Here is a 144,179-nt window from a genome sequence, read left to right on the forward strand (position 1 = left end):
TTAAGATCCCCAAAATGATTCCCAAGATTTCTCACTACAACATCCGGAATGGCCCAACTCGACGTTCCACGGCGAGAGAGTTGTGTCGTGAAGCACTTTTCTTTTGTAAAACTTTCATCTGCTTCAACTTAGTTTTCATCTTTTGCCGGTGTTCACGCTCAATAAGTTTTGCCCTCGCTCTAATTGCATCCTTCCTCGATTGACACACATCAAACTCCATACATAAAGCCTTACATCTAGCAGTCATTTTTTGCTTTGCCATTAATCTTATAATGTTTGTCATCCTGAATTGAATACCATCTTCTCTACCGCCAGGTTTGAGTTGCTACTGGGTCTTTTGAACATCCACCTATAAATCGCTTTTCCTCATCCTACATCTCTCATAGAAAATTGACTAGAGCCACTTATAAACCAAATCCTTAGCAACCTTTTTATTAGCAGTAGTCTCTTCATCAGACCTCAATAAACTCACAACAACCTTTCCAAGACCAACTTTCTTCACCTGCTCTGAACTATGTTCCACTAAATCGATTTCAAAATCAGTCAATATTTCCAGTATCTCAGTTTGAATACGCACGTCGGGTAGGCTTCCATCAGGTAAAAGTTGAATCCAATTCTTTAAAATATTCAGCACTCCATGATCTATCATCTTCAGTTGAAGCTATCTCTCCGAAAAAACCAGTGCAAGGGCAACTTTATAAACATTATATACGAAGAATGAACTCCGAAGTAAACAAAATACACCGAGGGCCAATGTAAACAGTCAATTTCGCCGTCTGTTGGTTTTTGAACGTCTTTTAGCGTTAACTGTTGAAGATTGCTGCAATGGGACTAGTAACACTGTTCCTCCTCTAATGTCATCAGAATCATTCATCTTATCAAGTGTTCTTTGAGCTTCAACATAGACCGTAAGATCTCTAATCTGCACTATTAACATGAGACTCTAAAATAAAACACAGTTCTAACTAAATAAGTACGTGAAGAAGTCTAGAGGTGGTTACAAATATACTATACCTGTTCTTCCAAATCCACTATGTGCTCATCCTTCAATCTGAGTGTCGATCTTTCCCTGAAAGAAGAAACATAAGTTGAATTTTGGCGCAGTTGAAAAACAGCCATGGCCATACTCAAACTTCTATGATGGAGTCTCAACTGTCAAACATTGACACGCTCAAACAGCAAAGGTAAACCAAGTTCAATGCACAAGGTAGTTATGACCATTCATTGAGTGGCTACGATTATTAGTGAGAAATTACATTTTAGTAGAAATTGGTGGATACATATCGAAAATATCATTATCAGCTACCTGAAATTCCATATATAGCACCAATATTCTCCAAATATTGGATAGTTCGGGCCATATTTCCAATACAGAAAAGTGTAGAACACATTTACATCACTAGAAATTATTTAAGTTACCAAAAATTTGTACTAAAGAATACTCCACACTTTCCGATATAGCTAGACATTCAGCTATGAAGTTAGTCCCATGACCTACATGTCTGCACACAATAGCTCGGAACTCACAGTTCTTATTTCGGAAACAAGCACCATAACCCGGGGGCTAGGGTTACCCAATAATGAATTTCAGACTATACCAAGAAGCTCCTCCTGCAAACAAAACTCCACCCATCGAACCGAAGGATTTTTTACAGTTTCGTTTGGAACTCCAGGAGCAACAAGATGCTAAAACACCTTTAACCACACTGCAACTTAAGGCCTTAATCATGGTACGTTCTGCCAATTCTAATTGCTATCAATTTTGTAAACTTCTATTGCTATGATTTTGAGCTTTCTACCTTAATGATGTAATACAGGACATTGTTGTGGGTGGTACGGACACGACATCAACAACCTTAGAGTGGGCGATAACGGAGGTGATGCAACATCCGGAAGTAATGAAAAAAGCTCAAGCAAAACTGGAAGAGGTAGTAGGAATGAACAACATGGTAGAAGACTCACCCGACACATGCCAAGGATAGTGAGTCGGCTCATGAGGTTCCTGATTTCAAATGCCCAAATCCATTGAGGCAAAGACCAAGAGTTCCAGCCTGCAGAGGGACATTGAGGTTCTCAAAGTTGAACTACTCACATTTATTTCCAAGTATGGGCAGGAATGCTTAATTATGCCTATGAGAAAGCAACTCCACTTACATGGAAGAATAGATATCGAAAAGGCAATTACACGCATAGGCGGATTCAGAAAGATAGCATCGGAATTACACACATGAGAACTTTCCTATTTTTTAGGAATTATAAGAGTCCAACTTAGATTAGATACATACTAATAATAAAATTACTCCTAGACATAAATCCAAGCAAATTTAGAAATAGATTACAAATCAAATTAGAAAACCTTATCTAGAGAAAAAAACACAATCGCCCCATATATAAAAGGGATTAAGGAGAAGTAGTATCTTATAACTTTTGTGACCTCCGACTTATTTCATCTCCAATATCTAGCAGCCATATTCTTATCTATTATTGATTGTCTGATAAAAGGTATGTTTTCTCTCTACTATTCTCTAACCTATTACGATACTGATTAAAAAAATCATAAGAAAAGTCAAGGGGATACAAGTATATAGATAGTAGATTGCATCCACAATCATCTTTTATATCATTGTTAGTTCCTTATGTGTAATAAAATATCAGATCTTATTTAATGTTCCTGTTTTGAATACTTGGAATTCTCTACACATGCACCAAGTGCAATTGCATGCACAGTTCTTTGGTTATTGTTCTCATACTTATTATCTATCAGATTGAACAACTACTTTCATATTATTAGGTCTGAAATTGCAAATATTAATTTTTATTAATATGTTATTGAAGTATGAACTCACAGTTATTATAAGAGAACACTGAAAATCTCAACTTCAGTACTTTACCAAGATATATGTAGATCTCGTGTACTATCAAACAACAAATCAGCAGAAGGGTGCTTGTGAGTTCTCTAACCTTTCAGCTATAACAACAAGGGATCCCTCTCAAGACACCTGCGGATTTGAGATCGTGGTCGATCTTGGCAAGGATGAGAAGCCTCCAAGTCCAGGAAGATTGTCGACATCTGCAGCTGGGCGACTATCCTTGGTTAATTCTTTAGTACAAATCTTGCAAAATATAATGGGCTTGAAGCCCAAGTTAAGATCACTAACTAGATTTGGGACCTTAGGCCCGATAGTACAAATAGAAATTTCTAAACACAATCCGTGATCTAACTTACTTTCCAATTTTAGATAGTAGATGAAGTTAGAATCATACAAACACTGAATTTCTAATCACGCAGAAAAGCCTAATTAATTTACATAAATAAACCTATATATGTAGAAATTTATAATCATTCTGCCTTTCTCATTGCATAAACTAAAGTGTATTGATCAAGAGCATACGCATAGTAAACAAACGGTTAAGGTAAACAATTCTTCTTATCTTCTTCAAAATTGTTTACCTATATAGCAAATAATTCAATTTAATCCAAATATCTATTCTTATGAGTTTCATATATTTAATTATGTTTTCCTATATACAAAATTATATTGCAGGGTCATGGAAACAAAAATTACAACTTATGAAAAAATAAGTTGCTAAAGGAAATTCTAGAAGCAGAACTTGATGTTCAACAAGATCCGGTGTACAACACAAAAATAGAGAACGGACGATTCATCAACAGTGTAACAGTACATGTACCAAAACACATATTCTTTAACAATGAAGACGTCATAGTTAAAGAATTCTTTGGAAGCCCTGCATATTCTATAGAAAAGGCACACGATTCGGCTGCTTTTAATGCTATCAAATTTATAAAAGATGAACGTGAAATAGAAATTGAAGACTTCAATTTCAAAGAACTCTTGAAGAAAAGAAAACAAGTTGAAGAAAAACAAATTCAGCTAGACACCATCAAAATCGTTATGCTAGATTGTATGATTGAAGAAAAAGGAAACAAAGACAAGATCTTTGAGCTCAAGGAAATAATTAAAGAGATGAAGGAAAATGAGAAAATTAGTTGCAAAGATATTAGCAACAAAGACAAGAAAAAGGATTTGAAAATAAAGAAAAGGAAAGCATCACAATAAATACTGCTTCTCATTTATGAAAATTTGTCACTATTGAATCCGTCTTTAATTTGTGGTTTAAATTTCATATATGATTAACAATTATGTTTAGTGATAATCTTTTCAACTATATATGCTTTAATTTTATTTCTAGCTTGATTTCCAAGACCATTTTGTCATGTATGCCTGGAAAATGGGGTTGCATTAGGCCTTGCTGGGGGGTTCATTTATTTTGTTTATTTGAGTGCTAGGTAGGTATTCCACCTTCAGAGGCAGGTGCCCAAGGTAAACACCGAGAACAGCCATCAAGTCTTTACAACTGTTTTAATGATGACAAAATTACAAAAATAGCTAACTACTCATGAGTCATGATCATAAGTAGAATTGTAAATTAACAAAAAGGGGACAAAACATATGTACGAACCACACCATATCTACCAAAACATGTCAATCTGTCAGAAGCACTAGGCAGCAAGTGTGACTCTGAAGAGTACTAGTTGTCCTAGCCAATCCGTATATATAGTGGAACAGAGACACACTCTTTATTATTTGTGTTATACATTACTTTGAAATTTGACCCGAGTATCTGCAGCTAACATTCACATTTGTCAAACACGTTCGCATTGATGTGTAGTAAGTTTACTGAGTATTGGTCACAATCACAATATTGCTCGATCAAAACAAATACTACAATCAGGAGTTATTGGTTCAATCTCTTGCAATTCTACCAACATTATCATAAAACTTACAATTCACATTCGAAAGAGGGAACTTCACGTATCTTATTATTAAGTGATAAGGAACTCTGAATAACTCAATTCAAGAATAATTAATTTTAGTATGTTATAAATATTATGTAATAAATAAATAAATAATAAAATAATGATGAAATTTTAGGAGAATAATAATAATAATAATGAGCAAAAATAATTTTTAAATTCTATTTCAAAAAGTATAATATTGTATCGAGGTCGGGCGTATGCCCGGGTCCAAAAACTAGTAAAAGCTCTAATAACAAAACTCTATAAGAGGGAAACTTTGAAAATAAAATAAAATAACATATTTTAGAAAAGAAAAAAGAAATAAATTGGTATTCTTCATGCACTCTACGCCAGCATATCATAAGGTATGACAACATATAAAATAAATTATCCAAACATTATGACACAGCAAGACACCAGCAGTATATTAGGTCACTTTTTTTTTCTTGCAGAATTCATGCAAAACAATTGTTGAGAATCGAGAGTAATATGAGTAAGAAATAATTAAAACTTAAAGACAAGGAAGACAAGTATGAACCTTTTCCTCTCGAGGTTGTTAGAGCTCCCTAAAAACGCTCGCTGATAAAATTAATTAATTAATTAATTAAATAATAACTAAATCCTAATTGAAACAATTTCCATGTCTAACTTATTCTCCATCTCCAAAATCCATGGAAACAAGTACTTGTCCGTAACAAACATTCTGACAAAAGATTTCAACCAACAGTAATGTTAATAGTACTCAAAACTCACAAGCGTACAAAACCATTTACTGTCCTAATTTTCCTTTCCAGTTGCCTCCAAAGTCATCTCCTGAAGATTTAGCAGCAAGTCATCCGAATTCAAGAACACACGGCTCTTAGAATTTGCAATTATCTGTGCTATTTCCCTCGCGGCTTCTATCGTCCTTATAGCAATAAATGCTGGATTGTTTGAGATAGCTTGGCCTATCAACTGAGCACTCTTGGCCTCACCCTGGAAATTAAAGACAAATAATGAGCAGTTCATTACAAGTAAAAAAAAAAAACTCACTCAAGACCATAACCTAATTCTCAGATTAGGATTTTGCTCACCTGTGCTCTGATAACAGCAGCCCTTTTGTCTTGCTCTGCTTTCTCTACAACAAACTTGGCCATTTCTGCTTCTTGTGCAGCAATCTGCTTGCCTTCAATTGCAGCGGTAAATTCTTTCCCGAAAGTTAGATTTGTAATGGACACATCATCAAGTGCAATATTAAAATGTGCCGCTCTGTCTGTCAATATTCTTCTTATTTCCCTACTGACAGCCTACACACATCAACAATAGAGTCAACTTGATAAAAGCTCTATCAATAACTTTGAATTTTAAATACTAAAAAGCCAGAAACCTACTTCTCTCTGAGTAATAAGCTGGCTGGCATTGTATTGTGCTACCACAGCTTTCAAAGTTTCGTGGACTATCGAAGGCAAGACTCTTTCATTGTAGTTTTCTCCTAGAGTCCTATAAATTGTAGGCAACTGATCTGGCTCGGGTCGTGTAAGAACTCGAAGCCCGATTTTCACCTACTCACGAAAAGTACACAAAAAAACTATTAGGCTATCTGGCTAAGCAAGAACAAGATTCCAAAACAGACAATAGACAATTTTGTAAGACTATAGAATCGACAAGAAGCCACAAGAGATTATTTATAAGACTAGCATATTATCAAGACTCTGTTTTGTCACGGCATTCTGGATGACAGAGCACAAGTGCATAGAAATACAGGAAGTCTGCTATAGATGCAATACGCTTCTTCATCACATATATACCACTTGTATCATATCATGGACTTCATATCTTCATCACAAAATACAAAAAACAGTCTGATTTATATACCTTAAGTTAGACTTAGACTGTAGAATGGAAGACTTCAAAAAGAACATGAATGGAGGAAAAAAGATCGTTATTTAAGAGAAGAATTGGAACATCAATAAAAAAGGTGTTCGCATAGAAAAACTGAAACCAGATTAACTATAGATTGTTGGACTCAAATCTGACTAGTCACTTGTCTTACATGGCTGAGCACAAAAAAAAAGAAACAAAACTATAAAATCATACATCCAAGTTAGTGCACTAAACAAATCAGCATAATTGTCAATTCGTCAATGAAAAATGCAATATATTATATTTGCTGGATGTTTACAGAAACTCAAGCTGGTGTGATCAAAGAAGCTGAACACATAAGCACTAGATGGGGGGATATTGCGACAGAACCGGATGAGGTTCCCTTTGTTCAAGTCTGCAGCAAGAAGAACATGAAGTCATCAGGAAGGGGAAGAGATGGCCATTTCACTCCTACTACTACTAGGGCTCAAAATCAGGTGCAAGTACCGCCTCCATCCCGTTATCAATGAAAGTCTTTTATTGGAACATTAGGGGTGTAAAAAACAATAAAAGCTTGGCTAGACTCAAAGATTTACTTAGTAAACTTGATGCTGATATTTTGTGCTTGGCCGAACCTTTGGTCAAAGTAACAGATAACATGGTTAACTTGCTAGGTCTACAACATTTTGATTCTCGTATTATTCATAATGATAGGCCTAATAAACTGGCAAATCTCTGGATCCTATGGAGAAGAGGTATTACAGTTACAATAGAAGAAATTTCTTCTCAGCAAATTTCTATTTGGATAAATGACTGCTTGATTACTTTTGTGCATGCGAGATGCCTTGCAAGACACAGAAAGGATCTCTGAGATGAACTTATTGATCTTTACACGGACAAACCTTGGCTGGTACTGGGAGATTTCAACATCATTCTTAGAACAAATGAGAAAAAAGGAAGAAGGCCGCCTAATAGGGTAGCAATGAATTAGTTTTACTCTGCAGTCAATTCTGGTCAGCTTATGGAGTGTCAAAGTTCGGGAATAAAATACACTTGGTGTAATAATCAACACGGAAGCAAAAGAGTACTATGCAAACTGGATAGAGTTTTCATGAATGAAGCATGGAATGATGCTTTTGCAGGTTGGAAGTACAAGGTGCCCTACAGGCTGGGGTCAGACCACTCCCCTCTTCTTTGTCAAAATTTTGTTATTCCTAAGCCTCATAATGCTCCGTTTAGATTCTGCAAGGTGTGGACTACTCATGAAGGTTTTCTGGACTTTGTTAAAGATAACTGGCAGCAAGAGATCATTGGTACACCTATTTTGAGATTAACACATAAGTTGAGAAAACTCAAAGGTGCTTTGAAAATATGGAACAGGGACATTTTTGGGTTGAATGATGCCAATATACTTAAAGTTCAGGAGGAGTTGACTTCTGCGCAGCTCATTTTTTATGACAGCCCCGAGGATCCTCAGATGGATGACAAGGTTAAAGCAAAAGAAAACCAGTTGCAACAAGCACTTCTTAATAAGGACTCATTGCTCAGGGGAAAAAGTAAAATCTCTTGGTGGACAGAAGGTGAGAGATGTACTGCATTCTTTCATAGAACTTGCAAACTGAAGATGGAGAAAGCTCACATTTCAGAAATCCAAAATGAAAATGGAGATTTGATTGTTAGACAAGAAGAAATCCAGAAGCATTTGGTAGAACATTATGAAGCAAAATTTCAAAGCCAGAATGTCAACATTAATGAGAAGCTCTTTAACTTAGTCCCTACGACGGTGACACATGACGACAACACTATGATATGCACTATGCCTACTGCACTCGAGACACAAGAAGTGGTCTTCTCCATGAAAACTAAAAGCTCACCGGGACCAGATGGCTTTCAAGGTCACTTCTTCCATACGTGTTGGCCGATTATTAAATATATTGTCTGCAAGGCAGTGAGATCCTTTTTCAGAGAAGCTCATATGCCGCATGGAGTTAATACAAACTTCATTGCCCTGATTCCGAAGGAGAAGAATGCTAGGAAAGCATCTCATTACAGGCCTATCCGTATGGGAAACTTTTTTGTCAAGATCTTATCCAAGATTATGCAGAAAAGGTTGAACACAATAGTTCACAAACTAGTTTCGAAGGAGCAAGCGGGTTTCATTAAAGGTAGATCTGTCCAGGCAAATATTGGGATGGCGTCTGAAATGATAAATGACATGAAAAAAGTAAAGTATGGTGGTTCTCTGAGCGTGAAGGTGGACATTTCCCAGGCTTATGACACCTTAAGCTGGGAGTTCCTAGAAACGGTTATGACGAAAAAAGGTTTCTGTGACACTTGGTGTACAAGTCAGGGCTCATGGCCATTATCAAAAGTGCAAGGCTTTCTATTCTTATTAATGGAGGTCCGTGTGGTTACATATCTGTTGGAAGAGGAGTGAGACAGGGAGACCCCCTGTCTCCACTTTTGTTTGCACTAGCTGAGTACACATTAAGTAGAGGCATCAACTATCTCAGAGATATGGGTTTTACAAAGCCATTGGCGGTCGCCAAAGGCTTCCCAGGTCCCTCTCACTTACTCTTTGCAGATGACATATTCATATTTCTAAAAGGAGACATCAATGGTGTGAAAGCATTGTCCCAATTCTTGGACTCTTATCAAGAATCAGCGGGCCAAGCAATGAACAAAAGCAAGAGTAGAGTCTTCATCGGCGGGTTTCCAAATGACAGACAGATAAGAATCAAAGAGATATTGGAAGTGCAAGTCAGACAATTCCCGGACAAGTATCTTGGTGTCCCTCTATTCCAAGGTAGAGTAACTAAAGTCCACACAAATACTTTGCTTGATAAGATCAAATCCATAATAACTGCATGGAGAGGTAGACTTCTATACTTTCAAGGTAGATGTGCTCTAGTGAAATCTGTGTTGTGTAGTATACCAGTTTACAACATGAGTATATACAAGTGGCCTTGCAGTATGATTAAGCAATGTGAAACCATCTTGAGAAACTTTCTCTGGACTGGCAACCCAGCAACTAGAAAAGGGATCACAGTAGCATAGAACAAAGTATGTAAGCCATTTGGTGAGGGGGGGTTGGGCATAAGAAGAATGAGAGAGATTAACCTTGTGCTTCTCATGAAACTCGCCTGGCACATTCTAACGGGAAGTGATGACTTTGCAAACTATATGAGATGCAAGTACTTTACAAGAGATGGAGATCCCGTTCAATACTATGTTCCTTCTTCCATTTGGAGTGGCATAAGATGGGCTTATGATGAAGTTATTGCAAGATCGCAATGGAATATAGGGGATGGCAGCGAGATCGATTTGTGGAGAGATAAATGGGCAGGACCTCACTCGGTGAAGCAAGCATGAACTTAACTGCAAGACAACTCAAGGGATGTAGAGCCAGACTAAGTGCATTGATTGTAAATGGCGAATGGAGAATTCCCGCAAGTGTGCAACAAATTCTTCAAAGTGCAAACATCAATGTCAACCAGCTACTGGAAATCGATGCTGAAAGTGGAGATGAAAGAGTATTGTAACCTGATATAAAAGGTCGATTCACTGTGAATTCAGCTCAAGAGCAGATCCGGATCAAGTGAGCAAAAGTTGAATGGAGCAAGCTGGTATGGAAACCTTACATTCACCCTAGAGTTTCTGCCATTGCATGGAAGCTATGCCATAATAATGCAGCCACTGACTCAGGAGTTCAAAAAAGAGGTATTCATCTTACCTCTAGGTGCTACTGCTGCAACAAGAACTCTGAGGACTTGAAACATCTACTTTGACGTTGTGACGTTGCGAGGAGTTGTTGGACTTAGGCAGCGGATAAGTTCAATTTTCATGCGAACTTCTTTTCCCTGAACCAGGCAAAAAGAAAGAGCTCTAATAGTAGTCCCATTGTTAAACACCTATGGCATGCTGCCATTCTTGGATGCATATATGACGGTACTTTAGAAGCACAGAAATAGATTGGTGTTCGATAACAAGAGCAACAGTGCTGAATTCTGTCACAAGGAAATATCAAACATCATCCAACAAACTGGGGTCTTGTCGAAGGCCCAAATATGGTCAGAATATGATAATGAGATTCTAAGTAAATGGAGAATACCTGCAAGACATATTAGACATCAGGTGGTAAGACGATGCACTTGGGAATTGCCTGAACGCAACACCATCAAAATTAATTGTGATGGAGCAGCAAAAGGTAACCCGGGGAATGCTGGCCTTGGAGTTGTCTATAGAAATAGTAGTGGTGACTTTATGTTGGTAATGTGGAGGAAGTTGGGAATCAACACCAACTACTTAGCTGAATGTCTGACCATACTTGAGGGTATAGAATGTGCAGTACAAAGGGGGTGGTGCAAATTATGGGTTGAATCTGACTCGGAAGCCGCCATAGCTGCATTTGGAACTGGGAACCTACCATGGTACTTGCGGAACAGATGGAACGTTTGCAAGAGAAAACTTTTGAACCTGAAAATCACATCTACGTGGAGGGGAGCGAACTTATCGGCTGATCAGGTGGCAAACCATGCAATAACCATGACTGACAATAGGACCTTTGTACATTAAGGCAAGCCCATGTGGTTGTCCAAGTGGGAGGTCCCTAGTCTGAATTACCTTAGATTTGCACACTAGAGTGGGAAATGTCTCAGGCCTCCCTAGTTTCCATTGTACTTTTTCTTTTTCCCTTGTACATTTCCATGTAACTTCTTTCTCATTTTAATACAAAATCTTGCTCACTTAGTAAAAAAAAATGATGTTTACAGATGAATTGAAATAGTTCACAATCTTTTGCATTTTCATCGAAATGGACCAAAACTTGTGGACAAAACTTCTTGCCTGATGCATATTTGCTACATACTACAAATAATGAATGCAACTTATGAACTTTTACAAGGAGTTAAAAATCATGAAAAAACTGTCCATAAGCACGCATTAAAACTTCATGAAACACAGACACATGAATATGAGTTTCATATTGATGTGTTTATTGAATCACAAACTATTCAACCTCGTAATTTTTTCCTTCCACTTTACTCGAAAAATGCATAAATCCATTCTGGCTGCATTGAAGGGCGGCCAGATGCAATTTGAAAGGCAACAACTTAAGATAATCAACCACAAACTGCAGTTTCAGTGATGTAATATTTTCCCAGACAAGCCCTTTGAATGATTCTTAAGCAAAAAATAAATAATAGAAGTAAATGACAGAATACATCAAAAATCAAACACATGCAATAATTGGTCCACTTACAGTTACAAGAACGATAGATCGCCTTATATATCAAAATAAAATAGAAAAACACGGAGATAGAAGAGAGGGCACATTAACAAATATTAGCATAAATACATGCAAAACTACACCAATTTATTAAAGACAGTAACAATTAAAACTCCAAAAAACAATGTGGAAAAGTAAGCATACAATTTTCTACATTTACTTGAAATATTAAGTAACCATACAATTTTCTACATTTTCTTCTGCAGATTCAAAGATTAACCAGGAAATCCAATATAAATATTTACCATTTGGAGATCCCGACTTCCTGAGGTACTTTCCACAAGATGGGGCTTTGCACGAACATCATAAATTATAGGCCTATCAAACCATGGAACCATCAGATGTGTTCCCTCGGGATAAACCTATCAAAGGGCGTTGATGAGTACACAACTTGAAAAGAACAAACTACAACCGTGTCACATATATATCAAAGATTCCAGCGTAAATATATACACTATATAACTACACCTTTCTTTCTTCTTATCCAGTTATGAGTTATCCTAATCACTTGGGTCTCATGTCTACCTACATAATTAACTAATTAAGTCTTTGATTGCCACTACTCATTTCAGATAATCCAAACGATAAAGCATAAAAGCACTCTTAGAATTTATCAAAGTCTAACTTCATTATCTACGTAATATCCCATCCTTTTTACTCGTACCACACCACCCCCATTTCACAGATACACTACTATCATCATGTTATATATCTCCCTAGGCGTCGATGAAATATCCCCATTTTGCCAAATACTCCAAAATAATGTAAAGAGATACTTTCAAACTATTAAACTAACAAACCCCTTCATGGAAAACCATAAAAATCTCTATTCCATTATTCCATTTCACCAATTACTCTAAAATCATGCAAATATATTTACACAAGCAAAAAACCATTAAAAAAAAATACACCCAAGATTGAAAAAGTGAAATTAAGTAAGAAAAGAACCTTGTCTTTAATACCAGTAAGACGATTAAACACAATACCACGACAACCACCTTCAACATTGTATAAACTATTTGAAGCAGCATAAAGACCAATACCACCTATGACTCCAAGCTTAAGTAAAGCTGACATGGAATTTCCACCACCTGGTACTTTTGGTACTTTTACATTGTTCAAGTTCATTTTTTAAATTTTTTTTGGTTTCAGAGTGAAAATAGCGGTAGGGTTTTTTTTTGAAGGTTTTAGGCTTTGTTTATTTTTGGTTATTGCTTGCCGTTCAAGTATGAACTGAAACGTGGCAGGTTCGCACGTGTCGGTTCCATAACCCAAGTTTTATTTTTTACACTTATCACAAACCCGGCCCGTTTATAAAATCAACTATTGTTCTTGCCCTCAGTGCACCCAGTTCTCTATGAATCACAACAACCATTGAAGTCTTAGCCATTGGGTTGTTCAGATGTCATTTTTATTTTTCCGCGCATAGCAAACAGCCAAACGTTTAACATATTGCATTATACGACTGGTGAAGTGTCCATTCTACACTGAAAAGGCATGTACATGTACATACGTTCTATATCGTTGGAATTTTCCTATTCTTAACAACAACTTACGCCATGGAATTAATTGCGCCATTTCACTTGATCAGGTAGTTAAGGAGATGGAGATGATCCATGCAAATGCAAGGGCAATCACATTTAGCAAATTAACCCTCTTGTATTGGATCTCGTGACAGTTTAGGCGCCTTCTCTAGGTGGTAGCATCAAATGTATATTTGCTACCACCATTCGGAATTTCGGACAAAACCATCTCTAGGTGGCTCTAGGTGGCAGCAAATCCGGTCTGTTTGGTCGTCCGTATTTGCATATTTGCGGATGCAACGTGGTACTCTCACTGTTGCTCGACATTATTGGGAGTGTCGTGTGGATTACTTTTTGATTTTTTTCAATGGTATGTGCAACAGTGGGAGTGTCGCACGGATTTTTTTTTGACTTTTTTCAACTGTATGTGCGGTAGTGGTAATGTCGCAAGTTGTAGGTTCTACCCCAAATTTGCGACTGTGTTTTGCATACACTTAAAGTTGGTCATTGTTTGCGGATGCTTGTCTCAAATCTAGTCTTAAACATGATACTTGATACCTCCCCTACCTAGAGATGCTCTTAGCCCTAAAAAAAATAAAAAAAATGGAATGGTAACAAAACCTTATCTACTTGATGCACTGCTAGTGGAAAATCTTTATTAACTTCATTATTGATTTGACCCTCAACAATTCGTCAATTCCACTTGAAACGTTGAGTTCATCAAGTTTGTTTATAGAACTAGTTCAGTATATATATATATAGTAAAGAAAAAAAGATCCACCAGTTAGACCTGTGGACAGGGATTGCTCACAGTTTCAAACATAAACTGTAAAACGTAGGAAAGACATATACACCTAACGCCACTTTTTGTTGCATTGAGAGACCATAAATTGTATGCGCTCTCAAGCTGTTGAATGCACTGTCTGTAGGCCTTGATCTGGGGAGTAATTGAGTTTGTTGATTTTCAATTTGGTTTGCGGCGAACTAAATGTGTACAAGGTCAATAGTCTTATGAAAGTAGTATCAAGAAGTCCAATAAGGTTGACTGGGCCTGAAGCTGATTGGGCTTCAACATGAGTAGCAATAAAGAGGAGAAATGGTGTTAGAGCTAAGAAAATGAGAGCTGATGGTGAAGAAGAGACCATTGCTGTGGTGATTGTCTGGAGAGGGACTGGTGGAGATTCATCACTTAAGATGTACGGGTAAGCTCAAGCGATTGGCCGGAAGGAGCTGCCTATATGGAGTTGAATTAGCAAATTAATTAATAATATCAAGGTCCCTATTATATATATAATTTCGATAATCAAAAAGGTCCCTATTATAAATATACTACATAATTGCTAAACTTGATGCTAATAATATAATAGTACATTTTGTTCATTAGTGAAAGTGGCATGTGGCCATAGCCCATAGGTATTTCTATTTTATTTATTTAGGTGCAAGATGCAGAAATGATGGATCTAACATTTCAGATATGTAACTAATGAAAAAGCTATTTTGTTGGATCTGATTGATATATATAGCATAAACTAAGAGCTGTACTAAAAATGCGAACGTCACTGCAGGTTTCTAAGCTGCCTTGCAATTCCTTGCCAGGAGCTTTAATTTGGAGGTAAAACAAAATGCACCAATATTTCCAGGTAGCCAACAGTAACATTGGAGGAAGAATATAGTAAATTTGTGAAAATTTAAGAATGCATCTCTAGATCCTAGTCTTAAAGTTATATGAAGATTTTGTTGGAAATTTATTTAGGGAAAACCTGCAATGACTGTACATCAGAACTGCCAATTAACCAAGCTGATGAGCATGGCAACTTATAGGCTTTACATGTTTTGAAACTCAAATACCAAGTCACAATCTGCAAAGAATCAATGAAGCCCAAAAACAATACAAAACAATGAATGTAGGTATATATGTCAAACTCCTATTAGGCCTAGGCCTAGGGAGAAGAACAACAATGCCAACCATTTTACGCAGATCAGAGAAGACCCATGCAAATAGAACCAATCACAACCAGCAAACCACTTAACCCAACATTCCTCCCTATCGAACTACTGGAATCCGTGTCCTTGGCTGTTGATGGCCCTGCATTTGCTACCGGAGACTTGTTGGATTTGTCGGCTGGGGCTGCAGCAGGTGGTGAAGCCTTAGGCGCCTTAGGCCCAAAAAGATCCGCAGGTAACAAAACCTTATCTACCTGATACACTGCCAATGGAAAATCTTTATTAAGCGCATTATTGATCTGAGTCTCAACCATGCCACTTGAAACATTAACTTGGTTTGCAGAACTGGTGAAGTTAAGACCAAATTGTCCACCATCTTCACCAGTTGCTTGAGTCCTAACAGGATTGCTTACAGTCTCAAACATAGCCAGGGTATAGAACTTCGGCAAAACATGGTACAAAACTAGCTCCACTTGTTCTTGCACTGAGAGACCATTAAGTGCACCAGCTTTCAAATTGTTGAATGCATTATCTGTAGGTGCTAATACTGTTAAACCTTGATCTGATGAATTGATTTGATTTTGAATTTGGTTTGAAACTTGTGTTGAGGCCAATAGTCTTATGAATGTGGTGTACTGGCCATCTTTATCTAGTATTCCTGTAAGGTTCGCTGGGCCTGGTGGTGCTGGGGCTGGAGCTTTTTGGGCTTGAACTTGAGAAGTGGTTAAGAAAATAAATGGTGTAAGAGCTAAGAGAATGAGAGCCAATGGTGAAGAAGAAGATGCCATTGTTCTGAACTTGTGATGAGTGTTTGGAGTGGAAGTGGGGGGATTTATCATTTATGGGATAAGATGTGGGGATGCAACAAGTTGGAATGAGCTGTCTATGGTGTTGAATCTTGACAAAGATTATGAGCAACTAACAATAATATAAATACAAAGTTCCTGAACTTTGTGCAAATATAATACCATGTAATTTGGAAATTAAATCATATTATGAATCTGAGCATGTGGCCATAGGTGTTTCTATTTGATTTTCTACTATCTGAAGTTCAAATTATTTAACCTGAACTACCTTACAGTCTGACACTTCCATGCTAACCACCATAATCAGTGGTTGATCATCATTTAATGGACTCAACTTAACTGGTCTCCAATAAAGACAAATTTGGATCCTGCGAAGAACTTGAATCTAGCGGTTGGACGTCGGTAATCATAATTATATATGCTTGGTGAAGTGCAAAGGTAAATCACTAATCAGTATTCAAGAGTATGAAGATATATACAAATAATTAAAGAACTCCAGAGAGCATCAGAAACTCATTTTCAGCATTATGTATCAACATACCAAATCACAGATTATATATATAGTTAATTACCTATTTAATATCAACATCAGTTGATGCCCAGGCCACAGCATTAGTTGTTGTAATAATATAATAAGTTGAACAAAAACTCGACAATGGGTCACTGTGCTTAGTTGGTTTCCTCGTGGTTGGCAGCCTGGCAACATGTAATGCCTGTGATATGTTTTCTTACCAAAAAGAATAAAATACATTTGAGCAGTGTGGAGTAGAAGAAAAATGATGGGGTTTCTAGATCACACCTCCACACACGCATATCTTAAAGTCTTGAACCACGGCGTGCTTCATAATCATATATATCATTGCACCAAATAATTTGCAATTAGTTCGTTTTCAAATAATTGTTACAACGCCTGATTGATTAGTTTTAACTAATCATAAAGTTTTTACCAAAAAAAACAAATCATAAAAGTTGAAAAGGACTTTCATATGGGCTTTGGCCCATCAAACACTTTCCCTCCAAAATAAAAACTAGACAAACCCTAAAAATTTGATCATGGCAACAACATCAGCTACAAGAATCAGAAATGCAGCAACCACTCTTTACGATGACAATCAATCACTCATTACAGTAAACCCCTAACTCTAATTTCATTTTCTCTCTCTTGTAATATTTTTAGTATTTAAAAATGTAATCTTTATTTGTTTTTTTCAGGAAATCAGAAAATTTATGTCTACAATGAAAGGGATTGCAGTAGATTTAGAAAAAGAAAACCAGCATGAAATGGTAATTATAAATTTGAGACATTTTTTTTAAATTTCGAAATTTCGAAAAGCTCGATTTTTAATGTTTTGTTTATATGTAGGTGAAGGGGTTGGAAAATGGGGTGGTTGAATTATTAGGAGTTTCTGATGAGTGTACTTATTTATCATCAGCTATTGATTCTGTTAAAAATAATTACCAGCCTACTGATGAGGTACATTTTTTTTTACTGTGTGAATAGTAATTGTTTTAATTTATGACTTTATGTTGAGGTTTGGTGATTTGGGGTTGATTGAATAGGCGACGGATTTCGAGAAGTTATTTGAGGAGGAGATTGCGAAGATAAAGGCTGGTTCAAATTCTGTTACGCCACAGAAACGTCCGTTTTTACGGCAGTTCAAGGAAGCTATATGGGTAATATATCTAATATTAACATTTTTTGTTGGCATGATGGCTTATTAGTATGTTCGATTTTATAGTTTCTCTATATTGTGTTGGTTAGAACTTAGAAGTGTTACTTACTCGCAATTTGCAAAGAACACTCACGTCTTGTAAGTTACTACACAGTACACACCTTGCCATATTTATCAATGCAGACTTATTGCAAAAAACAGTGTTGTGCTTTTGACCAAAGTCTACATGCTTACAGCATAATATGGCATGTTTTTAAAATTATGCTTATTTTCATCAGAATTGATGTAAATAAGGCCATCTAAACAAAACTAAAAGAACAAAAGTATGGCTTAAGGTTTGGTAGCAGTCTAGATTGAGTTCAATTGTGTCAACAGATTTTAGTAGAAGTCAGAGAGTTTATGCCTTGAGAATAGAAGAGTTCTGATGGTGAAAGTAAAACAGACATGAATGCTTAGCTGCACAAAGTTGGTGCAGGTGTGAGGAAGTGGGTCTTTTAAGAACCAGCTACATTAGGAATCGTCAAGGAAGTTATATATGGCATGTTTTGTAAAGAGATGGGTAGATAGGAAAAGATACAAGAACTATATAGCTACACTAATATTTGATGTACATAAACAAGTGGTCAAGTTGTATATTCCCCTTCTTTCTATCTTAATAATAATGCACTTTTTTAGCATCCAAAAATTCAAGTACTAAAGTAAAAGCTTCTTGTAGTCCATTCTATAAGAGGATAGAAGTGCATCTAGATTCTTGCATGATGAAAGATGTTTACGTTCTTGTCACGTGCAACCTCCAAAGTTGTTATGTTGTCCTGTTTATGCATTTTGAGAAATCGGTGTTGGAGGAAGTGATGAGGGTAAGGAATATGGGGATTTGGGGAATTCGTGGAGCTGCTGATGTTGCTTATGGACCACCATGAGGCAGTGTATTGTTTAATTTCTGAGCAGCTAATGTGTCATCTATACGATTGTGATCTTGAGGATGAGCATCCCAATCTTTGTAAATTGTTTTATGCTCTTTGGCTGTTTGTATAGAGTGACAATCTTAGATTGTAATGAACATATATTAACTTCTCTGACTATCAGAGCATATTTCCCAGTCTGCTTTGTGGGCCAACAAACTATAGTTTAACAATTTGGAAGAAATATGTTTACAACCATCAATAACACTTATGTTTTGTTCCACCGTACAAATCTAACCAAGAGACTGGCACTCATTGTTGTTTTACTACTCCCAACTTGAGGTACTGAAACTGCACTCATTATTTTTTTTTCCCGAATATGCATTGCAAGATCTTCGAGAGCACTTTTGAAAAACAAACGACCTTATCAAGATGACTCTAGCTAAAATATGTTATGCTTTTTTTAGTGGTGAAAGAAATAGAGAACTTCCCAGGTTCGAAATAGGGACCTTTAGTTACATGAAATTCACTAGATGGGACTCTCTCTCTCTCTCTCTCGTATTCTTGTCAACGTTGGAACAAAAGCTTTCTTGTGGTATTGGATGCTTACTTCATCTCAAAGGAAGGACTACTCCTTTAAAGATCTTCTCCTTGACTGGCCTAGGATTATCATGGGACTGAGATAACTGCTCTTTGCTCTTGTTTTTCGCTAGTTGGGAGGGTGCTCTTTAATATGTTTATGTAGGGATTTCCGACTTGTATTCATTTAGCCTTTGTGCTTGTTATGGTTCTCCCTCAAGTATTTGTACCTCCTTGAATGTTTATGCACACTTACTCTATAAATTTTAATTTTTAAAAGAAAAATTCCTGAGGATAAACTCCATGATACGCTATTGTCTTTACTTGATAGAGTTGACTTTATTTTACGTTTTTATTGGTACAAATGTTAACCACTGAAGTACTAAACTGGGAATTGATCCTTTAATATATTATCATGTTGAGGCTCATTGAGGTGTCATAATAACTTAGATATTTATAGTTGACTAGTCACTTACTCAGCCTAGCCTACCCCACCCCGATATCCTCAATTTCTCTTTCAGTGGCGTATGCATCAGCAAAAAAGAGGCTGTCCTGTACTGTTGATTTCTATGTTCTTTTATCTTGTTGGTTGTATATACTCGTTGTACATGGTGATCTCATCATATTTGGGTTTACAAATGCTACAATCAAGTAATGGGATTATATGGACACTCGCCAAATATGTTGGGTAATGTTTGATGTCTTGTTGATACTAATCTTTTTGTTACTTTCTACAGAATGTTCATCATGCAGGACAACTAATGCCAGGTGACGAGCAAGAAGACATCGTAATGACTAGTACTGAGAGCACCCTTTTGAACGTCACGTGCCCATTAAGTGGAAAACCTGTTATTAATTTACAAGATCCAGTGAGAAGGTACACACGTCTCATTCTATTTCTGTTTTATATAAGAAATGAATATGTAGCTCGGTAATAAGTTGCATCCTCTGTTTGTATTTGTGATTCTTCTGTACATACTATCATTGCAACACGATAATGCACACACACAAATAGAGAAGTGCATTACTAGACAGAGAAAGAGAAAATAATAGAGTTGATACAGTATAGATAGATATGTCACTGCTGTTTCTCAGCAAGAGAAAAGATAGAGAGATGAATACTTACCGAAATTAAAACAAAATTAAAGAACTTACAATTAGGGAATGCAAGATAAAGATGGTCGAGTCTACTGATTAACACTGTCCTTAGGCAAAATATTGTCCCGTACGGTTCTTGCGACAATTTGTCTCCCAGGACACAACAATGTACCGTGTAGAAGAAGTGCTTTTCAATCTACATGTCTGTCGAACCAAAATTATGCTTGTACTCCCACAGTCGTGAGTGTCAATTGCTGTCTGCTATAGATGCAATTTGTGAGTGCCTCAAATGCATAGGCGATGTTGGGTTTATAGTTGTTAGTCAAGACTCAAGACTCAGACTCAAGACACTCCAACATGTGTGAAGCCTATTGGAAATTATTTTGGTGCTCTTTTGAAAAGGCTTGAAAACCTTTTGATATGGCATCATGTCTGTTAAGACATTAACTTCAATGGACATCACAACCTTTCAAAGCATTGTGTCTCTTAGAGACACTCTCAAACAGACACCAATCTTCTTTAAAGCGTCACACATTTGTATGATTCACGGCTGCACAAACAGTTACATAACTACCTAGTAACTACCTAGTAAATGGCTTATACAAGAGCGACGCATACAGTTTCAGTTTTTCCATTCAAATATGCAACAGTAAATAAGTTTTTGCTTTACTGTGCATGTAAAAGCAAGCCTTTTGTGTGCAAGTTTCTAACACATCAGACCAACATGGGGAATCATAAGAACTGACGCTTCCAAGATTTTCAGATTACGTATTGTGAGTGATAGGGCAAACTCAATCATACTCTGCTGCCACTTTTAACTACAAATATATGGATGCCAAGATGCCATCAACTGCTAATTGGATGTATGCCAATTGAAGTTGGCCTCCACAAAATGACTTTAGATGGACATCTATGCCAAGATGTGACTCAATTCTAACTCTCTCGGAGCCTAAAGTTTAACACAACCAATTCAGTTTTTTCTCTCTTATGATTAATACCGCAAAGACTGAAACAAAGCACTGTAACGCAAATTCGAAATTTCATATAGATTGCTGTGAGGTGCCTAGTTGTCCTTGGGTAGAAGGCGCCACTACTAAAATGTAATACAGATTATGCAATTTTGTATCAAAGTTTTGCAGCTGGATATTTCCTGCATGGTTTTGTTGAAATTATATCATGATCTACCCCCATGTCATCATCTACTGGTGGTGCCTTTTGCAAATGCATAATCTAGGCACAACATTGTTTTCAACATAGTCAACCTAGAGTTAGTACAATCTTTGCTATTTATCAGATCCGCCATCATGTCATTGTTGTTACAGTTGAAAAGACAGGTTCTTATTTTCTGTTTGAAGCATGACAAGTATATATATGTATACACTTGTGCTTATATTTCCATGTGGAATGTAGGGCCATAGGAGCAAGCAAGTTAGTTTACTTGTAATCACTACTGGAATAATATCCTTAAATGTACTGTATTACTGTATTAATCTTAAGCGGAAAGCTTTTTATTTTTGGTGATGCAGCTTGGATTGCAAGCACATTTATGCGAAGAAGGAAGTGATGCACTTCATAAAAACCAAAAAACCAATCCCTCTATGTCCTGTAGCAGGTATTTGAGGTTCCTTCTGGTGGTAACTATGATTCCCTTCCTAGTCTCAGCCTGACGTATGGTTTCTTTCCTAGGTTGCCCCAAGATACTGCAGGCAGGGAAAGTTGTATGTGACCCTCTCTTGCTCATTGAGATTGATGAAGCTCGCACAACGAGTAATCAAAATACACAACCTGCTGTGATAGAAGATATCACTGAGCAAGATTGAAGCAGACAACCACTTATCATTCGTAGAGATTTTGTAGATTCAACTCCAGAGCTTTGTGTAACACTTATCTTAATCTTGAGCTTTCTAACTCATCATGGATGAAAAGATTTTCCTTTATATATCAAATGCATGGAAAACTTGCATTTCCACAGGAACTTATAATGAAAATGTAACCAAACACACCTTATCTCGGTTGTGATCATTCATTTGGTTAATCTCCCAGCATCACTGGAGCTTTTGGTGTACCATGCATGTCCTTACTCTTTCTTGAACACATTTTAGTCATTAATTATTTAAATTGCCTGTGCTTATTTTTAGGCTTGTGAGGTAAAATGTTTGTTTCACTTTCGTAAACCACGGTAAATGGAGTAGAATGTAGTCTGATCTTGTGATCTATATTCTGGACTGAGTCGCTTTGAAATGACCTGTTTTGTGTTACTGTTCATTAGACGCTTAAACATGAACTTCTACCTGATGCTCAGCATCTCCTTGCCCTGCTAACTACTATTCCCCAAAATCAGAATCAAAATTCTTATACCACCTTAGCAGCATGGTGTTTAGCTAACACACGAAACCAGAGAATACGATGGGTTTTTGCCTTTCTTTTTGGCTAAAGATATATAGGTTTTTGCCTATTCAACAACATAGCAGTATGAGTGACTTTCCTTTTCCATAAGTCTAAACTCAATATCAAAAAGTGTTGATCATTGATTATGATGTTCACCGCGGCAACGTAACTCAAGAAGAGTAAAAAGTGTTTTACAGTAACTCGAAGGGTGAAATTGAAGATTGTTTGTCTCAGTTCGATGTCTGAATCAACATTCACTTCGTGTTTGTAAAGAGTGGGGAAGTTTAAGATGGTCTAAGGATGAAAGGTACCCTTTTGTAAAGAGTGGGGAAGTTTAAGATGGTCTAAGGATGAAAGGTACCCTTTTTTAAATGTCAGTTTCAATTATTTTTTCTTTTTATTTAGCTCAGTTGTCTCAAAATGACAAATCCATTGCCTGTCCAAACAAGAGTTTAATACCCTATTCACATATATATATTTATGTGTTTATCCTCTATCCATCGACTTGTATTCTTTTTTCTCCTATCTAGCACTTATATGTATTCATTCATAACAAAGAGAATGGTTATATGAACCCATCTTATAGTGACTCCAAAGTTACTCCACTCCTAAAAATTGAATTACAATATGAATTAAGGACTACAAAAAATCATCTCAATTGAATATGTTTAATTTTGTCAAAAGTTGTTATGAAATTTTTTTCAAAAAATATAGGTAGCTGGATAATTTCATAATATTTTAAACGATTTTTTATGAAGTTGTACACTTTCAAATGAATTGATTTTTTGTGAGGATAATCTCTATTGTATGGAGAACATCTCCACCAAAAATTAACTTCTAATTCATTGTATTTTATGGTGGAGTAACTTTAGAGTCAATTTTGGAGTTCATATAACAAATGGTTTCTTTTGTGCTTCTATGCCACGTGGAACATGTTTACATTTTTTATCTTGTGCTCTCCTAGGAGATAGATAGGTGGCATCTAGTTTTTTTTTTATGAAAGATAAAATTCGATTTTCTTGGACGTGTAATAAAAGTTCCTTGCAACAAAAAACATAAAAAGGCATATTTAATTTGGAAAGTTTTTATTTAAGTTTACAAATAATTATATCTTTTAAAATAGAGATTTTCTTCAACACGCAAATCCAGGTCTTTCTCATATTTGATATTTACATTACAAGATATCAATAGTGGAGATATTGTCATATTTTTAATCTCGTAATGTAAAATTATTGTCAAGTCTTACTCATGCTATGACATATAGTAGGAAATTTAAATGTGAGTCTTCTGGGGAATATTTGAAAGCCTGCACAAAAACTGAACATCAAAAAGAGCTTCTTCAACTGTATTGAGAAGTTTTTGAGGAAGTAAAGTGTAAAAGTGCAAAATATAAACTTGATTGTAATCTTTGAGTTTATCATCTTGTAGTGAAGGTTAAATTACTGACGCATTTTAAAAGGGCAAACATGAAGTATCAAGTAATTGAACCATAACAAACCAACTTATTCAGATTTTCCGAAATTCATAGGGGCCTAATGTTAGTTTAAGAAGAAGATATGGCAAAAGAACTTGATTATTTAATGATGTCTCTAGTTCTTATAACCAAATACAAACTAACTGCTTAATATGGGAAATAATTGAACGTAGTGGACCACTATACAAACAACTACTAGGACTCAGTTACATAACACAAAACAACTCGCAACTTAACTAAGACACGTAGCATAACAATACTTATTCAAATTCCTAACATTCCCTCCCTTAAGTTGAATTGTGTTACTAACAATCAGCTTAGAAAGATACAGCACTATAACACCCCGTCTTTTATTTTTTATTTTCCTATAATAATAATAATAATAATAATAATAATAATAATAATGATAATGGGTTAAACTAATTATATGATAACTATTAGTTAAGGATAAAAGTCCCGTAAGTAAATAGATAAGTTTTATCCTTGTTTTTCGGTGAGATTTTTAAAACTAAAAGGGAGATTCTCACGTGGAGTTTTTTGGGGGAGAAACACAGAAAAACTTTTATACAAAAAAAAAAAAAAAAAGGTTTTTAGAAGAAAAGGTTTTTATACTGAAAGAAGAAAAGGAAGATTTTTCTGGTAGCTGGTTGATAGTCGGAGCGCGCTAAAGGTGAGTAGATATTTTAAGGTTTTTAGATTTCTCATTTATTGTAGATTTTATGATACGAGGAAAAAGAAAATATATGATTTTTTTTATTGTTCAGACTGTTCTATTCAGTGATGTATTCTATTTAGTGATAACTGTGTTTATATGCGCGTTTATGGTTTGAAGAAAACTCTGTCTCCGGTTGTCTCCGGAAACCTTGTCCCGACTCTTGATAACAAGCGAGTGCTCAAACGATTTCAGGCCTAATGTAAATAGAGTAGTAGGTCAATGAATATATTATTGGTAGTTGCAAGTTGGTGGAAGCTTATGCGGTTCATGGCAGCTAAAGCCCCACCAATAGAATCGTCTGTAAACTTTTGAACTGGGATATATTTTTGGTTTATTCATGATGCTGGGTGGTTGTTGTGAAGTGTTGGGCATGCAATTGATGTTTGGTTTGGGTGATTGAGTGTTGGAGAGGAGTGGGGTTGTTCAAGCTCTGTTGAAGCTCTGTAAATGCAGTAATGGAGGCGCGAACTCGAATTTGTACTGTGTAATTGTGTTGTTTGTTTGGTGGATTAGGCCATGGTTCTAATATGGAATTGTGTTAGTGATTGGAAGGTTGATTTCGTAGTGAGTTGGGGCTGTTGAAGCTCCGGAGTCGGATCGATTTTCATCATAGGATTGGAAATCGTGTTTTGTGGTATCATTGGGTAGGGGTTTTTACAGGAAACCAAACCGCTGGGGTGGTGGTGGTGAATTAGTGGAGGCTGGTGGTGGTTGACTGGTGGGAGAGGCACTGTGAGGAGGAAGATGAACAGTGCAATTTTAGTTGGCCGAACTAAAAACGTGGGCTTGAATGTTTTAATTTTTGAAATTTCAATTTGGATTTTAGTTTTAGACTTTGGGCTTTTGGGTTAGAAGAGTTTGGGACTGGTTGACTGCTGTTGACTTGGCTGGTTGACTGATGTTGACCCTTGGAAGGTTGACTTTTGACTTTGACCATGGTTGACTTTGACCAGTTGACCCAATTTGACCTTTGACTTGACTAAGATTTGGTCTATTAGGATATGTCTAGGGCTATTAGCATGGTTGGCTTTAGGCTAAGACCTTTCTATATATACGTGTGTATGAATGTATTAACTACTATGTGAAATTTCAGTCTTTAATGATATACAACGCTATGACACTTAGACATCAATCTAATTAATAACGCATAAACAATAATACGTGAAACAAATTACTCATCCGTTCTCTGAAATAATATATGCAATAAAATTCAATAATGCGTACATAAATTTACCGCACCCTTTTTGAACTCTCCACGCCTCAAGTTTTGGAAATGAGTTTTATGACTGATGATGTCATATGTTAGATGGGCATTCATTGAATGTGCCATAAATGGCCCGTTAAGCGTTATAACTGGGTATTCATTGACTGTGTCATGAAGGACCCGGGTATTCATTGAATGTGGCGGGAATGACCTAAGGTACGTAGGTACTAAAGGGTGGGTGTATAAGAAAAGAAATTGATTAATGGATAAGAGAATTGTTGATGTGATTATGCAACTGTGTTTGGGCTTACATTTGAATATCTATAGGATATCTACATGTGTTATATAAAATTTCTAACTTTCTTTTGCATGAGGGTAAGACTTAATAATATTTTGTGCAGGGACGCGGTCCTACCCTTATCCAGAAGTGGATATCGGTAAGTTTTAATTCAGTTACTTAGTTATTAAAACAAATTATGATAATGAGTTAATAGAATAGAAGTCTTGCTTGGAAAGAAACTATGCCGGTTAAAATGACGGAACTACCTGTCTTCCAAGCTGAAAATGATTAAGTTATGGGAAAATATAAAGTGATTGTTTGGATAATTAAAGTATGATATTGTTTTATGTGGTTAGTCTACTCATACCAACAAATTCCATTTTTCTGACCCATGTTTGTTTTGTTTTGGCAACGTGGGTGTGTTCTTGGGAACATAGGTGAATACAGTGGAACCACGGCGTTTGATTTGGATTTGTTTCCTGGAGCACTCCGTTAGTTCTTTTATTAGGTCTGATCTTTTTGGAAGTATGTAATAACGTAGTTTCATATTCATATGATATGAGAATATGATATTGAAGACTTTTATTCTTAGAGTTTGTTTGATGTTTTATTGGGAAGGAAGATAGCCTTTTTATAAAGTGAAAAAGATAAATTTTGGAAGATTATTGTTGTTAAGTTGATTCTTTATGATGTGGGTTTTCAATTTTGGCATGTGTTGTATCCACCCCGTCATAGCCTGGATTTTTAGACAATTGAACATAGCGATGTTTGAGATATTTATATTTCAAATATTCACTTTGTAATTGTTTAGAAATTCGGGCTGTGACAAACACCGTCATCACAATTCCCTCCTTCAAACTTGATTAGCCATGGAGCATACACCAAGCAAGCTACGCAACTTTACAAAAGGTTCATGTTTGAGGGGCTTTGTTAGAATATCTGCAACTTGATATTCACTGCGGCAATGATTGAGATCGATTGTCTGGGACTCGACGAGATTTCGTAAGAAATGAAATCTTACATCAATGTGTTTACTGCGTTCATGGAGAACAGGATTTTTCGAGAGCTTAATTGTAAAATTGTTGTCGCAATAAACTGGAGTGGCGCAATCGTGACGAAAATGCATTTCAGAAAGAACATTCCTAAACCACTTTACTTGACAAGCACAAGAGTCAGCAGCAACATATTCTGCTTCAGTGGTGGATAAAGTGACAATGTCTTGCTTTTTGGAGGACCATGAGATGGCTCTTGACCCAAGCATGACCGGATGTGCTTTTTATGTCATCAATGTCACCAACGTAATCGCTATCGGTAAAACCGATTAGACCAGACCTTGTTCCCTTCTTATAGAGGATACCATAATATCTAGTACCTTTCAAGTACCTGAAGATTCTCTTGGCCGCAAGGAGGTGTAACTTTGTAGAAAAAGAGTGAAGTGGAGAGTCTACTACTTGTTTGAGAGATGGCTACAAAGAGTTTCCTTCAACCTTCCATTCCTTGTTTTGATGGTCATTATGACCATTGGAGCATGTTATTGGAGAATTTCCTTCGATCAAAGGAATATTGGCATCTATTTGAAACTGGATTAGCCAAACCAGCGAGTGAAGCTGCATTTCGGGCATTAACGGACGCTCAAAAGAAGACGTTGGAAGAACAACGTCTTAAGGATTGGTGAAGAATTACCTTTTCCAAGCCATTGATCGTTCGATTTTGGAGACAATTCTTAGCAAAGATACCTCCAAGAAAATTTGGGATGCAATGAAGAAGAAGTATCAAGGTACTACAAAGGTAAAACGTGCACATTTGCAAGCACTTTGTGGAGAATTTGAGACTCTTCGTATGCAATCAATGTAGGAAACTTATTCCAAAAATATACTTATTGTTAAGTAAACAAGAAAATCAAATTGATATAACAAATATATCATGAACAAACCTTTTAGTTCAACTAATGAACTTAATTTACCAATTATTAAATCCGAGCCTAGTGAAGATTCACTATGTCCTTAAGACAAATTTTTCCCCTCACGGTGCTTGAAGGTTGATGGAAAACTGTCTCCCAAGATAGAACATATTTCCTTCTATAAAAAGCTAGCACTTCAATTCTATAGACTCAGCGAACACAACATAGTATTTGACTAAGAACAGAGGGAGAAGAGAGAAATATCAGAACTTTGTGTGATATGGTGTTTCTTTCTCTCCAAATTCATCCACTATTTATAGGTGAGTGGTGCCTCTTCGAAACAACATAATGACTCTTAGGAAAAAGTAAGCAACTCTTTGAAAAGTCACATGTTTCGAAAAGACACACAATTTCGGCATAAAGCACTGTTTTGAACCAGTGCCTATTTTGAAAGGTCACACATTTTCGGCATGATGCATTGTTTCGAACCAGTGCACATTTTGAAAGGTCGCACCTTTTCGGCATGAAGCACTGTTTCGAACCAGTGCACCCTTTCTAAAAGGTTTTTCTCACTTTACATATTGTTTCAAGATAAACCCATTTAATCTCAATGTGGGGTAACTTGGGAGACAAATTACTCATTCATATCTCAATAGATTTGTGCAAATTTATTTTTCTAACAATCGACATAGTCTATTTCTGATTATTTCTCCAAAGTCATGTCCATTGCAAACAAGATGTGAATATATGGAGAGAAAATGGAAGACATCACTATAATCGAGAAGATTCTTCATTCAATGACGTCAAAGTTTGATTATGTGGTTTGTTCCATTGAGGAGTCCAAAGATCTAGATGCACTTTCCATTGATGAGTTGATGAGTTCATTGATAGTTCATGAGCAACGAATGAATCAACATGTACCAATGGAACAAGCACTGCAATCACAACTCACTGTTTCCACTCCATCTTTCAAAAATCCAGGACGCGGTCGTGGAAGAGGAAGAAGTAACCGAAGTAATCACTCTCCTCATCAAAATTCAAGAGATAATACTACTACTGAAACTAGAGGGAGAGGCTAAGGACGTGACCATTACAGAGGTTGTGGCCATTATCGTAGAAGTGAGCAGCATTCAAAGCCGATTGATAAGTCAGAGATCGAATGTTATCATTGTGGAAGGTATGGACATTATCAATCAGATTGTTGGGCTTAATTGAATGATGAAATAGGTGAATCATCCAATTTTGCTGAAAAAAAAGATGATATTTCTCTTCTTATGGTTTGCAATACCACAAAAGCATCTCATCAAAATATGTGGTACTTGGATACTGGGTCCAGCAACCATATGTGTGGTGATAAATCCATATTTTCTAACATGGACGATTCTTTTCGTGCCGCTGTCAAGTTTGGAGATAACTCTACTATTGCTGTAATGGGAAGAGGCACTACTAAAAATAAGACTTTTTGCGCGCCACGATCATGCCATAAATACCAAAACCGCCAAAAATGTTTTTGCAGCGAAAAAAACTTCTTGCCACGCTTTGCGCACTACAACAATGAAGACTTTTGTGACGGCTGGGAGGCGTCAGAATTATTTTTTGTGACGCCTCCAAGGCGTTGGAATTTAGGCATCTCTATTGGTGTCGACTATTTGTGACGCCAAGGTGCGTCACAATTGTTAATTTATCGCCTTTGACGGCACTAAATATGCATTACTAACGCCTATCGCCGTCACTAAATATGAATTACTGATGCCCCAGACGCGTCACTAAACGTGCATTACTAACGCTTCTATATCGCCCGTCACTAAATATGAATTCATCGACGCATGCGCCGTCACTACTAAACGTGCATTACTAACGCCTATACGCCACGTCACTATTGAACTTCGAATCTCTCAAAAATCGCGCTATAACTTGGCGCCAAAACAAATTAACGCCTCAAGATCACAAGAAATTATAAATTTGCATTTTTTTAAAAGGCTTAACTTTGTCGGCGTCACAAATTATTATTATATATTTGAAAAAAAAAATAATATTTGTTTTGGTTTCCATCCTAATATTTACCTTATCCCACCTTCCCCTCCAATTTAACTGTACAAGAGAGGAATCTCATCATCTAAAACACAGACCAATATGTACGCAGCAGCATTTCTTCATTTACATTAAGCCACAATTAGCTGGAGCGACCATTACAAATTTCCCATAACAGCTTTACATTAAGCCACATTGGGCATGGGCATGTATGATCTCTGAGTCCTTAAACCCACATGTCCACTCTCCATCCCCTTTTGTTCCATGAAGATCCATACGACTTTTCGGCCCTCTCGAGGATCAATGGGAAAGCCGGATCCAAAGATCCTCTTGTGGATTGTATTTCTCACTTGCTTTTGGGTTTGACTGGGGTGCCGCCTTTGAAAATGCCATAGAAGTCAAGAGAGAGGTAAAGGAAAGGTAAAATAAGGCAAAGACTTCAATCAAATTGATAAACAAATATAAAAAAGGGCCAACTCTAATAACAAAGATGAAGACATGGACATACTTGTAATGAGATTTGTAACTTCGGATTCACATTTGGATCTCAACTGCAGTCATGGAGTTTCTCGAATCCCTCCTCCCATATTCGATTCACGGCCTTTAATGTAGTCTTCTTTGCCTGCATAAATATCGTCCGGATTCGATACGTTTGGTAGAGAAAAAATAATTGCATGATAGAAAGAAAATAGTAACACTTTGTGCCTTTTGTGGAAGAGGTTGCGATCCTCGATTAGTGTTCGGATCTTCCTTTTCATTTTCATATTCAAAACAGGGGCGTAAGAGCTTCTAGCTACCATCTAAAACCATCTATAGAGGACTCTACCTTTTCATATTCCTTTTCATTTTCATTTCGAACAAAAGAATGACATAAGCTTAAATAAATTAATTATTACATACCTTCTAGCTTCCTCATCCCTGAGTTTAGTATCAAACTCCTTGCTCGGGTGGATAGTTGGGCAAAAGTTGATGGATCACAGGGGTATGGCTTTGTTGTAAAGAACCCACCAAACAAACGATCTTGAAGTTAGGAAAAGGAAATAGCGGGAAGTATATATATTAAAACATTACTTCTCAAACCAGATGCTCCACATAGGACATAACTAAGAAGTGAAATTTATTGAAAATTGACACTTCATTTATGTTTTAAAGGAGCATGAGAAGGAAATTGCCAACGATTAAAAGAATTCAAAGGTAGTAGATGATCCTTGGGCTTCGTGTTTTATAGTAAGTAGATTAAGGAATACCATTGTCCATTGGCCTCAACCCAAGCATCTCCATTTGGAGCCTTTACTATCTTGTATGGAACCATTTTCATTTCTTTTTGTGTCTGTAGGTCATCAAACCTTCTCGCCAATCGACGCTTTAGTCCCGAGACCGTGTTTGTCGGGTTTGTTACAGATCGACGCTTGGCGGGAGTGCCAACGAAGTTCCCCTTTTGGTTGAAGGCTACCACCGATGGAGTGGTTCGAAAGCACCTTCTCAATTTTCAATCACCTTTGCAGACGCATACATGACAAGAACAAATAAGAAACAACCTTAACTAAGTAAACTCATGGAGAATTGACAAGTCTCATACCTTCCCTTCCATGACGTAAACACACCTAATTGGTGGTACCCAAATTGATACCGATAATATCATTTCCAAAGCAGCTTTGAACCGCATAAAGTCGAAACTTAGTTATTTCATCAAAGAAACAATATAGAAATTAAAGAATAGTTGTAGTGGATATCATAACAACTCTCTTTGTACCGAATGGTCTTGCTAGGCTTCGCCCATTTTTGGCCGAAAGTCGAACGGGCCAATGAGTTCTTAACATTGCCAATCGAAATAATGTTATATCTTATATCTTATATTAGATGCAAATAGGAACTCTTAAACGAATGAACTGAAAGATTAAGATCTACCAGTGGAACAGAGATAATGTACCTGCTCATAGGCTTCACGTGCTTTATTCCTTATTCCAACATTTGCAAGTGGCAATATTAAGTGCTCCCTCTGGTTTGCTACATTTCCTTTTTTCATCCAGACATTTCAAGACAGCACAAAGAGAAAATGAAGTAAGTTTGAGCAAACAAAATGATATTCAAAAAGAAAGAGAAATTTTGGTGATCCGAGATAGAGGAGTGAACACTACTGTTGTCTTCGATCTGAAGCTGGCCGGAGAGAGGCAGCCGTGGCTGATGAAAGAGAGTCAACTTACCCCCTTCTGCTTCGGTTGAGCTTCTTCTTACTTTGGTTGAGTTACCTACCATTACCAAGCAATCGCCTTTCTTTTGCAGCCAAGGCAGCCACTGCAGCGAATCTCCCCCTTCTACTGTCTCTCCTACCTACCACGAGAAAAGAAAAAGTCAGTACTATACATAGATAAAGACAGCGATACTACCTAATACCCGATTACACTCTATTTATGAAATTCTTGCAATCGGAAATGCTCTAGCCTAGCTAGAGGAACAGAAACACAACGAGACATGATAACGAGGATCCACGACTTTAACGAAAGATTATGTCATCATTCAAGGATTCCAGTTTCACAATGTGAAGAGCTTCAAAACTACCTCCTTTTTTGTTTTTCAACAAGGAGTTATGTAACGCTAGGCCCTTTGGTTGGGCGCTTTCCTTCACCTTTATCGAAAAGGGCTGGTGATGCCTTGAGCAGCTATGAGTTCCGTTTGACGGCACACCTTCAAGAACTCACTATCAACAAACCCCGACATCTCCTATGCACTCAATCAAGTTTCTCGAGTTCATGCACCCTCTCACCAACGGACATCTACAGCAACGATCTTACCGTGATATGAAGGGGGTCTTGGACTTGGACTAACCATCACTTTCGGGGACCGTTAAACACCTTCTTTGCATTCTACGATGACGACTTCGGATGGCTGTCCGGATAGCGAGACGGTACACTATTGGCTTCTTCCTATTTATCGGAAAAACTACGACTTGCGTTTACAAAAATCAACCCACTCTTGATGGGTATAGGGCCCAAGCCGAAGTACAAGGTACTCCCCCTTCTACCTATTCACTCTTATGCCTTTCTTACTTCCTACCCGATCTACCGGGTCCCATTTCCATACCCATTTCTCCTACATGTGTGAGAATGCTAGCTTACACACACTTGCCGCCAATCTCGCCTTCCATGCCTACTATAACCACATAGAAGTTGACTAACACTTTGTTCACACCTCATCGGAGCTGGAAAATTGCTCATTCGACTTCTTCAGAGCAACAATCAAGTTTAGGACATTTTCAATAAAGGATTACCTGAACCCGACCTTCCATCATTTGAGTGGCAAATCGCCTCCTCTCACCGCTTCTCTTGAGCCCTTAATCGCTTATAATGAATGATCATCCGCTAATTAAATATGCTATTACCTTCTCTTTATAGGTAAAGAGGTTGTCCATCCATCTCATGCTAGAAAACATTCCTAGAATCGGATGTCTCTGTCTCTATTGCACTTTCGCAGAGAGAGCTAGTATTGGACCCATACAAATACAAAGATCCTTAGTGCAAGTGCAACAAATTGATTCTCGCTTGGGCAACACAAGTAGTAAGACAATCGGGATCGAGGTTGACTCAATATCGGGATAGACAGAGGTGGCTTGATGGCTTTACCCCTTTATTGAAGGATGAAAAACCCCTTCTATTACTAAAGCATTTATGTACTTTCGGATAGGTGGCTAAAAAGATTGGTTGAGAATAGGAAATAGCAACCTATGAACTAACAACCTATTATTATAAAATCGGTTGCTACAAAGATAGGTTGTGGAAAGGATTGGGATTCAATTGCCCGTGAAAACACGCTTCACTAGTAAACCTTGCTTTTTTTGAAACAAAATAAGTTTTCCGGGGATTCAAAATAGGAATTGGGGTTGTAGTAAGTGGGGAGTTTGACTTGCCTTTTAGGCCCCCCACTATCAACTCTTATCCTCTTACGGAAAGAATCCGTTGTGGACATAGTAAACCTGCTACTAGGAGCCGCCCTTAGCCCATTACTGACTTTTAGGTACCATCGAGGGTTGACGAATTCCTTATCAAGCTAAAAGCAAACGGAAGGTACACCTTACTCATGAACAAAAATATGCAACCTACAGGTAGAATATTTCTAGTGGACCTTATGACAAAACCTCAGAAGATTATTAGTAAATGGTTTCATGGGTGACTAGGTCTAGTCTTCTATCCAATCTAACTAACTGTCGCTTCCAGGGTAAAACCCGACAACTCATGATAACACCATCAGTTCGCCTGAATTAGCTATCTCACTTAGAAATTCAAAACATCTCAGCATTATTTATTCATCAAAACATGTATGCAAGAGAATATGGATCCATTATATAATGCAGGATTAAGGGGAATATCAAGAAATTATAATATACTTTCGAGATCAAAAGCTAGTTCTTGAAATAATACAACGGAAAATATTTCCTTCACCGGGAGATTTACTCTAGCCGAGCATCAATGAGATTCAGAGTTTCTTCAACCGGGCATGTTAAACTCACATCAAGAACTTTTGCGGTGTCCTTATTGTGTTCTATAGAAACAACTTTTAACATCCCGGCCGTTTACCTTGGCAACAAACAAATAAAAATCTCTTAATCCTTTTCAGTTGAAATAAATAAATAATGGAATCATCTGCTCAGATTTCTCACCTAAAGCCGGAGCAGCCGGGTGGTACTTCAACCTCCTCGCGCTAGGGCGATTCCAACCACTTTAACTTTCTGTCTAAGTCCATCACGCAAAAGGAGTAATAAGCATTAATAACCCAAGTAACAATGAGAAGCGTTAACAAGATGGAATGAAACCCACCAATCTCTCGCAAAACTGTGCGAGCTCAGCTTTGAACTTGGGCACATGCGCATTGTGTCTAGGGGACTTCTCGAAACTAAGAAGAAAACCAAAATGAGTCAATCCATAAAACCCAATTCGCAATAAGGACTATTGTGAATTTTACCTCTCTTTGAGCTTGGGATCATGAATTTTAGGGCAAGGTCCTGACACACCAGATTCGGATTCACGGCCTTTAACAGAAGCTGCTCTTTGCCTGCGTAAATATCGTCAGTTCAGTACGCTAACATCTGTAAATGCATCATCTCTGCATAAACTTAGCCGTTCACACCTTTTCTTCAATGTAAATTTGTAATGTGTGTCAGACAGATTGAGCATACACTGGAACATAAATACATAATAATAATAATAACCACAAAAGTGTAATACATAAATACATAAATACATCTCCATAAAAGTGTAATGCCTCCTGTTCTTCTTTTCTAACTAACCACAAAAGTCCAAATAAAACCACACATAATTCAAGTTCAAGTCTATAAATTCTCTTTGTATTATAATATTTTCCGTTGTGCCCTCTAATGGGTGGGTTGCTCTCAGTGTTGTGCTGACACAAGCATACCAACTAAAACTTGATAAGAATATGATGGGGAATGATGATAAACCATATGGACTGATCTCAAAATTTCCACTTCGATATATACTTTAAGCTATCTTTGTTATTGTTTACAATATTTTCCACAAAGCGATCATTTCATGGAACCTCATACTTGAGAATAGTAATGAGAGAAATGGAACTTTGACATTGAAAGTAAGTTCATTAACCAATTTATTCCACGTCACAAAGATGATGTATCAAATTGAGGTCCGCTTTGATCAAAAACTATAAATGGAATCACAGAGTTACATGAGATTCATGGTTAACCAAAAATAATTATTTCCACGTCGATACAAACATACTTGGCGGTTAAATTAGAAATTCATAGCTAACCGATCACAGATCGACTAGCAACCAGTGTCTACTTCTTCGAGGATTAATTGGACCAATTAAGAGTTTTCTGCGAATGATTTTCATGTCCAAAGACCGACTAACTACACCAAAGAGAAACCATCGAAGCTCTAGATTTTGAACATTGGGAGGAAAAAAAAATGTTACCTTGGTAGCTTCTTTCACTTTGAATAAATTATATAACCACCGATACTATCGAAGTCACCAACCAATAATACAAAATTTCATCTTGAATGTCACTTAAATGCTAAAAGATATCATCTACCACTACTTAAATATCGGTTTACATTAATGCTACAATCAATGACAAGCAAATAACTTCTCAATTAATTCAATCGAAAAAAAGTATTTAAGACGGAATTTGGCGAGAGAATACTTACAGATTCCAAATGAGAGTAAGGAACTTGACGAGTTAACATCTCCAAGACAAGTCACGACCAAGACTCCATATATCACCGCAAGCCCATAGCCATGACTCTTCCCGCTGACAACCTACATTTCACAAAATGTATTATGACTTAACAAAACATTACATACATTATTTATGAATTCAAAAGGCAGATCATCCATGCATTGATTGGTATTGAACAATTAAACCCGACTTCCCCAATCAGATTGAAGTAATCGACAATTCCCCACCTAATGCAGAGTGTAAAATGGCATAAAAAAAATGCTCACCTCGTGCCATCCGAATGGAGTCCCTTTGCTAGACTTCACATCATTGAATTTGGTTGCCTCGCGAAGGTGAACAAAAAGCAATATAAGGTAACAAAGAACTACAATTGCTTAACAAGTTACGAAGCTAAGAAAGAAAGAAACCTTTGCCAATCCAAAATCTGCAAGTTTCATCGATCCACCGCATCCACCAATATATTAGCACATTTAATATCCCCGAGATGACATAAAAAGAAAAGTGTGTTAGATAGAACTTAGAAGTAGAAGGGAAATGTATGTCCGAAATATTCGGGACAAAAAAAATTAGTCAAATCTAAAAGAGAACTCCGGTGCTAAATAACCAAAACACTAAGGCAAGCTTAGAAATCACTTGAGAAACCTGAAACCATCCCATCCTAACCATGTTGAATGTTTAAAATGTTTAAAATATCGAAGTGGAAATTTCCACTTCGATATATACAATATTTTCCTTCACAGAGATGGACTCTAGCCGAAAGCATCAATGAGATTCAGAGTTTCTCGATTTCTCACCTAAAGCCGGAGCACCGGTGGTGGTACTTCAACCTCTGCGCTAAGGGCGATTTCGACCCACCCTAACTTTCCTATCTAAGTACATCACCGCAAAGGAGTAATAAGCATTAATAACCCAAGTAACAATGAGAGAAGCGTTAAACAAGATGGAATGAAACCCACCAATCTCTCAAGAAAATCGTATGCGATCTCAGCCGAACTTGGGCACATCGCTGATCGTGTCTAGGGACTTCTCGAAACTAAGAAGAAAACCAAAATGAGTCAATCCATAAAACCCATTTCGCAGAATAAGAAGGAATATTGTGAATTTTACCTCTCTTTGAGCATGGGATCATGAATTTTAGGGCAAGGTCCTCGACACACCGGATGAAATTAATTAAACACAATTATAATTCAAGAAAAAGTAATAAAATGAGTGTAACTCACCTAGATCGAGTTCTCGGTGTTGACGAACAATCAATCAATCCATGGTAGTAATACACGCGTAGTCACCTTTCTCTCTCCTCCTTTATCCGGGCTTGAGACCGCAATGCAAATTTTTATGAGTTGCATTGGCGGAGTTAAAAAGGGTTAGTAAACTTCTATAAACCCGCAAAAGTAACCACAATACATATGAACAATCAATGGCAAGGAGCATACACACATATATAAACAAAAAGAGTCCATTCACTACTAAACATATCCATGAACAAAAGGTCCATATAAGACCTTAAACTAACAATAGATAAACTGCATCCCTCGTGACTTGAGTTCCAAATTAAAACGTAACAAAACAAAGCGAAATTAATCTTCATATTGCAACCGCCTCCAAATTTCAAATCAAGAAGCCTCCAAAGAGCCTATATCTCGAGATACAAAATATCATCCTGGGACCATCATACACGGAGCATCACCAACCAAGACATTGGTAATATAGACAACCTTTTCATCTCCCATAATATCTCTAAAATGACATTTTTGGCCGTCGGTCTTAACATACCCATTAGCTAATGTTCACCTTTCCTCCCCAATATCTTCACATTCGGGTAAGAAGTCCTAGAAGGAGGGTTCAAAGATCCATTTCGATTAATCAAATTTGGAACTTGCTGAGTCACGAGGGGGAGGGGATGTATAGAATCAACTTCAGCCAGGTGTAGATGGTTGGCCATTTGCCGATCCATTAAGTTTCACATGTTCAAGAATACCCTATACACAAAGGAACAACAACAATTACATAAATAAAAAGAAGTTACAATTATGGGAAAACAAGAAATAGCACACAAGTCATAACTTACACGCCATCATAGTCTCCATTCTCGCTTTGGCTAACCAAGAGGTTTCCCAATCGTAGACTTCACCTCAACTAATTCATCCTCGAAGCCGATTTACTTTGAGCTCTCCCTGCTCAACTAGCTCCTCCGCGATAGCAAACGCTTTGCAATTGTTTGTTGGACATGCAAGAGCTCAATCCACGAAGTACGACTCCCTTTATCCTTCCCAAAAACTTGAGCCAATGGATCACATGTGATGTCGTAAACCACTTCACCCCCATGTTCACTTGCTTCTTCAGCCATCTGTTCTTCAACACTTGTAACTCGATCCTGAAATTTTTGGGGCATATACTTGAGTATGGACTGCAAGACTTAATTAAGATAATTTTTTACAAACTCACATAGTATTCTTGGGCACGCTCCAAAAACAGTCCCATCTCGATGTTTATGACCATATTTCCAACTATCCGTACGTCTATGCTTCTTCTCTGGATTCGCTTCATCCTACATAAACAAGTATACATAGAAAGTTATTAAGTAGTAACATAGCAAATGAAAGGAAGAGATAGAGTAGTGATAATGATACATACAAGTTCCTCCAATATTCTTCTATAAGGTTTCCTGCCACAAGTATGGCCAATTAAGTTCATACTTCTATTCTCAGCATTCTTAGCGCACATATCCTTTACTTCTTGTCTGTTCTCATGGATTGCAAATGCTTCCCAATGAATTGGATCAAACCCCGTTGGACATGATGAAATAGCTTCTTGCTCAGATTCACAATTCTTCAATATTTTACCTCGCAAAGCATATTTCCAATATCGAAACTTAGGAGCAAACCATTTCTCTATATTTTTCCGAGCCCCCATTGTTGGGTTCACATTGAGTTGGAACTCTTCCTACAAATCACATATATACATTTATATATATGCTATGACTAATATGGTGATGGAAACAAAAATAATAATAAAATAAAATAAAATAAATAGTTACCATTAACTTTAACCAAACTTCATCTTTGAAAGAACCATCTACTTTATCCCAACTTGCATAAGAAATTGGGACAATAGCTCGTATCCAATAGCCGACTCTACTGCTCCATTTGGCACTATAAACTCCTGTGATCCTACCGTCGGCGTGCACTATGATTGGCAGCTTACCATTACTAGATCGCAAAGTATTGTCTCCCGCTGATTCAGATGGTTGGGACACATTAGGTTGATGTGAACCTGAAAGAGACGACTGAGGCATTGTACGGTGTTGTGAACCTGAAGGAGACGACTGGGGCATTGTACGGTGTTGTGGGTGTTGTGAACCTGAAGGAGACGACCGGGACGCGCCACGACGTTGTGAACTTGAAGCCATTATATTAAAAACAACCTAATAATTGAAGAAAATAAAGTAAGTTCATCAAAAACTAATATAGCACAAACTTGTTACATAATAAGAGATATTGGCACAACATATAATTAATCAACCAAAACGAAAAAATAATAATAGAAAAATAGTAGGTCGAAGTGTACATTACCAACAACAAAAATAAAGTGCATATTACAACTACTATCATTTGCTTAACTTTCTCCATCGTGGGGTAGCAAATTAGGCTGGTCATCAAAAATAGATCGGACTTCGGTTAGGCTTCTAGATCATCTACGCTACTACTCAATCGAGGAGGAGGATGTATGACCACCCACCAATCAAGATTTTTCAAATCATTTGAATAGAACACTTGACTAGCCTCGGAAGCAAGAATGACTGGCTCATCATGTTGATGATGGACACTTTTGAGCCTATTAAAGTTGACCATCACTGTTTCGACCAAATATGATCAAAACACCAAGTGTTGATGAAAAAGACGAAGAACGTAGAAAAGTAATTAGAAAAATGATGGTGATCGGGAATGATGAGATCAGTACTCTTGCGGTTGCCTACGTACCCAAATTATCAGTGGGATCAAGTCTCAAGAACGTAGTTCTGAATGAAAAATAGTTTGGTATTTATAGAGGTAGAGTAGAGAGTCCTTGTAGCTCAAGTAATCTTGTGTCTTGAGTAATTGTGATAGAATATAACTGTCAACTGATAATTATCTTTTTGATAAGAAATGAATCTGGACATAAATCAATGTATATTAGTGGCAAGCCATGTGGCTAAGGTTCAGCCTTAGACACATGAGTTAATGGGCCTGTACATTGATCCATGATATTGCGAATTGGGCTTTAGCCCTGTTGATTAAATGAATAAAATAGAGACCCCTACTAATGGACGTTTGCCACGTAGGTGGGGGTCGAAACAGGGAGCAAGAGCTTAACCTTCCTCCATCACGTCTTAAAGGAACAGATGTTGATAAATTGTTGAACCGCGTTAAATATGTACCTGGTAAGATCCAAAAAGGTTCCAAACGGTCAAGAGTTGATGGGAGTGTAAATGTTGTTGATAGAGATGATGATGATGATAGTGATGATGATGACGATGACGACGACGATGATAGTGTTGAAGTTACAAAGGCTTTTTATAGGAGATCCATTTTGTTTAAGCTATTATATTGGCCAAATCATAAAGTTCGACATTGTGTTGATGTGATGCACGATGAGAAGAATGTTTCTGAGCATATATTGTATCTGATCCTAGACCTGAAAAAAACAAAGGATACAGTGGCTGCTAGAGAGGATTTGAAGATGAAGGGCATCCGCAGTAGTTTGTGGATGCAAGAGGACTTAAATACCGGTAGGCGAAAAAACCAAAGGCCTCCTATGTCTTAGATGCAGATGAGAAAAAACATTTTTTCCAAATTTTGAAAGACTTGAAACTTCCTTCGGGCTTTTCATCTAACCTGAGCAACATTGTCGGTTCCAACCCACCTTCTTTGCTCATGATGAAGTCTCATGACCATCATGTTATAATGCAATATGTGCTGCCTGTGTTGCTTCAACATGCTTTTCCAAAAAACCGCGACTTGCGAAGAGCCTTTCAACGTGATCGGCTTATTCTTTAGAATCTTGTGTTCGAAGGTTTTATGTCGTAAGGATATGGAAGGTGCCAAAATCATGATTGTAGAAGCATTGTGTGTTCTGGAGAAGCATCTTCCACCATCTTTTTTTGATATTAGTATCCATCTTATGGTGCATCTAGCCGATGAAGCGTTGATTTGTGGACCTGTGTGGCCTAGGTGGATGTATCCTTTTGAGCAAAGAAGTCAACAATGTCATATATTTTAGTTCGATTTCTTTTATAAAGATAGGCATTAGCAACACACTTATACTTATTGCATTTCTCAATACTAACAGGGCGATGAAAGAGTGTAAAAATATACCTAGCAATAAACGATATGTTGAAGGGTCAATTGTAGAGTCCTATATAGTTTTCGAATCAACCGATATGCCATGGAGTACATGCCACGTGGAGGAAATAAAAAATTGACTCTCGTAGCTACCTTGACGAAAATGGTGAGATCATTGATGAAGGGCCTTTGCTCGACTTCAAAGTTGTGATGCTAGAAACGGCACAATGGATACAAATACAGAGATGGCTTATTTTTCGATTACAAGTTGAAAGACTTGATGAATTCTACAAGTGGGTTGTTCATTCCGGGCTTGAATTTGACTAGTTTTGGTAATTTATGAATAATCATGTATATATGGACTTCCATGAATGAATTGCAGTGAGTATCGTGAACTAGTGAGCCCGCTACCGTGGTAGAGGAAGAGGAATAGCAAAGTCGGGGAGATTCGCATGAATTCATTGTTTGGTTATACAATAAGGTATTTTTTTTACGCTACATTTCTAGTAGCTAGGGTGAGCCTTTTAGTTTTGTTTGTATTTTTGTTAATTTTCTTTTCTTTGTTGTGTAGTTGTTGAAGGCTAAAGATACGCAAGCGCTTACTTGTGGCAGTTTGTTAAAGGGCCAATGCACAAGGCTAAATCATATAAGAAGCATCGCATTAATGGATTTGTCTTTTCTACCAAGTCTCATGATGATATCATTTGTCACTCAAAACAAATGGTGTTTGTATGAAGGCTATTACGCCATTTATGGCAAGTAGGAAAGACAAAAATCCGGGTCGACTTCGAAACCATGTGGTATGGGGTTATCAAGCAAATTTTGGAGTTGGACTACACAACTTTCCATGAAGTGGTCTTTTATTGCGATTGGGTGAGGGTTGAGGACAAAACTAATGGTTGTAAACTTTGTCCCGATTCTAATTTGGTGATTGTTTCGACCCCCACCTACGTGGCAAACGTCCATTAGTAGGGGTCTCTATTTTATTCATTTAATCAACAGGGCTAAAGCCCAATTCGCAATATCATGGATCAATGTACAAAGTCTATTAACTCATGTGTCTAAGGCTGAACCTTAGCCACATGGCTTGCCACTAATATACATTGATTTATGTCCAGATTCATTTCTTATCAAAAAGATAATTATCAGTTGACAGTTATATTCTATCACAATTACTCAAGACACAAGATTACTTGAGCTACAAGGACTCTCTACTCTACCTCTATAAATACCAAACTATTTTTCATTCGTAACTACGCTCTTGAGACTTGATCCCACCGATAATTTGGGTAATGAGGCAACCGCAAGGTACAAATCTCATCATTCCCCGATCACCATCATTTTTCTAATTACTTTTCTACGCTCTTCGCCTTTTTCATCAACACTTGGTGTTTTGATCATATTTGGTCGAAACATAATTGGGCGCCGTCAAGGGTTCTTATACTACACCCTCGATCACGCTTTTGCGAAAGTTATGACGATACCAAGAGCTCAAGGTCCCGATGTGATTATCGACGATCATCACGAACATGATGGTCAAGGACAACTTGGCGTACCGACAGATAATACCTTCAAATCATCGCTCCACCAATGCCAAATTATTCAAATGAGGTTATTGCTTCCGACGATTCTCCAAAGATCTCGATCGCGGATAATGTAAGTCATATGTCTCGAGAAGCACTTCTTCAAAAGTTAAAGACTGTCCGCGAAACGTAATAATTACTACAGCGCCATCTTAAACGACGCCACCACTTTGTAGATGATGTTAGATCCGGCCACACCACAACGCCACACACGCCAACGACATAATAGTGTGTGGGATCGCTTAAGTGGTGAGGATGAGATTCGCAATATTCGCAATGTAGCCATCAACAAGTTAAGAGTAATGGGCTTAATTTAATTCCCGACCTCCACCGAAAATCTCCACCCACTTGGTCACGCTTCTCGTAGGCAAGGTAATCGCTTCATAATCGTCCGACCGCACCCCACGGTCCTACAAATTTTCGCAAGTCCCGAGGAATTCAAATGGTGAACGTAATAATGATCGCACTCATGATCGTGAACCATCGGTATGGTGAAACACTTCAAGAACGCTTTTATCATTCCAACATTATCGCATCGAAAGCCCAACGCATTCATCCACAATCATCTCAACACGAAACGATGAATCTTCGCCGCTTTTCTTCTCGCTCGTTTCGCCCCATAGGCGCCATCGCGGACTATGATCACGATCAAACAGATACGGATCTCGATGACTCCTCAACGGTCGAGAAATGATTAAAAAGCTCTTCCGACAACGATCCTTTTGAATCGACACTAGAAAATCTGGCAAATGAAGATGGTATTTTGGACAAATTTTCTCGGCGTCCAAAGGGCTACTCATAACAAAGACTTCAAACAACCGTAGTTTGATCAATATGATGATGTCGAGGGTTGCCCTATGCTTCATGTGATTAATTTCACAAACAAACTGGTTTTATCGAGGTGATGACGCTTTTAAAATGCAAACTTTTCCCTTCTACATTAAAAAGGGGAAGTCATTGGTATGGTTTAGCTTAATTACCTCCGCTTCTATTCGTCGATTCAAGGACTTAACCGAAAAGTTTTCAAGACGCTTTTCATCATAATCTCAAACGCCCAAATGGAGTCCGAAGTTCTTTTCAACATCAAGCAACAACGCGAGGAAACTCTCCGTGAAGTTTTATCGCTACGCTTCCGCCCAAGCCGCAGCTGAGATTTCCGAGCAATCCGATCTAATGGTGGTTTACGCTTTTAAAGAAGCTATCTTGTTTGATAAAGATGGGTTATACAACTCTCTTGTTCGATATTCCATCTTCCCGACGCGCGCTATACCAAATGAAGTTCAACAATTTATCAATGTTGAAGACGACACACCGCTCAAACTTCTCGCGACAAAGATAATAAAGGAAAGGATTTCAATGATCAAATGTGAAATAAACGTAAGAATCCGACTTTTGATCAACAAAGAACCCAAATCGGAAGCCTTCGTGATAAGAAAGAAGACTCCACGAAAGCAGATCGAAAGCCTTTTACCGATTTTGAATTAACTCCGCTTTAATACCAAATATGCGGTAGTTTACGACAAAATCAAGGATAAGAGTCTGCTCACTTCACTCCGCCGCTTTTCCATGCGCCATCTTTACATTAAATCAAATCAACGATAAATCATTATGGTGCAAATTTCATAATGATTATGGTCATGAGACGGAGAATTGTCGGTCTTTATGGGAAGAATTGAAAAGCTTGTGCGTAATGGGAAGCTTGATCAATATGTGCAGAAGAAAGTAACAACTCAAGCTTTAACTATCACCGATCACAATGTCATTAAGGTTGACATGTCATCATTGATTCATTGTCCAATACTCGAAAACCGCTCGTCGCTCTAAAGTCAAATATCCGCCTAATTGGTAACGGGTTAACGGATCAATTTCGTGGAAGGTTTTCGTGACGGAGACTATTGAAGATGAACCATTATGTTTCACCGACCAAGATCTAATGGGTGTGCATGTTCCTCATTATGATGTCTTTGATAATCGCGATATCGGGCTTGTATGCGTGTACAACGATAATGATCGACACCGTAGTTCAGCTAAGCCATGTTTTCCGGGTGTTATCGCAAAGATTCCTTTTATTGATAACTTGGTCACCCCCGAAAATGCTCCTATCGTTGGTTTTGATGGTACCGCTACTCATTGCATTGGAAAGGTGTCTCTCCCGGTCACTCTTATGCATAAGGAAGTCAATATTGATTTCTTATTGATGGATTGTAAATCCCCTTACAATGTCATCCTTGGTCGAGATTGATTCATTATATGGAAGCCGCCGCCTCAACATATCATCAAGCCATCAAGTTCCCATTCAATAAAAGTTTGTAAGGTGCGCAATGATCAACCGCATCTCTAATTTGCCACTTACAATGTTCTCGATGATTATAAGAAGTCCGAAGTTGTTGGACTAACTATTCTCGAAGTTCCAACGCCAAAATAGCAATTACAAAGATCCGGGACCTTCAGGTTTACTCGCCAATAGAAATGTTGAAGGACCCCCGACAGTTGATCCACTTTTAGAAGTTCAAATTGGCCAACTCCCTCAAGAAACTACTTTTATTTCAAATTAACTTCCGTAAGAGGAGAGACAAGAGCTTATTTTGTTATTACGAAGAATAAGCATGTGTTTGCTTGGCTTAATAGAGCAAATGCCTCGGTATAGATCCTTCGGTGGCTTGTCATAAACTCGACATTGATCCTAATGCAAAACCAGTTCAAAAAAGCCCCGGCGATGGCCCCCGATAGAAAGATGAAAGTGAAAGACGAAATCGACCGCCTCTTTGTCCGTTAACTTTATAAGGCCCGCGACTTATCCAACATGGATGTCAAATGTTGTCGCAGGCCTAAAAAGAACGGCAAATTACGGGTTTGTATCGATTTCACAAATCTCAATAAGGCTTGTCCGGTTCATCCATATCCATTGCCTCAGATATCCGAAATGGTCGATGCAACATCCGGGTTTCAGCCGTTTTGTCTTTTGGATGCTTATTCCGTTATCATCGATTCCGCTATTCATTGAGGACCAAGAGTTCATCGATTCATTACGCACTTGCTGGCATTTATCGTTACTGTAATGCCTTTCGGTCCAAAAAAACGGAGCCACATATCAAAAAGCTAGTCAACACTATTTTTCCTCGACCTACTTGGAAAGACAAATGGGATACATCGACGACATGGTTGTTAAATCTACGTAAGCACCCATCACCTTATCGATTTGCAAGCTGCTTTTTCGATGCATCTCCAATGTCAACATGCGCTTGAATCCGCTAAGTGTTCTTTCGGGTTTATCATCCGTAAATTCTTAGGATACATGATGACTAGACGCGAATTGAAGCAAATCCGGATCGATTCGAAAGCTATCCTTGAAATGCCTTCTCCGACGCCAAAGAAAGAAATTCAACGACTTACGGGACGCTTTGGCGCCCTAAATCGCTTTATCTCTCTAGATTCTCGATCGATGCCGCCCTTTTTCCAAACATTGAAAGACGATCAATTTGGACGGAGGATCGTGGAAGTTGCATTTCGCCATTTGAAAGCATACTTTAGTCCAACCTCCAGTTCTTGCCACCCAAAGAACGGGCGCAAATTATAGGTTCAGATTTAGCCGCCAATCGATCATGCCGTAAGTGCCGCCTTATTTGTCAACGGTGGTGATGGTCGCCCTATATTCTTTGTTAGCAAGACTCTTACAACCGCTAAAACAAGATATTCTCGAAAGTGGAGAAAATTGCATCGCTTTTGGTTCATGCTGCCCGACGCCTTAAACCTTATTTCCGTGGACGAAGTCGTCAAAGTTTATAATGAATATCCATCGCGAAGCTTTTTCGCAATGCTCGTGAATCAAGTCGCCGCTGAGAATGGGAAAGTTACCTTTAGCGCATAGCAGTGTTTGAAACTCGCACACCGAGAAAGGACAAACTTTGGCTTCGCTTAATGGCTGATTTTCCAATTGAGGATATTCTTATGTCCGACGCTAAGTTATTAGATCTAAGAGAATGTCGCCGACAACACGCCATTACCTCTCGGGATGATGATTTGCCAAACTTATCGATGTCTCACGATTGTTGGATTGTTTACACCGATGGTTCGCGATAATAAATATGGCTCCGGTATTGGGTGTGTAATCTTGCAAACCGAATGGAGAAAAATTGAGAAGTCGCCGTTTGGGTTTTGACGCTTCAAATAATGAGGCCGAAAGTAAGTCACATTTTTGGCTTATGACCGCTTCTTCACACTTGGGGGCGACTAAGCTACAATTATTCACAGATTCTAAGTTAGTCGCTAGCCAGTTTGGTGGATCGTATGCAGCTCGTGACGATAGAATGGCGGCTTATGTGGACTTAATTCATCGGATTGCTCGAAATTTTGATTCTATCAAGATTGTGGTAAAAGCCCGCCATGACGCATCGCGACATCACGGATTCTCTTGCTTATTTATCCGCGGCAGTTAAGTCAGATAAGCCTCGCCAGATAACCATTGAATTTCAAAAGGAACCGAGTATCGATCAGTCCATCGAGGATGTGCGCGATATGTACATCACTCAGAGTTGTTTTTCATCAAGACATTTTCTTCGAGGAATCACGCTATGCCAATTTGATATCTCCCCGTGGCCGACTTCGAAACGCATAAGCGTGATCTTGATAATCAAGTCCGCCATTGCGCAGAAAACGCTTTGATCCACAACTTATGCTATCGATGACCACAATGATCCTATCAATGATATTGTCTCGGTTCATACCGACGACGCATCATGAAGTCGACAATGCTCCGAGGTTCCTGATATAGAGCTAAGTTTTCCACTTACACCTTGTGACGAAGATGATTGGCGCCTTCCTTATATCACATATTTACATGATCATATCTTGCCTCCCCGATCATAAAGTGGGTGATCGTGTAAAAACGCGATGCTTGGAAATATTGTCTCATATCGACTTCGAACGGTCCATTTGCAACTTTATCGCAGAAAGGCACAAGTCTTAACCCTATGCTTTCATTGTCTCGCCAGAGAAAGAAGGTTTGCTCGCCCCGGAGGAAATTCATTCAGCCTATGTGGGAACCACTCCTGGGCTAAGTCTCGCCATAGAGCAATGACACAAGGATATTGGTGGCCGTACATGCAAAAGGATGCTAAAGCGTTTGTCCGAGAAGTGTGTTCCTTGTCGGAATATGCTAATATGGGAAATCTTCCAAAGAACGGAACTTCATCCAATTTTGAGCCCTTGGCCGCTTTGCAAAGTGGGGTCTTGACATCGTCGGTCCTCTTCCGAAAAGCTCCCGGCAAAGTTCGCTTTTTTACTCGTCGCGAATCGATTATTTTACCAAGTTGGCCGGGCTATGCCCTTAGCCCGCATCCATGCTTCGGATGTTAAAAATTCTTATGGCGAGACATTGTTTGTCGCTTCGGTATTCCAACATCATCGACTTCCCGGCAATGGCAAACAATTTGATGTCAAGAAATTCGACAATTTTGTTCTCGACTTGAAGATTAACCACAATTTCTCGCACCATACCATCCTCAAGCTAATGGACAAGCCGGCTACTAACAAATCCATTCTTGCAATGCCTTTCCGACGACTTCAACAGGCCAAAGGAAATTGGGTTAAGGAACTTCCTGCGTTATGTGGGCTTATCGAACCACACCTAAGCATTCAACCGGATTTTCTCCGCTTAATCTTGCTTACGGTATGGAAGCGGTCTTGCCCTTACAGAGTTGATGACACCAACCACACGAACTTCTAACGTGGAATTGAGTCGAATGATCAAGCACTTGCTCGCCCAAAGCCTTGATAGATGAGACAAGAGATGTTGGTCTTCAATGGCTTAATTCGTTATCAAGTCGATATGAAACGAAAAATATGATAAGAAAGTTCGACTTAAAGTATTTGAGAAAGATGATCGGGTACTCTGTCGAAAGACGAGGTTGATAGATTCCGCAAATTTGGAGAAAACCGACAGTCCATACATCATAGATCGCCTCGCCACCAAAGGATCTTATTTTCTCCGAGATTTAGATGGGAATGTTCTCGATAAGCCGGGAATCGCTTCATCCGCGCAAGTTCTATAAGTAGATGTTAGTTGTGTTTTTCCGCTATCCCGAGAACTAAAATAATACAATATTTAGTTTGTTACCGCCTCGCATGTATTTTCCGTTGTTATCTTTGCATTTTTAAGACTCGTAATCAATAAAGAAGCGTTATTTCACTTCGCCCAATGGTATGATTTTGGTTTTAGCGAACCTTATAATCGCTATTTACAAAATCCGGGCGAAATTACCACGCTTAATTTCGTCGACCTAAGTTGAACGCTTTTACGCCGCTTTTTAGTCGTTACTATCTCTACAACAAAATCGGCGAAATTAACACGCGTTTAATTTCGTCCTAATCCTAAAATCGAACGCTTTTACCAAGCTTTAGTCGTTACTATCGCTATAACAAAATCCGGCGAAATTACCACGCTTTAATTTCGTACCTAAAGTCGAACGCTTTTACGCCGCTTAGTCATTACTATCGCTATAATAAAATCGGACGAAATTACCACGCGAATTTCACGCCTAAGTTGAACGCTTTTACGCCACTTAGTCGCTACTATCGCTATTTACAAAAATCGTGACGAAATTACCACGTTTTAATTTCGCCGAATGCTGAACGCTTTTACGCCTTTTTTATCATTACTATCGCTATTTATAAAATCCGGGCGAATTACCACGCTTTAATTTAGTCACCTAAGTCGAACGCTTTTACACTCGCTTAGTCGTTACTATCACTACCACAAAAAATCCCACGAAATTACCACGCGAATTTCGTCGGGCCTAAGTTGAACGCTTTTACGCTCGCTTAGTTCATTACTATCGCTACACCAAAATCCGGCGGGTTACCGCTTAGCTTTGTCGGTCCTAAGTTTGAACGCTTTTACGCCGCTTAGTCGCTACTATCGCTATTTATAAAAAATCGGCCGAAATTACCACGTTTAATTTCGTCAGTCTAAGTTGAACGCTTTTACGCTCGCTTAGTCGTATTATCGCTACGACAAAATCTGACGAACTTACCACATTTACTTTCGTCCGTCTAAATTGAACGATTTTACGCTCGCTTAGTCGGGTACTCGCTCTATGTCCACATCTGATGAAGTGCCCCGCTTCGCTTTAAATTACCGTGATCGAGAGCATTTTTTCGCTTCAATCTAATGTTGCAAGCTTAAAGTTAGCATTGGGGCCGTTTCATTCTATTTCGTGTCATCTATATAATTCAACAACATTGTCAGTTTTCCATAGGTATGTTATCTAACATCACAATGATATTCAATAGCCAATACATACTTTTGTTTAAAAAAAAAAAAAAAAAATTTGTATTACATTCACGCAATCACATAATCATTGGGTTGGAAAAAGCCAATGGTTCCTTATCGATTTTTGTTTATACAACTCGCATAACTCTTTCCGCTTCAAAATTTAAAACTATATGACAGCTTTATTATTTTTCTAAGGCATTGTCTTTGAACTTTCACGAAAAAATTTCCGGTTTAAAATTTTCGCAAATTTTCATTATTTTTTCTAAGGCATTGTGTCGAACTTTCTATTTAAAAATTTTCTACGATTTAAAATTTTCGGGCCAAATTCATTATTTTTTCTAAGGCATTGTGTTAACTTTTCTACTTAAAAATTTTCCGAAATTAAAATTTTCAAAATTTTCATTATTTTTCTCTAAGGCATTGAGCGATCTTTCTCGACAAAACTTCACAAATTTCTTTAATTCTTCAACGGCATTAACCCGACACCTTTCTCGCGGAACTTTTCTCGCTTGACTATTTGTAAATATATTTGACTTGTAAAACCACCGCTTTTACGTGGTGGCTTAAACTTCTCAGATTACGCCAAATGTCAAATTTTCGAGCGAAAAATTTTCTCCAAATTTTTTTTTTTTTATAAGGCATTGAGATCTTTCCGCTCGAAATCTTTTCTTTGTCGACTTTTTTCCTCGATAGTTTTGCCCGTAATGCCGTCGTTTCTACCCGCAAGGCGACAAGAATAAACTTTTCGTCGGTTTTTAGACTTAACCAAAATTTTACGACAACTTATAAAAAAATACTAACATACCGTTTCGATACATCAATAATCATTGGCACCGCTTTTTAAAGTATTTTTCGAGTTCATCCACGGTGAACAACACTTTTCTTTAGCCATTGGTTTTCGAATAGTCACCCGACATTCTCTATCATTCTTTCCTTTACAATCCAGCTTCTTTTATTTTCCGCTGTCGGTTAACTATTTTCCGCTATCGAAATATGCATTCGCTTCGCTCAGCGCTTTCGGTTAACTATTTTCCGCAGTCATTCTTTTTCTATGGCATTGTGCCGATCTTTCTCCGAAAAATTTTCCGAGTGAAAATTTCCGTCAGCATCATTATTTTTTCGAAGGCATTGTGCCGATCTTTCTCCTAAAAATTTTCCTAGCGAAAATTTTCGTCATTATCATTATTTTTTCTAAAGGCATTCTGCCGATCTTTCTACGAGAAATTTACCAAGTGAAATTTTTTGACAGCTTCATTATTTTTTCTAAGGCATTAAGCCCGAACTTTCGAAATAAACTTTCCGGTGGCTCGTTTAACCGTTTGTTTCTCCGCGGCGACAAAAATTCGCGATTACGTTAACTTTCTACGCGAAAACTTTATTCAGCTTTCTATTATTATTTTTTCTACGGCATTGTGATCTTTCCGTTCGAAGTTTTTCGTCAATATCTTTTGCTCGTAATTCCGCCGTTTCAACCTGCTACGCAAATACAAATTTTTTCGTTAGTCTTTTAGACTTAACCAAAATTTGAAGCTAACTGGAAAAAAATAAAATACTGGTATACCTGTTTCATGCTATCGAATTTTTTGCCAACACTTTGTCATATTCTTCGAACTTTTCTCCGTCTTCTTCGGCAGCTCAACATAACTCAATAATTGAAAGAAATTGCATTCCTGCAATTTAATTGTGGTAAGCCATTACTACTTCATCTTCTTCGACTTTCGTTTCAAATTCATACACTTCATGTCTTCATCCATCTCAAATTTCTCGAGTCCTAGTATTTTATGTGTTTCCTTAAAAGTTTACCCGTCGACGCGTTCCGGATAATCGCCAGATTGCCACCTTCTTTCCACCTCACCAAGTCTCCGCGATCGCCATCGAAGTTTTCTTCTCGAGTGTTTTTTCGCCCGTATAGTACGGTGGTTTCTACCTGAAAAAAAGCACATAAAATCGGGTCAGATAGGTCAAAAATCGGGTCAGAAAGCTCAAAAACCGGGTTCACTGGGCCAGATTAATGTAACACAGGTACGGTGCCCCTCCTTTGTTGGTGTTGCACCGTATCTTGTTTGTATTTCTTATTTCCGCATGCACCGGACCATGTTTTTAAGTTCGGTTACGATGCCCCTCCTTACTAGCGATGCACTATATCGTATTTGGTTTCTAACTTTTTGGGTACAGGCGCTTTCTTCTTCTTCATTCTTCACCATCGCGCACAACACCAACCAGTTCCCTTTTGTCTCGTCTCCACATGTTCGATACAGAGAGTTCCTAAGAACATACTTCAAACGGCCATGCGTACCATAATAAAACAAGAAAAGAAGAGAATACACCAACAGCAGCATACCGCACGAAGTCAGGCTTCATGCTCGCGATGCTTTTTATGATTCCAAGCAATATGCTTTGACGCGCATTGGGTGTAGCGACGCAATCTTTGGAAGTGCTGTTCAAGGTGCTCTCTGTCATAAAACAATTAACAGGACACCCCAATGTTTGTTTCCTTTCACGTACACGCTGTGTGGGGGTTTAAGGGCAACCACACCCATACGGTTTTCTGGTTTTCTGGCTCGAAAAGGGACTCCACAGCGGAACAGCTTGGATCGCCATTCATCCAATCACAAAGTTCCAGTTTCGGACTCCTGGGGAGGACCTTTAGCGGCAGAAACAGAACACATAAACAGCGTACAACAATGGTCCCTGCCAACCATGGCCGATATCTAGCAATATCGGCAATAGTGTAACGGCGGACGGGGTGAGATGAGCTGATGGAGAAAACGTACCTGCTAGTAGTCAAAGCCGAAGACGAACAGTGCTGCCGTAATACGGACGGTTACGTTTTATCGCCTCTACGCCCCGCTCCGGTTGATTGAGCGAAAGATTATTTTTATGAGATGGGATGTGCGGCTTACAAAGACTTATATATAGGTTTACGAGGTTTTCCAGTGTCATGGGATTCTTCTCCAACTCCGACTTCATCTCTACACTCAATTCTTATCTTATCCTAACACTTTGAGTCCAATTACGGTTTAACTTCCTTTTATTATTATTATTACTATAACGCCTCTACGTTTAATTTTCAACGGTATAATCCAAATATCGCTAATCCGTTGGCACGCTTTCATCGACATTCGATTTCGTTATCACGTGAACGCTGCTCGTACATTTTCGCCAATCAATTTCTTTTGCACTTTTATTTATATGCATCTTTTATTTTATTTTTACATTTTTCGCCATCTTTCTTTTAACTACGCCATTAAGGTCCCTTCTACATTTATTTGACATTATTTCGCTTCCGCTTAATTCACGCATTTTTCCCCGATTGTACATTTTTCTTATCGCTTACGCTCACACGACACTTTGTTATACACTCCGCTTTACTTTTTATTATTTCACGCTTTTCGCGGATTTATCTTCTCTTCTTTGCCATGCGAACTTTGTTCACCGACAAAGAGGGCGGTGTTTCACCCCACCTACGTGGGCAAACGCCCATTAGTAGGGGGTCTCTATTTTATTCATTTAATCAACAGGGCTAAAGCCCAATTGCAATATCATGGATCAATGTACAAAGCCCATTAACTCATGTGTCTAAGGTCAACCTTAGCCACATGGCTTGCCACTAATATACATTGATTTATGTCCGATTCATTTCTTATCAAAAGATAATTATCGGTTAGACAGCTTATATTCTATCACAATTACTCAAGACACAAGATTACTTGAGCTACAAGGACTCTCTACTCTACCTCTATAAATACCAAACTATTTTTCATTCAAACTACGCTCTTGAGACTTGATCCCAATCGATAATTTGGGTGCGTAGGCAACCGCAAGGTACAAATTCATCATTCCCCCGATCACCATCATTTTTCTAATTACTTTCTAATGTTCTTCGTCTTTTCATCAACACTTGGTGTTTTGATCATATTTGGTCGAAACACTCCCCATTGAAGTGCTTACTATACCTAAAGATAGAAAGTGTTAGAACTGCTTATTATACCTAACTTGATTATCTAAAAACAATATTTGAAGTGTTTACTATACCTAAATGGGTGATCCGATCAAGAAACAAACGGTAGTTTGTGTACACAATCTTCTTACTACAAGGTAAACGCCCGAGGGAGTGTTATCACCACAAATAGGACATGCTTTATAATCATGTGTCACACAACCGGATAAGTTTCCTAGAGCCGGAAAATCGTGGTATCCCCCACATCAACATAGCTCTCGTGAGTAAAGTGTTCCCTCTTGTGCATGTCGAACGCAGGGACTCCTTCTCTCCGTAGTGATCCAACTCATCAAATAGTGGTTCAAGGAAAACATCAATGTTTGTAGTGGCTTTCCGGTCCGTGTATTAACAAAGACATCATCCGAAAGTCGGATTTCATGCACAATGAAGGTGGGAGATTGTATGGCACTAATATGATAGGCCAACAACTCAGTAGCCGGTTGATTGAATGCCACGAGGATTGAAGGTTTATCACAGAATCGCAAAACCAAACATTACGCCCTCTCAAAGAGCGAATTCTGGCCATTTCTCTTTAAATTTTGTCCATTGGACTGAATCAACAGATGTCGATATAATCCCATGAAGGTGTTGCTCGAGCATGCCATGTCATTTCCGTGCTAATGATGGTATCGATACAATCGTTGAGTCGTGGACCTAAAGGAAAATGTCTCAATACTTTTTAGGCACTTTGGATTCCTTCCCTTTTTACCCTCCACTTTATATCTAGATGATTCGCGAATGAGGACATATCGTCAAATCTTTCTTTGTCCCATAATACAAGATGCAATTATTCTCACATGCATCGACGCGCTTTGCTTTCATCCCTAGGTCCATAACATTTTCTTCATTATCGCCACTTTTCGTGTAAAGTATTTTCTTTGGCAACCAAGTTCTTAGCATAGACAAGAGTGCGCCACACTATTTCCTGACCAACCATACTGTTTCTTCAAGTCATGAAGCTCTACAACTGCCAGATAGAGTTGTCACAGACCTCACATGAAGGGGTATAATTTTTCTTCGGCTTTACTTTTGTATTCAAAGATACTTTTTACCCAAATCGGTTCGGGAAACAAAAGGTTGTTCAAAATCAGAAATTTGATCAAGAGCCTCCATACACATCACCCCTTACACCTTCATGTGCGCCATAACAAGCATCAACAAGATTCTCTAACCCAAGCCCTCTATCTTCAATGTTTTCATCTTCAACTATGTCTACCACGGGATACTTCGATTGTTTTTCACCATGTAAGGACCATATAGTATACGTTAGATCAAAACCATTTTGAATTATATGCCTTCGACTTCACAAACACCAATCTTTTCCCATTCCGACATGTTACACAAGGACAAGGACATGTTGTCAACCCTTCATATTTTTTTGTGCCAAATCAATAAAACTAGCTACCCCTTCCCCTATGCGGTGCTCACTCGGTTTGGTTCATGAATCCACTCTTTTCGAATCGGCCGTGACATTCTACCATTATGTAGATACAAAGATAAGAAAGAAAAAAGAAAGATAACTCTCGAGTTAGTTAGTTAATTTGAAGCAATCATAGATGACTTAACACTATTACTACCAAGCTCAATTACTTGTCAGTCTTGAAAGATTTTCAATAGAAAGACTTGACAAATTTTTGATCGAGCTACTATTCTACCAACATAAATCACTATTCTACTAATAGAAATCAGGGAGACAATGGCTTCAAAGTTCAAAGCACATTCATAATCAAACTATGTCAAACGTCAAAGCATTCACAAAGTAAAATAACATTATACTGTCAGTAAGAAAATTTAAGACCTGCTTTTGTAAAACATTTAGATCAGAACTTAGACCAACCTAAGTTAGGAAGCTAGAATGTTTGAATTCAAGCTACCATGACTGAAAATGGATACAAAAATGTTGGAACACTAAAGCTTGGGATTCATTATACTTGAACATTTTTAGAACAAACACATATTTTAGTGTTTCAAACATGGGTACTCAAGATTATAGGACCAAAGACCACCAAATTCACCACTATCGTCACCTAAAAAAAAAAAACAATTAACAAAAAAAGCCAAACAAAACCCCAATGTCCTAAATAGATATAAATATTAAACAATTCAGGCACAAATTATGAATTATGAATGGCTAGCTTCAAACAATCAAGAAAAAAAAACATAACTTTATAACTTCAAATCCTTAAAGCTAGGATTTGTACGCAAAAACAGAACTTTACAATTTCAAATATTTCAAGCTAGGATTTTATGCAAAAACATTGCCTAACTTGATATAGAGATGCTGTCAAACATAAAAATTTTGTAAAGAAAAAAAAAAAGAAAAAAACAAAACAAAAGAGCAAACATTAAGAACATACCCTCCAAAAGCCGAAAGTTATCTGTCTAAGAGAGAGACTTCCAGAGATAGACTTCAATAACCTTCTCCAGTAATCCTTTTGCCAATTTATCTATATCAAAACATAAACCCAACTATATTACAAATAACTCAAACCATCAAAAGCAAAAATATCGTTTTATTATTACTATTATTACTATTAAGAACTCATATTACTATTATTATTATTCCCATTACTCTTTCTTTCTTTCTTCTTCTCTTTCTCTTTGTTGTTTCCTTCTTTATATTCATTTTTCTTCTCACCGATTTTGAATATATCTCTCCAACGTTTAGAAGTTGATGATAACTCGACTTACATTCCTGGTCCCCGGGTCGGTTACGGCTCGCTCGGTTCTTGTTCTAGCTCTAATGGAACCGAGTTGGGTTTGGGGTCTTGGGAAATGAGGTGTAGAGGTAGAAGCACACCATCTGCTATCAACTCATCAGCAGAAAAGAAGATGGGGTCATTAATGAAGATAAGGATTGGGGTCGTTTTGTTTCATGTTCTTCTAAGTTTGGTTTGTCTTCTAAGATAATCTACTGAAGGCTTCATTTCCCTATAATTCAGTAGATTATACACACTTTCAAATCATAATTAAAATATAAATCAAGGATACATGAAAAATAGTACAAGTAGTCAAGTAGCTGAAAATTCACATATGAATTTCATGAAGTCCAGTCTAGTTACTAACTAATTACAGTAGGATCAGCTTAATGATGTATACATTACAATAAATGAATACTAAAAGGAACACTACATAATAAAGGAATAGCAAGTACTCAAGTTGCAAATAACTTAGGCAGCAAACAACATAATTGGACTCTACAAGAGTACAAATATATGGCATAGTTTAGCTTAATTATTTGAAAACTCACCACCAACTTCTGTTATTCTAATTAAGTACAAAAAAACTCCACGTAAAAGACCCCAATATGTCCCTTTAGCATACACAAAGAAGTCTCATTCATAGAAGAAACAAATATATTCCAAGTTTCAAGTAAATTAAAAACCAGATCCCAAAGCTAATCTAATGAACGTCATTAGTTCAGCAACCCATAACAATTCAGACTAATTTGAACTCAAACCAATATATAACTAGCTCGCTTCAAGAATTCTTCATGTTAAAATGACCATCAAGATGCTAAAACAACAAAGTTTTTCCTTCCCTTACTACCCAACCATGAGTAGCGTGGACCAATGAATTCGCAGACCTACTTGAAAGATGCGCTTGGTTTGGTTGGATTTGGAGTGGCGCCAATAGTTGGGTAACAACTACCTAGCCTATGGTTTCAACAAGTGTTTGGTTTGATTAAATAAGATGCTGCAAAAGGTTATACAAATACTAATTCAAAAATTGACAAGCTCAATTCATGCTCACAATGTAAGTTAAACAAGGCTTGCAGTACATATCAGTTCACTGTGACTGTAATGCTTAATACACTATACGAGCGCGCAACCATAAACCATGACAAAGTATTCTCCAACAAAGGATTAAATGTTTAACATACACTTACTGTTGAATCCCATTCCGAAATGATGCAATTATCTTTAAATCAGTCAAGACACTGGGCATTTGGCCAAAAGCAATTTGAAAGGCTATTTCACTTCAAGTCTTCAACACAGAGAAACAAGAGTTAAAGAATAAAACTAAATTTCAACATAATAAATCAAAAAATATTGTTACGGGGGACAAATTATTTGAAAAACTCAAGAACTCCGAGACTTGTTCTCCTACCCAGAGAAACAAAGGTGCTCCTACCATGAATCCAAGAAAAACCAAAACCAAATCGATCAAAACTAAACAAACACCACTCAGGATACCCAACCACACCAAAAAAGAAACAATTTTTATAAACAAATATGAAGAAATAAATCAACTACAAAACTGGTTCAATCTTTTCCACACAAAACATTAGTAAATTCAAACTAAGTAAAATAGAAATTTGAAAACCCTAACCTTATTTCAACATTATGGGCACACTGAAACAGTGGAAAGTTAATATCTTTCTCAGTTTCTCCGTTAAATCAGTTTCTCAGTTTCTTCGATCAGCGTCTTTTCCTTCGAGCAACTTTTATTTCTAGGCTTCGACAAATTATCTTTTTCAGAGCATTGGTGTGAAGTTGAGAGGAAGAGCGGTAGAGGAGATGAGATAGTTGGGCGAGAGAGAAAACATGGTCCCTTAATTGTAATTTTTGTATTCTGGGAATCTTTGACGCTTTTTTGCCGTCACTTTATTTAGTAAACCTCCTCAACATTTAATTGAAATAATTATCAAAATATTGGTGACGGTTTTAGTATTTTAGTGACGCCTATATGCCATCACAAGAGTCCTAACGCCCATTTGGCGTCACAAACCAGAAAAACCCAGTGTTACAAAAATGTTGTTATGGTGTAGTGGCGGCAGTATATAGTGTCACAAAATGTCTTTTGCCACGGGAAGTCACATAGCCGCAGCCAAAAATATCATCTCTTGTCGCGGCCTTACCACGGCAAAATGTTTTTTGAATCATTAAAAATAAAAAGCAAAAGAAAATTTTAAAAAATGTTGCCACGAATTGGCCGCGACAAAAACTGATAAAATTTTGAATCTGCCGCTGCTAGAAAACTTTACAAACAACTTTTAGTTGCGGGTATGGCTGCCACAAAAAGTGCTCTACAGCTATCATGGAAACTGCCAAAAATTGTCTTTATTTTATTTTTTATTTTTGTTTTTTTAGCACCTGAATTTCATTTATTGGTCCTAAAGCAGACCGATTTCCTGCACCTGTTCAAATCAATTCATTTTGAACCCATATCTTAGCAAGCTTCATACATAAATAATACAAATTATACTTAACCAAATATCGGACCAAAACAAATAAATTTAACATCCAACATCAAATTCATTACATCAGCGTTTCCAATCTACAAAATAATTCATAAGTTTCCAATCTCCAAAATGCTTTATAACTTTTCAAGCTACACAAAACTCACATGTATCACAATTCTAGTTTGATATAATACCCGCTTCATATCCACAAAAACAAAAAACTGTAACACTCCTCCAATGATGCCATTTCAACCAAATTCAAGTTTGTAAGTTTTAACAAAAAAACACATCTTGAAGTCCAATACTAGTCTTCACTTTGTCCATCTCTACAATAATAATAATAATAATGTTAAACCCTTAACAATGGAGTAAGCTTAACTAATTAATAGCAGAGACTAACTTCATGTGAATTTTGAAAAACTGTAGCAGTCATAATAAACTCATCACCTGTAACTAAAGTAGTTGAAGTTGACATATAGTTATGCAATTGAGTGTGACCAGTAACAATGTAAACACCACCAAGTGTCATTAGATATGTAAGAAACACTAATATGCACATTGTCATCAAATTGGAAAAAGGATATCTAGCATTCTAGCATACATGCCCAAAATGAAGAAAATAATACAACTTTTTTCACAATATATACACATATAAAGCAAGGAAAATAGAAAAGTCAATCTGCAATATGTAGTTTAACTACATAGGCACTCCTCCTTACAACCTATTCACTATTATGCCTTTCTTACTTCCTACTATACTCGATCTACCGGTCCCTTTCAATATCCATTTCTCCTACACTACACTTTGAGAATGCTATAAGTTAATTAGTGTACAAGAATTAAAGGCAACAAGACATAAAGAAAGGAATGAATATAAATGTTGAACACAATCAAGAACTCGCCTAAGAATACAATCAAGAACTGAATATTAATGTTGAACAGCATAATCTATAAACAGAAATGAAAAAGAACTAACCATGTCTTTTGAAACTTCTCAAGGAGTGACAATAATGACCTCATCGACGTATCAACAAGCCAAAACGCTCAAGCTTTACAACTTTCCGCGATGAAAAATGAATCTTGATCGAAGGAATACAGATAAAGACTCAAACATTCTGTACTGGAACCTCTTGCAGTCACCCTATTTGCCAAGCATACAAGGTTTTATCTATGAAAATTACCATATCAATGCTCACACCTGAAAAAATCCTACATCAGCAAAAAATCAACACATTGGGATGAGATAAATGCAAAGGACAGGCTGGCGTATTATTGTCTTCAAAAGTATGTCCATAAGGATGCATGCAATGATATTTAAGTCTGTAATGTTAACAAGTACAACATTCTTTGTCTGCTTGCTTGTCAAGTAGTATACCCTTACTGCAATAATATATGCAATTTGAGACTGAAGCAACTTTGATTAGTTCACTAGATCTATGCATAAGGTAGAATGAATACCTCTCCATATAATTCCATATCTTCTATGACATCATCGTCTTCCATCTCTGCATCGGTGTATGTGAGAGCTTTTTGTAGCTTTCTATGACAGAACACCTCAACCTCAGCCACATAAACAGCAGTCACAGGTCGATGATCAGAAAGCATTTTCTTAGTCCTCTTATAACTCACAAGCTTCAATCCTTTTCCAAATGAAAGAATGCGGTCACACCTGAATGTTTGAAGAAAGTTTAGAAGACCAGTTATACACCATCTAGGTTCTTTCTTTCTTTCTTTTTTGTGAGAATTGATTTATACCAAATTGCTATTACAACCAGCCAGCTACATGAAATATCAACTAAATAACATGAAGAAATTAATAATACGTACCATGCAGGTACTTGTCTCTCGGCCTTTGGATCCTCTCCACAATATCTAGTAGAATTAATCTCATATTTGTATGTCGGGGGAAGTTTAAACTTCCTTCTGTCCAACCATCAAATGCACGGTCCTTTTTTAACTCTCTGACCAGCTGCCACAATAAAGTGAAAGAGAGTCCATACAATTAACAATTTAACTTGACTATCAATGATTTAGCGAAAGACAGACCACATTAAAAGAATGAAATACATGATGGGGCAAAAAACTCTAGAACATTATGTCTAGACTAGACTAGGTAGAACATATTTCTTTCCTTGTTGGTCACTTGGTAGATAACGAATGGACTATTTCTGAGTTGTTTTGTTAAGGCCAGAAAGTCCATGTATTTGTGTATGGAAGTTCATGATGATCTAGTCCTATCCTTATCTTTTCAGAATTTTTCCTTGAGGAATTTATTTTTAATTTTTTGATACCAACTATGGAATTACTCTGTGAAGAATGCATGACTTACCAACCTCATTTTGTATGTGATATACCTCAATTTTTTATGTTTCACCATGTTAGACACTTTGTAACCATGTCGGATATGGACACACATATCCGTGTCAATGTAACTTAGCATATTTACAAGTAATTATGTAAATTTCAAGGAAATGAGAACTTCACATACTGCAATAAACATTTGTGGTGCATGTCCATGATAAACAATGATTCATACCTGGTCCTTCTCAGCCAACTTGGACCATTCTTTCTTGGAGATGAGTTCTCGTGCTTTCTCATAAGATAAATTGAGACAATAGTTCAAATCTCCAAGCCATATAACTCTCCTGCAAATAGAACAATGGTACTTATTTATATAGAAAGGGGGAAGACCACAGATAACCAATTTCACCAGTAGATAGCCATATGGATATAAATGTTCTTATACGCATATAGTTGAGGCATGCACATTTGCATCTCCATCAATGTGAAGAAAAGAAGTCAGCCATGCATACATAAATATTGCACAAAGTTTTCTTTTCTCAGAGCCCATCTACAGTATACATATCTTCTTTTTTGGTTTTAAAGCTTTAATTACTTAGGACTGGGGCTTTGTCGTGGTCTTGACTCTTAAGAATGTTTTGTTTATGGTCAGAATATTAAGTGGGAGTAAATTAAAGAAAAAAAAAAGAACAACAGAAATTCACTGAGCCATTTGTGTCATGATGTTATTCCTGCTAGCTATATCCGGATAATTTGCTCAAGATATTCAAGAGCAAGTTAAAATTGTCAGTTGAAAGGAATCACAATGTTGTAGAGAGGAAAGTACATATTAATCAAATTTAGAAACAAGGTACACAAAAGGAGCTTGCCTTGTGTACGTCTCATCAAACCGAACCACAACTGCAGGATCTTGGAAAACTATTTTCATTTGAAAATATATGCATCATTGGTGAAATCCAATCCCTTTGCACCATTACCAAACATCGTGATTCCTTTCTACAACAATGTGATTTGTGAGTCCTTTACCTATTGAAGTTACTTTTTACTTACTCATGGTCATGAATATTTTTGGGAAAGCCAATGTCAGAAAATGAACGAAATTGGGTCCTCCTATGTATTTCTTGCACATTTGCATTTCTCTGAAGTTCAATGCCATCTTTTTTCACCTGATGATAGGTGAGTACAGATAAAACAAAACGGTGTCTGATATATAGACATGCTGACAGATATTGATTCTTGTCACATGAACACATAGGAAAACAAAAATAATTTAGTAAGGTTTACCTAGAATTAAATGAATTTGGGGAAGGAAAAAGAAATTGAACTGAGCTTACCTTGTTCTCTTTCAATAAAAAGGGATGAATCAGAAGATATGAAAATGGGGGAAGATGTAAAAATGGGTTTTGTATCAGATGGAAATTTAGATTAGCCGCCCATGGCTTTGCTTAGACCTTTGGGAGAGAGAAATAAAACCCTAAACGGCTCTTTCTTGTTTTCCTTTCTTTTTTGATTTTTTGGCCGATAATAAGCGCGAGATAATGAAAACATGGGCGGGATATATTGAAATAAAGCGCGGGTCGATTTTTTTCATTTCTTTCTATATTAAAATTTTCGAGCTTAACTAATTAAAAAGGTCATTTGACAACGACCAAAAACACCTCGCCACAACAACTACAACTTTTAGTCGCATCCTAACTCTTTCTGAGGCTAAATGTTATTTTTATCCGCGGGAAGCCTACAGCCGTTGCGAGAACATATGATTTAGCCGTGGAATGGTGACAGGTTGAGGCTAAAACCTATGTGTTGATGCAACTAAGGATGGCCGCCGCAAAAAAGTCCTTTTAGCCTCAAAATTGATGGCCGCGGCAAAAACCTCGCCGCAAGAAGCCCTTTTTTTGGCAGTGAGGTATTGTAAATATCCGAACTTCAAATAATTCTCAGCAAATTATTTCAAATGTCTTTTATGTCCCAGGTTTGAAAAACAATTTATTGAGTGTTGGACAATTGCAAGAAAAAGGTTATCAGATTATTATCAAGGAAGGAATGTGTCGTCTTGTGCATGCGACAAAAGGGTTGATTGTTGAAGTTCCTATGACAACAAACCGAATGTTTCCTATGTATATCAAGAGTGATATTCCTTGTTTTTCTGCCATGGTGAAAGACAAAAGTTGGATATGGCATCTTCAGTATGGCCATTTAAATTTCAGTGATTTAAGGACTCTACAGCAGAAATGTATGGTGACTGGTCTTCCGCAGATTGATCATGCCTCAGAAGTTTGTGAGAGTTGTGTTGTTAGTAAACAACACCGGGGTCCATTTCTGAAAGAGAAAGCTTGGAGAGCCAAAAAGGCTTTGGAGTTGATTCATACTGATATTTGTGGGCCGATTGATCCGTGTTCTAATGGCAATAAAAGGTACTTTATTACTTTTATTGACGATTTCACTTGGAAACACATGGGTTTACTGCTTGCAAGAAAAAAATCGGAAGCTTTTTCCATATTTCCACAATATAAGGCCCTTGTTGAAAAAGAAGTCGGACTTCCCATCAAAGTTCTTCGATCTGATCGTGGTGGCGAATATACTTCTCATGCCTTTGCCAATTTCTGTGAGATAAATGGCATCAAGAGGCAACTCACTGCAGCCTATACACCACAGCAAAACGGTGTTGGAGAGAGGAAAAATTGCACAATTTTAGACATGGTGCGCAGATATGTTGAACACATCGTGTTCCCAAGACTTTCGCCCCAAAATTCTTTTTGTGGAGTATTCACATCTTGAATATGAGTCCTACAAAAGCCGTCCGTAACATGACACCTCGGCCAAAGCATGGAGTGGGCGCAAAACCAAGTGTTGATCACTTACGAATCTTTGGGTGCGTAGCATTTGCACATGTACCAGATGAAAAAAGAAAGAAACTGGATGATAAAGGTCATAAGTGTGTTTTCCTTGGGGTTAGTGAGTAGTCCAAAGGGTATAAGTTATATAACCCAATTTCTAAGAAGCTTCGTCGGTACCGTGATGTAATTTTTGATGAAGAAAGGACATGGAGGTGGTCTCTCACAAAGTCGGTAGCGGCGACATTCCGAGTTTTGATGATGGAGTCAAGCTCCTCGCTCAACCCACTGTTGGTGAAGAACACTCACCACACATTACCTTCTCAAGCTCACCAAGTCCTTCCAGACTTATAATGGGAACCAGCAGCCACTGATATCTTCTCCATCACGTCAAAGAAGTCCTTCAAACCAAGACACACAACCTGGCTCTGATACCACTGTTAGTCTAAGAAGAAGACATGACAAAAGAACTTGATTATTTAACGAAGTCTCCGGTTCTTATAACCATATACAAACTAACTGCTGAATAAGAGAAATAACTGAACGTAGTGGACGTAGTTGACCACTATACAAACAACTACTAAGACTCAGTTACATAACACAAAACAACTCAACTTAACTAAGACATGTAGCATAACAATACTTATTCAAATTCCTAACACATAATACTATCAAATACTAAAATTCAAGTAGTCAAGTTCCACAAAATCTCAGTCATAAAGATTCCATTTAACAAAAAGCCAAAAGCCGGTAGAAAATCACAATAAAACACACAAGATCCCATAACAACAACATCTTCAAATTTAGGAGCAACATGCATGCAAATGTATCTTCAGGGAAAATTAAGTATAACCCCAGTTCTTTCATCTAGAGGCTTACCCCCTAGGACCACTGCACATCCGAGTCATCTTCTTCAGCAACAAGTTTAACCGTGAATTTGTCTTTTATAATCAACTTCATCTTGAATGGCTTGTTGATCGACTTCTATGGTGGGCAATGTTTTGAATAGAGATGAGATTTGTATTTTAGAACGAGTAGTTGCGAAATACGAAATTGGTATTAAGCAGAATAATTTTCTGCCAAGAATCCTAAGTTAGTAGGTCGGTTAGTGTATAAAGTTCATGATTTTAGAAGGCAACTCCCCATCAAACGGACTCATATCATACTTTAATTAAAGCCCTTACTAAGCCACAATTGCGCAAACTTTGGGATCTATAGATAGCCCTAATTTTCTTCAAAAATATTGCTAGTGTCATTCGCACTATCAGAAAGAAGAATCTGCATCTTTTTAATGGTTGGTTTTAAACATTAGAAAAACACTAATGATTTCGGACTCCGATAAAAAGAAAAAGATTGTTAGAAAAAAGATGTTTCTCGTTATGATGATTTTAAAAAAAATATTGTTAGAGAAAATTGATTTTGGACAGTTGATTTGATGACACGTGTCAAAAAATTTGAATTCGGTCTTCTCCAAGTCAATGGTCATTATAGTAATTGCACTGGATAAGGGACATTTACATACTTTCAAATGCACTCAACAAGGTTGACTCGGATGTGTCGTGGTCCGAGGGGCTAAAGCTAGAAAATTGTTATTAAATTTATTTAATGTCATGAAATAATCCAACAATAGTGATTTATTCAACTTAAAATAATAATTAAATTAAATTTGAGATCTAATATACAAGAGTGGATTGGATGCATATAAATTTATTCACCTTACAACCAAATGCTGAACATGTATGCGAAACCCAATAAACCAGAGATTTATTTGACTTGATGGTGTTTCAGCGACGTGTTAAGCCCGACTCAAGCACGTTTGTAGTGACCTTGAGAATTTGTTGTTGTTGTCAGTGTATATATATTATAGTCTCAAGTATTAACGAGCAAGTCGTTAAAGTGTGGCGGAATAGGGCTCTTACATTTTCCCACCCTGGGTTCGAACCAGTTCTTTTATAATTTTTTTAAAAATTTAATGATAAAAAAAAAAAATTTTGTGATACTGATGGGATTCGAATCCGCAACCGTCATTGATACAACTAATTCTAACACATTGTATATTTCTTTTTGACATATTATATTATTTCTTACCAACTAAAAAAAAACCAAAAACAAATATGAATAAACTTTATGTATGAACAATAATGAGAATTTGATAGAAGTGCTCAATGATTTAATGTGATTCTTAGGATCGTAAGGAGCAACTGATGCCCTGTAGAACTAACAAGGAATACGTAATATAGTAAGATGATTATCTTACTTCAAATTTTGAAGTTTGTCGTTCGTCGAGACTATAAAAATTTCAACACTATTATAGTCTTTATAGATGGAACATTAAAAGAGTCCACCAATCAAATTTCAACACTTTTATAGATAGAACATTGAAACCAATAGATGATATTTTGAACTTCTTTATGTTGTTTTTGTTACAATAATTGTTTTAACTAATAAACATGTTGTCTAACAAATCAATTGCGAATTGTTTTTTTTTTTTACGATAATATAAAGTTATAAACAACATTTAGTTTGACTGTGTTGAGTTTTTGCTGACAAGTAACGAATGCACAACACCAGATTTTATAACCCTTTTACAATTTATATAAAACTTTATTTCTTATTTTTGACGTTTTTGTACACACAAATCTGCAACTAGAGATTTTCACATTTTTCAGGTTAACAACGTGTTTCTCCAATGGACCCACAGTTCTGGATTTCGGAATTTCCGAAATTCCGTTAGATATCACGAAATTCCACAAGTCTTGAAAACCGAGGCCAGGTCCACTTTTTCCCTTTCGTTCACACTCTTTTTTCAGCTGCTTCCTCAAAACACGCTCTCATATTTTCTAGGGTTTCCACATTCTTCACAAACTAGGTTAAAAAAAAAAAAAAAAAAATTCTCTTTAATTCACTCAATTCGTTTTATTTCAATTATGAGGATTAGAAAAAAAAGACTCGATTCCATTTGCGAAAAAGAATACACACTTAATAATAATAATAATAATAATCATAGTCATGAAGAAACACGAGAAATTGAAAATGAGAATGAATTGATGATGATTAGGAGAAGTTCACGTGTTAGGAAAGCACCGGTCTTACTTGATTTAACACCTGAACCGGTTAAAAAAAGACGTAAAGTTATTATTGGTACTGGGAATACGAGTTCACCTGATTTGAGTTCTGGGTGGAAATTGAGATTGAGGAATAGTGGTGGGAAAAGAAAGCTTTTTGATGAGGAAGAAATTGAGGGGAATGTGGGAGAAAGTGAGGGTGGGAAGTTGTGTAAAGGGAAAAAAAATGAGGGGTCAAGTGGAGATGATGATGGGAGTGATGGGAAAGAGGAGAGAGAGATTATGGATGGAGTAGAGTTATCTGAGGAGGAGAGTGGAAGCAGAGAGTTAGAGACATTGGATGAATGTGATACGGTTACAGACGGAGTACAGTTAGACGAGGAGAGGAGTGGTAGCAGAGAGTTGGAGATAGTTGATCAAGTAGAAGGTGAGAAGGAAGGAGGGGACTGCACGGTCAGTGGGGAAGAGGTTGCATCTGTAGGGAAGGATACTTGCCTTAGTGATATTTGTGGGGAACAGTTAAAAGATGTGGATGTTAAAGTGGATAAGATGAAACGTTTGTCGGGTGATATGCTGGAGCAGAGGCAGATACGACAAGGACGGAGATGTGGATTGTGTGGAAGAGGGACGGACGGGAAACCTCCGAAGAAGTTGGTGAGGGATCATACAGATAGTGATAACGAGACTTATGGAGGCTCATCATCTTGTGAGGAGGGTAATTATGACAGTTTGGATGGATTTGGTGAAGAACCTGGCTGGCTTGGACGTCTCTTGGGTCCAATACATGATCGTTTTGGTATTGCTGATGTCTGGGTCCATCAACATTGTGCTGTGTGGAGTCCAGAGGTGGGGATCATCGACTTTGCTGATTTTATTATTAAGCTTCATGTTTCTGGTTTGCTTGATGGAAGCTGTGGATGTATGGGCATATTTTATACTGTAGTAGTAAATTTGCCTGTTGCTAGAGGTACCACCTTTGCCTTTGGCTGTAGACACATTTTATTTTTGTATGATGATTATGTAAACACAATTAGGTTAGCTGTTTGTCCAACTTTAAAAAGGTTTTATACTAATGCGAGATATTACAGTATACAAAGATACATTTCTCGGTTTAGAGGTTTTCAATTGTCATTTTATTTATTTGGTGTGTTTAGCTCTTGCAACTATCTTTGTACTTGTTGCAACTTTCAAATATTGTATGACTGGAACTTATTCAATATGTGTTGGGGCACCAATAAAATGAAATCGGTATTTTCAACCTTTGTTGGTTGCCAAGTATGAAAATCTAGCAATTTGAAGAATTGGTAGTAGCATCTGTGTTATTTAGATCACCATTTTTTTTTCCAGTAAATGAATTATGCTCTGCCCTTCAGTGTTAACTCTCGTTCTAGTCAATGTGATACTGAAGTATTTGGAGTCAAGCATGCAAATGTCTTGTTTATTGAGTGTTTGCTTTACATTTTTGTACATAACTACCATCATTCATTGATCGTTATTTATCTATTGGTTTTGGATAAATGAGTCTCTTCAATCCCTCTTTCAGGACATACAGCCATGGTAACACCAAATGAAATATAGTAAGAAGAGGCCAAGGAAGTTATTTATGGAGATTACTACCATTAGGATAGGTATCCTGTAATACTTATCAAAAGTCCATGAGTGGAATTGCATCATCTGCAGTTTCGAATGCAAATACCTTCGAAGAAGCACTAGTTCAAGAAGCTTAGAAATTGTAGAGTCACGCTGTCTAGTAAATACATGCTTTAGTTTATTTGTTTCTCATTCCAGAGATTAGGACTAGCGCATAGTAGAGGACTTTTGCTCCCTGCGATCAGCTTCTTGTAGGGTACGGTTTAACAGTTGTATGTGTTTGCTTTTCATACAACTTGTTTTGTTTATAATTTAATTCTTATCCTGTCCACTTCCTCAACCGACTTTACTTAAAATCACTCCTAGGTCGTAGAAGATCTAGTCGCATTTTACAGATGATACATGGTAAACTCATAGTTCAATATCCTGAAATTTCTGCAACCCGAAGCTAAAGTTCCATCTGGAATTACTCAGTTTGTCAACATTTCATATGGACGATGCACGAAACCTCTAGTGTGACTGGGCTTTTGTGAATCCCATCTCGTTTTCAACTAATCTCTGAAGTGTTAAAGACAAGTTGGTTTTGGAGTTTCGATCAAACCCTAACCCTATATTCATGTCTAGATCACGGTACCCGAATTCATTTGGAAGAGGGAGAAGAGGGAGGAGAAAACAGGGAAGAAAAAAAAAGGTTGAAAACTTAGTTACATTGACATGGATAGGTGTGTCCATATCCGAAACGAATACAAGGTTTCGGACACGGCAAAATATAAAAAAAATAAGGTAAATCACATACAATATGCATCCGACACGGACACCTGGATACGTATCTGACACAATTCTTTTTCAAAATATGGTGTGTCCATGTAACATAGGTTGAAAATGATGGTACCTGATGTTTGCCATGCCATTAATATTGTGAAATGTGTTTTTCCATATCAGTGCGAGCATAGGATGATAGAGGAGGAGAAATCTCGGATAAATAGGAAAGACGTCCATTTAGATCTTGCCAAATTTATCTGAAATTTTTGTGTAATCCCATTGAGATAAACATGGTTGGTATAGTTTCCATACTGATTGAAAAGCTGCCCAGTTTTCATTTCGGAGCTGGGGGTTATAATTTTTGGAGAAACATCGTCAAAGTTTTGAAACATGGATTCGGCTCTTGTGTGTTTTTGAGTGCTTAGTAGTCTAATCTGTTGGTGCTGCTCACTGTTACTTGCTTCCATGGGCTATCCTGCTCATCACCAAATTTCTGCAATTATTTTACTGGAAGAAACATTAGTGAGTTATATATGCTCTGTAAACCGTCTTTTATCTTGGGTACAGATATTTTATCCCATTTCACCAAGTGAAGTTTGGAAATATCCTAGTAAAAAGATCTGTCATTTATCTGTAGGTATTGATAGCGAACCCTGTAGTAATAGGAGGAAGCGAAATATAGTATGAAAGAGTATTGTTGTGTGGGCGACCAGGACATACCTTGTTGCTTTCAACTCTAGTTGAATAACTGACCAAATTCTCCAAGAGATAGATCATAATACAATAGAACATCACATGGTCCACAAACTTCCGTCCTTTCTTCGAAGATGGCAAAAATTCACTTTGACTTTTTTCCACTATCTGAGATTGTCAATGGCGAGAGTACATTTGGAAGACGCACATCCATTTGGGGACTATAGAAAATAGGTGATTGGGATTTGGGAATTAGGGATTATTGTGGAAAGGGAGATGTTTGACACCAGTACGGGCTGAATGATTGGTGAACGTTTTCAGAAATTAAGGAGATGATTTTTTGTACATTTGCCATTTATAAGTTCCATCTGATTGATATACTTCCAACCGATCGAGTTTCTACTGTTTAGATTTGGTGATATTTTGTGAAGGATATCATTTCTTGATTGAGTTGCGAGCTGCTATAATAGATTAGGAGTTCAGTTACTTGCTGCAAGTACCCGCTTTGTCTCTTGTTTCCTTCAAACACTAGAGGCAAGGTGTTTGTTGGATTGTCATTTTCCCATGACTGAATTTTGGGAGATGTTTTGTATCCCCTATGTGCAATCAGACAACACCTATTTCATTTACTAGTTTTAAAGTGTTGATAAATTAACACCACCTTTCATTTACTAGTTATAAAGTCTTAACACCACCTGTGCAATGAAACCTTATAAATCTTTATATCCTATGTGATAGGGTAATAACTTTATAACTTTATAATCCTTATAAACCCTTATAACTTGGTGATCCTAATTATGCTGGGTTTTGTTGGTCCATGTCTTTGTTTTAGGCCTGTTTCTTCGTTGGTTTGTTTTTCACTCTCAAAGATTGTATTCTACAGAGTATGGTTCCATTTGTAGTTAGCTGGCGTTTGTGAAAGGACCGCCTAGTATACACCTTTTTTGAAGGGAAGGAGGCAGAGTTTTGGAAGTTGTTATGGAAATGGCTTTTATGTTTTTGTGCTCTAGAATTCCAAATTGTATTGAGAGGACTGATAATCTTGTCTGTAGGTGGGACCAGATTATGTCTAGGGGATAGTTAATCTTCCATTTTCGTTTTCCATTATTTGGTAGGTGTTTTTAATAATGTCTTCTATTACTTGTTTTTATTTTTCAGGTGGTGTTCTTCAACTTTACTATGTTTTATGAAAAATTTTAAATGAATTTTACCTATAAAAAAGGTGTTGTTCTTCAAGTAGCTTTTTATATATTTTGATAGTAGATGGGCCTTGGTCATCCTGCAGTTTTATTTATCCGTCATGCGTTTAAGGTCTGCATTTTCAGTTTGCAGCTTTCGTCTCGTTTTTTGGCTCACCAAATGCAGGCTTACCAAATGCACTCACCTTTTTACACAACTAGTGTACGAGTAAATTAATTTGTCACTGATGTTCAATGTTACATTGCGAAATCAAGTTTGTTTTTCATATCAGGTTTCCGATCTTTGTAGAATGCCATTGCTGTTCCATAATTCTGTAAATTGGTGATATCATAAAGGTGTATGATCTACTTGGTCATAATTGTGTTGTCATTAGCATAAACATAAATGCTACCTCTATTCTTTATCGGCAATGCATGTGCTTCAGTTACTTTTTTATATTTTTGAATTTTCTATTGATGATCTGATGTCCTCCCCTTGCCATATTTTGTTCCTAGGTTTATTTTGCCGGATTGGGACGCCTTAAAAATGTTAGAGCAGCACTTCTCCGTGGAAGAGCCTTGAAATGCAGCCGCTGTGGGAGGCCAGGAGCAACTATTGGATGCCGTGTTGATCGGTGTCCAAAAACTTACCACTTGGTAGCACCGAAGTTTCCTTTTATTATTGTTGGTCTTAATTGTTCTTGGTACGCCCTCTCTTTTCTGTTACTGTTTGGACTTAGCTGCAATGTATTTTTTTGCAGCCTTGTGGGCGAGCCGATGGTTGCATTTTCGATCATCGCAAATTTTTAATAGCCTGCAATGACCATAGGCCCCTTTTCCAACCTCATGGAAATGATAATTTGCAACGACTGAAAAGATTGAAAGCTAAGAAAGTGAAGTTGGAAACAAGGAAGCTTTTTCATGATGCTTGGCGGAAGGATTTTGAGGCGGAAGAAAAATGGCTAGAGAACTGTGGGGAAGATGAAGAGTTCTTGAAACGTGAAGGCAAGAGGCTTCATCGAGATATTTTGAGAATAGCACCTGTGTATATTGGAGGTCCCTCTAGTGAGAATGAGAAACTGTATCAGGGTTGGGAGTCTGTTGCTGGGCTTCAAGATGTCATCCAATGCATGAAAGAAGTAGTTCTATTACCTCTTCTGTATCCCGAGTTGTTTGCAACTATAGGGCTTACACCTCCTAGAGGAGTTCTTTTACATGGATATCCGGGGACAGGTAAGACTCATGTTGTTAGGGCATTGATCGGTTCATGTGCGCGGGGTGATAGGCGGATAGCTTATTTTGCTCGAAAGGGTGCTGACTGTCTGGGAAAATATGTTGGTGATGCTGAGCGGCAGCTAAGACTTTTGTTTCAGGTTGCTGAAAGATCCCAGCCATCTATTATATTTTTTGATGAGATTGATGGATTAGCACCATGCCGTACTAGGAAGCAAGATCAAACCCATAATTCAGTTGTGTCCACTTTGCTTGCTTTGATGGATGGTTTAAAATCTCGAGGTTCAGTCGTAGTAATTGGTGCAACAAATCGCCCAGATGCTGTCGATTCTGCATTGAGGCGACCTGGAAGGTTTGATAGGGAAATTTACTTTCCATTGCCATCAGTTAAGGACAGAGCTGCTATTCTATCTCTACACACTCGAAGTTGGACTAAACCAATATCTGGATCTTTGCTAAAGTGGGTTGCACATAGAACTGCTGGCTTTGCTGGCGCAGATCTTCAGGCTCTTTGTAGTCAGGCAGCGATGATTGCCTTAAAGAGGACTTGTCCCTTGCAAAAACTCATGTCTGCTGCAGAGAAGGAAGCTAATTGCAGTAGACGCCTTCCTCTTCCCTCCTGTACTGTGGAAGAAAGAGATTGGTTGGATGCTCTTGCATGTGCACCTCCTCCATGCTCTCGCAGAGAAGCAGGAATGGCTGCAAATGATGTGGTTGCCTCTCCGTTGCGCGCCCACCTTGTTCCTTGTTTGCTGCAGCCACTTTCCTACTTGCTTGTTTCTCTTTTTCTTGATGAACGCGTATGGCTACCCCCTTTCCTATATAAAGCTGCAAAACTTATAAAAAATGTTATTATCTCTGCTTTGGATCAGAGGGAGAAATCTACTGAACTCTGGTGGGCGTATCTTCCAGAATTGGTTAAGGAAGCTGATGTTGAAAGGCAAATAGAGAGATCTCTTTCGTGTACTGGATTTGTAATTGCGGGATCTTCGTTTACCAGCTATAATCTGTTGACAGATGATTATGATGGTAGCAATGAATTTGAGCCTCGAGTGAGTCATGCTGGTGGTCGTATTGGGTTGCTGCAGAATGTATCAAGTTCAGACAGAAACTTAGGATTTCGAGTTTTGGTTACTGGACGTCTCAAATCCGGCCAGCAACATCTTGCTTCTACTCTTCTCCATGGTTTTATGGGGTGTGTAGAAATTCAAAAGGTTGATTTGGCTACAATTTCACAAGAAGGTCATGGAGATTTAGTAGAAGGCATGACCAGCATATTATGTAAGTCTTCATTCTGCAAAACTAGATTAAGAGTTGTATACTGAAGTACTTCTATCATTTCTGAATTTCACAGGTGGAAAACCACCATGGTGTTTCTGTTGTGAGAAATTACCGATGTGTAAGATAGGAGTCCACACCCATTTGATATTCCCAACTAGGTTTTGTTATCACTGCATGTCTGCATTACAAGGTGTGGATGTTTAACATGATTGCAACCATCTTTAACAAGGTCGGAGATACAAATTTAATTTGTCTTTACCTCTTAATAATCAGCTCTAATTTAGATGCCATTTGATCAGTGTCTTAGATACTTGCTAGTTTAAATCATTGGTCTGTTTTCACTTTTCAGTCAGATTGTCAGCCAGAACTCTTCTCCAATATTTGTCATGAAGGGACTTTATGCAACTTAATCCATTATTTTGGAATTTCTGCATTGCATATGCAGATGGTTTTCCTGAACAGTAAATATAGTGTAAACTAGGCAATGGTTGTCTCCATTTCAAACTTATTGACATTCTAATAATCTTACGACTATATCTGCAAATTTCTCAAAAAAATCAATTCTGGTTTTTATTAATTTGTTAGTTTATTTTAGCTAATAAGAAAAGGGAAGCTCCATTGTAAGGTTTAAACCTGTCTGGTTGACTTTTTATACAATTGGACTTTTAAGTGTACTTTCAAGATTTTATTTGTGATTAAGATAACATTGTGGAGTAGATAGATTGTTAGCTATTGTATGATGTGATTTGAAGGCTTCAGTAGCATTTTGCTACTGAAATCCACAGGTTTTTAAGGGTGCTTGGTGCTACTTTGTAATTCTCTTCTGGTTTTGGAATGAAATATATGTTTTATTGATCAACCAGGAAAATAGAAATTGACAATTATGCACCATTGTATTGGGGACATGTAGTTATGGTGTGGAAGTAATTGCTAGTTGCTGATAACCATCCATTCTAATTGACAGTGAAGTGTTCGAGTATGGGCTTGTGCTTGATTTACATGCCTAGGATTGATTTGTGGGCCATGGAAACACAACATCAGGCCGATGTAAGGGAAGATGATTCCTGTGAAAATTTGAGCAAATCTGCAGATACAGCAGGATCCTTTGATGCTAACAGAACAGCCTCACAGATATGGAATTGTTTTATGGAGCAGGTGGAAGCCATGCGTCTGTCTGCACCCTTGATGATTCTGGTACAATTATTTTATCTCTTTTCAGTTTATTTTCTTACTAATAATTTTGTATGATTATTAATTTTCCACCTTTTGATCTATCCTATATACATTGAAGTTCTTATATACATAGTTGTCAAATCATGTATCATATATCGTTTTCCATTTTTTGCATATCGTATCATGTATTGCATTGTGTATTGTAAGATACGGTATTTTTAAAATTAATTATAAAAAATATGTATATATGAGCTGTGCAGTTAAATTGCTACTCGGTCGGGGATTAATCGGGCAATTTTTTAGAACACTATATTTCCTTAGAAATACCTGTTAAATATATTTAACATTGAAATACCAACATAATGGAGCCAATTAAGAACCCAATCAATCAATAAACAATCAAAACACTCAATCAACTAAAATAAATATGATTAAGGTGTAGAACTTTAAAGAATCGAGGGTTGATCGAATCGGCAAAATGTCTAGTTTGATGTTTAACAATGAAATAGTGAATACAATTACTTGGCTAATCGGTTAATAATCGGCTAATCGGGACTAATCGGCCAAGTACTCGGGGAGTTTTTGAGCTTGATTGTGATCGGGGATTAAATTGTTACTCGGGTCGGCTAAGTAGCGAGTAGGGAGTACTCACCGATTACTTGGCGAGTACTCAATGATTTAACTGCCTAGTATATGAGTTATTTGAGTATTTATATATGCAATAAATTCATACTTTACAGGAAAGGGTATTAAGGATTGAAGAGTGAAGACTCAGGGTTATAGTTTTTTATGTGTTTGTACATGTGTATGTAAGTTTTGTGCAAAAATAGTCTTATCACACACAATACTACTAGTGTATGGTACAAAATGTCATCATTTTGAACCACTAGGCCCAAATTAGTATTAGACCTAAAGGGATAGGCTAGCTGTTAGATGAGGAAGCTAGTTGTTGCTTTTACAGTTGTTGTTTATCATATTCTAAAACCTTAGATGGCTTTCTAAGGCTTAGAAAAGAGAAGAAAAAACTAAATAAATCTTAAAAACTCGTTAATTTTTTAAATATTTCATGTGTTTGAAGTGTATCGCTCAATATGGAATGTATCGTGTATCGTATCGTATCATACGATACGCTCCGTGCGATACATAAAACTTTTGATACACTAGTGTGATACGTATCAATTTGCTTTCTATCGTATCGTGTATCGTACGATATTGATAACTATGCTTATATACTTTATGCGAGTTCAAAGTTTTGATAGTCACTACTTAGAGATTGTATTCCTGATTAAGTTTATCTTGTTATTTACTCTCTTTCTTTCCATCTCTCTCCCTTCAACTGATAAAAAGGAAACTCAATGTTTTAGATCCAGAACTCTTCATGCTCGAGAATTTTCTGTTGGGTTTCTCATTTACTCAAATTAAGAAATCCTGATGTATCTTGTTGGTGGAAGTTTCAACAATGGATGAACATCAATTAAGTTTAATAAAATAAACACCTAAATCTAAGGTTTAAACCTTCAAACATGAAGAACAATGAAGGCCTAGTTGCCTTTATATATATATATAATAAACCACATTCCTAATTCTAGTTGGAGACCAAAATAGAAACCTTACTAATTAACCTAGATCTAATACAAATAGGAAACCCTACTAACTTAATAAGACTACAAATAGTATAATTAGAACTTTCTAATATTGTTCCATGCTCCTGCATCAAATCCTCTGTTGCATATTAGCTGTACTTAAACCCGCATAAAGACACCTACTCCAAAATCCAAATCCTGTTTCTTCTTATACAATATTAGTACTTTTAAGTGGATTTGTAATTTGTGGCACCAAGTTGGTCTACATGCTGAACTTCTTCGACAACATGTTGGACTCATAGCCTGGTTGATTTCCCATATGTTAAAATTGAGAATGATATATCTATTATGAATGGACAAATATCGTTTTCTCAAAGTCACAATAGCTTTTACTAATATATTTGCCTGCTTCCAATATTTTCTCCTGAAGTCCTTACTTTTTAAAACTCTATCGAGTTTCAAAAGTGGCTTTCAAAGCAGTTACTTGATTTTTTCTCAGGATTTAACGAACGTTTTAAAGTAGTTATCCTAAACCGTTTAATAAGGAATATATAAACTTTTATTTTATTTCGTTTCTGCTTCATACGCTGTATTTATTTTTCTTGTGTAGCAACTCTTTCTTCAATATTATGTTAGATAGCCTTATGTATCTTTCTTGTGTTTATTTTTTGTTTTAATGATGTCCTGCAGGCAACTTCAGGGGTGCCAAGTGAAGACCTCCCACACAGAATATACCAGTTTTTTACAAGCAATGCATTGAACTTAAACGGTTCAACTATTTCAGAACATACAATGCCGCGGTTTATTGTGCAGGTTGCTGGGAGTTTCGATCTTGACATGGTGATCAATTCATCTGCAACACAGTTGTCAAGAGATTTAGTTCAGCAATATGTTCAATTGCTTCATCATGAAATTCATACTACTGTTTCAGAGAAGAAATATAATGCTGGGGATCCCGTCAGCATTGCTGAGTTTGAAAGTGATATTACTCTGAGTGGACCAGCCAGTGTAGGAATAAATAATTTGATTTCTTCAAGAATATTCTCTAATGGTGTTGGTTCTTGCAATGGAAATAAAACTACACATGTTCACGGTGATGACCAATTTTCGACAATGTCAGAAAATACCAACAGCAAGGGTTCTGAGGTCAGGCTGTTTCATCCCCAAGACACTGTTTCCAGAGTCCACTGTACAAGTGGAACTGTAAAAGCGAAATCGAATGTGATGCTGGCTGTTTCTTCATTCGGTTATCAGATTTTGCGATATCCGCATTTTGCTGAACTTTGTTGGACCACATCAAAGCTGAAAGAAGGTCCTTGTGCTGATATAAATGGACCTTGGAAGGGTTGGCCATTCAATTCTTGTATTGTACGTCCTCATAATTCACTGGAGAAATTGTGTGTTGGACAGAGTCCCAATGGCCTTAAAAACAAAGAAATTTTTTGTGTGGTTAGAGGCCTAATAGCTGTTGGCCTATTGGCATACAGAGGGATATACACATCAACGAGAGAAGTTTCTTCTGATGTTCGAAAGGTTTTAGAGCTCTTAGTAACGCAGATCAATGCTAAAATTCTAGCTGGAAAAGAGAGATATCTGTTTATTCATCTTCTATCGCAAGTGGCTTATCTAGAGGACATGGTCAATAGCTGGGAATACACACTGCGAAGGTACTGTCCTGTGATCATTACTATTATTTAATTTTACTTGGAAGTCAATTTACATTTTCCTCACTATTTCCTTTATCCTGCAGTTTGGAGCGTGACAATTCACCATCACTGACAAACCTTGGGGCAAGGATCGTGGGTATTCCAGATGATCGATGTGGTTCTGAGTGCAATCTTGTTGCAAGTGGTGTATGCAAGCCAACTATTTTTCAGAAAAACTCAGATGAAGTTAAAGTGCTGGAACATAGTGAATTGATTGGTTGTAATGAGGGAATTACTTGTCTTGATCTGCCTTATACTAAGGCAAGAATCACAACTTCAGAAGAGCCTCTTCAAGAGATTTCCCCTTTGGTCCAACCTTCCCATGGTCAACTTCTTCAAACTCCTACATCAGCTGAGGATTTATTGCCTCCTGAACATATTTTGGACATGCGAAACAATGTTACCAATGCCGAGCATGAGAACAACAAGTCTGTTGAAGTGCTTTATGAAGGTTTTGTGGCCTCGAAGAAGTCAAATGGTTTGGCAGTGGAAGGATCTTTGCTTGGTGTTGTGTGTAGTCACGATGAGTTGAGAGTTGTGAATTCTAGCTCTGGAAAAGTTGGTAATGATTGTAAGGGCCTGTCAGGGGCAAAAGTGGTTCTCGTGTCCAGCGATAGTACACATAAACGTGATGGATGTGGGGAGAACGTGAGTATTGACTTAAACAAACATGAGGCTGTTTCATCTGTTTCCAGGTTAACTTGTTCATATGGTTGTTGCTTTAACTGCATTGATTTGATTTATGGTTTGGTACGGAAGATCCTTATTCGTGAGTCGAAGATAATTGGGAGCAGCTTGACAGTGGAGGATGTTCATGATGTTGTCTCCTCATGGTCTACAAATCTTCTCTCAGCATTTAGGAAATTTTATGTTGTTGAAAGTGTCAGAAAGTCGGAGTTGATTAGCAAGAGCTTGAGACATGAAAACAATAGAGCATATTGTGCATGTTCAAATGTTGATCATTTTCAGCAAAAGGGAACTTCCTGTGACCAAAAATCAGAAAATGGGGGGCTTATACTGGAGGAGTGTAGTTTGCACTCTAAAAGCCATGATAGTAGAGAACATACAGATGCCTGTACAAATTCGCAAGTTGCACTGGGTTTAAAATGTTTCTTCAAAGATAATGTATTAATCTCCTCAATCCTTGACAAGGATGTTTTGTTTCATTGCAAATGTGAGAATTTGTGCCTTGGGTCTCTTATAGAGTGGATATTAATGACCGAACCGCCTTTGGATTCATGTGATATTGTCAGCTTTGACTAGTCTATTTTGAAGTTTTCTGGGCATTTTTTGGGGATTGCCCAGTCCAGTGAATTACCATTGGGATATTTTGTAAGTGAAAATTTTGCATTCTTCAATCGAAGTAAATTCACTTGCTATTGTGTCCGTCTCTCTTTTTCTTTCATTATTATTCTTATTGTTGTCCTTATTAATTTTTTCTTCTTTTTCTTTGGTGGGTTCGTAGTTTTTCCTTTATTTCCTTCTTTATCTACTATTGCTAGCAGTCCACTCTTCATTTTAGTATTCTTTACGTCTCTGATTATTTTTCCTGCTGTAAATATGTAATTGTTCCATTTGTCTATATTCTTACTGATAGATTTTTCAAACAAGAGGGAAAAGTGTAACATTGGAAGTAAAGAAAATATATCTTCATACCCTAAATTAATGAGAATAGTTTTCAGATGTTTTTGTTTATACTATAATTTTTTGTTTATCCTATAATTAACTACTGCTGTATGAAAATGTGCTGGACCGTTCTTGTATTTGTCTAAAATGCACTCTAGAATGTGTTTGACCGTTATTTTTTTTACAAGTTACGTATTACTAGATCTGGTCTATACTGGTTTTAGGTTACCATTTTATATATAGGTTTTTGATACAATGCTTTCTTCCTAGTATGCATTCCTTTAAGAGTCCAAACCCTGTATTCTATCCATGTGACTCTCGTTGTTTTGTCTGTATGATAACGTCTCATAGTCCTAGTTTCCTCCAAAATTGTTAATGATTGTTATATTGATGTTTGATGTGAGGAATGTTCATCTTCAATCCTCAATTAGATTTACTAGTTCGTTCTTCAGTGATTACAGTTGATTTACTCCTCTCCATTGTTGGAAAACAACAGAGGTGAATAAATAAACTATTAGGTATCTGCAGTGCTATCAAATTGGCAATTATAAGCCATAAAAATGTAGCAGAAAGTCACCATCTTTGAAAATTTTATTCTCCGTGAGGGTAGCCAATTGTATGTGTAAACTAGAGGATTCCATTTATTAATTTGTTCTTAAATTGTTAGTGTTAGAGAATAAGAGGGTATTATTGTAATAGCCATTACTATTAGGGTTTAGTTTAGGTATTCAAGTCTAGCTAGGAGTGTTAGGTGGTCTCTGCCTATATAGGTTGTTACTCTCATATGAGAGAAACAATGCATTCTGATAATAAAATTCCGTCTTGTGTTCCTCATCAATATATTTTCTTCTCTTGAATCATTAGTTTATGCTTTTATCTAGTTTTAACTGTTAGGACATCTCCTGACCCCTTGTGGTGCAGATGCATTAAACATGTTTATCCTCAGGTAAAAGTTAGAGCAAGTTCTATTATATTAAACTTTTGCCAAAGTTTTTATTTATTAAAGACAGGACTACATACTTTTGAATTGATACATTTAAGAACTACTGATTGAGCTGATTTCATGTGGTTCATTTCAATGAAACATCAGTTCAATCTGACATATCTACCCCTTAAAAGTTGCTTCAGAAGTCCGTGTAGGCCATCTGTGTTCATGTTAATCTGAGACAATTTGTGACAGTCGGAAATTTTGGAATGTGCTGAGTTTTGTGAGAAGATCATATTCACAATTAAAATCAGCTCAATCTGAAAACTGCAAGGCATGTAATATAACCACAAGCACAATCCATGAGTGTGTGGGATCTTGAGTTGTTGTTACTCTGTCCATAGGTCTATGTATAGTTGTTGCCCTTAACATATAGTTACGATGTTTGTATTCATCAGTTGTTGCCACCTAACGCTTTTTGATTTTATCTTTTATTTGATGTTTGATATTTTATTTTTTCCCCGACAGTACCTGAGAACTATAAATAGGTGTTATAACAAATGTTGAGTTGAAGTTTCTTGACAATTTTATTTATTTGTTTATATATTGATCCGTAAATGGCAGACGTTTTCAACCCATTGTCAGCAGCAGCAGAGCCGCCGTGGTCTTCAACAGCAGGTACTTGGTCAATTCCTTACTTTTTTTTCCTCGAACAATAATAGACCAGACAGCAGCTTGATCTATCTCTATTCCTTTTACTTGATGGTTTGTTTGCTCTTTTCTCCTTCTCCAACTAGTTCAGACTGTGTCTGATGTCATACTTGTGGCAGTCCTTAGTTTTTGTATTGTTTTATGATTTATGCTTGTGCATCGATATGTATCTGGTGCATGCAAATTCCATGGTATAGTGAGGTTCCTATGTATAGATGGATCATATCTCTGGATATAGCAAGTACCTTGATGTAAAAAGTCTACTTGTATTTTGCCTTAAACTGAGCAAGCTCCAAATAGGATCCATTGATTAATTGGAGTCCTGGAGATAATTCGCCACAAAAATTTTGCTGTAACATCTGAGACTACTGAAAGCACACACTTCGCTTATTTTAGTGAATAGTAGCAAGAGGTGATCCTGTAGTTTTCTACGTAGAGTGATGGTTCGAAACTGGTAATAATTTTTAGAATGAAATGGCAATCACTTGAGGATGATAAATGCATAAGGCCGTCCATCCAAGAGAATTAGCTTAGTTGGTATCTGTTGAGCTTTTTCCTCGTAATGCCGAAGTTATTTCTTCATTCTGTTTTCTATTTTCTAGCTCTTTCCATGAGGTGGCAAAGGATATCTCACCATCGTAGGTATCCCTTGAGATGATCTTCTGATGTGCTGCCTCCTTAGTGCTTTCTAGTGCTGGAGAGCCCATATCTGACGGGGAGGAAAAATGATCAAACTCTGAATGGCTTAAGTCCACATCTGACAGTGAAGTTTGAGCATTATCTGTAGGCCCGTGTTCTGATGAGTTATTGGTCAAATCAGATTTGGTTCTTGATAAATTCCTACGTGCAAGGTTGTGCCAGTGTTTGAGACCCTTTACTACTTGTTCGGTGAATACTGTTGCTTTCATACTTGAACCCATCTGTTCAACAAAATTAGAAATGATGAATTATTAGTTATATACTGTTCTGGTGTGGAAGTTCCTGTGTTTGAATGGAACCCATTAAAGCATTTGTACTCACATCTATACTTTACCTGTGTTACTAGTGCATAGAGAGGGAGGGTCATGTAACCACACAGGAATTGCACAATCACTCCCATTGATATCCTTAGAATTATATCTTCTGTTTCTTGGTGGAAGCAGGATCTTAAGCCGAACTCGTACTGTTTTTAACTGGAGTCAGACATGGAGTTTATAGAAATTCCCTAAGTTTAAGAACTCAAGCTACATACCACTGTCCAGGTGAAGAATGCTAGCTGAAAGGAGTTCTGCAAGGAGTTCCAACGTATATGTTCAGAATCTAAACATCAACACACACAGTACATGACAGAAGTTCTTTGAGGTTAAATAGTGTGTATTAGACTATGTAGAGTTGTTTCTATGGGTTGCCGGTTGCTTCTAGGAAACTGAAATGCTAAAGGATGCATATCTGAATTTTTTAGGGAAGGACTGCTCTTGACTGTGTTCTCCATCACTACCTAAAAACATGGAAAGCAGCCAAAATAACCCAGTGGCAGGAACTTATGAGATACTTCTCAATTACCACCTTATTGTTTTGCCACACTGGGGTCATTTTAATACGAAATGTATACATGGTATAGTCTCGCAGCATGCTAGATTTATTTGTGGGAAGAAGATTTGTCTGTTTTTTTTTGGGTTCTACTCGGTCACTTAGTCTGTTTCTTCCTCAAAACCAAGGCACATGAGCTTATTAGGTTTGGCGAATGGAAAAGTGAGAAGTTTCATTGTTTACTTGGAATAGGATGAAATGGATGACATCCAGAAGCAACTGAGGTCGACTGAACCAGAAGAGATCGTCATTGGGTTCCACAAGCATTGCTCCTTGAACAATGTTCGTCTTTCTGTGACTTTCCAAACACATCTTAGTCATGATAACTTCCAATTTGGTGCCCACAATCACAAGAAGCTGCAGTTGAAAGTAAACAAAAGATCAGTGGAAGGGAAACATTCCATCTGTTCTTCATGGTATCCTTACGAAAGTAATGATGGCAATGCATCTTGATCCTACCAGCAGAGGAATGAAGGGTAGCCATAGATAGTTATAAAATCCTGAAGACCAAACAAAACATCAATATTACCCTAGAAAACAGTCAGTAAAGATGGGTAGATAAATGAAGAGACTGTACCATGGGCATGGAAGAAAATGGAAACAATTGACAAGATCCACAACCACAAACTGCAGAGACAAACCAATGTTTAGAATGCTATATTCTTCAACCTTGTCAAAAATTTAGCACCTATTTTATGGTATTGTGTGTAATGCTTCTTGTGTTTGTTATGTTTGCATGTATATGTTCCACATATTTTTACTGATAGTTCTGTTTTTTATGATTTTCTTTTTATGTTAAATTTGTATCACCTGATTCTTACCACCAACTTTAAATCTCTAATGTAAATACTGTAAAGGTGTTTTTGATGGATGTTATTATACCTGATTCCTACCACCTGCTCAAAATCCTTATCATAAGCTCTAGCTAGGAACTTTTGAAAGTCGAAATTGCTTCCCTCAGTAAGGTGTGCCTGAGTACCAATAATACAAAAGGCAAATGTTAATTATCTCAGTTAATTTTGTATGGCATCTGCCATGTATTCGCCCCTCTATGGTGACAACGAAGTGAAGTGATTAGCCATGGATTCAATTTTATCTGCAGTGATTGATACTCTTGACATACCATGATGAACCCATTGCGAAGAGTGAAATAATCGGCTTTGGTGACTGTACGACTGAGCTGTCGAACAAAGCAAACCTGAAGAAACCAAAAATGTCAGTAATAGAAAAAGGTGAGCTTGTCCTTGGATGATATTCGTTGCTTGTCGTGGTGCTATTTCCATGTATACTAGGAATTAGGTTTTGGTTTAGCTGGAGTGATCTAGTGAACAAAAAGTGGTTACAAGTTTTAATCAGGTTTTAGATACCAAGAATTTAGGAAGTTTGGTGTGCATATTCGTCTAGTGGGGGTGGTTGTGTTAGGTAATTTTCCGGACAAGGCTTGTTTAGTTGATGGAGAAATTGCAGCTGCCAACCCTTTTGCAGGCTAATTAAACTATTTCAGAATGAACAGACAAGGTAGACACTAACTAAAGAGAACTTTCTGAATTTGCAGTTAAGAATAGGGGTGCAACATTAACTTATAGTAGCAAACTAGCTATAGCTTTGCTGTTATATGCTAGATCTTTAAAATATCTTTGTTGTTGCTCATTTTACTTTCCCAGCGATATAATCTTAACATGCACATCAGAGATCCTTTCTGTGCAAATTCGGACAGTCTTAAATGATGATTATTGGTACAATGCACTGTCGTTATTCAGTCATTGGGAGTTTCTAACCTTGATTTCGTTTCCTACTATTTCAGTCTCAAATTGCATAGACTGCAACTATTTCAGGTCTTAAATTGCAGAATAGACTGCAAGTTTGGCTCCAATTCGGGTATCTCTTATCACTGGTTGTAATTCAAGTTTTTAATGTATTCTATATGATCTTTACACTTTAATTGCTCTCCATCTGGTTTCCTAAAACAATCCATACCCTCTAAGTTTTGGTTTTACAGGTAACCGTTATGCCGCCTATTTGTTAGAATCTTGGCCCTAAAGAAATAGAAAAAGAATGTATTGATACATTTTTCACAGACCTGTATATGCACCACCGTTCTTGAACCAGAACAAGAGGTCTAAGGACAAGGAAAAACAGAAATTAGCTATCATACTTACAGGCCAAAGCAACATAGTGTTCTCGCTCCAACACTTAAGGTGGCGTCGTCCATATGTCGTTTGGTGTGTGAGCCTGAACCTTCTAGGATCTGTAAACATAGTTTTTTCAATCAAGTGTGTTAGTTCCACCATTTCAACCATTTTTTCAACTGCATTCACATCTCCGGTCGTGAACATTGTCAACTGGTTAAGTGTTGTTGGGTGAAAAAACTAATCATATAAGTAGGGCTGAAAACAATATAAAGAAAAAAAAATCTTGTTTAACTTCGAAAATGCAACAGACCATGGGCAACTTGATACTCAAGTGTCCGAGTTTCTTGCTCCCATGATTTCCACCGTTTCATCTGCATTTAAAAGTTGGTCAAATATATATAAAATATGTTCTGCAGAGAAAAAATGTAAAAGAGGAATACTTCGTTGCAGCAGTAAAAGAAGAAGTGAAGAACCTATTATCTTGAGATTTTTAGGATTTTATTATCAAGTATTTTGCGAAATTTCAAGATAGAAGCTTGTTTATTACTACTTCACAACTTATTTGCATCTCTCAGAATTTTCCCTTCTCTTCTTTTGAGTGATTACATTACTGCTGTCCTTTTTGTATCAATGTCAATATGTATTTGGATCTACAATAACATTTGTGATGGAATGATGGATTGAGTAGGATTCATTATAAAAGAATTGAATGGAACTATCGCAAATCAAACAGGGCTGCTTTGGGATGTACAAGGTTATGGCACTGCCTCTGCAACTCTGATAGGGAAAACTCAAAACATCTGTTTTTTTATTGTCATTATACCAAGAATGTGTGGGCTGCGGTGAAGCAAGAGATAGGATTGAATAATGTAGTGAAAAGCTCTAACAGTGAATGGTGTGACTTAATTAACCTATGCAGAAAGAAACTCATCACAGCAGAAGTTTACAAGGTTTACATCTGTGCCACAGTGGGATACATATGGAAGGATTGATATCAAAGAAGATTCCAGAATAGTTCAAGCAATTGACAACATACTGCGACGTCCATACTCAGAGACACGAAAGTTTATCTGAGCATCAAGATGATACTCTCAAGGACTCCACCGAGTGTAGAGCTTTAATGACTAAACTTGATATTCAAGTTTAGTTCAAAACAAATCTTTTACAATGCAGAAAGGAAGTTTCCACCGGTTGGATACATAAAGCTTAACACTGATGGATCCATGACGCAACTGAGCGTGGGATATGGAGGTATAGCTATAGACCATCAGGGTAATGTGACCATCAGGGTAATGTGATTTTCACATATACTGGTGGCGGGTCCAAGAGGTCAGTTATTTTCCAAGAGCTTAAGGCCATCAAAATTGGTTTGATGCTCTGTAAGCAGAGAGGATACCTGAGAGTTCCACTCTGCAGTGATTCTCTGCGAGCAGTGCAAATTCTGAAAGACGCTGATTACCTAGCGAGCCTATCCACTTCAACAGATGAAACCTTTGTTTGTAAGGGTCCACCTTTAGATAACATATTATTAGATCATGTAAACAATGATGTAAGTGGAAAGGTTTGTGTAAGATTCTAATGCAGGTAAGGGTCTGCCAAACCCTATTAAACTGTTTAAAAAAGAAAAAGGCTATGGCACTGACCAATTAGTGCCATCTTAGAAATTTGATTTTTTTTTTACCAAAATTAAAAAAAAAAAAATGTATTTAGATGATTTATGGAACACGTTCAACTCTAGATTAAAATAAGCCTGACCAAATCTAAATCTCCACACTCGGAATGGCCCATGTATTGGATTTATTCACTTTCATTTATTTCTTTTATTGAGCTAGATAGAAACTTAGTTAAAAAAAAATAGTGCTAAACAAAAGTCACCAGATAGATTTGGCCATGGGGAATTTTTATATTTTATTACCTTGGCTAGCCCAAGACACATGGTCAGTACACAGTACAAGACATGAAACACAGCCAACATAAAGATGAAGATGTGAAGCTGCTTCACTGCGCCTTTTGACAACAGAGAAACCATCCCCTATGTGTTTATCATTAATCAAAACAAACACATGTTAACGCACATTAGTCATAGAATTCAAAATGATGAGAGCAGTACTGTAATTGTTCACAGAGCTTACAAAGAAATAAAAAAAAATGAAAATGAATATCATTCATCCAGACCCCTTACCTTTGCCTCACAAGATGTGTCGTCAGCATAAGTAGTAGAGGCGACAGGGTGTTTGCAAGGAAGTAAGGTGTTTGCCACAGAATGCGTTACACATATTTTAGATATGGGGACTTCGCCAATCGTCAGGAGTAATGAAATAAATCCCAATATCATTAGTTCTGTAATAAGCCAAAAAAATGACTGAATTAATTTTATAAGCGCATTCAGCATACATCATAAACGAATCTGATATATGGAGAACTAGATTGTGTACATATCAAACAGTGCTTGGACTAACGAGTGATGAACATCGACACAAGAACTTAAAATAGTCTCTACTAAGTGCTCAATCATCAAAGTTGAAGGACACAAACCCGTCTTGATCTTTCGCAAGGCTCTATTGAGTGACTTTCTCTTTCTTCTTAGGAGAAACTGAAAGATGCAAAACAGTCTTATTACCTGTTGAAATTACAATGGTTCTACTTGCATGAATGGATCAAAACATGTTGTACAGGTATTAATATGTACATGAGTACATTCTGTTAACAAACCTTTGTCAAGAGGTTCAGTGCACCCTCAATGAGGATAGAGAAGAGGACGAGCACCAAACAAACAAAACAAAATGCCCATATTGGCGTTTCCTCTAGCGAACGCCCCATACCCTTAAGCCTCAAATGTTTGCTAAATGTGTTTGTCATAATAAAATGGACATGTATTTATACATAAAACATACAAGCATAGTAGATTAAGTGAGCTTTGAACTGTTTGAAGCCTATGATTACTTAACGTGGGAGTATTAGTTAGTTGGATTGTCAGAATGTGACCTTCGATTCACTCTTCTTCCATTTCAAAACTATTCTTTATCGTATTATCATACCTAGAACCAGGGGCGGATCTATGATTTGGCAAACCCTAAACCCTATAGCCCCCCTAACTTTGCCAAAAAAAAAAATATAGTAGTCACTATCCACAAAAAGTCACAAACCAAATAGTAGTGGCAATTAAGGACACCCCCCACCCCCGGGTGGAGAATCTGCATCTGTCCCAGCCAAGAACAAATAGGTCCTATTTGCAGTATGTGAAGTTCCGAACTACTTGTAATAGTCACTATACAATTCTACATTATAGGCTTATAGCTACATTAACTTTTTCATTCAATACCGAACTCATTTGTACGTAAGTCTTCATTAGCTTTAAATTCTTAAAATGATCTTTTTCTTCATTTTCTTTTGCCTTTCCATTTTCTTTTAAATGGTTCTAATTGATTGACGATAACCGGTCAGGATGGCAAGGTCGCTTCACTTATCTCATTCTTAGATCAATGTGTTCTTACTACAATCAGCATTGAAACTAATATATGATAAAGAGGATCATTAATGCAAAATGGAGACACAAAAAAGTCAAATTACACAAAAAATCATGCTTTGCCACGCAATTAAGTACAAAACAAATTTCATTACGTATCCACTGATTGTTTCTTTAATTAATACTTTTAGATTGATTTCCTGCATTGAGAGCAGTCTTTTATGCGCTTTTGATGTGCCTAGCTGACTTGTTCGAAAACACTACAAGTCATGGATTAATTGTTTTACTTAAAAAGATAAATGCTAATCCGTTGATAAACTAAAGAAGCTATAACATTATTAGCAAACTCTGAAATCAGTTGTGCGAAGACTCTTCTTCTCCAGTTCCAAATGAATCCAACAATATAGTCCTTTGGAAATAAAAGGTATTCTTTTCAAATTGATCATGGAAGATTATTAATTACGGTTCACATCATATTCACTTTCCAGTTTCTAGACAGTGACGCAGCCTATATGTGTACCTAAAGTCTCAACCGTGGCTAAAGCAACTCTACACTAAACTCCTTTTAAATCTTTAATACGAAATTTTTATGTATGAACATATATTGGAAATAAATTAGGATTGGACCCTGATTTTGGGCCCTCTGAGATCCTGGCTAAAATGTGCTTGAAGTGGTCCTTAGTTGGGACTGAGCAAAAATGCTAACTTGGGCTCCAGCCACTCTGCCAGCGATGTGTTCCAGACTTCCATGCACATCCACACATATTAGGGCATCTCCCATAGGGGGGGGGTAAAATTACACCTCCACATAGGCTCTACCTAGGTGCCATTAAGATTTTACAACTCTAATTGTAAATTATTGTATAGTCCATAAATATCCACTCTCTATTGTTCCCAATGGAGAAGTGTAAAAAAGTTTAATTTTAAACTCGGATGATACTTTAAGTGATGTCATTCTTTAATTTTAAGAGGAACGTCACTTGAAGTGTTATCCGAGTTTAAAATTTTCAAATTATGACTTTAGAAATAGATAGGGACGACACTCCAAGTGACGTCCGAACATTTCTTTTGTTCAGACATGTGTTCAAGTGTCTCCCAGGCTATTTATCAACTGATAGCGAGATAGGAAATTCCCCACCTCCTCTATCAACTAATAGTCTATTACCTACAGTTTAACACCCCTATTTGATAGAGTTTTTTGACACTTGGAATGTAAACTTTCCACACTATACGGTTTACACCCCCCTAGAGATGTTCTTAGTAACTTTGACCAAAACAATGGTGCTTGAGGAGTGATCATGTGCCTTCTTATATTCAATTTTAGGTCTGTGATGACTCTTGCATATGTTAAATTCATATAGGGTAAAAGTTACGAGATCGAACTTTGCAAAATACCAATACTTTTTTTTTTCCCCCATAACTAGGGGTTAAGGGGACCCCAACCTTTTATTACTGGCAAACTCTCAAGTACAACTTTCCTTCTTTATCCCCCTTGATCAAAGCACTAAGTTTTTGATCCATGGGGGGGAGGAAGTACATGCATTGATTACTACATTCTATACTATGAGTACTACAATTACTACTAACTCTTGACAGGTAATCCGCAACTTGATTTCCTTCTCTGAACACATGTTGGAATTTAACCTCTGCAAGTCTTGCTTTTACACACCCAATCTGAGCCACCAGGTTCTTACAATACCAAGGTGGAGCTTCCCTCTTCTCCAAGATCTGTATCACTCTCAATGAGTCAGACTGCACTACCACCTCCCTTATGTTCAGTTTTTCCACCCCTTCAATGCCTTTTTGGACCCCAAGCAGCTCCTGATATAAGACTGACTGTTTTGTGGAGTTTCCGCAGAAAGCCATGAGAACCTCTCCATTTCGATCCCTTAAAACCCCTCCATAACCTGCTTTTCCCTGCTGTAGAGATCCATCCGTGTTAAGGACAAGAATGTCAGAGTCAGGTTTCATCCATTTGACCCATCGGTCCCTCCCCCGGCGTGCTTTACACCAATCCCGAAGCCTAGTCAAAAAAGCGGTTCGCCTTTGCGACATCATCATCCTCACTACTTCCAACGATTTCCCTAGATACAATTTCATATTATTCACGACCTTCATGCTCACTTGAATCAAGATCGAGAAATCGCTGCCTCTTGAGCCTCCAATTCCTCTCATTCCATATCGCTTTGCGGCACATGTTAAGCTCTCAACACTTCGGAGGCTATGGATTTCGGTCTACAAATCGCATGATGTAATACCATTATGCATGGGAATTTCGAACTCGCTTGGTAACCCCATCGCCTCCTTAAAATTGCTCCACACCGGTTTGAATAGGAGCGATCAAAGAACAAGTGCGCCGAGCTTTCCTCATATAAATCCGCAGGGCGTAGCGAAATGCCCAATCACCTTCTTCGCCATGAGCATATTCTGGGTAGGTAACGATCTAGAGAACAGTTGCCATACGGTGAATGAATGCTTCGGCACCGACAACTTTCCCCATACAATCTTGTACCATTTTACTTTACTTCTAACATTCTTCAAGACCGCATAGGCAGAGGACACAGAAAACAGCCCTGAACTCGATGGCGTCCAAACTACTTGGTCCTCCAAGGTGTATGAGTTAATCTCGGTGTTCATGATCAGCCTCTTCACCTCACATTCAGGTAGGTCGACGATACTCTCTGCCCACTCTCCATTAATAATCACCGAACTGACCAGTGCATCCATTGGAACGACTTCAGCCAGAAGGGCCCTTGCATCAGGGTCCAAGATGAGTGGGCCTGCACACCACGGGTCATGCCAAAAGCTCGTCCCATTACCATTAAGCTATCTTTGTATCTAACAAACTTCCAGGCAGTCTCTCTGTTCTTTAGGATCCCTCGCCACACCCATGAGCAGTCCTGCGGAACTTTCATGGTCCAAAAATGCTTCTTCTTTATGTGGTTCTCCCAAGCCCACTTTACCCATACACAATCAGTTTTCTGAGCCAATTTCACCACTAATCCACAATATGCAGCTTGATTCCAAACCCGTGGGTCCACCAAACCAAGTCCTCCTTGCTCCTTGTCAAGTCTGAGGGTAGCGTGGCTCGCATGGTGCATTTTTTTTGCCATACTCGGTCCTGCCGGATGAACACTGTTACCGCTTTTAGCTACTTTATCCAAAGACTTCGGAGAACAAAAGTTGTGGCCCAATAATTCTGGAAGGATGAAAGCACCGACTTCACAAAGCCGCACTCTACCCGCCTGTTCAACTCCTTGTTTTTCCAGTTTGAGATTCTTCCGGTAATCTTCTCTATGAGCGGCAAGCATTCTTTTACCCCTAATCTTGTAGCCGTGGAGTGGCAGCCCCAAGTAAGTGACTGGTGGGGTTACAAGAGAGATGTTCATGGCTTCTGCTAATGCTAGCCCTTCCGCTTCAGTCATACTTCTAGTTAAAAGAGTTGTCTTTGCATTACTAAGCTTTAGTCCTGTAGCTTCAGAGAAAAAAATGTAAGATACCCTTTACAGCCATAATAGAGTCCATATTACCTTTGCGAGCAGGGAGCACATCATCGAAAAACATAAATGAGATATCTCAAGTTTTTTGCACTTTGAATGGGCTGAAATTTTCCGAGATTGGAGCCCTTGACGGAGTAGCGAACTCAGAATCTCCATGACTAGCACGAACAGATAAGGAGACACAGGGTCCCCCTGTCTTAAGCCTCGCTTCCCTTGAAAATAACCTTCAGGAGACCCATTTACCATCACCGAGAAATACGGCGAAGTATAGCACATCTGGAGCCATTCTATGAACAGAGGTGGGAACTTGAACTTGTGTAGAATTGCTTCAATTGCTACCCAAGAGACAGAGTCATAAGCTTTCTGAATATCCAGCTTTATTGCACATCTCTTCTGCCCATTCTTCCTTGAATACCCACGCAACAGTTCATGGGCCATCAAAAGATTATCCTGAATCGATCGTCCCGGAATAAAAGCAGATTGGGGGCTTGATATCAAAGATGACATGCAATCTTTCATTCTGTTAGTTAACACTTTTGATACACATTTGTACACGATGTTGCAACATGCTATAGGTCGAAAAGAAGCAATATGCGAGGCATTTTTCAACTTCGGGATAAGACACAGAAAGGTAGCGTTTATACCACCTGGTATCTGCTTATGGCTGAAAATATGCTGAATAGCTCTAATGAAATCATCTCCAATAATATCCCAGCTGTTTTTGAAGAAACAAGCATTGAAGCCATCTGGGCCTGGTGCCTTGTTGTCTCCCATCGCAAATAGTGCATATTTAATCTCCATGTCCCTAATAGGGGAAGCTAACATCTGGCGTGTGCCGAGTTCTACCTCGGTAATATGCACACCATTCAGAAAATCGGTGTCACAACAAGCTGCTGACGACACCCCAAGTAGCTCTTTATAGTACTGCAGAAATGCTTCAGCCACTGGTTCTTTACCTTCCCTTATAGTTCCTTGCGCATCTGTAATACTCCACACCCTATTTCTGATTTGTTTCTCTTTCAAAGAATTGAAGAAAAATGCATTGCATTTATCCCCGAAGCTCAGCCAATCTATATCAGTTTTGTAGTACCACTTTCGGCCGTCCGGCTTTTGAGAAGGTGACCGCGCTTTCTTCCCTCACAAAGAAACTCTTGTGCACTAAGAGTAAGGTCAAGCGGTGACCGTTCAGTTTTTCTTGAATCGCTTCCAATTCACTTCTTGTTTCAAATGCCCTTTTAAATTATCGGTCCTAACCGATCGTGCCCACCCTTTCAACACACCTTTTAAACTTTTGAGTTTCCTTGTTAGCATGAATGGCGGACTCCCATGGTCCTCGATTTCCCAACAAGCTCTAACAGTAGGCATAAAATCCTGGCTCATTATCCACACATTGCTGAATCGAAAAGGAGCGTTACTTCGAAAAGTTTGCAAAAAACTCAGAATCAATGGGCAATGATCAGAGAGTCCTTGGGTTAGGATCTCCACCTTTGTTTCTACTGGAATAGACGTCCAAGGCGCATTGATGAGACACCGATCAATCTTCGACCACTTCCTTATTTTATCCCCACCGCTGTTCCATGTGTAAAAGCATCCAGATTCTGCGTGGTCAAACAGCCCTGCCGTATTTAGGCAATTCGCAAAAGGGAGAGTCTCTCTGGGATGGACAGCCCTATCTCCCACTCTTTCGTGCGAAAAAAGCACATTGTTAAAGTCTCCCATCACACACCACGCACCTTGGGTTCCGGCACTTATCATTTTCAGCTCATCCCACAAGATGAGCCTCTCATGACTCCTATTACTAGCATAAACAATGGTAAGGTAAAAGGAGAACCCATGCTGTAGGCTCTCAACCTTGTAGTGTAAGAACTGGGCCCCTTCCACCTCTCTATGTACATCCAAACTGCTCGTATCCCATGCAATCCATATGCGTCCATGCTCATCACTCGCATAATTATGTATACATTCCCACGATGGGCAAACCAAATCAGCAATAGAGAGGTGTTTTTCCCTCTTCACTTTTGTTTCCAACAAGCCCATGCAACTAATCTTCTTCTCCACAATAAACTTATTTAAATTTTTTGCTTTCATGTGATCGTTCAATCCTCTTATATTCCAACTACACACCCTAATCATTGATGAGGAATAGGTTTAGTGACCCCGCCGCTTCCCACGCCCTTTCGGCCGTCCTTTTCCACGCTTCCCCGAAGCTGTCTGCTGTTCTGAGTTACGTTGTTTTTGGGCTCTTGTTTGGACAACACTATTCTCTGGTGCTACGCTCACTGGGACAGGAGTGGATTGCGAGTCACTGAACAGCTCAGGTTCCGCATCCGAGAGGTCGTCCTCCTCCAAGTCCGCAAGTTCCTCAAAGATGTTCCGCTCAGCAGCAAACACTCCAGACTCAGGATGTATAATTTTGCCTTGCTGAAGGGGGGGTTGCACTATCGTCAACATAAGCTCATCAGCGCCATCCTCTTGCCCTTGAAAAGTACCTTCAACTCGACCTGGAGATACTAGGCTGAATCGCCGTTTCATGTACCACCGCCGGGCCTTCGCGCACTAGGCCTCTGATAGCTTAGCCCACACTGTTCCTGTTCACCACTGCTCAAACTCCGCGCATCCGATCCCCTCTCAACATTTCCAGCAACCACAAGGGCATGAGAAGATTCTCCTTCTACCAACTGCTCACCCTGACATACACTCTCTTGTGCCCTATCAGCATCCCTCTCTGTTGCCATCGGCTTTTTCTTCTCTGTGTTCATTCGCCCGCCTTCCCACTCTACTTGTCTTGTCCCTCCACCAACATACGGTTGCCCATCTCGTCGTGACCCCGACCTCGTTGCCCGACTTCCACATAGCTGTGTGGTGTGCCCAAAGCGACAACACTTCTCACAGGACTGAGGCTTCCATGGATACTCCAAAGGAATATCAAGTTCGCGATCCCCAACCTTTATCTTTATGTTATCCTTATACTCGTGGTTTACCGGAAATTCAATACAAAATCGAGCAAATGTCAACCGTTTCCTCTTGGCAGTAGCATCGTCCATAAACTTTGGTGTTCCACCAACCAAACTTGCCAAAAAGGACAGTCCATCCAAAGTCCACATCTCCTTTGGTACATCCATCAGCTTCACCCATAACGGTATCGTATTCTCCTTATTTCTGTAGCTGTTGACGTCAATTGTCCAAGGCTTTATCACAAACACTCTCCCCGCAATAAACACTGGTCCTTCATCTAAAATCATTTGCCAATCTTCTGAACAGGTAAAGTTCATATAGAACAACTCCTTATCAGTCGTAATATCAAACTCTCCCTTGAGCTTCCATTTCTTTCCTAGGAAATCTTTGACCATAGGGAACGACAGTCGCTTATCCAAGAAGTATCCAACCAAGTACTCATCCCATTGTTTTATCCCCTGCTCAACCAGTTCCTCTGGTACTTGAGCTACGCCATCTATAATACTAGGAGAATACGATGTGAACGCTACTGTAGATTCCTGGTTTCCATTCCGTCCAAACAGGGCACTCCACCTAGAGCCACCACCGTTATTTTGTACCGTAGCTTGTTGATTTCGTGTCTCTGTTGCCTGAGACAAGGGGTTTCTGGTTGAAGCCATATGCTCTATACCTTGTTCAGGGCCAACATGACTACTCTCAGATGTTGATCTAGTGGAACCCAGCGCTGGGGCTACTGGATTACGCTCAGGTAAGCCTTGTGCAACCATATGGGCGTTACCAACAGCCACAAAGCTGGAGCAGTTGGGGTTTTCAAACTCATACAGATTCATCCTTTTTCTGTCCTTACGAACTCTCACTCTCAAAAGTGAAGGATTTTACCAATAAGGCAGTCAAGGGAGTCAGCTATCTTGAGCAACTCACACTGTAATTCAGTGGAGGATTTTACCACACAAGACAACTACCAAGAAATCTTTCCCGAACTCACACACTCAAGTTGTGAAGGATTTCACCGGGATAAGATCAGACAAAGAAGAAGACAAGAGGAGAAGGGTAGGGTTCCTTGGCGAGCAGGAACTTTGCAAAGAAATTTCCTAAAACAGAAGGGAAACTAAAGGTTTTAAGATAAGAACCTGTCTCCCTCTTTGTATTTTAACTATAAGCGGCAAAAAAAAGGGCATAGGATCACTTAAGCTATTTAAGTTTATCACCACCGGGTTCCGAAAATTTGGTCCCCATTGTTGAGGATAAATAAATATCAATACTTCATTCAGTGAGCTGTAAGCTTTTCAATACTTTCTCAGCATATTTATTATTATTTTTTATCATTTGTTTTTCCCATTTAAATTACCCGGGGGACGTAGAAATATGTTGACAACAACAACTAATTAGTAGTTTAGCAAACCTTATCCAAATCTTAAAACAGTATATATAAACTTTAATTTGTAAGAATTTGACGGGGATGTAGCTAAAAATCATTGGAATTAGCGTTCTTGCATTAAGTCCGACGGAGTTGTCATATGTTGGACACAAGCGCATTCGAAGTTCGACTCCTTGATCGCATCAAGCTAGAAGTTCGACACAAGTTCAATTGTGAGATTTGTGAAAGATAATTTTTCCATTTAAGTTACCTTGGGACGTAGAAATATGTTGACAAGCAGCACCTAATTAGTAGTTTAGCTTTAGCAAACCATATCAAAATCTTAATACAATATACATAAATGGATATAAGATGGTGCGTGTGGTGGTGGTCGCACCCCCTGAGATTAGAAAAGCTCCACTACCATATAACTAATTGCCTCGAAAAATCTTCAAAACACCCCCACCCCAATTTTTTTAGCAAACTTCCACTATCGACCCCCAAAATTTTCACAACTATAGTGACAATATAATCAACAAAAAAAATAGTATGAAAAAAAGACTAATAAAAAATATTCCAATAAACCAACATTTTTTTATTTCTCTTTTTGTCTTTACAAAATTATCATTTATCATTTATTTTGAGTCCAAAACCATTAAAGAGGGACAAATGTATCTTTGAATGTTTGATAAGTTAATGAGACTAAAACAAATAGCCAAAGACCCAAAGCCCAACCGGTCAGTTTGTATAATTCTAATCACCCATAACAAATCCGTAAGCTCTCTTTCCTTCCTTTTACTCTCAATTCTTAACAAGCGTTAGACCTCAACCCAAAAAAAAAAAAAACCCAGAAATTAAGGACTTGTGGCGCAGCTTGTTGCACGCTTATCCTAATTATTTGTAAAACTCGTTATCATTATCAATAAAATTTCCACTTAAAAAACAAAAATAAAACAAGGTAATTTTTTACTTTCAATGTTAATATTTTATAGCTTTCTACACATGATAATAGAATTATATATATATATATATATATATATATATATATATATATATATATATATATATATATATATATATATATATATATATATATATATATATATATATATATAGTCTAGTCCACAAGTCTACAACAATTCAACAAATTGTTAACTTTCTATAATGTTATAAGTATTGTTAACTTTCTATAATGTTATAAGTTTATATAACTCTACTATTATGGGGAGAAAGCTATAAAAGATTAACATTGAAATATAAATATAAATAAATAAATAAATATATAATTAATAGCTTAAGTGCTTAAGTAATTAACTTATTAATTAGCCCATATTAAATTCTTAATAGTTAACACGCTCTAGTTTTGTGAATTGAATGCATAATTTTATCCATAACTTCTTAATGGCATAATAAATGCATAATTTTTTTGATCTTTATTGTTTAGACCTTTTGACCAAAAAAAAAAAAAAAAAAAAAAAAATTGCATACTTTTTTTTTGGGGTGGGGCGTGGGATGTGCATATAATCTCGCACCTCCTGGCTTAGAATCCTGGTTCCGTCCCTGACAATATATAAAGTTTAATTTGTAAGAATCTGACAGGGATGTAGCTAATAAAATCATTGGAGTTAGCGCTCTAGCATTAAGTCCGACGGAGTTGCGTTGACCCGCGGCCGCGAGCGCATTCGAGGTTCGACTCCTCGCATTTTTTTTTCCCATTGTTAAGCAGTGCCTAAATATTTATATTTGACACCACCTCACCACCTCGAACAATCAAACAACATTATTTTGCACAAAAATACTTGACACGTATCAAATACTAACTTACTAAGAATACTAACTTACTAAGAATACACACAACAAAAAATGTTTATTGCAATTCCCAAAAGTATAATGTTAGTTTTTGTAAGATTAATTATCCAGGTGGTCCATAGTTTCTTCCAACGTTGAGTGTAAATTCTAGCTTGGTCAAACGTACAACCACTAGACATGTAGTTGCACTTAGGTTTTGGAATAGTTAGTTAAATGCGCCAGAAAACAGATTTTGCGAATGCATCAACCTCCAATCGATGGAAAAGACTCTATTAAGGGGTGTGGCTAAATGATTCTTCGTTCGAAGTCGAAGGGCTGTGTTTGGTTGGAGAGTGGAGACTTGGAGGAATCCATGAAAGTTATGGGTAGTTATGTAAATATGCAGTGAACAGAGAGATGTGGGTAGATAATCAGCAGGAACTATATAATTCAAGCTATATTTCCAGATACAAAAAATCTATTTAGACTCCCTTCGTTAGTTCTTCATTACTCCCAATCTTACATGGCACCCAAATTATATTTCTATTTTCAAAAATAAAAAAACAAAAATAGAAACAAATAAATAAGTAATAACTTACCAAATTAAATAACTAAACCCAAAATAGTAAGAAATAAATAACAAAAACTTACATATATTGCATGTAGAAATCAAACGAAAAAAAAAGAAAATAAAGAAAGAAAAAAAAAAAAACCAACGCCAAAAAAAGTTTCACTCCCTCTCTCTTTCTTTGTCAAAACCAATGCCCCTAAAAAACCAACACCAAAATAAAAATAAAAATAGAACACACCCCTTTTGAATGGAGAACAAAAAATCATACGGTTCTATTGACTTAAACAAATGTGCAGATGAACTAGACATGGAAGATAATGAATGGTCTGAATATCAAAATGGTGTGATTGAAGATGAAGATGCAGTAGAAAAGAAAATTAATGAACCTGAAGTAGGTATGGAGTTTGAAAATATTGATGCTCTGATGAAGTACTATCTTCAATATGGTAATGAAAAAGGATTTCCAGTGAAGATTAATTAGGAGTTCGAAAAAGGGGAGTGATGGAGTAGTAAGATGTGTGGCTATTTTGTGTGCTCGAGAGGGAAACTATAGGGAAACTATAGGAGCACTGCTAAAAATTCTTTCAAGTTACGCTCAAATTGTAAAATAGGATGCAAAGCTATGATCATGGTTTCTTTGAGTCATGAAGGCAAATGGAGAGTGTCATCTTTGTTCCTTGAGCACAATCATGACACGAGTCTCGGAAAGTCGCGATATTACAAGAAGAATAAATGTCTGGTGGTCTTAGTCAAGATGACTGCAATGCTTTTGCAAGTGTTATGGGAGTGGAAGTTGTCCAACCTCTTGTCAAGTACTTGGGTCTTCCTCTTACTGCTACTCGGATTGGAATCAAAGATTGTTATTGTCACGCCCCGAAACTGATCTCTTACCCAAGATCGGTATTTCACATCAGAACGCTAGTCAAAGTTTAAAAAATAATTAAAGGCAAATAAAGAAATAACGTACTAAATTATTACAAAATAACTTAAATGCAAAGAATCCATTTAGAACTAAAAGAAATAGCTAAAAGAACAGCAGTAGCAATCAGAGTGCGCTGCACATTAAATTTTTATTAACAAGCACGTATGCCTTTTCTGTCTTATAGGGAGCCTGTTCGTCCCTATGAACACTCTCTTACACACAACGTTAGATGGTTAGCCAGTATATAATAATCAACGTGAATTGAATTTATTAACTGCTGACAAGATTTACTTAACGACTTACCTTTCAGCTACATCGCAATGCTTGGCTTACTGTTTTTCTTATAAAATCCCCCGTGTACTTAATTAATTAAGAAATATTTAAGAAAACACTTAAACGATCAACGTTAATAACTATTGTTAGATATTACGTACTACGAGATTAAGATCATGCTTAACACGTAGAATCATATGTTAAAACCGAATTAAGCAGTAACAACATATATAGAATACCTGATTTCCTTGTTACAAGGGGTTGCAGGGGCTTTCCTATAGAAGCGGCTGAGCCGGGTAGCTGCCTACTTACCCATTTAGGGATCAAGCCAATCGTAGTTCTCCTATTGATAAGGTGTTTCTATAGGAATGGATTAACCATTTCCGATGAGGAAGGCGGTATGGGTTCTTCACTTATGTTCTAATTATTATATAACATCCAATACTCAACCGATTCCCAACCTTGAATTGGTATTCTACATGGTATGTCATTTCACTTATACTCATTTGAGGTTTTTCCCGAATTCTCAAGCAAACTAACAAAAGTCTCAATACCAATAAAAGAAGATTAGTTCATTACTATTCTAACTAACATATATAGTTACGCAAGAAAAAATCAAACGATAATTAATTAAATAGATAAGAGAATGGCAGTCTGCTTGGCATGTAGCTAGTAACTGCAAGAGACGACCTGAAGCGGCTAAGCAAATGGCCTGTAACGGCCCGGAGCTACTTGTAGAGTGCCCTAGTATGGCTTGTAGCGGCCTAGCTTGTAGCCTATTGCAACTTGGCACGTGATCTGTAACGGTTTGTCAATGGCCTGTAGCGCCCCAATAGCAATTGTATGAAATACAGCGGAAACTATTGTTTTCAGTATTAGGTGGTTTCTTTCACTCAATGATTTCTCAATTCGGCTGGTTTTGTGTTTTCTACGATTTTTATTCACTGCTACTTACTTGAAACAGTTGATCATATGTGTAACGCCTGTATTTAAAATACGTATTTATTAATTAATTAATTAATTTAATTATTTATTTAAAATTCACTGGATTGGATTTGGGATATGTGGGCCTGGTTTCTGGGCCCGAGTCTGTGTTGGGCTTGGGTTTCAAACCCAAGTATATATTCGTATTGTTCTGGAGAATAGGGTTCAGAGAGAATAAAATAAAATAAAAATGGAGGCAGAGATAGAAGCTGGATTGTTAGAGCGTTGGAGCGCGACGATTCGGACGATGAGGGTTTCGTCGAGTTGAGTTATAATACAGGTGAGTAGATATTTTATGGATTTTTATTTTTTTATAAAATCCTTGTTACTGTCGATTTCTTTTCTATTGAAATCTGTCGTGTTGTTAAAACTTAAAACTCTAAAATTTGATATTTAACCGTTAATCTTGATAATCGTGGTGGTGGTGTGGCTATTTTATTTGAACTGTGGTATTGGGTTATTGGTTGGTTGATGTCGGGGGGTTAAGTGTTTGATATGGGTTGTTAATCGGTGGGATAGGGTGGCTGTTGGAAGCCTCGCGGAAGTCGATAATGGCGTCATCCCCAGAGAAATCGTCTCTATATACTGTTGGAACTTTTACTTTGGTATTATCGGGTGGTTGATGTCGGGGGTTAAGAGGTTGACGGTTGGGTTGTTTTGTATGGAGAATTGGTGCTGTCGAAGCTCGTAGAAGCTTGAAGGTCGTTAATGGCGGACGACCCAGTGGAGGAAGGGTTATCGATATCGATATTCATTCTGTGGATTGTTTTGGTGGGTGATATTGAGTTTGCATTAAGGTTTTGATTGTTAGGTTGGTGATGGGGTAGTGAGTGATCGACTGCTGGAGCGTGGGGAGGTGCTGTCGAAGCTTAAGTGTTCATTAATGGCGTCGAAACGCGATGTTGGAGGAGTGATGACATTGCAATTGGGTGGTATCGGTAGGTTGGGTTTTTCGGGAGGAGTCCAACCGCTGGGATGAGGGTGGCTGACAAGTGGTGGCTGGCGGTGGCCGGAATTCGCAGTGGAAGCTGCTGGTGAGCTGAGAGATGAAGAAGACGACCTGGTTCTATTTTGTTGGGCCTTGGGCCGAAACTTGTTGGTTTTGTTTGGGCCTTAACTTGTTTAGTTTTTGGGCCGAAAATTTGTTTAGTTGTATTGGGCCAGTTCATTTCTTTTTGGTTTGGGGCCAGTTTCTATTTTTATTCTGGGCCGACTCATTTGACTTAAAATGGGTCAAAGTGAGTCTTTAAGGGTTTAGACTTTTGGGACTTGGTTTCGGCCCCGGTTTTGGGTTTTATTTTGGTTAGTTGGATTAGGACCATGAGTTGAAGTGTTTTTTACCTACGAGTTTGCGTTAGGACCTGTTTGGGATGAATGTCGAACTGGTGATTGTTGGGTTTGACCTTTGACCATTGACCATTGACCGTTGACCATTGACTTTTTCTAGATTTTCACATATTTAAGAATATGGACAAATGTAGTAATAAAATATTGTCGAAGATTGTATAAATTTGGTTGTCAGTATCTAGGAAAGATTTGACGTTGATATTGTGTATATTTTGACACGTGACGAGATATAAACTTTAGGAGATATAATATTTCTAAAACGCTATAAAAATGTAAGCGATACATTTGAAGCAATTGTGACATTATATAATATGTTGGGATATATATATTAAATGCAATAGTTTTGGAGAAATAAATGTATAAACGCTCCATTATTTTATCTACGAGATGCTACTAAGAGGTAGTAGAGTATTTATGGATATTTCCCACGGGAGTGTGGCGTAGTGCAATAATATATTGGCATGTGAAAGAATGAAAGTGGTTATGAGATATAATTGACATATTTCTAAATATTGTGGCTTAGTGCAATAAGGTATTTGACCTGCATGTGATATAATGGAATTATTATGAGTCATAAATGTATGACACTTGAATAAACTACGTAACAAAAATCCTAGAACCTAGCTACCACAACTCATGTGATTTGGCCATAGTAATGGGCGTATGTGATATGATTGGCCTTTCGGGCGTTTCAGTGAATTTGAATGGCCCTTCTGGTGTAAGTAATGTGATTGGCCCTTCTGGCATTTTAGTGAAGCTGAATGGCTCTTCTGGCGTAGCCAAATAGTGGCTTGATTATTCCGTTCGCAAAATTTGAACGAGATGCGCGATATTTTATGCCGAATAGTGGCAGTACTTATATAATGGCTTTCGTGTGAGGGTTATCTGGTGTGCGGTATCCCGCTCAGGCTAGTTACGCACGGAGTGGTTCATTATGTAAGGGGAGACATGTGGATGTACATGTTCGGCGTTGGGAAACGATTATGGTAGCCAGGGAAACTAGGTAAGACATAGATACGACGTGATTTTAGGGACACGCAAAGAAAGCCTTAATTAGTATAATTATGGTAATATGTTGGTTAATGATATATCTTTAGATAGATAATTATATATGGTTTTGCAGAAGGGTGGGTCAAACTAATTACTTGTGCAGAGACGACCCACTCTGTAATTGAGCATGGAATGAGATAAGTATAGAATATGTTTGGCTGATTATTAGTTTAGTTAGAACCTAAGGCGCCTCGGTGGAGGAACTAAATGCCTTTTATTATGCGTATGGTTTGTTGTGTGGTTAGTGGGAAGCTAAGGCGCCTCAGTGGAGGAACTATCTGCCTTAATTATTGTACTTAAGGATATCGTATTAGTTGTTGGAAGTTAAGGCGCCTCGGTGGAGGAACTAACTGCCTTATGGATTGTGTAAATATAAGTATTAGTATATGTTGTATTTTAGGGCTACTCACACCAGCATTGTTAATAATGCTGACCCGATTTGCATGTTTGCTTATCGGGTATGTTCATTAAATGAACATAGTTGATAAGTCTTGACAGGTTTAGTGTTGAAGAAGGTTGGTGGCTGCTTGTGGTTTGCGTTAGCGTTGTATTTCAAGATAAGTTTTGTTTTCCCTTGAGTTGATATAGATTTTCAGTTGAGACAATGTTATTTGTATTTTCATTTGTAATTTTAAATAAAGAGTTATTGAAAAGAGATTTGTAACCTAATCTTATTTGTGAATTTTGTAATGAAGATGACTTTTGTTTAAGTTAAATTTTTTATTGGTTTTTAATTATCCGCATATTTAAACTGTTTATGGGTTTTTTGGAAGTGGAGAGTGCGTCACACCTCGAAGATCGAAGAGTCGGGAACAAATATTGTTTTTCCGAATTCTATCGAAATTCGGGTGTGACAATTTGCTTTACGTACTACAAATTGCCATATAATTGAGATATGTAGTAAACTAATTAAATGAACCTCGAGGCATCCCCTGATTCTAAACTTCAGTACCATCTTAATATATATTCATAAAAATCACTAGAGTGGTTAAATGAACTTAGCTCTTATAGTGGACCGTGTAGTGGGCAAATATCGTGCCCTTAAGTATTTTTATATGATATTTCAAAACTCGAGATATTGATATGAGGGTCAATATCTCGATATATTTCGTGGTTATTTAAAACATTTGTAGGTATTGAGCGGGAAAAGAAAGAGGAAGACAATATATACGTGTCATGAGTTGATTAGGTCAAAGCTAATTGAGGATACTATATAAAGACTGGATGAAGTGAAAGAAAGGATTCCTTCGATCATTCCCACAAAAATCATTAGAAACAGGAGAGAGAAAGAGAAAATCAAAGTGATTGTAAAACCTTCATGAATATTTAATAAAAAAGCTTCATTTGCTTCATATCCGATGCACAATCTCATTCAATTTCATTCAAATCATTCTTCGTGATCTTAGAACAATGAAGAAAGATTGTTCTTAGACATCACAGACCGTACAGTGGAAAATATGAGTATTGAATCCCTATGTTGAGGCTTTGAATTCGTTCCCAGCAAGAACTTGATTCCAACTCCCTTATTTCCCTCCCATCTCTTTTTTCTCTTCATCCCCCTTTCTCAAGGAAGTGTACTCCCACCAGTTCATCCTATCAGCCTAGCTATCTCATCTCTCTCCAACTGACGATTGGTGTCAAGCTTATCTTTAAGCTTGTAATTAAAGAAATCGAACATGAAGGACACCTCCACCTGTACGCATGCATAAAACTTGAATACTTGATTAGCCAAAAACCCATTAAACATCAGACCCCTCTCTCCCATCACTTGGTGTATATCCCATAGTTAAAGGCTAAAACCTTATTAATAGGCCATGCCCAACTCACCCGATATAGCTAGGCCCAACACAATAAAGCATGCCCAATATAATACAACGGCCCAACATAATAAATGCCCAATATAAAAATAACCACTAATGAAAAGCCCGTAACCATCAAAGTCCGTCAATAATAAACATTAAAACCCTGCCAATGATAAATGCTAAACCCCCATATATCTACTTAAATAGTAATTAACTGGTTCCATTTTAATGGTTACAAACAATAAATTTGCATTAATTTTGGAAATTACTGCGTCAAATACCTATACAAAAAATTGTAATTACTAGAATACTTAAATAAAACAGATACCAACACTTGTCACTAGGGCAGGGAATCGGGTCGGATAGACCGGGATAGACCAGAATCCGACCCGATCCGATTACCGAATATATCGGGTTCGGGTTGATTTTTGTATTCGTTTATGTATTCGGGTCGGATTCGGGTATGTCGGGTTCGGGTTCAGATTCGGATATAATTTTTGGGATTTTTTTGAATTTTTAGTGTTATCCGATCGGGTTAGTCGGATTCGGTCGGGTTCGGGTCGGATTTGGATATTAAATTTCGGATATAATCGGGTTTGGGTTCGATTCGGATACTGTGAAATTATTCGGATTCGGATTCGGATATAGCCATATCCGACCCGAACCCGACCCGATCCCTGCCCTACTTGTCACCCACATCAGTCAACACAAATTATTCTATAGTAGCACCGAACTCTATCTCATGAAGGCAGATTGATGCTGGCTCATTCAATCCACTCTAGCTTCTCTTCATGTCTATTGGTCTCAAACTTTCATTATTCTCGTTACAGTGACGGAAAAAATAGCTAAGTGTTAGTATGTGAAAGAGAATGGGTAGAGATGAGAATTTTAACAAAGTAGAGTTTTATTGAATACTTGAAGCTAATTGGCTTGATTACAAAAGTGAGAGTGGGCATGGCTATTTATAGGCTCACACCACCGACTTTAGCAAGAGTCTAGTAACTTCTTGCTTGAGTCTTATCTACTTGTTTCTAGAGTTGTCCACTAGATATTTCTTACTCTAGTCAAGTAGATATTTCTAGTATTTACAAGTACTAGATATTTCTCATATGTTCTTACTATATGTAGAACAATATGGAGAATTCTAGATGCTAAGTGCATTAATTTTAACACTCCTCCTTAATGCACTTTGGTGTTACTCCAAGTAGATTACGGAGTATCTCAAATTTTGGTCTTGCTAATGCCTTCGTGAAGATATCTGCAATTTGCTCATCCGCCTTGCAATACTTGAGCTCGATCTTTCCTTTTGCCGATGCTTCAATGTTGAAGTGATACTTGATAGCAATGTGTCTTGTCCCGTTATGAGATACCGGATTTTTGCTATTGCTATAGCTGACTTGTTATCACAAAGGTATTTCTATAGCTTCTCTTTTGGCTTCATGTCCTTGAAAATTCTTCTTAGCCAAATTGCTTGATCGGGCCGAGCTTCCGCAGCTATGTACTCTGCCAATGATCCCTTTTGTTTCTTAGAAGCCCATGAGAATATGCCAGACCCGAAAGAGAATGCATAGCCTGAAGTGCTTTTCATATCATCAACTGATCCAGCCCAGTCACTGTCAGTGTACCCATATAGCTTTGGGTATGAACGAGGCTTGAACCATATACCGTAATCAATCGTTCCTTGTAAGTATCTTAGTATTCTTTTTGCTGCCCCAAGGTGTATTTGACTCGGGTTCTGCATAAACCTTGATAGAAGACTTGTAGCATACATGATGTCTGGCCGTGTTGCTGTAAGATAGAGTAGACTACCAATGAGACTTCTGTAGAGCGAGGCGTCAGCCTTTTTGGACCCATCTTCTTTTCTGAATTTCTCATTGGTGACAAGCGGAGTAGCGACAGTCTTGCACCCGTACATGTTGAACCTCTTTAAGAGATCCTCGATTGAATATTCCTTCTTCTTGACTTACTTCAAGGCCAAGAAAATAGTGCATTAACCCAAGATCGGTCATCTCAAATGTCTTCATCATATCTATTTTGAAATCTTGAAGTATTTTCTCATCATTCCCAGTGTAGATAAGATCATCTACATATAGAGAAACAATGAGAGTGTGAGAGTTACCTTGAGTCTTGATGTAGAGTGTTGGCTCACTCTTACTCCTCCGAATCCGAATCCATGAAGTACTTGTCTATCGCGACTATACCATTGCCGAGGTGCTTGTTTAAGCCCGCATAAGGCTTTTCTTAATCTTAGAACTTTATCTTCATGACCTCGCTCGATGAATCCTTGTGGTTGCTCCACAAAGATTTCTTCTTGTAGTTCTCCATTTAGAAAAGCTGACTTGACGTCGAGTTGATAGATTTTCCAACTCTTTTGAGCAGCTATTGCTACAAGCGCTCTTATTGTGTCGAGCCTTGCTATAAATCGATGCCTGGCTGTTGAGAGTAGCCTTTAGCCACAAGCCTAGCTTTGTGTTTCTGAATTGAGCCGTCGGTATTAAATTTGGTCTTGTAGACCCATTTAACACCAATCACATCTCTATTTTGGGGACGCTCTACAAGTTCCCATGTCTTATTCTTCTCAATTGTGTTTATTTCTTCTTGCATAGCTACCTTCCAAGCCTTTTGTCTTGAAGCAACTTCAAAGCTTTCTGGTTCTAAAGCAGTGAAGTTACATGTCTCATATATATCTTTAATTAACTTTAACTTCTTCCTTGGCTGTTTTTCTGGAGAAGAATCATCTTCACTTGATGAAGAGTCTTCTTATGATGATGTAGGTGGCGTGTTTTCCTCAGTATCTTCTACTTGTATTTGTCCTGGAGTCTTTTGATGTACTTCAGGAACTACAATAGTCCCTTTTTCCACCTTGTCTTCATCCCAGTTCCATGCAAATTCGTCGAACTTCGACATCTCGACTAATGATGATCTTCTTAGTCTTAAGATTGTAGAATAGCCTTTAGACCGAAAGTACTATATCCCATAAAGATACCCCTTGTTGTCTTTTCTTCTAGCTTATGCCGCTTTTCTGGCTGGAATATGTACATAGCATATGCATCCAAAAACTCGAGATGTCGGGCGAAGGTTTCTTCTTACTCCGTGCTTCAACAGGGTCTTGTCTTGAAGTGCCTTTGTTGGGCACCTGCTCAGCAAAGTATACTCGGTTGTATACCGCTTCAGCCCAATGCACCCTTTTCATATAGCATTGTTCTCGCCATCTCCATGATGGTTCTCGTTCTTCCTTTCGAAACTCCATTTTGTTCTCGAGCATAGCTCACCGTCATGCTCAACTCCTTCTTCTTGACGAATTTGTCAAATTCTTTAGAGGTATATTCCTTACCTCTATCGCCTGAAAGCACCTTGATATAGTGGCCACTTTGTTTTTCTACATAGTTTTGAATTTCTTAAATACATCAAATACTTCGACTTTTGGTGTAGAAAATACACCCATGTCATTCTTGTATAGTCATCAATAAAGAGGATGAAATACCGCATTGGTCGGCGGATGGAGTCCTCATCGGGTCATGCAGACATCCTATGTAATGAGCTCCAAGAACTCCTTTTGCTCTCCATGCCTTTCCAGATTGGAAGGGTTGCCGATGTTGTTTGCCGGATAGACAGCCTTCACATACACCATTGATCTCTTTTATGCTAGGCAGATCTCTCATCATATTTTTCTGATGGAGAATCTTTAAGGCATGAAAGTTGAAGTGGCCAAACCTTTTATGCCATAGCCATGAATCTTCAGTTTCTGCTTTCATGGCTGTGTTGATGTATTGCCATCGCAAGGGAAAATTTCTATTTTCCATCTTTACTTTGGCAATTACCTGATTTTTGTCTTTCTTATCATAAATAACGCATGAATCTCTATCAAAATTTAGAGCATAACCATTTTCGATCATTTGACCGACACTTAGCAAATTATGCTCCAAGCTGGGAACTAGTAAGACGTCACTTATATATTTAGTTCCCTTTTTAGTTTGGATAGAGATCGTACCTTTTCCTTTAGCCTCTGCACGAGTGCCCCATTTCCCAATTTGACTTGAGATTTTATTGGCGATATCTATGCTGCGGAAGATGGTCTTGTTCCCATCCATATGATTGCCGCAGTAATTTGTTGACATACCATGTGTCATTCTTTTTCTTCCATAGCAGCTTGGCAAGCATAAAAGTTTGCTCGTCCTTCTCAACATCTCCGAATAATTACCGGTGAGTTTTTCTTGGAGCGACAATCTTCTTCAAAGATGGCCAAACTTTTTTACAAGTTTTGCATTGTGGTTTGCCACGATACCAACAATCTTTTTCTAGGTGGCTTCTCTTGTTGCAGATGCCACAAGGTGAGTAATTTCTCTTCTCCCTTTAAATCTCCTTTATTTGTTTTTTCTCCTGATTTTTTATGCTCTTCTTTAGATCTCCGAGACCTTAAATTGAGCTTTGATTGAAAAGCGCTTTCAACTTACTTTCAATCTTTGTTCATAGGCTTCTAGAGAACCCATAAGTTCTCATCCGCATGTCGTTATATCTTTTGACTCTTCTATGGCGGTTACTATGGGATCATATTTATCGATAAGACCCAATATTTTCTCTACGACCTTTGTGTCGGGCTTATATTTTCACCATATGCTCGCATTTTGATTTACTATCTCCTTCAGTTTGGAGTAGTAATCTTTAATGGTCTCGAAATCTTTCATCTTTATATTTTCTAAATCTCTTCTTAAAGTTTGAAGTTTGAACGTTTCTCACCTTAGCATTGCCTTGGAACTCCTCCTTCAAAGTGTTCCATGCCTCCTTCGCCGTTCAAAGCACCCATAATTCATGAAATATAGTATCCCCAAACTTGCTTTGGATGATGTAAAGAGCCTTTGCATCCTTTTGCTCATTTTCTTTTAATTGAGTTTGTTGTTCTCATTATTAGAACATCTTGTGGAATAGTAAAACCGCCCTCGACCATGTCCCACAAGTCTTGAGACAAGAATAGAGTTTTATTTTGATGTTCCAAAATCATAGTTTTCACCATTGAAAATTGGAACTTGAATAGATGATTGGTTAGGACCGAAGGTTGACATTATGGATCTTTTAAAAATAGTGTTTTGGAAGTTGAAAAATGAGTGGTTGATAGTGAATCCAACGCCCAACTATGGCTCAATACCAATGTTAGTATGTGAAAGAGAATGGGTAGAGATGAGAATTCTAACAAAGTAGAGTTTTATTGAATACTTGAAGCTAATTGGCTTGATTACAAAAGTGAGAGTGGGCATGGCTATTTATAGGCTCACACCACCGACTTTAGCAAGAGTCTAAATAACTTTTGCTTGAGTCTTATCTACTTGTTTCTAGAGTTGTCCACTAGATATTTCTTACTCTAGTCAAGTAGATATTTCTAGTATTTACAAGTACTAGATATTTCTCATATGTTCTTACTATATGTAGAACAATATGGAGAATTCTAGATGCTAAGTGCATTAATTTTAACACTAAGGTATGCACAAAGTTTCTTTGGAATGGCCCTGAATTAGGTAACAAGATGCATCATGCTGGTTGATAATCACACTTTTGTATATGTAAGGTTTTAATCTCATACACACGCTCAATTACGACTAATTAATTCAAGTACCTCGCTCACGTTCACGTTGAAATTTAGTTTGAGCAAAGTTTTCGTTCCAAACCAAAAGACCAGAACACTTGTTAACGACTAACTGGAACTTACTTTAAAAGAAACTTCACAAGTTCAGTTTCGGGAGAGATTCGTAAGCCAAAGAATGTTCAAGTTTCTCTTCATGCTAATTGGCCTGGAACTTCACTGTTATTAGATGCCGGGTAAAATTTTCATTAAGTTCGTTTTATTCAGTTTAAGATGGAGATTGAGAATGTTAACTAGAGTAGCGTAAATGTAAAATGCTTTTTTAATTTTATGTTCGACAGTGAATTACTATCTAAAGAGTGGAAGGACTTGTTCTAGGAGTTCATTGACGTATGGTTAAACAAAGAGATTGATTCTGAATCTCTTACGGCCAAGCATTGTTTTCAGAAGATTGTCAAATACGGGCACTCTCTTTTGGAAGAACCATTGGCATCGTTATTTGAGTTTTTTTTCTCTCTCTCTCTCTTCGGACATCGTCTCCTAGATTGGTGCTTTACCGTTAGTTAGCATAGGAGTCTTTGTCTTCTTTCCCACTAGAAGACGAAACGAAAAGTAGTTTTGGAAAATGTTGTTGGGTGGATACTGGTATGAAGTGTCAGACCTGCAGTTGTGGCTTAAGACTGCTTCGGAATCGTAAGTCGTATTACCTTATTCTTCTTCTTTTGTAATGATTTACGGAGTTCACAAACTGAACTACCTAGCACATGCTTGTAGATTTTGGTGACCGTACGGAGTTTACAGTCGTTTATTATTGACGGCTTTAGCCACGATCTATGACCGTGGCAAATGATCAGTATTTAAAGAATAAGTGATGGTGATTGAAGGGGATCGAGTATGAACGGAATTAAGGAAAGTTCTACTTCTCACGAAGGGGGTTCTGGTAGCTAGTTCCTTCACACTAATAGACATGCTTCTCTGCTAGCCAGTTCATTGCAGTGTGATAATTATATATTTCTGCATTGCACAATAAGCTACTTACTGCGGAACAATTAATATCATATATGTTAATGCGCCATCATCGCTCTAACAGACTATCTTTCGGAAATGTCGCCAATGTTATACATGGAAACATATTACATGCAAGCTAACAGAGATCCTATTTCAACTTCAAAATGCACAGAGTTAACACTCGATAGCTATCAGTCAGGAGTTGTTTTATTCCCTAGCCCTGAAGTAGTGAGACAGTTGTGAATGTTATGTATGCGTGTGACAGATGAAGCTTGTCTGAAATATGGTTAATAATTTTAAAAATTACAGATGAAGAAAATGGCCAGAGATTTGAATTAAAAAGCTTAAAGGCCGAGAAGAAAATTGGTTCGGTGGTGATGTTAATAACTAATGACTTCTAAACAGCTCTTAACTCCATTTTATTAGAATAAATCATTTTAATTAATTGGAACTTAAATGATCTCACAAGATTTCAACAAGGTATTGCTTCTGCGTATATGAGTTTTACTTTTTTGCCATAACTATTAATTAAGGCGATTTAGTCATGACCAAGAACGACGACATCCCCCTGATAATATTGTTGACCATCCTCCAGCATTTCACTTAATGATGGAGCCACACTCACAACCCCCTGCAACTCCTGCTCTTTATCTTCGGGGTCAACCTGCTCCGAGAGTAGTCTAGGGGAGGGTTTTCACCGTTCCTGCATCGGTCAATTTGATTGCAACCACTGTGGTAGTGGTTGGCGGGGTGATCTTTAATACATTTATTATTCCTGGGGTCGCAATACCTGCGATTCGGAGTCAAGACAGGATAAGGTATATAGCGAACAGCAGTTGTTGCTTCAAATAAGAGGGAGCAGACAAAGAATGCAGCAAGACAAAGTACCAATACCCTATTCATGGCCATTGTAGTGAAATATGAAACAAGGTTGAGTGATCTGAGCAATGGACACTAATGTGCATGGGCAGGGTTTTAAAGAGAGAATCTTCATTTCATGCAAGGGTGGGTTTGCAGTATTTAGGAGACATTAGTTAAAAAAACACCCTTGAGAGTTGAATAGTTGATACATCCTAGCTCTTATTACGTGTAGCTGTTATGAAGCTTAGGAGGGGAAATGTGTGATTAGTTTCTATTGGAACTGAAAAACTAATGAAGTTAATTAGGTAGGTTGCCGCAACTTGATAGATATATTCACAGAATTTAAACCGAAACTCATCGATCATATCCATCCTTCCGTTTAAAGAGGGATTAATTGTAACAGGGAGTAGGGAGTGACTCGTACCCCAATTTTTCGAACACTTTTTACCTCTTTAACATGAGTCGGTCATCCTTATAGTCCGGTTAACCTTTTCTGAACACTTTTTACCAACCATTCTTTGGGGTCGGAAAAAAAAAAGTTCGGTTAATCTTTTTCGACACATTTCACTGATACTTAGTAGGTCAGTCAAAACATATGACTAATTCTTAATAGGACAAATTTTCCTGTTAGCTCAAAATAGGTCCTTTTTTCAATCAAAATAATTCTTCTGACGAGGCGATTAAAGTTTTCTTATTGCCATTTAGTTTTATATAAACTACATTCAATTTTTCACTCTCCCTTTTTTATTCAATCAATAGATATTCAATCAACAGATAAGCACGTCAAATTCATAAGCCTACCTTCTTTGTACTAAGTTGATAAGCCAACCCTCTTTGATGAGCCATTCAAAGTTTTCTTACCACCGTTCAGTTTTGATAAAAACTGACCTATATAGTAACCAATCCATTTTTCAATATGAGAACTTGCCAAAATCTTTGAGTAGATATGTGATAAGAACCCAAAATTGTGTCCGTTCAGTTTTGATAAAAATCGACTTATATGGTAACCAATCCATTTTTCAATACCAGGACTTGCCAAAATCTTTGAGTATATATGTGATAAGTACCAAAAATTGTGTTTGAAACCCCGTAGAGACATTACATTAGGGTCAATTATGTGTTTAATAAATATAAATTAATTGTATTTTCATGATTTCACAGGTTTCAAATAGACAACGATAAAATACATACAAAACCTGTATTTTAGCACGAAATATAGCCGAATAAAGCTTGGACTTGAATCTTAAGTATTAGCTCAGTTAAAGCTCCAAACTGCCAACAAAGCTCATGGACTCAGAGAACCATGAAACAAGTTGAAGAATCCAAACTTAAGTCCCTAAACCAGCTAAAGGAGAGATTTTCGGGTCAAAAACTTGGTCAAACTGACCTAAATCAACCCGAAAGACAGAAGAAAACTTCAAATGGCGATATCTTCCGACTCCTAACTCTGATTGAAGCATATGACCTGTCAAAATTATCAACGTAGAAAACTCTACTCAACGATATATTGCTTCTACAAAATTGACGTATGGTTTGAAATCAGGGATAAAGCCAAGCACGTCACTATTCATCAAAGACGATGTAGATATTTTAGATTTTTTATTATTTAACTTTTATAAAGTCAAAAGATGAATATTTCCAAATAGTGTCAAATAGTGTTGAATAGTGTCAAATAGTGATTAATATTCTTTAAAGTCGAAAGTTGAATAGTGATCAAATCTCAGTCGTTGGATCATATTTATGAGATTCGATCACGACCGTCCATTCAACTATAAATAGAAGGGTTTAGTTTTAGTTTTTCGGATGGAATGGTTAGTGTCACACCCCGAATTTCGACAGAATTCGGAAAAACAATATTTGTTCCCGACTCTTCGATCCTCGAGGTGTGACACACTCTTAACTCCCAAAAACCCATAAACAGTTTAAATAGGCGGATAATTAAAAACCAATAAGAATTTAACATTTAACAAAAGTCCTCTTCATTACAAAAATTAACAAATGAAAATACAAATAACCTTATCTTAACTGAAAATCTATATCACCTCAAAGGAAAACAAAATTTATCTTGAAATGTGACACTAACGCAAACCACAAACAGCAACCAACTTTCTTCAACATGAAACCTGTCAAGACTTATCAACTATGTTCATTTAATGAACACACCCGATAAGCAAACATGCAAATCGGGTCAGCATTATAAAAATGCTGGTGTGAGTAGCTCTAAAATATAACATATGCTTATACCAAAATATACACAAACCATACGGCAGTTAGTTCCTCCACCGAGGCGCCTTAACTTTCAACGACTAATATAACATCCTTAAGTACAATAATTAAGGTAGGTAGTTCCTCCACAGAGGCGCTTTAACTTCCCATTAACCACACAATAAACTATACACCTAATAAATAAGGCAGGTAGTTCCTCCATCGAGGCGCCTTAGGTTCAACTAAACAAATAACCAACCAAACGTATTATATACGTACCGCATTCCATGCTCAATTACGGAGTGGGTCGTCTCTGCCCAAGTAATTAGTTTGACCCACCCTTCTGCAAAACCATATACAATCATCTATCTAAAGATACATCATTATCCAACATATTACCATAATTATATTATTTAAGGCTTTCGTTGCGTGTCCCTAAAATCACGTCGTATCTATGTCTTACCTAGTTTCCCTGGCTACCACAATCGCTTCCCAACGCCGAACATGTACATTCACATGCCTCCCCTTACATAATGAACCACTCCTTGCGTAACTACCCTGAGCGGGATGCCGCACACCAGGTAACCTTCACACGGAAGCCATTATGCAAGTATTGCCACTATTCGGCATAAAATATCGCGCGTCTCGTTTTAATTTTACGAACGGAATAATCAAGCCACCATTTGGCTACGATTGCCCAACACATGGGTCAATCAATATCTTATATATACACCCTACACAAGGGCCAATCATATTACATACGCCCACATAGGGCAAATCACATGAGTTGTGGTAGTCAGGTTCTAGAATTTTCGTTATGTAATTTATTCAGGTGTCATACATAAATATCTCATAATAATTCCACTATATCACGTATAGGTCAAATACCTTATTGCACTAAGCCACAATATTTAGAAATATCTCAATTATATCTCATAACCACTTTCATTCTTTCACGTGCCAATGTATTATTGCACTACGCCACACTCCCGTGGGAAATATCCACAAATACTCTACTAGCATCTCACAGATAAAATAATGGAGGGTTTATACATTTATTTCTCCACAACTATTGCATTTAATATATATATCCCAACCTATTATATAATGTCACAATATCAATGTCAAATCTTAATTAGATAATAATGACAACCAAATCTATACAAGCTTCCATAATATTTTAGCATTTGATTTGTCCATACAATTTACAACATAAAACATAGCACAATTAAACAGTCCACAGTCCACAATCAAATCCCAAAAATCTAAAGTCCATGAATCTAAGTCCGTATGTAGTTTAATACTCATAAAAACATATATATCAAATTCTTGTTGTCAGAATTCCCCTCTAGTTACGTGCCAATATTTATATGCTTTACACACTACTTACGTCAAATCTTAATTAGATAATGACCAACCAAGTTATACAATTTTCGACAATATTTTATTACTATATTTGTTCATATTCTTTAATATGAAAAAACTGGAAAAAGTCAACATTCCATAGTCAACGGTCAAAGTCAAAGTCAAAACATCATTGTCAAAGTCAAACTGTCGTTTACATGTTCAACAGGTTCAGGGTCATAGCCATGGTTCATGGCTAAGGTCAAAGGTACATGGCTCATGGGCTTATGACTAAGGAAACGGTTCGGACCCGACTAGCCGAGTCCAAACCCCAAACCTTAGAACCTGGCCCCAAAAGTCTAAACATTTAAAGACCCAAATAGATCTATTTTAAGTTATATGGACCGGTCTGAACAAAGATAGAACTGGCTCAAACAAAAGATATGAAACTGTCCCAAAAACTTAAACTGAACTGGCCCAAAACACAAAATGGAATTCGGCCCAAAACAAATTAGAAACTGGCCCATCCACTAATAGAATTTGGCCCAAAACAAAAATATAACTTGGCCCAACCAAAACTTAAACATTTCAGCCCAAGGCCCAACAGCTAACAGGTGTAGAGAAAATAGAATGCGTCCGGGAGCACCGGATCGCATTCTCTTTCTTCTCCCTCCAACAGATCCAGCACCACACCAGCCACCAAAATCGGCCACCATCAAGTTCAAATCGCCTACCCATTCCAACCAAGCGGTTGGACTCCTAAAGAAAAACCCCACACCTTTAATACATGAAAAACTCGATTTCATCTCCCCCTCACCAGCGCACCAATGCGAATTCCGGCCAAATTGTGCCGCCATTGACGCTTATACAACCTCCAGCAGCCCCCACCCAATTCGGTAATCACTCAAACCTCAACAACCAACAATTCAACATCAAAAAAGTTCAAACATCTCAAACATGAGTAGTTCGTTCTCTTGCTGGGGCGACGCCATTAACGCCTCCCTCAAAGCTTCATTGCCCCCACTCTCCAACACTCCATCATAATCCAACTAACCACACAACATAACCCCACTAACACAAACAACATAATGAAGGCAGTACGATTCCCAGGGGCTCGTGCCTCCATTAACAAATCTCCAGAGTTCCAACGGCAGTTTTAATAATTTCAGTAGTTACCAATAACAAACAATATATAAGTAACAAGTTTAACAATCTGACGAGTTTAACACTTCAGCGAAATCAGAAAAACATCGAAAGAAGAATAGTGGCAGCACATATAAACTGAGCGGAAAAACTCGGCAGTAAATATTTTTATTCGCAGCAAATGTTTTAAATTCGTAGACGTAAAACTCTAGTTCCGATGAAAAAGGAAAACATAACTACTCACCTGTATTAACAGCTCCTACGAATTCCTCCTAGTCCGAGTCGTCACGCTCCAACACTCAAGCAAACAAGCCGCCTCCATTTTTATTATTTTTTTATTCTCTAAGAACCCTATTATCTAGAACAATGTGATTATATACTTGGGTTTGAAACCCAAGCCCAATACAAACTCGGGCCTAGAAATCAGGCCCGCATATCCTAAATCCAATCCAATCAAATATTAAATAAATAATTAAATAAATAAATAAATAAATACGTATTTTAAATACGGGCGTTACAGTTAGCATTCCATCATTAGGAGTAGAGTTAGATTTACTATTTTCTAGTGTAATTTTACTGCTTTCTAGATTAATTTACTGCTTTCTGTTTTAAATTCATTTAATGCTTTCAGTTTTTAATTTTATTTTACTGCTTTCTGATTTCAAATTCTGTTTTCAATCTCTAAATCAATTAGAAAATAGAAAAATCAAATCAAACTTTCTCTCCTCCACTTTCTCACTAAATCACGTGATGGAATTAATAGTTTATGTTTATAAATAAACATTTGCAATTTTATTGAAATGTGAACGAAATGACAAACCCGACCGCTGTGTTACAGTCAGATCAATATATGAATTTGGTTTAGTTGACCAAGTTTCTCGAAGTAGTTCTATTTCTCCAGTACTTTTTATCCAAATTTGGCTGATCACTTTTAAAGCTCGATTTTTACTGTCCTCCACTTTTTTTCAACTCTAATTTGCATGTCAATCAATCCAAAACAAATTTCCGATCAATACTATCAGTACAATCCAAACCCGATCAATGCTTTGTTTGAATCGAATACAAACAGCCGATCAAAAATTCCTAATTCAATTGCATACAGACATCCAATTTGCCGATCATACCACCTATATCTAATTGCCAATCAAACTAAATTGATTAGTCAAGTTGCCGATTGATCAACTTACTGATCAAGCTCGCCTTACCCGACACCCAATTGGGAATTTATCAATCTCGACTGAAACTGATTTGAAATCAATCCTACAACCAAGATGTGTTTTGATCATAGAAACAAGATGTGTTTATTTAAATTGCCAACCAATTTAACAAAAAAAAAAAAAAAAATGCCTCCACGAAACTTCGCTTTTACCCCATCTGTTGTCGAACTGTCTCTCATTTTTCTTTTTGACTTATTGCATTTAATCGATCAATCAAATTTTTTGCTGATGTTTCAATTCAATTACTTGTCAATTGAAAAACCGACTGTTTCTATTGCTCAATCGATCTTTGATAAAATTGTTTCCTTTTTATCTACCGAAGCCTTGATAGCCTATTCCCACTGCACACCTTTAATATTGGTCTCAAAGAATATTAATTTCCCCATTCTCAATTTCAAAAGGCCATTCCACTTTGTTTATATTGATTGAATTGATAAACCAACCCACTTTATACCTCAAATAACTTTGAGCCGCTCTTATATGTTTGACAATCACTAACAACCAATCAATTTTGAACTTGCCATTCAATTTGTTCTAAATAAATAAATAAATAAATATAAAAAATCCAATTTTCCGATCAATAAAAGTACTTCAATTAAACTATCAATTCTATTTGCTGATCAAGTTGCTGCAAAGTTTCAAATTTGCCGATCAATTCGAAGAATAGTTCCTCACCCAAACCGAAAAGACTTGCCGATTCAATTAATCAAATGATGCCTTGATCAATTTTAGAAACGATTCGCTATCGCTCTCAAACCCACCAAAGTTACCAATCCTTCTCCTATAAGATCCTATACCGATCATTCTAAAATTGCTTTCCAATCAACATTTCTTCCCGATCGAAATGACAAGGTCTATCAAGTTATTGCCGACCAAATCAAAACCGATCAAAGCCCTATCAAGTTGCCAAACACAGCCACACATTTCTTTCAAACCAACTTGATTAATTCTTGAAAACCCACATTTCTTTTTAATAACCGATCAACTTGGCATGTAAACCGATCAGTTTAAACTTGCCAATCCAATTCCTAAAACCAATTAACATGCTGATCAATTTGGTTTAAATTGAAATCATTTGTTTTGAGCTTGCCGATCAGTTTCCGAAACGATTCAAACCGATCGATACCAATCCTTCCACCACTAACAACAGTGACTCCTGCATATCCACCACCTGTGGAGGCAGCAACAGCAATGACAGAACAATTGATAAGAAGGCAGAACAGCACCAGAGAGAGCGCGTTCTCTAGCTTGATCTATTTTAGGCCGATTTGTTTGCCAATCTAATTTTGCCGCTCTAATTTGGTTGCCGATCCATAAGTAGATTTTTTTTGTCGATCCTCTTGGTGAAGTCAAATCTATATATACTAAGCCCATTAGCAAAAGCCCACTTCTTTTTGTCTACCAATTCTTGAACTGCCGACCATACGTCCATACTTTAAATCTTTTTATTTCCTACAATTTTATTTACCAAACTGCCATTAGATTTTATTCAACCAAAAAGTCCAAAACCCAACTTTAGTCTTTAACATACCCAATATCTAAATTGCCGATCATTTTATCTAATATATATATCTCATTTTAACAAACTGCCTTTGTCATTTCAATCAAATTAACCGACCCTTATATCTTTTGGCCGACCCCTTTTATTTAGATACAACAAACTACGTTTCACTAACAACACATTACCGACAAATAATATCCAAACCGATCAGTTTGTTTGAACGGGCTAATCAGAGTTCGAATAATTGTTGAGTTATAGTTACTCAATAGATCAACTTGCCAATCCAATTCCCAATCAATGACTCAAACCGATCTATTCGCTAATAGCCTCAATATGTGCAATTCCCAACTCACAGTATAAATCTATCTGTCTTGTGATCGAACACCCAATAACACCGAACAATACAATAATTCAATTTGCCTATCTATTATGTTTGCTTCAAAATTAATCAATCGATCAATTTCCCAAACGAGTTGGCCATTCTCGAAAACCAACATCGGGTAATTTAACAATCTCAATCGGTCAGATCTTCCACTATTACTACTCAACCCTTTGATCAATAGTCTAACAACCTATTGCAATTTGATTTCCTTTGGGTTATTTAGGCTTTGGTCTTTTTTATTATGGGGTATTTAGGTTTTAGTCCTAAAATTATTGATTATTAGGTTTTAGTCCTACTTCAATCTATTGACCTTGAGTCATCTCAGTTGACCGTGGTCAAACCATTTTCTAATAATATATTTTTCAATTTTTTTAAAATGGCCAAACTACCCTTGAGCGTGGATAATTTTTCACATGTGATTTGAAGCTTTTCAATTACAGACGAAGGTGTCGGATTTGAAAATGTTGATTTCGACAGTAGGTCAATAACTTAGAACCGATATCGATATCAATCAATAACGATTAGAAACAACAACAACAACCCATTTTTCATTCCTCTTGGTCTTCACCTCAAACTCTCAAAACCATAATCCAATTTCGATACCGATTCACCAAAAACCAAATTGCAATATCGAACTCCCAGATACTTCATCAAGACCTCATTTTTCGGTAGTAGCCATAATTTTCAGACGTTGATATGATGTTGGATGTCAGAATTCAACTGAAGACAAAACAAGAAATAGTTGAATCCTTACAATAATACCTAGACCATTTAAGAGTGAACGCTGATATAAAGATTGTGTTGCAAGTGAAATTAAATTGATACAGATAACCGATACTAAGATGACTTTGGTTTCATGGATACATTTTCAATACCGATACTCAAAGTGAAGCAAAATTCTCATTCAATTCGTTATTCAAAATGGGTTATGTGGACACGATTTTGTTGTTGACAAAATCTTTTGGTTGCTTTGTTTGCTGGTGGGTTCAAGAATCATTGATTAATTCATGGGTCAATTAAGAAGAAGAAGAAAGAAAGGTCAATTGAGAAGAAAGAAATAGTAGTTTGGCCATTTGCCAAAAAATCGAAAAATATATTATTAGAAAACGGTTTGACCATGGTCAACTAAGACGACTGACTCAAGGTCAATAGATGAAAATAGGACTAAAACCTAATAATCGATAATTTTAGGACTAAAACCTAATAATCCATTTCCTTTTTGCCTTTGTCATACCTAATTCGAAACCAATCCTTACATCCATACACTACTAAAAAAAGGGGTTGTTATCTCGGTTCTAAAATTAGCTTTATCTCGGTTATGTTGATAAGTGAGATAATATGTCCTATAAATGAGATAATATGTCCCATAACTTAGGTACTAACTCTGAGTATAAATATGTTATCTCGCCTCTTACTTAACCGAGATAAAATATATGGATTTTACCACTGGTGGTGTGAAACTGATATAATAGGAAATATCATTTATCTCACCATTATGGAACTGATATAATAGGAAATATCATTTATCTCACAATTGTGGAACTGATATAATAGGAAATTTAATTTATCTCGCATTGAACTGATATAATTGATATTATACCAAATATCTCGGCACTCAAATGATATAATTGCTATTATATCAAATATCTCGGAATAAATTTGGCAAAGAAAACAGAAATCACAAAAAAAGTAGGGACATGCGCGATAGATAAGAAGTCCCGCTCTATAGGACTCTCTCATGACTAGCACGAACTCATGATGGCAACCGCCGTTGTGCTCCCAACTATCTCGCCTCTCCACTCTCTCTTCGTCTATATTGCCCAACTCCACAACAATTCCACTACCCATTTCAAATTGCACTAACTCAGAAATGATTTCCACTATCCATTTCAACTCCACAGCAGTTCAACAACTCTTATGGGTTTTAAGGTACGAAAATCTGATTTTTTTCTTTACTTGTATTGGGGTTTTTTTTAGAAACTGATGGTTTTCTTCTTAATTTTGGTGAATATATGTGTCAATGCAACCATCAGTTTTTCAGAAATCGATGGTTTTCATCAGCTAGCTAAACGAACAAAAATCGGTTTTCTTAGAAATAAAAATGTTCTAACACCAATCTGATGCAAGTTATATGTTTGTTGAAATGCTTCGTAGAATTCCAATTTGCTAAAATTAAATTTTGCATCAACAACAAATTTCAAAAATTAGACTGAAGTTATTTAATTTGTGTGGAATTTAACTGTAAATTGATTGACTCCATTCAAGCTTTCTCAGAATCAGATTCTCCATTGCAAGTATATGTGCTTTGCCATTGGCATTGTCCATAATGCAAACAAAGTCATTAACCTCAGGTGCCCAAATCTCCTCGTGTTGCCAAAGCTACTGCGGTTTGGCTAGATTCCGAACTAACTTGAAAGAAGTCTCTCATGAAGAATAAAAAACAGCTGAAATCAACTCATCAGCTATGACCTCAATGCCCTTATCAAGCTTGCCCTTTCCAAAGACGCCGGCGATCGAGGTACTCTCCTCTCTCTAATAATTCACTTCTGCTTCACCACCAACATTTCCATGTAGTAAGCTTCAACCTTTCTTTGCAGCCGAATGAGTATATCAATGCCTTAGTGGTTCCCAGGGATGGTCAAATTCCAGTAGATATTAAAGGTTTAGCTTCCCAAAGAATCATTCGTGTGGTATTTACTCCGACCAAATTTAAAAACAAGTTTTTGTTTCTAAGTATATACATCAGTTGTCTTTCATATAGGAATGTGGTCAACCTAATGCTCCATCTAGAGATAACATTATGGATTACGATGTTTTAGGTCCCTGGAAAATAAAGTATAGTCGCCCGCTCAATAATTTTAAGCTTACATAGGTTGTAGGCTTTGAATGAAAATAAACAGTTTACAAAAATCTCGAAATTGGGTTTTTATGTTGCTGTAGTTATGTGGGCAGACTTTGGTTTCCATGTGTTCCACAAATCTATTTTTATGTTACCTGGAGATCCTCTTATGTGAAAAGTTGTGTCAATGTGGAAACATGATGCATCCCAAATAAAGACAGGACAAGAAAATCCACTTCCTAAAATTTTGAATGGAAAGACAGCCTATTTGAGTATGTACTTCATTTTCTGTATCAATTATTGCAATGGCATCAGAACAACAAAATCCCAAAGAATTGTTAGTTCTTGAAGGTCAACTGATTTTTTTGTCTAGTACCTTCTCAAACTGAAAACCTTGGTCATACATCAGTCTTCAGCATATATTACCATTTGTTCTTATGAGGTATACATCATAATGGTATTGAAGTCACCGCGTGGATAAAAGGAGAGAGATATTTGCTTTTGACCTCGTGCTCTAAGGGGTTTTCTGTCAATCCCATGCTTGAAAAGCTTCTATTTTATAACAAGTAGCTGCACCAGTTAGGGTGTTGAAAAAGAGTTGAGACATAGTTTGCTTTTAAATATGTGATAAGAGCCCAAAACTGTAGTTTTAACCCCTTAACAATCATACTTTTAGACCAATTATGTGAGTAATAATTAAGAGTTAATACTGATTACGTGTTTTTATGCGTTTCAGGGTTCAAAGTCAATTATGTGCAGAAATGTGCCACTTTGATGAGATAAAGGAGCAATGGTTGGTTGCTAAGGAGTTCTGTGATTAAAGGCCAAGATTCAAGAAGACAAAGCCTTTGTAAAGCCTACTCAGACCTTGAAAAGTCAAAGTCCACGCGGGCAGAAATAGTGCACAAAGTCAGTAGAACTTTCGAAGATCGTATCTTTGGACTAAGACCTTGGAATTGGGCCTACCTTATGTCAAAACGACCGGCTCGGGAAGAGCTTTCCAATGGTTTAAGCTTTAGCCTAATCAAAGGAGCAGAAGTGGACTAAAAGTCTGTTGAAGCCGAATCCAAATGACGACGAGCCCTTTTGAATTTGAGAATTGGGTTTTGGGCCCGATTTTCCGGCCCAAAACATGGCTCCAAGCCCATGCACGATTTTGGATCTGATTTCCTCCTTATCAACAAAGAAGACTTAACTCTTAAGATATCTGGGAGCTTAGGATAGAAAGTAGCCATTAGAATAGCTTCTAGATCTAGTTTTAATGGTTTTTAATTAAGTTTAGTTTCATTTCATTCCTTGTTTTAGATTAAACCTTTAAAGTATTGTTATTGCTTGATTAGATAAATAAAGTAGTTTATTATTGATCAAATTCGATTTTGTCATTTAAATTTGTTAGATCTAATTTCATTTATTGTTTGTTATTCATTTCGTAGTTATTGATTTCAGGTTGGATTATTGTTTAGTTAAAATTCATAAAATTAGAATCTTTATATTATGTCGTATTCAATTTCATATCGAAAATGATTGCGTAATGATTCCGATTATCGTAGAGTCGTTGTAATTTCTATTCCACTCTAGAAACGATTAATTTACCATGAGAATGGGTTTAATCGTTCACATGCTAGTTATGAATTGGTAGAAATGCCATGTGTAATTAGGGATTAGGAAGAACCAATGGTTCTGCATAGCAGTTCAATTCGGATTACGACGATTCGTCGTTAGTAAGTTAGGTTGAGTTAAGGTGGAATCAATCCCCCCTAATTCCTTATCATAGAATCAACGCAGCATTCCGTAGTTAATTAGTCGTATCTTGTGGGTAGTTGCATCGTAGTTTATTATTCGTAAATCTCTCATTAGACTTTAGTTAAGATTGATTAGACTTAGAAAACATTACATGTGAAAGAACTAGGAGTGGAACGAATCATCTACTCCACTATATCTCAATAGGATTGAGAGTAGAAATCTTTGATAAATCTAGTAACAAAGCAGTTTTAGTTTTACTTTCGTTTAGAGTTTCATCACTTTATTCATTAGTAAAACTATTCATATTACATTTTATCAATATGGTAAATAGTTCTTTTATTATGTGCTTGCAAAAATGACATTCTGGCCTTATCACATTTTCGCAGGTCACGGTTGATTCTCTACATGATTCCAAAGTGGGAATTGTTTAGAGCCCATAGCAAATTGAAAGGGCACATGAATAACAACATCCAAGATATGATGCTCCTCCAAAGACTGAGACTAAAGCACAAGCTTCGGGGATTGCAGAAGGTAATCGAATGCTATTGGTTACTGCCACCAGAAAACATAATGAAAGTGAACACAGATGGTTGCTCAATTGGGAATCCAGGAAGATCAGGGTGGGGCAACACTTTCAGAGACAAAACTGGTAAAGTTTTGGGAGTAGCAGCAGGAGGGCTCGGAATCACAACAAATAACATGGCAGAGGCAGGTGCGATCTTCCTTCTGTTTGGATCACTTTTCTTAAGGCAAGTCCTAGTTATCAATTTTTAGACAGCAATTTGAAACCTTGTTCCTTCTTATTATACTATTGGGTATCATGCTGTTAGTTAATTGCATTAGTAATCAGTGTTCATAATCTATAGTTCTTACTCAAATGGCAGGCATCACCAATTTAACCTTGTTATGGCGACCCTTGATCTCGGTATGAATTGATTATATATATATGGGAATATGGGATACATATATGATTACATGAAAAAGTAAATGTTGACAGTTTGCAAAGCAACGTGGATTCCTTCAACTATTATGTTGTGCAAAGTTTCAGTAAAGCTGCTGTATGCCTAGACGATACACCTGACTTCTGAAAATCCTTTGCTCCACGAAAGCAGTATTGTACGTGAGATGTCTCTCCATTCATGCGATTTATCTTTTATCCCCCCTTCTTTAGTGTGCCATTCTTATGCTGTTTTTATCTGTGTAAGTTACGCGACTTCTACCGCTTAGTGGAGCAAAGATTCTTTCAATCGACCCTTTAACAAAAGTTATAATGGTAGTTTTGTGCATTAAAAGTGTTTTAGAAGCTTTCCATTTTCTAATACCAGTTGTATGTGCTTGGCTGTTTTGAATGGTTAACCCCTTTAGAACCTAGTGTTCCAGGAAACTAATTGTTATATATGCAAGAAGCACTCTTTCTAAACCTTAGGATTTTTGTTATCTTGTCTAGAATTTACTTACGTTTACAATATTTTCAATGTTTGATTGTAATTCTTCTATACATAGATTCGAGGAAAATGCTTTTTCACACGTTTTATGTCAATTGATAGTGCTCAAACAATTGAGGAAAGGATGAAGAGTTAATAAAACGAGCTATTGACCTTGAATCCTTGATGACATATTTTTTAATTATTGTTGATGGAAATAACTCTACATCCTTTTTCTTTGACATATACAGGCTTTCTCTTAAACGGACATGTCCTGGCCACCGTTCCAATTGATATGAAAGTAGAAGCACATTTCTTAGTCAAGGAGGTTGACATTGCCGGAATTTCTCTTGCAGAGATGATATTTAACGAGATTGATCCCTCATTGGAGGTGTGCAGAGGTATGTAGGGAGTCTTTTATGCAATTCCTATCTCTATTATATTTATTTTAAATGCACAAAAGCGTCTATTTATTAACAACGTTTTTCGCTCTTAGGTCGAGTGCTTTAAGAAAGATGGAGATTCTGTAAGTAAAGGGACACAGTTTGCCAAAGTTTCTGGTAAGGTCACTGCTGCAACATTTTTATACTTGTTCAACCCTTCCTTTTTTTGCCCTTCTTCTTTTGTTTATATTCTCTCTTATTGTGTGGTTCTATTGCTTAGAAGTAACTTCTAAGCAATGTGAGGACCCTGCATCTATCCTACCAGAGCTTCATTGGGGTGAGATAGCTTCGAGTGACACACATAGTAATTATGTCCTTGAGCAATCAAATAATTCTATTCTAGTACGGGCCTCCACTAAAGATGCACCTCAAGTTGAGTCCTCGGTTGCCAAGTGTGGAGATAGTCTTATTGACATCAATGACCGATTCCCTCGGGATTTCCTGTCAGATATATTTTCAAAGGAAAGATTGAATGAAGAGTCCTCGATCTAGCATAAATCCGTTGTACAGTGATGGAACTGGATTGAGCATAAACATTGGTCATTCTTTCAGAAGTTAGCACAGGATGAGTTTGTTAGAAATGATGTTTCTCTTATGGATCAGGACCATCTTGGATATTTGTCTCCACTTACTAAGTTGACGAAGAGAGTCTTGGAGCCTATAATTTTTCACAGCTGATGACCGTCGTGAATACTTTGGGACCTGTGGATTCTCAATTTTTTTTTGAGTGGGAAATTCAGCAGGAACCATCTGTAAGGAGGAAATTCAGCAGGAACCATCTGTATATAATTTGATATAATAGTAGTTGATACAATATTTGAGTTTCTATATATAATTGATTGATAATTAGTACTCTTTGAAAGTTAAGTTCATATTCGACATTGTTCTTTCTTATCTTAATGAAATAAGTTCTTCAAAGAATTTACTTATGTTGGGTTGCTTTTGTTAATTGGTGTTGATGTTTGTGAATATGAAAGGGAATGTGGTGGTTTAGGACATGTTTTTATTTGCTGGTTAATTGTCATGAGCAATACCAACAAAAAGTGACAAAGGGTGAGATAAAAGGTTGTCCAACAATCTCCCTTTCCAAAAGAATTTATCACGGTTATTTTTTGATATTATCTCGGTTTCAATAAAAAAAAAAAACATCCCAGTTTTCTTCTATACTAATTGGTTTCAATCAACAATTCATATTGGTTTTATTTTATTTTCTTCTATTTACTAAACTTGGTTTATCAATCAACAATTCATATTGGTTTTATTTTATATAATATCAGTTTTATTTAGAAAACCGAGATAATATATTTAGATAAGATCTCAAACTTATGAGATAATTTAGTAGCTTATTATCTAGGTTTTATAGAACTTTATTATCTCAATGGATTTTACCTTGGTTGTTTTTTCCTAGAAAATCGAGGTAAAAACTCTAACATCTCACCTTTTAGCTGAGCTTATAAACCCTTTTTTTTAGTAGTGATATACCAACCAATATAGAAAACCCGAGCTAATCCTACCCTCTAAATTGGCCAAACCTGACCTACTTTATGGCCTTGTTTGCTAACCAAAGATACCGATCTAAATACCCAATTTCCAATGGATTTTGGAAACCACTTCTGTCCTGACCATCTACTTTGATCGGTTTTCACTTTGAACTGGTGTTACGTGCAGCATTGCTGATTTAATTTTAGAAGACCATTTATATTCCAAAGCTAACTTTCTCGAAGTACACTCCAAATAAGTTCCGAGCTGATCCTACCCTCAAAATTGAATACATGATCCTTGTTTGCTAATAAAGTATAAATACAATTTCCTGGATTTTGGAACTGTTTTGGTCACCCAAACAACTTGTTTAATTTTAGAAGACCATTTATATTCCAAACTATATACCCAAAATTGAATACATGATCGAATATAGGTCCTTCTTTTTGCACCCAAACAACTTGTTTGCCGACTTTTAGGTGGGTTACCGCCAACCGACCTTTGTTGATGACACAATTCAACAATTGCCGATCAATCGATATACTATTTGTTTTCAAAACCGATACTGGTGTCAATTTTGTTGACCTATCTATTGGCCAAACTGAAGCCAATCAAATCTTTAGTTGAAGAAACCAAGATCAACCGACTAAAACTGACTCTTTTCTTTCTTTCTTTTTCAGCCACTTGCAATCCAGTTTAGTAGCCGCTGTTGAGAACCTCTTATCCTTTTGCCGTTCCTACTTTCGAATTAGACCAAAATATTGGTTTACCAATCCTTGTTATCTGTTTTTTAGTTACCCGGTCCATTATATCTAAAAGCCTAGATCAAGCCCATTATATTGGCCCCTTAAAAATCAACCCATATATTTAAGTTTGATCCCCATAAGGCCATAACAGCCATCAAAAAGCCCGTGGGCTACAAGTCTATAGCCTTTCATCTTTAACCATTTTAACTAGTCAATACAATTCTATTTACCAAACTCCCATTGCATATTTTCACCATTATATTATTCGATAAATTCAACAATATCAAACTCCAAAACTCTGTATAAATTATATCAAGAAAAAAATTTCTATTTGCCTTCAACTCCCATCATTTTTATTTTACCGATTTACAGACTTACCAAGTACTAAAAAATTATTACTTCTTTGCCACACGGGCTTTGCCAAATATATGCAAGCTAAGCTTATCTATTTGTCTATCAATATCCAAATACAAGAATTCCTACTATCCGACCAATAACCAAAATAATAATAATAATAATAATAAATACTTACTTTCTTTGCCACATGGGCTATGACCATGTAATAAAGAAAGGGCGATGTTCTGACCCCCACAAATGTGGCCTAATAAAAACCCAATTCAATACAAACCCATAGTCAAACCCCACGCTCAGAACCAACCTACTTACCTACAAACAATAAAGTTTATGCTCAGAGCCTAAAAAACCCACGCTCAGCGCCCATGCTCAGACCCTACCTACAACATCGCAAATTATATATATTTGATATTCAATTAAACACGTGTCTTCAGTTGGATGAGGAAGTCGTTTGACCAATTCAAACAACTTCCACGTACAACTTTGTTCACCTTAAAGTTTGTTGGCAAAACTTCCATCAAGTTCATATCGCGTGCGGTTCTCCAGCAAGTTCTCCAACTTCACCCCACGATTGGAATATTGGAGAACGAGAAAGTAACTGATCACCGATCCTATCTATAAAATCCAACCTTCGTCACTCTCCAGAACTACACAATCGAGACTTGATCCTAAACAATACATTTGGGTACGTAGGCAACTTCACACTAAAGTTCAGTCTCAACTCTCCCCAATAGCCATCTCCTTTATAATCTCTTCCGAAAATAACACTTCTAACTGAACTGGTGTGTTTTGGCAAATCTTGCTGAAATAGACCTCATTGAGATTGAGAGGAAAAGTGTGCCCACTGCACACTAGAGTGAGCGAAACTTAAGTGGAAAAATCAGAGTAATTTATGTCTTGACACATTCCTTGTGAGAACCTACTTAAGGACGTTATTCCAAAGTTTGAGAAACGGACCTGCCATTGTATTTTATAGTATAGTTCATTGCGTGTTTATTTATTTTTAGATGATTTGATTATTATGCATGTATTAACTTAGGTTTTAAAATGATTATTCTTTATTCATTGTTAATGAGGTGTATAGATATCTGAGATTAAATTAAGGACCAATTACTTTTATTTTCGTTATAGTATAGATGAAGTTTGTAAGTAACTTCTCTGGAAAACTCTCACGAGACTAAACTTGTCGGGTAAACCTAGGGGTTTAAAAGGCTTGTTACACATGTGATAATTGCTCAAAAAGTGCTATTTAACCCTCGATTATGCCTCTTGTTTAGCCATCTTAGTGGACTAATAGTGTTTGTAAGTTATGTTTTAAGATTCTACAGGAAAAAGTGAGTTTTGTGGAATTTAGAGAAAAAGGGGTAAAATGGAGCAATTCGGAGCATTAAGGATCACATGGGAAGCCCGTGGACAATCATGGAGAAGGCCAAGGAATTGGAGCTATTAAAGATGCGACTTGGACCTATTTTAAAGCCTATTTGGAAGCCCAAGGCCAAAATATTCGTTACTTGGACCAAAGCACGCAAAAGAGGATATAAGGATAAAACAAAAGAGACAAAATAGGCTTACGCGTCTGGGACGCATGGATCGAGCGTCTAGATGCATTGATCGCGTTTGAGATGCATGAATAGTGCGTCCAGACGCATGGATCGACACTGTAGCCACTTTCTTCTCAGTTTTGGAGACGAAGTTGGACTCTGAAAGAAGTCTATTTGTATTTGGAAACAAATGACGGTTTGGAATGCTTCTAGAGCTCATTGTAACCTCTATAAATAGAGGACCTAAGTGCCTCATGTATTTGGCCAATTCACTTATATTCTTGTCTCCAGAACTTGAGGCAGAGAGAGATTAATAATAAAAGATCGGTTTTAACTAGCTGAGTCTTAATATATTAGTTTTTCTAGTCTTATGTTCTTCGACTTTTCTTCTTCTCGTTCTTCGTATTCTTCCTTCTTTATGGAAGGCTAATCTTCTCCTTCAAAGGAGGAGATGAAGCCAGTGCTTAAGGATTAATGATTCTTCTGGTTCATGGTGTTCTTCAATCAGGTTAGTTCTTTCTATGTTTTTAGTTATTAGTTCCATTGCCCAGACCAGGGGATGAAAGTATAGATTAAGGTTTTTATTTATTGCAATCGAATATCATGCTAGTTTAGGGTTTTATTTATTGCAATTGAATATTTTCTAGTGACATGCTTTTATTTATTGCAATTGAATATAATGCTAGAATAGGGTTTTATTTATTGTAATTGAATATTATACTATTATTCTCTACTTTTCTTCTAGTTGTGTAGTGTTTTAGAGTAAGGGAAGTATTCTTTGTGTTTGCCTTAGATGGCGATTAATTGAATAGCTGCCCAAACTCACATAAAAGGAAAGAAGATACTAGTAACATGAACATAGGAACAACCTTAAGTAGAGTTATTCGTTAACGATGTTTCGTCCAAGAGGGCATTGACACTCGCTCGATTGCCTAATTGTAGTCTACTTGTGAGAACAACCATGAAGCAAAAGGTCATTGAATCAAAAGTATTGGTGGATTCTAATATCTTGAATTCTCTTTCTTATAAATTCTTAATAGTTTAGTTTAGTTTAGTTTAGCATTAGAATCTAAAATCTCTACAATCATAGTTTTTAATCCCTCAAACCCCCTTTCCAGTCCTTCCCTCCACATAACATACACTTAAAAGTGGAATGATACCCTACTCATCATTTACTTATTGAGGGATAATTAGGTTTTGATACGCTTCTATTTTGTTCAACGACTATCATCTATCTATATCATCCATATACCATCTCACACACAAAAAGAGCGAAGGTCAAATGGTGCCGCTGCCGGGGATATAATTAATTGTAGCCCTAAGGAGCTGACCAAATGGCGTCGCTGCCATTTTAAGTTGTTTATGTTTAACATTTTCTTTCAAGATTAGAATTTTGGATCTTGAGGTAATTTTAGCCGCATCATCCATCCTTTTAAGAAAGAAAGAAACTTGAAGGACATCTCGTAGACAAGATCTACCATCCAGGTTAGTCGAATCTTCATTCTTTTTATTTCATTCTTAGTATAGTTGCATCGTAGTTTAGTTTTATTGCTTTCTTAGAATAGTTACACCGTAGTTTAGTTTTATTGCTTTCTAGTATAATTGCATTTAGGACCTTTTCAACAATTGAAGTTGTAAGCCAACATAGTGAAACATCAAACTCTAGTGTTTCTTGTCTGAATCTTGACAAACGGACTATCATCTGTGGGCCGTGGTACTTAAGCAATCCAAGTGATTCACCATAACCCTAGAAGAGACAGCTTTAGACAACGGGAGAGATACTAGCTGCAAAGCCCAACCCAGTTGAAAGAAAGTAGTTTTGCATATTAGTATAATTTAGAATAGTTACATATTAGTTTAATTGCATTCAAGCATAGTAGGACAATTTTCATCATCTTCGCATAGCAATAATACTAGACAGGATTGATATAATGGCTGAACGCAATGATGGAGGTGTTGTGGACACCAATAATCCTGAAGCTATCCCACCCATGCAAGCACAACAGACGAAGAAGCTGAGCGATTTTTATTCGCCAATCATTGGAGACCCACCCAGCAGTATTGTTTTTCCAGAGACAGAATCTAACCAGTTTGAACTTAGAGCATCAGTAATCTCTATGCTTCCAAAGTTCAATGGTTTAGACAATGTTAAACCATATATTCACATGAACAAATTTCTATCAGTCCTCAAAACTTTCAAGAACTAGAATATCAAAGATGAGAGTATCAAGTTGATTCTTTTTCCGCTCTCAGTTGAAGGTAAAGCCTCTGAATGGTTAACTGCACAACCGATCAATTCAATAGACAATTGGGAGAAGTTGAGAAAAAGTTTATGAACAAGTTCTACCCACCCCAGAAGACAGATGCCATGCAGCAAGCCATCAACAATTTCAAAGGGAAGGTGCCTGAAGAATATCATTAAAGCTGGGAGAAATTCAATAATTTGCTAGTCTCATGTCCACAACATGGTTATGATAAGAGCACACTAGCTCATTTTTTCTATCGAGGACTCTCGATGATGAACAAGTAGATGATACAGTCAATGCACAAAGGCCAGTTTACATCAATGGATGGAGAGGAAGCTTACAACTTTCTCGAGAATTTAGCTGAAAAAACACAACAATGGACTACTAGCAATAAGGATGTAGCTAGAATGGAGGGGGAGCCAAAGCAATTTGGTTACCAAGCACATGAACAATCAGATCAAGAACTGAAGTCTACATTGGCCAGCCTGGCCACCAGCATTAAAACTCTGAGTAAGAAATTTAACCAGTTCTCTATGAATCCCTCCAAGATCAACAAGTCTCAAGCTAAATCTCTCCCAATCATGCAAGCTAGCCAATACTGCGAAGTCTGTTCGGACACTTCCCATGCAACTCTAGAATGTCCTGGTTACTGTCAACATGCATCAGTTGGAGAGTACAATGTGAACTCATTTCAGAGGCCCAACCAAGGTGGTAATAACTTTCAAGGCAATTATTGGAGACAGAACGCTGGACCCCCAGGTTCTCAAGATCAAAGTTATATTCCACAGACAAGTGAAGCTTCACAGTTGGTCCCTCAACAACAATTATACTCTCAACAAAATTCCAATACAAGTGGAGAGTTAGTGCCTGATCCTAGGAGAAATTATGCCACACCTGCCAACCTGGAGAATGCAATTACTTTGCTATCACAGAAAAATAAGAAGTTTGAAAGTGTTCTAGAGCTTCTTGGACAGTCTCAGCTCAATCTCCAGCAATCTTAGGCAAGTCAATGTTCTAGAATGGAGTCTCTAGAGGCTAAGGTCGACCAACTCACCACTGCTTTGTCTGTAAAGACACAGGCCACTCAACCTAGTTTATTGGAACCAATATCGAAGAGTGAAGATGTATGCCACATTGGGACAACTGCTAGTACTGATCACCTCCATGATCATGTCAGCTCAGTTACTACTCTCAGATTAGGATTGAAGATAGACAATAAGGTTGACTTACCTTCTCATGATAACATTGTTACAGAGCAATCGGTCAAGATTTCAAATGAAGTTCAAAAGGAAGTGGGGGAAATCCTTTCCACTCCCATTTGTCAAGATGACCAAGACAAGATATGCAAGAATGCCAAAGAGAAAGAAGAGCAAACACATGCTGATGTGTTTGTTCCAAAGGCACCTTTTCCAATGTTTTTTGCTCAAAGCAAAAAGGACAAACAATTTTTAGAGATGAAGGAGGCATTTGAGAAAGATAACATCAATAACCTCTTTCTCAAAGTGATCAAGCAGTTGCCATCATATGCCAAATTCTTGAAGGATGCATACAACATAAAGAGAAGTACTCATGTTCCAAAGCGAGCGTTTCTAGCTGGACAAACAACATCTATTATCCATCAACAAGCTCCAGTCAAGCTCAAACATCCAGGAAGTCCTACAATATCATGCAAGATAGGAGAAAAATTCATGGGTAATGCTCTTTTAGACCTTGGTGCTAGTGTTAATCTTTTGCCATATCATGTGTACCAAGCGTTGGGCCTGGATAACCTAAAGCTTACACAAGTCAAATTGAAGTTCGCTGACCGCTCTACCAAGATTCCCTGAGGCATAGTTGAGGATGTTCTTCTTCAAGTAGCCGATTTCTACTATCTAGTGGATTTCATTGTGATAGACACCAATGAGGCCTTTGATAAAATTCCAATTATTCTAGGCCGACCTTTCTTCGCTACCGCAAAAGCTTTGATAAATTGTCACAACGGTGAAACGAAGATTAACTTTGGTAAGATGTCCATGGACATAAATATCTTTCACCTGTTGCATAAGGATTGTGATGACATCGAAGGTGGAGAGGTGTACTTCCTTGATAGCATGATACAAGAATCCTTCCCATTCGAAGATACAATTGAGAGTGCTCAATCTACAGAAAATTGTGATGAACCTGACAACCCCACCATAGAGGCGTTGCTAGCCATGTTCTTGGAATCTCTGCCGAAAATTCAGGATTTAAGTGAGTAGAATGGAAAATTAACAGAGAGAGTATCATATCTTGAGAATATGAACTCTATATTTCAGGATGAACAATAGACTTCTGCCCAGAAAAATCAATAACTAGAGAATCAGCTTAAAGAAGTTTTGGAAAAAACAACAGAATCTAGAAACTGAAATGAGTCTTTTGAAGCAGAAAGTGGACCATATTGATAAGAAACATTGCATTGTTGAAGCCTCTTCTATACCATCATTGTCTGAACGAGAGAAGTATGTGAACCAGTCTACCGCGTTGGCTGAGCAATGAAATGCCCGGACATCCATTATCATCACTGTGGTGGTAAATGGCACATCAGATACTATTGTCCTGTTAGAAAGAAAGATTTTCGTCAATCTTCTACATAGAGGAACCACAGGGCTTATCACACAATCATCAGACCTGAAATAGTTTAAGGTAGAGAAACAACTTCACCAGCAATCTTTCCAGCATATCAAGGAGTATTTTTGACAAACCACAAGGTGAGACCTCCTCGTCCTCCAAACATTCGTCAGATTTGGGTAAGAAAATCTGATCTCCTCACTCCAAATTGATAATGCATGGTATATAGTCTTAGGGATCTAACTTAAAAAGACCTAACAATAATAAAAAAAATCTTGGTAAAAGGAAATGTTCTTATTTTTGGGGTTAATTTTGATATTCGGCATCAATGGTAACATCTTCCCTTTTTCTCATTCATTTCATTTACTTAATTTCTATACATTGAGGACAATGCATATGTTAAGTTGGGGAAGGGTGTACTTGAGAAGTATTTGAGAAATGAATTTTGAAAATTAGTTTTCAAAAACAAAAATATTTTTCTATATCCGCAGCATGAGAAAAATGAATTTTAATGATGAGTTTGGGATATAGATTCTATACTGCTTAGTATTGAGTTTGATAGATAGTTGATATTATTGATTTCATTACCGCTTAGACTATTTATTATGCTCGGACATAGTTCTTGTTGATAGAATTCTTTATCAAGGCACCATCATAATACTTGGTCAGTTTTGTGTACTTTTGCTAGAAGAGAGATTTAAACCCCTAGTAAACTGGAAGTAGAATTTTTAGACTTTGCCCGTGAGACTTGAGCTTTATACCCATTCTTTGGAGAGTTCTTACGAAAAATCCGAGTCTTAGTGACTCAACATCTTTCAGTTCTTTATGTTGTTGTAATATAGTCTCATTATTTGTTGATTTGGTTAATCACGAAGTGACATCAACTGGGGAGATAGCCATTAGGTCTTGTAGTCTATTCAAACAGAGTATCATAACTGATAAGTCAAGTAGTGAACCCATTCAGCCTTTATCCCACCTAGTAGGACCATCATGTTAAACCCTTTTGAGCCTTACAATAAGCCATTTTCTTTCATAAAACCCTTTACCCTTTACCCAACTCTAGACAAGGAGTATAGCCAAAATATTTATCAGCCATACCCATATGTTTCTGAAAATACGAGGGGCACAAAGAGGAATAGAAATAACACAAAAGGAAGATTACAAGGAAATACCAGAGAGATACAATGAAGACTATTATTCTGTTCTAAGTGAAAGAAGCTAGTGGAAAATAAGCATATCCAGTACTAATCAAGGATATACCACTGAGATAAAGAAAAAAAAAAAAAAAAAAAAAAAAAAAGAAGAAGAAGAAGTTGAACAGAATGGATGGAAAAGCTAAGACAAAGGAAGAATTTTCTCTGCAATACAAAATTTGAAGAAGTCTTCCAAATAATGAAGCAAAACCCTTAGTGTTTTTCAGAAACAACCTTTGAATCCTTTTTACCTTTTCTTCATAAACCAATACCCAAGCCAAGTTACAACCCATGACTTATCACTACAATATGGTACGAAGTCTAGAATAGGTTAGAGGATACTAAAGTGAAGGACCCGACACTTCATATGTGATTGACATTATTTCCATGAGACTAATTTCATCTAGAAGTTCATTTTTCAAGGTAGTATGTGGGATGTTCGTATTCATTATTCTTTTCCCCACATACATGAGGTAAAATAGTAGACCATCTTCTAAGAGATTTTTTTCTGAGAGTATGACCGGTGAGGATTGAAAGTCGAGATTATCTACCTATAGTAAACTAGGGATTCTGTTTCTTGGATAGGAGAGTATAGGAGATTGACTGAGTACACACATAAGCCTTGATTGAGAATTTTGTCAATTTTTACTATCTCCCATCATAATCTATGAGTCTTTGCAGCAATGTAGTCAGCAATAGAGATTGTCTATTGGAGTAAGCACTAAATGGGTAAAGAATTTCTCTCTCTGAAAAATGCTATCATTCTTGAACATGCTATTGATTGATTTTGTGGGTATATCACCTGAAAACCCTCACGAGACTATAACTCGTCCTTTTTGGGGAACTTAAAGGTTTAAAGCCTTGTTGCTTATGGTAAATGCAATCGTGATGCCTGCAAAAATGAATTAGGATTTTATTTTTGTTATTAGGATGTGATTTTGATCACTTATCTATTTTTTTTATCTTATTTGCTAAGAGACTAGCAAAAGGCTAGTTGGGAGTTGTGATAAGTGTTCAAAAAGTGCTATTTAACCCTCGATTATGCCTCTTGTTTAGTCATCTTAGTGGACTAATAGTGTTTGTAAGTTATGTTTTAAGATTCTACAGGAAAAAGTGAGTTTTGTGGAATATTAGAGAAAAATGGGTAAAATGGAGCAATTCGGAGCATTAAGGATCACATGGGAAGCCCGTGGATAATCATGGAGAAGGCTAAGGAATTGGAGCTATTAAAGATGCGACTTGGACCTATTTTAAAGCCTATTTGGAAGCCCAAGGCCAAAGGATTCGTTGCCTGGACCAAAGCCCGCAAAAGAGGATAGAAGGATAAAGCAAAAGAGACAAAATAGGCTTACGCGTCTGGGACGCATGGATCGAGCGTCTGAGACGCATGAATAGTGCATCCAGACGCATGGATCGACACTGTAGCCAATTTCTTCTCAGTTTTGGAGACGAAGTTGGACTCTGAAAGAAGTCTATTTGTATTTGGAAACAAATGACGGTTTGGAATGCTTCTAGAGCTCATTGTAACCTCTATAAATAGAGGACCTAAGTGCCTCATGTATTTGGCCAATTCACTTATATTCTTGTCTCCAGAACTTGAGGCAGAGAGAGATTAATAATAAAAGATCGGTTTTAACTAGCTGAGTCTTAATATATTAGTCTTTCTAGTCTTATGTTCTTCGACTCTTCTTCTTCTAGTTTTTCGTGTTCTTCCTTCTTTATGGAAGGCTAATCTTCTCCTTCAAAGGAGGAGATGAAGCCAGTGCTTAAGGATTAATGATTCTTCTAGTTTATGGTGTTCTTCAATCAGGTTAGTTCTTTATGTTTTTAGTTATTAGTTCCATTGCCCAGACTAGGGGATGGAAGTATAGATTAAGGTTTTTATTTATTGCAATCGAATATCATGCTAGTTTAGGGTTTTATTTATTGCAATTGAATATTTTCTAGTGACATGCTTTTATTTATTGCAATTGAATATAATGCTATAATAGGGTTTTATTTATTGTAATTGAATATTATACTATTATTCTCTACTTTTCTTCTAGTTGTGTAGTATTTTAGAGTAAGGGAAGTATTCTTTGTGTTTGCCTTAGATGGTGATTAATTGAATAGTTGCCCAAACTCACATAAAAGGAAAGAAGATACTAGTAACATGAACATAGGAACAACCTTAAATAGAGTTATTCGTTAACGATGTTTTGTCCAAGAAGGCATCAACACTCGCTCGATTGCCTAATTGTAGTCTACTTGTGAGAACAACCATGAAGCAAAAGGTCATTGAATCAAAAGTATTGGTGGATTCTAATATCTTGAATTCTCTTTCTTATAAATTCTCAATAGTTTAGTTTAGCATTAGATTCTAAAATCTCTACAATCATAGTTTTTAATCCCTTAAACCCCCTTTCCAGTCTTGTCCTTCACATAACATAAACTTAAAAGTGGAACGATACCCTACTCATCATTTACTTATTGAGGGATAATTAGGTTTTGATACGCTTCTATTTTGTTCAACGACTATCATCTATCTATATCATCCATATACCATCTCACACACAAAAAGAGCCGAGGTCAACATGCTAAGTATAATCATGATTCCAACGAAAGTGAGTTAGGATTTTTATTTTTGATTATTAGTTTAGAGTTAGTTTGCTCGAGGACTAGCAAAATGTAAGTTTGGGGGTATTTGATAAGCACATAAATGCTACACACTTATGTCCATATTTACATTATATTGGCTAGTTAATTAATATAAGTTCCTTTGATTAGTCTGTTTCATTGGTTTTACAGGAATCAATGCGAATACGACGAAACGGGCTGAGACTGGGGACTTTACGAGGGTTGTAAGATCCTTGATAGGGTTATATACTGAAAGCATTACTTTTGTAATAACTCTAATTCTTTATATTTTGAATGAGAATCATTTGGGCAAATGTTATGCATATTATATATATTATTAGTTATATGCATGTGTCTAATACTTTATGTTGTAGATGATATGGTGTGTGGTGACACACAGAAGATCATATCATTAGTACCTTATAAAGTATAAGTAAACGTTCACAACCTAGATGGATTTGGACAAACCATTGATACGGTTGTAGTATAATCTGGTATTAATCTATCTTGATTATATGATTACACTAGTACACTTTGTGTGTATTGAACAGGACCAAGTGAGGTTGTTTCTCTTTATACTGACTATATAAGAGAACAAACATCTCTGTTATTATGGATGCTTGTCCTATTAATCCGGATATAATAACTAGCACTTACGTGCAATGTACATTGCTTTAAATCATCAATGAGTGAGATTCATTTGTGAATAAACAAACTCGATGGATTGGGTAATGACATTGTATGTAAGGTGTGCTGTTAATTATAGAAGGAATCCGTGTCCTGCAAGAAGTCGGGCTGATGATGGCCCCTTGAGGAGCTCATAAAGATTGTCATGTAAACCCTGCAGGTGGATTTGATCCGACATGACAATGAGGTTGAGTGGTACTACTCAAGGACATAAGAAGTTGATTAATGTAGTTGTCAGTAACTTGACTTAATCAACGGGCATTCGATATCTTAAACACGGGGAGATCAACGAGCATATAATATGGAGTCCATAAACGCTGACACATAATTTGGGATTAGGGCGGTAGTGTAACAATGACCTTTAGTGGAATAAGCCATTTGTTGACGGACTTGGGCTGTGTGTTCTGGGCAAACATGGGAAGCCTAAGCCCGCCAGGAGGCCCAACCCTAATTTCTCCTCATGGTCCCTGTTGTAGCCTATAAAAAGAAACCTCTTTCTCTGGCCGTTTTCTTCTCAGACATCACTCAAGCAAAAACAGATCCAATTCAGTTCTAAGGTAGTGAGAGAGAGAGGCAGAGTGAGAAAGAAGAGGTTGGAAGATCATTGCCCACACAATGTCCACTTTGTGCAAAGGAATACAACAGAAGATCAAGAGGTTACTGATTCTGGATTCTTAGAGTTATCATCTATCTACAGGTATGATTTTCTATCCAAAATCGTGAGAACCCATTAATTCCGTTACGCATGGTTTTCACGGTTTGTAGAAATTTACATTTTGAAATAACGGTTCCTACAATCCTCACGGCTTGACTCTAGAGAGAATACATAAAACAATGTTGGAAATAGCATGTATCAGATATTCTGAAGAATTGCTCAAAATTTGAAGTGCTGTTGTCAAGAGGTCAAAGGGCGCGCCCCTTCATTTGGCCTGTTCGAGAGTGTGCCCGCGCCCTCTTCTAGATTTCGCAGAATTATAGTGTTTTTCCAGACCCTTCGCAACTTGCGTTCACCGTTTGGAACTCAATTTGGACAGTTCCAAAAGGAGTCAAACACTGAAGGAAACCTTTCCAAAGTGAATCCCAACTTGATGTAGAACTAAATACCAAATAGCAAGCAAAATCAACAGAATGATAAAAATCTGACTTTGGATTCAATTCCAAAAGGAGTCAAACACTAAAGGAAACCTTTCCAAAGTGAATCCCAACTCATGCATGCCCTAAAGGAGACTCTATATAAACAAAGGAAAACGAATAGAAAAGGGCCTCTCCAGAACACAAGAAACACAGTAATGAAGAAAGAGAGAAACATGTTATATCTTTAGGACAATTGAATGAGAGAGAAGAAGAGAATAGGAGAGAGAGAGGGTGAAGCTTCAAAATATGTTATATCTTTAGGACAAGCTGAAGCTTTTAGAGCAACACAGGAACAATAAAAGAAGAAGACATAAGCTTGAAAAGAGGGAGAAACAAATCCACTGTCTACATGAGTTCATTTATCCTTTACTTTATTTTTTGTCTTATTATTATCATGTGTAGCTAAGTTCCAAGCTAGGGCTTAGATGAAGCCCTAGAGTTGTGTAGGTATATAATGTTGAATTGGTTATTTGTTCTCCAACTTAATGATTAAACTTGATTGTTTTCATATTGATATTAGTGGTATACATTCATTAATTATATCTTGCATGTTATGTCATGACTTGACTAGTTAATAGTTGGATTAATATTCTGTTCTTATCAAGGCACCGCTTTTATCGTTTAATTAAGTATGTGAGAAGTTGTGTTATAAGAAGACAACTTTTGCTAGGGATTTATATTTTCATTTGCCGAAATTCAATCAACCTAATATCTAGATTTATATAAGAGCTCAACGTTCACATCTTCAAGAAAGCTAGGGTTACCTTTCTCTCGTGCTACTCGTAATTAAAAGAGAACTTTAAAAACTAGCTTAGGTTAATAATTAATATTGCTATAAAAAAATCTTGTTCGGATTAGGTTAAATAGTATTTTGATATTGAATTGTACCCAACACGCAATCTCTGTGGGATCGACCTCGTATTTGCATACCTACTAGAATAGACCTCGTGCGCTTGTGAGTATTACAATTACAGGATTTAATTAGTCTGTTTATTTAGGCCGGTTAAATTTCTATCAACTTCTTTAACACATCCAGTTGCCACAATGTCAAGAGGCCAACCAGCAAGTAAGTTAACTTCTTTGCCAATCTTTGAGGTTTCCGGCTGAAAAACAAAGGTGTTGGGTATAAAAAGATCAAAGAACTTACTAAGACTTAAGTAAAGCATTAAAAGAGACAATTGCATACCGAGGTTGCATTACTGGAGCGAGGCATACTACTGGAAGTTCCAAAAGAGTTGGTCATGGATGACCTTTCTTATTGCCTCAACATCGTTGAACTAATCTCTTCTAATTGCATAGCAAAATTCATTTGGTTTGTTTGAGTCTCCTTCCATAGCTTGGAGATTTCTTTTGCCAAGTGATAGTTTTGATCCAAAACAGGCTCCATCCTCTTCATTCATTGTTGTTTTGTTGACCCCTGGACCCATATCCCGACAGCGGCCCCTGCTATCTTTGCCAACCACTTGTATCCAAACACATTTCATTTTACCTACAATATAG

At 37.3% G+C, this 144,179-nt stretch overlaps 6 protein-coding genes, 3 long non-coding RNA genes and 2 pseudogenes across 20 annotated transcripts; 5 read left to right on the forward strand and 6 right to left on the reverse strand.

Annotated features, from left to right (window-relative positions):
• Positions 1 to 5,405: 5,405 nt before the first annotated feature.
• LOC147476651 (prohibitin-1, mitochondrial-like) lies at positions 5,406 to 13,091 on the reverse strand. The gene is made up of 5 exons (XM_086584353.1): positions 12,897 to 13,091; positions 12,194 to 12,310; positions 6,190 to 6,360; positions 5,893 to 6,105; positions 5,406 to 5,794 (listed from the first exon to the last, which is right to left on the reverse strand). Exons 1-5 carry the CDS (start codon positions 13,074 to 13,076, stop codon positions 5,597 to 5,599), a joined length of 879 nt encoding a protein of 292 aa, XP_086440479.1. The 5' UTR covers positions 13,077 to 13,091; the 3' UTR covers positions 5,406 to 5,596.
• Positions 13,092 to 15,192: 2,101 nt separating this feature from the next.
• Positions 15,193 to 16,280, reverse strand: FLA13 (FASCICLIN-like arabinogalactan protein 13 precursor). The gene has a single exon (XM_086583450.1). The coding sequence runs from the start codon at positions 16,252 to 16,254 to the stop codon at positions 15,451 to 15,453; it is 804 nt and encodes a 267-aa protein (XP_086439576.1). The 5' UTR covers positions 16,255 to 16,280; the 3' UTR covers positions 15,193 to 15,450.
• A 694-nt stretch (positions 16,281 to 16,974) lies between these two features.
• Positions 16,975 to 22,538, forward strand: HPY2 (RING/U-box superfamily protein). Its single transcript, XM_086582475.1, has 7 exons — positions 16,975 to 17,349; positions 17,434 to 17,505; positions 17,585 to 17,695; positions 17,782 to 17,895; positions 20,113 to 20,252; positions 22,000 to 22,085; positions 22,160 to 22,538. Exons 1-7 carry the CDS (start codon positions 17,275 to 17,277, stop codon positions 22,291 to 22,293), a joined length of 732 nt encoding a protein of 243 aa, XP_086438601.1. The 5' UTR covers positions 16,975 to 17,274; the 3' UTR covers positions 22,294 to 22,538.
• Positions 22,539 to 27,996: 5,458 nt separating this feature from the next.
• LOC147476654 (uncharacterized) lies at positions 27,997 to 29,645 on the forward strand (annotated as a pseudogene).
• A 32,221-nt stretch (positions 29,646 to 61,866) lies between these two features.
• LOC147476655 (uncharacterized) lies at positions 61,867 to 63,523 on the reverse strand. The gene is made up of 3 exons (XR_015209358.1): positions 63,387 to 63,523; positions 62,572 to 62,680; positions 61,867 to 62,004 (listed from the first exon to the last, which is right to left on the reverse strand). It is a non-coding gene; the product is annotated as an uncharacterized LOC147476655 (long non-coding RNA).
• Positions 63,524 to 67,960: 4,437 nt separating this feature from the next.
• On the forward strand, positions 67,961 to 88,025 carry LOC147476656 (P-loop containing nucleoside triphosphate hydrolases superfamily protein). Of its 12 annotated transcripts, none has more exons than XR_015207186.1 (10): positions 67,961 to 69,081; positions 72,975 to 73,115; positions 73,220 to 74,972; positions 75,937 to 76,166; positions 78,419 to 79,395; positions 79,479 to 80,766; positions 82,610 to 82,663; positions 85,368 to 85,497; positions 86,070 to 86,143; positions 86,251 to 88,025. XR_015207186.1 is itself a non-coding variant. In XM_086581661.1 (6 exons), the coding sequence occupies exons 1-6, from the start codon at positions 68,098 to 68,100 to the stop codon at positions 80,695 to 80,697; spliced, it is 5,304 nt and encodes a 1,767-aa protein (XP_086437787.1). In that variant the 5' UTR covers positions 67,961 to 68,097; the 3' UTR covers positions 80,698 to 80,813. The 12 variants fall into 12 exon arrangements, 1 of the variants encoding a protein (XP_086437787.1); XR_015207185.1 differs by having other exon boundaries at positions 86,265 to 88,025; XR_015207189.1 differs by having other exon boundaries at positions 87,086 to 88,025.
• LOC147476657 (MLO-like protein 12) lies at positions 82,670 to 89,463 on the reverse strand. Its single transcript, XM_086581662.1, has 14 exons — positions 89,110 to 89,463; positions 88,933 to 88,990; positions 88,580 to 88,737; positions 88,313 to 88,429; positions 86,708 to 86,768; positions 86,425 to 86,513; positions 85,389 to 85,463; positions 85,148 to 85,236; positions 84,843 to 84,892; positions 84,725 to 84,765; positions 84,449 to 84,622; positions 83,928 to 83,963; positions 83,730 to 83,858; positions 82,670 to 83,616 (listed from the first exon to the last, which is right to left on the reverse strand). Exons 1-14 carry the CDS (start codon positions 89,254 to 89,256, stop codon positions 83,227 to 83,229), a joined length of 1,614 nt encoding a protein of 537 aa, XP_086437788.1. The 5' UTR covers positions 89,257 to 89,463; the 3' UTR covers positions 82,670 to 83,226.
• A 3,102-nt stretch (positions 89,464 to 92,565) lies between these two features.
• LOC147476658 (uncharacterized) lies at positions 92,566 to 95,451 on the reverse strand. Its single transcript, XM_086585788.1, has 3 exons — positions 94,644 to 95,451; positions 93,588 to 94,379; positions 92,566 to 93,332 (listed from the first exon to the last, which is right to left on the reverse strand). Exons 1-3 carry the CDS (start codon positions 95,449 to 95,451, stop codon positions 92,566 to 92,568), a joined length of 2,367 nt encoding a protein of 788 aa, XP_086441914.1.
• A 6,940-nt stretch (positions 95,452 to 102,391) lies between these two features.
• Positions 102,392 to 105,347, forward strand: LOC147476659 (uncharacterized). The gene is made up of 2 exons (XR_015207691.1): positions 102,392 to 102,493; positions 105,092 to 105,347. It is a non-coding gene; the product is annotated as an uncharacterized LOC147476659 (long non-coding RNA).
• Positions 105,348 to 107,829: 2,482 nt separating this feature from the next.
• LOC147476660 (secreted RxLR effector protein 161 pseudogene) lies at positions 107,830 to 108,327 on the reverse strand (annotated as a pseudogene).
• Positions 108,328 to 124,243: 15,916 nt separating this feature from the next.
• LOC147476661 (uncharacterized) lies at positions 124,244 to 128,051 on the forward strand. Its single transcript, XR_015208746.1, has 3 exons — positions 124,244 to 124,338; positions 126,617 to 126,942; positions 127,906 to 128,051. It is a non-coding gene; the product is annotated as an uncharacterized LOC147476661 (long non-coding RNA).
• Positions 128,052 to 144,179: the final 16,128 nt, after the last annotated feature.

Source organism: Coptis chinensis, chromosome 9, assembly GCF_015680905.1.
Source record: "Coptis chinensis isolate HL-2020 chromosome 9, ASM1568090v1, whole genome shotgun sequence".
Lineage (NCBI taxonomy): Eukaryota > Viridiplantae > Streptophyta > Magnoliopsida > Ranunculales > Ranunculaceae > Coptis > Coptis chinensis.

Excerpts from the sequence above, each read along its gene's own strand:
- LOC147476651 (XM_086584353.1), bottom strand. The coding sequence starts at position 13,076 with ATGAACTTGAACAATGTAAAAGTACCAAAAGTACCAGGTGGTGGAAAT. Across the intron at positions 6,361-12,193 it reads GAAGTCGGGATCTCCAAATG|GTGAAAATCGGGCTTCGAGT; the intron begins GTAAATATTTAT and ends TTTCGTGAGTAG. Across the intron at positions 6,106-6,189 it reads AGCTTATTACTCAGAGAGAA|GCTGTCAGTAGGGAAATAAG; the intron begins GTAGGTTTCTGG and ends TGATGTGTGTAG.
- LOC147476657 (XM_086581662.1), bottom strand. The coding sequence starts at position 89,256 with ATGACAAACACATTTAGCAAACATTTGAGGCTTAAGGGTATGGGGCGT. Across the intron at positions 88,991-89,109 it reads CACTGAACCTCTTGACAAAG|TTTCTCCTAAGAAGAAAGAG; the intron begins GTTTGTTAACAG and ends TGCATCTTTCAG. Across the intron at positions 83,617-83,729 it reads TCTATGCACTAGTAACACAG|ATGGGTTCAAGTATGAAAGC; the intron begins GTAAAGTATAGA and ends TTTGTTGAACAG.
- LOC147476658 (XM_086585788.1), bottom strand. The coding sequence starts at position 95,451 with ATGAAAGCAAAAAATTTAAATAAGTTTATTGTGGAGAAGAAGATTAGT. Across the intron at positions 94,380-94,643 it reads GAAACTCAAAAGTTTAAAAG|AGAAACAAATCAGAAATAGG; the intron begins GTGTGTTGAAAG and ends ATTCTTTGAAAG. Across the intron at positions 93,333-93,587 it reads GGTAAATGGGTCTCCTGAAG|GACTAAAGCTTAGTAATGCA; the intron begins GTTATTTTCAAG and ends CTGAAGCTACAG.
- HPY2 (XM_086582475.1), top strand. The coding sequence starts at position 17,275 with ATGGCAACAACATCAGCTACAAGAATCAGAAATGCAGCAACCACTCTT. Across the intron at positions 17,896-20,112 it reads AGTTCAAGGAAGCTATATGG|AATGTTCATCATGCAGGACA; the intron begins GTAATATATCTA and ends TACTTTCTACAG. Across the intron at positions 22,086-22,159 it reads CCCTCTATGTCCTGTAGCAG|GTTGCCCCAAGATACTGCAG; the intron begins GTATTTGAGGTT and ends TTTCTTTCCTAG.
- LOC147476656 (XM_086581661.1), top strand. The coding sequence starts at position 68,098 with ATGAGGATTAGAAAAAAAAGACTCGATTCCATTTGCGAAAAAGAATAC. Across the intron at positions 69,082-72,974 it reads GTGCTGTGTGGAGTCCAGAG|GTTTATTTTGCCGGATTGGG; the intron begins GTGGGGATCATC and ends TTTTGTTCCTAG. Across the intron at positions 79,396-79,478 it reads TGGGAATACACACTGCGAAG|TTTGGAGCGTGACAATTCAC; the intron begins GTACTGTCCTGT and ends TTTATCCTGCAG.
- FLA13 (XM_086583450.1), bottom strand. The coding sequence starts at position 16,254 with ATGATAAATCCCCCCACTTCCACTCCAAACACTCATCACAAGTTCAGA.